Raw genomic sequence first — 126,623 nt, 5'->3', positions numbered from 1 at the left:
ACAGCTCTTTAAGTGCTCAGTAGTCACCACCAGTTCATCACTGGTTCTGAGAAATCTCCAATGCATTTTCTTACCCTTTCGTTGAATTCTTTATCATCTGACAGCACTTGGGTCAGAAAAGTTAAAGTTTGATGTTATTAGCTGGTAAGCTGAAATGTCGTCCTTTCAGAAGGAAGCTTTTTCCTTCTTGAAATGTCCTCGAGAGGTGAACATTGGAGTTCCACCTTTGTGAACGCAGGAGTTTCAGTGAGTGGTGGCTACTCAGAACTGAGAGAGCAGCTCCTATGGTTGTGATAAAGTTAATTTGTAAAGTCTAAATTGGCTCCTTTGCCCTCTAATTAGTACCGCAGCGTACAGTTCTGTGGTACCGAACTGCACCCCGTTGTAGCTGAAGAGGTTTATGCAAAAGCCATCTGCTTTATCATGTAGCCCCAAAAACACTTCTATGTGCTGTTTCTGCAGATTGTCATCACAGACTTCATGCCTGTTACATGTCAAAATTAGCTTTGCTAATCCCACAGGTTTAGCATACTATTCTTTAGTGCATGCTTATGATATCATTCGGTTCTGGTGTTGGGCTGCTGTAGCTTAAAATCAGTCCTTTTGTTTCCATAACTGTGGCATGTCCCTTGGAACCAGAGTAGCGGTATAGCTGCAGCAGAGAGCTATAGCTATTGTTTCAAGGAGAATATGTTTAGGAGCTGACTCATGATCCTTGTCTGGCAGCAAGTGGACTGAAGTATTAAGGAGAGGTGGGGGTGGAAGTGCCAGCTGCAAGTTGATCTTTAGTCTCCTCACAATTGCCTCTAGAGGCAGCTGCCCATTTGTCTTCCAGTCCCCAAGTGCAGTACTTGGTGGCCCGCTGTCGATGGGGGAGGGGGAAGAAATGGCAGGGGGAAAAGGAGATTTCTGTAGTGACTGATGTACCAATCTGAAACTTTGTGAAACCTGGTGCTACCTAGTGTGTTTATGGGGTTTTTATGTTCTTTCTGCCCAAAAAAAAAAATTACTGCATCCCACAGACCTTCGCACTGCTGAAAGACATAAATCTTCCATCTGAATTCAGCCTTTTGAGGTGCATGTTGCTTGCCTTAAAATGTAGCATTGCTTTTTGTCTGCTAGCTTCAGCCCCCTTCTTTCTTGTCGATTGTGGGATGGACAGACAGTCTCTACCTCTCTCCTCCTGTCTTGTACAGGCAGCTTTGTTCTTATGCAGAAAGTTTTGTCTAGTGGATCTGGCTGTGTCGGGATTGTCCTTCCACGCTGTTCCCATTGACACGGCGTGCCTTATCTAGTTTAATCTTGCCAGTAGGTTTATGGGCAGGATGGTAATTGATACTTTCTGCACATACGTGTTGCTGTACATCGTCATCAGACATGTCAGCGTGTATCGCGTTCACTTGAGAAGTAGTGTCATTTAATAGCAAGGTGTTTATGTGCCCATCAACAGAAGCAGCAGAGGACACTCAGTTCAGATGCAATTGCCTGAGTTGGAACGTGGCCATGAAGCAAAGTCCAAAACTCCCACTGTGAAGCGAGCTGCAGGCCACTGAGTGACTGTGAAGAAGAGCTGGACTCTGCTTGTCTCATCCAAAAGACTGCACTCTGATGCTCAGTGGTCCAACACTGACTTATCGGGAGCATTACCACCTGCTGCAGGTGTTAGCAGTCCTGCATTTCCTATGGCACCAGAAACGTTAAGACCTTCTCAGAATATTGTTAGCTTGACAGATTCATTTTGAGATGCCAAAAAAATAAAGCTTACAAATAATGTATGTAGATGCCCTCAAATGCAATTAGTGTGTACTGAAGTTAACCCTTCATCCCCTTGGATTGATGTACAGAATTTTACCTGGTAAGGAAATTGGCATGTGGAAAGGTTCATTGTTGGACTGCAGGACTGCTGCACTTGGGCTGAACATTTAATAGTCTTTATAGGATGCAAGGGAATCTTAGCTCAGAGCACATAAGATGGATCAGCCTTGGCCCAACCACTTACATCTAGGTGCAACTCTTCTGTGCCAGTTCTGCACCTCTGTATAATTGTCTTTTAAATTTCAGAGCAGTCTGAAGATACAGGATAGTTGCGAAATACACTTGAATATAATTTGTAAAAGCATATGGAATCTAATAATTGCGTAGCACCTGCTAGGAATGTCTGCTACAAAAGCAGAGGAGTTTTTCAGAATCTGGCCTCTGTGGAAGAGCACAGCCCCTAAAGGCAGCAAGCAGCCTGGTCTGTTCCCTTAGGTGAACCTGGAACGTGAAAGGAGATGGGGAGAAGCAACACATTGAAATTCAGAGGGCTAAAAACAAGGTGAGGAGGAGCTGGAAGAAAATATAAAGCAGGAGCTTAGGAGAAGCTCTGAGCAGAGGAAGAAAGGTGAAGCAGGATTCAGAGCGTAGGCAGCTGGGATAGCTATAGGAAGAGCAGGTGGTGGAGAAAGTGGCATACAAGCGTGAGGAGCAGGGGCATTTGGAGAGGAGAGAAAGCCTGGGATGGATTATAGGCACACACACTGTGCCCACTGGCTGCTCTTCTCCAGAATCTGGAACTGAGCCTCAGAGACCCAAGGCTCTGTGTTACTATACTGCAGAGAAAATGTGTCAAACCCGTCGGGTGAGTGTAAGTTGCGTGCGTCGCAACAGCCCGCTATCGCTATCAATTATTTTTGGTAGAGAGCTGGACTGCAGACATAAGGGGTTTAAATGCAGCTGCTGGTCCCTGTTTTAGCGTTGATACAAGTCCAGATGTTAGAAGACCTTTTTAAAAAATTATCTTTAAATAAGGAGGTACGTTATAAATCCAGACTGTAGCTATAAAATCAAATCCTCAAAAGCTAAGCTCTGCCGCTGTGATTTGGAGCTGCAGCTTCAGTCCTGTCATGCATCTGCAATGTGACAGTCGTTACTTACGTATCATCCTGTCTTCACCCAATCCTTGCCTCATGCCCTGCGCAGATTTATTCTCTGAATCAGCAGAGTGCAGTGAAACTCTTCTCTGCAGGGCCCCTGCTTCATAGAGCTTAAGAGAAAGGATGGCCTTGTCGAAACTACAGAGAAGACACAGTGGAGTGTGATGCTCTCCTGGACTGAAGCAGCTGGCCATGCCAGCTTTTTTTGCAGGAGGTCACTTGTGCACTTCTGTCATTTGGTACCCAGCGTGAGTTGCCTGATTGGGATATGCAGAAATGCTAATTTCTTCAGAAGGTAGCTTAAGCAGTTAGGAGCTTTGCTAGTTTGATACACAACTGGGTCTCTGCGACACCGGGGATCAGGTGCATGTGCTAAGCACCCAAAACTGCCGGGGTTCTTGTTTTCATCTTGTCAACCCGTTCTTAAACCTGTAATATACATTGTTATCCCTGTGTTGCAGCAGGGTTGCAAAGATCAACTCCGTTTGAAACGCCATACTCCTTTGCAGTTTGTCAGCTGTATCTGAGAAGGACTCAGCTGATACAGGTACCACACACATCTCAAAGGGATAGGGCAGTGCTCACTGTCTTACATCTGGATTCGCTGTATAGTCACCGAAGAGAAGTATGTTCCTAGTTTAGGGGCTCTGAATCTTCCCCTGCAGATCCACTGATTTTGTCAGGACCGTACTCGCCTAACGTAAAGGGCCTATATCTGCAGAGGTTCCTAATACTACACTCCATACAGGAGCTGGATTGTGTGCCTTAAATAAGGCTTGGGACTACTTGTAGAATGTGAAGGGGCAAAAAAATACTTCTCATTGAACTAAAAGACGCTGTGGTCCTGTGGAAAACAAAATAATGAGACTCTAACTAAAGACTAATTCAAAGGAGAGTCAGATTAAGGTGGTATAGATATTTTTTTAATATTTTCCTAGGCAGACTTAATGATCCTTCTGGCATGGTTTTCCACATCCTTAATGATCGTTTTGGCATAGTTTTGAGTGTTTAGAATATGTACCCATGTGTGCAATAAACTGAACCAAGGCATCAAAATGAAGCTGACCCTCTCGGGCTCTATGCCCTAAGGTGCTCTGCTGGGCTTCCACCTGTGTCCTCACGGTTTGTGTGACCAAGGTGGCATTTGCTGCTGACCTGCCACACCTGTGCTAATGCCGGCAGTTCAGCCGTTGTGACTGATCCTCACTCGTTAGGGCTGAACCGTCGAGGGGTTTATTAGTACACATGCATGTGCAGTCCCATGCTGCAAGCATTTGCATGGCTGGTGCCAGGTCCAGCAAGCAAATCCCCTCAGAATACAAGTAGGTTTCCTACTGGGATTGTTATTGTGTGAGCCTTGCCTCCCATATTTAAAGCAATGAAGTTATTAAATGGCCTGGGAGGGGAAGCAGAGGGGCAGTTTCAGCTCAGTTTAGCAGCCTTGTCTGTGTCTTTGTCTCTGCTTTTCCAGTGAATTGTGTCTCAATTGTTTTTAAATCTTTAAGCGATAAAACACTTGGTGTTTGTTTCCCTCAGACAGCGAAGAACTACTGAGGGCAGTTTACTGTAGCCAGGTGTGGTTTTCAAGACAGCCTTAATCTTATAAATGGCAGGAAGTGTTGATTTGCCTGAGCTGGTCTTTAGAAGGCATTACACAAGGAGAGAAAAGCAAGTTCTTTGGATCAAACCTTAATCTGTTGACTGGCCTCCAGCTGCTCAGGGGGATGCCTCGTAGGAAAAGGAGTTGTCCAGCATAACCTCAGGTAGTTGTGGCCTTGTGTCATGGTACAGAGAGCGCTGCAAACCTTGCTGCGATACAAACCCTGAAGCCCACTGTGGCATTCAGCTCCGTCCTAATGAGCCACGCCATGTCAGAGCTGGCCTGGCTTTGCAGAGGGGTAAGCCTTTTGGACTCCTGTGTTGTATCTCGGGGAGAACAAGCCCTCACATCCCACCCCAACCACTTTTGGTGGCATTGTTACAGCACCTTGTGCCTCTTCGGGGAATTTCTCTGTAGCAGAGTCCAGCTCTAGTAGTAAAAGAAGCAAATTGGCTTCTCCAGTGCTAGTCCCGGTGATATTTCTAATTGTTAACTGAAGCCTGTTCGCATAAATATCCAAAAGAACATGCTAGTCAGGATCTGCCGTATTGCTTGGGATAGCAACGAGCCTTGGCCACAGTGACGCGGGGAAAGGGAGGGCAGTCCTGCTGCTTCTGCCACACAACTTTATTCCAGTGTGCTTTTCCAAAGCCAGTGGACAGCTATATGGGCAGAGGAGCAGGTTGATGTGTGTGGGATGGGCAGAAGACACACGTGTGGTCATGGCAGAACTGGCTCTGTCTAGTGTCTATTCTAGTGTCCCCTCAGGATGTCACTTGGGTCTGCAGAGCTGTGATACTGACTGAATTGTAATTTTTGCTGTGGTTGGAGCTGGTTTTTCAGGGTCTTTTTTAAGTTGGGGAAAAGAAGGGTGTGAGGAGACTGCCTGGAAAGAACAAGTGAACTCTGGCAGCTGTGTGCAGACACTCCACGAGTAGCTGGACTGCTGATTTTCTTACTCCATGCTCACCAGTCCAAGGAGTTTACAGAAGACAAGGCAACAAGTTTTGCTTGATCTCTTCCCAAGGCCCTTCAGCTCCTCACAGCAGCCTTGGAGAAGAGTCTGAGAGCAGCTTCCACAGGAGTTCAGAGCAGAGTGGAAAGTATCTAATAGGCTCTTTAAAAAATGCAAAGGCTGGCTCAGGGTCCACAAGACCTTTTCTAATCACATTTTGGCTTTTAAACTACAGGGAGCCTTAGCACAAATACAAAAGTGTGGCTGTTTTGGAAACAAATCAAAAGCAGACATGAAGGGTCCCAAACACACCTTCACACCCTTTCTTCTCCCTCCCCAGCCCCATATCTCATCAAATGTTTTGTCCCAGTCTCAGCAACTTGGACCTGAAACCTGTTTGCACGTGAATTCTACTACCAAAAAGGGGTTTGTTCATGGATCTGTTATTTTACTGAGTATAGGGACTGTGTTTTCATTAGGAGCACTAAAGCCCTTTGTCACTTAGTTAATGCTGAAGTGAGTTAAGAATCAACATGCAGCTGGCAATGGGTGTTTTGCAGCTGTTAGGACTATTGCAGGTTACTCCACTTTCTCTTGGACTGAGCTGCCTCCCTCTTGACAATGGCAAAATGAGCAGTTGTATGACTGCTTTGTGCTCTTAAGGGTACAATTTTCCCTCCTCCTCCATTTTGAAGGGGTGTCCTCTCCCTTTCTCTCTATCCTTGTCCACCTAGATAAAGTCTGTTCCGGCAGCTTTCCTCCTCCTTTGACCAGGGAGGAAGCAGGGTGGAAAGGGAGGAACAAACAGCTGTCCTTTAGGTTTCAAATCAATGCAGCTCCTTAGCAGGCTTGGCAGTGTGAGCTCAGTCATTAGGAAAGCTGCTCTTTCATTCAGGAGGCGGCCTGAGCCAATTCTCCCCCAGTCCAGGACTAAAGAGGTAGGGAGTTTGGTCCTTTCCAGCTTGTAGGACCATTGCAGTTGGCACAGGCTCCTATTCCCAGTGTTTCATTCATGCAATGCACTAGAGGACTGTTTTGGCACTTTGGAGGTTAGCCTGCCTCAGAAAACTAGTGAAATATTGTGCTAGGCCTGCTTGAATTCTCTCCTCTTCATGAAAGCCACCTTCCCCTGAGATTGGGAGTGGGTGTAGGAAGGGGATCGGGATTTTCCAATTGAGTCCTGCTCGGGTTAAACCTCTGAGTTGAGCAGGTTTTAAGAAAACGAGATGGATGGGGTCAGCCCTTCAGGTGCTGTTAGTACCATAGTTCCCCTGATGGGCACAGGCAGTGCAGCAGAGCAGCCGAGGGCCCTGCGTATAGGGGGAGTGAATACCTGAAGCTCTGAGTGATTTCTGCAGGACTTGCAGACCTTACCTCAGTCCTGGCAATAAAGATGGTGTTTGTCTTCACCTTCCAAAATGTGTGCTGCTCCCCTTGCAGTTTTTCCTGTGAGCTGCATGTGGATTGTGACTCTGCTAAGCTGGTGTGTTGCATGTTGGGTTGTATTGTGTCATTTATATGTGCTCAAAAATATACTGAACCCTCAGGGAAAAACAGACCAGAGCTGGACTGATGCACACTTAGACTAGACCCTGACTAGCACCGGTGAGGTGTGGCCCTGCCCAGGCCAGCCTAATGGCACCACAGCGTTAGGGCAGATAGTTCAGGACTTGCTGTCAACCTGTTTCTGAGCGTTCTGATCTCTGAAGTGTGTTTTGATCTCAGGGATGTGAGTGGGGAGGATAGCAGCTGAAATCTCATTAGCGAATAATAGACCTTGTGCGCAGAAATCTGCCTCGCTGACATCTTGATCTTACTCCGCCACTGCTGATCAGCGGGGTTGAAAATTCATTCTTGTTTTGCAAGTGTGAACAAAATGTCACTGCCCTGGTTTACAAGTGATGGCAGAAAGAGCCGTGGTATGCAGTGGCAAGGGGGATTTTAACAGGTTTACAGGAGGAATTTTACAGATTTCCCAGTGTTGCTGCTGAAAAGATCATTTTTTGAGGGATACAGAAAGCGCTGTTTACAACTATGGGATTTGAAAGATAAATACGCCTGTAATAAGGGAGCAGATCTCATTTAGCTGCAGAAAGGTTGATTAGTGGAAAAAGTATTTCTTTCTCAGGTGATCTGTTGTTTTCTCCATGAATTGGAGTGTTTTAATACCCTTCTGCCACCTGGCATGCTGCTAAGTGGTCCCTAAATCAGTAATGGTCCTCAAATCTGGGAGCTTGCAGGGTGGTGACATCACTACTGGCAACAGATGAAAAATGAAGTAATGCAGTGGTATACTATGCTGCCCCAAGTTAAAGATTTCTACCTTCAAAAGAATAGCCTTACTCTCCGAATTGTAAAGAAACCTGTCCAGATGCTGTTGTGCTGCAGGCGGGGACATATTTGCTGTGTTCCAACAGCATGAGGCAGGCGAGGAACTCTAGACCATACCCAGCCATGGGGCTGCATCCCGTTATATATGGGCGTGTGATTTTCTGGCCTTGCAAGCCTCCTGGTTCTCTACACTTGGGAAAGTTACACTGCTGGAAGATGGATATCGGTAGTGCCATTAGCTCCAGGTAGGCTGGTAAGTGAAGGTGGAAGTGCAGGGTTGGAAGTGAAGGTGGGCTCTGCAGACGCTGCGATTAGCAGGGCGGTTCTGATTGCAAGGAACTCCTGTCAGCAGCTCTCCAGAAGTTTTTAAAAAAGAAAGGAAAAAAAGACAAGGCAGGGGGAAAGCCTGTTTTTTTTCTCTGTAAGGGCTGAGTTGGTTCTGCAGTGACAGCAGCGTGACAGGCGGAATACAGTAGAGATGCACTAAGGGTCTCTCAAGCCTGCTTCCCTGCAGTGAGCCTAGTGCTGACTTCCTTGGAGCAGAAGCATTAGAGTAAAACTAAAGCATTGGGAGGCAGGGGAAGACTTTGATTTATGTACTAGTAGGGTCTGTTCAATCTTTGGTCTGCCTTGTTCTCTTATTTTCTGTCTGTGTTGCTTATTTTTGTCTCCCTGGGTACTTCTCCCAAGACTTCTTAGCTCATTTGTGTTTAATCTTCCCGATTTGTCTACAGCCTCGGTTGCTCTAATCTCTGCAGGTCACTGTGCAGTTTGCATGTTTGTTACTCTTTGGCTGTTTGCTGCGATCAGCACATTTGATCATGGTTGAATTTACATCAAAGAAACACCTGACAAAGAAGCAGGCCTGATAATAGGCTCTAGTTTCTTCTCAGCAACCCAAACGGGTAGAGGCGGACAGGGGAACGCTGGCAGGATCACAAGGGAGTTCATGCTCTACTTGCAACGCAGCGTGCTTTTCTCTCCTGCCTGACGAAGCACTGCAGACCCTGCTGCTCCTGTAGGTTCCTCCAAAACAGAGTTGCCACTGGAAAAGAGGAAAACAAGACTTAGGCCTTGCTCTTCTCCTGCAAAACAAACCCACACGTGGGAAACTCTAACTAGAGAGGGGGAGGAAAAGGTGCTCTCGCAGTTGCTGTTGTAGCCGCAGAAGTGCAGCTCAAAAATTACAGGTGCCCTTTCCCTGCAAGGAGAGTTGGCTCAAATGCCAGGGTCAAGAGAGATGCTACAGTCGCAGTGTGATTGTTTCCTGCTTCTTCAGAGTTGGTCGAAGAGGAGTCTGATAAACTCAAGACTGGCTTCTCTAGCAGAACATTTCAACTTCAGTCTCTAAATAGGGATTTTGCATTTACTTTTGTTTGTATAATTTTTGCTTCTCAGACTGCTTTCCCTGTCTAGAGTTTGCTCCTTGGAGCTGATTTTATATAATGATCACACATAGTTAGATATGGTTATACACACACACAGAGTGATAGATACATATAGATGTATGTGACATTTGGTGCAGTTGGGATTATTCTGCTCTTTAGGCTGGTGCCAGGGTCCAGAGGCGTCTCATGAGCACACTGCTCGGGGTTTTGCAGCACATGGGAGATGCTCATCTTCAGTGTTTGGGGTGCTTACAGAACCCTTTATCCTCTGCTGAAAGGAAAACCAGTGGCACCACATCATGTCTCCTCTGGGCTCCACCTGGCAGCGTGCAGCAGCTGGTACTCCCAAGACCTGCAGTTCTCCAAGAAATAAGTGAGTGTCCAGGCTCTGATCGATCCTGGGACGCTGCATGTGCTCGCCGTGGGCTAGAGACTTCTGATGAGGGGAAAGCTCAGCTTCCAAAGGCTGTGAGGGGAGATTGAGAGCAAGGGGATGTCTTTGTTCCTTCAGCGCCGCATGCAGCAGCAGCTTTAGGATAGGAGGTGTGAAACCAGGAGTAAATGCGAGCCTGCCTGTCCAAAGGGACCAGAGTGTGTGTGCCGGGAGCTCCTGCAGCTCGTCTCTGCTCCTGGGACATGGCCAAGGACTGCAGAGGTCCTGGTGGGCAGGAACTCCAGCTCTCTGTACCCTTCTGCACAGAACTAAGCTTGCTTATTCTTTCATTTAACTCAGGCTAGCAAGCCACTGTGTAAAACCCGGGTGTTTTGTGGGGTGCTGCGAACTGGAGGGGAGAAGGGATGAGATCCTGTCGTCTTTGGCCAAAGGACAGAAGCGGTAGCTGGAGCTATCTGTGCTAGAGCTCCCTGGGCTTCCGCTCTGAGTGCTCAGGGTTAAAAGCAACATCCCCCTCTGAGGGATTTCCAGCTCCTTTCATTCAGAGCAGGGTTGGCATGGCTGTTTCCTCCCTGGTGTAAGTGGTATTTCCTGGGAGAGCTGAGGATGGCCAAGCAGGACAGCCCTTCGCACCTCACCTGCTGGAAACACCACTGCCGAACGGACCAGAGGTGATGTTTTGGGGTTAAAGGTGCTATTTAAAAAAAAAAAAATAAATCAAACCTGCCCGTAGTGTTATGTAGGGACTCCGGTATTCAAATGAACTCATGATAAATGGCAGTATTGGCTCATTAAGTACTGCTTTGGAGTTTGCCCTTGGGAAGGCTAAGATTTCATAGCGTAGCTGTGATTTGAGATAGTCCCAACTTCTGCTTTGTGGGTTTTGGTTTTTTTCTTCCACAGATTTCTCTGGGTTCAAAGCTGCTTTCGGTTGTGAGCTGTTAAAACAATTTCCAGCAAACTGTCGCTGCCCATCCTTCTGTGTTTATGAAATAGGGAAACCACTTTTATTCTGTTTTCTACTGTTTTAAAACCAAGCTTGGGTGTGACATTTGGAATATCTGTTTGTTGCTTTCTGCCTCTTCAGCCGAGGAGCGTGGTGGCATGTCTGGAAGCTGTGAATTACAAAGGCAAGCTGTGCTAAAGCCTGGCTTAATTTAAAAATACAGCAGTTAGAAAAACGCATCACCTCGCTCCCACTTCTTCCCTGGCATGTGAAGTAATCGAGTTCTGAAGGAAAACATGGATAAATCTGGAGAAATACCATCTATTTCTCTGGGCCCACGTGTAGGGCACTGTTCCTGTCCCAGCTGGCCAGCTTGTGTCCCCCAAGGCATCAGAGCCATCGAGCAGCCATTAAACTCAAGTATTAAACTCCCAGCAAAAGGCAAAACAGGAGGCGGGTGAGGCCATCCCGCTTTTTTCTGGAAGTGCATACGGATGGATGCTGTTTCTTCCTCTGTATTCCAAGGGTTTAACTCCTGGCTGCTCTGGGTCTTACGTTTGCCTGCTACGTAGGTAGGTGCAACTACAGAGCACAAATAAGCAGAGCCTTAAGATGAAACAAATGGGGAAATGAAATGAGAGTCTCACTGTGGCGTGGCATTAAATCCTTGAATGGCATTAGTCTGAGTGGAAAGTCAGAAACCTGCATCCTGAGATTAAAAATAACACCGCCTTTATGAGAGCAGCTAGAATGCCCGCTAATTGTTGGTTTACAGGAGAAAAGCAGAAACACGCTGAAAAATTGGCTCACAATAGCAGTTGCTGTATCCTAATCTCCTGGTTCCTTTCTTGCCTTGCTAATAAGAAGTAAGACTAATTTAATTTTTACAACGTCCCAAATCTGTGGCTATACGATTCAGAGACTTAATAAGATTCTCCTGCTGAGCCAAGAAAACCTTAGTGGTTTTTAGCTTACTTTCTTTTTCTGAGTTTCAGTTTCAGGACATTTGTGCAGGGGCTGAGACTTTTTTTTTTAAAAGCCTGTATTTCATCAAGATTACTAATGTCTCTGTTTAAGTTATTATAGGTGTAAATTGGTTGTGCTGGAGCTGGGTAAAAACTTGAGCAAAAAAAAAGGCGAGTTTTGGCAAAATGAAAACATTTTATGAGTTATTTTGATTTGCCAGACTTTTTTTTTTTTCTGAGAGGAAAAAACCCCACTATTTTGTTTCAGCATTTTCCAAACGAAAGGCTTTGAGATTATTCTCTTTGAAGCAACTTTTCATTTTGAATGATCTTCGGTGCTAACTTTTGTAAAGGGCTGAAGAGTCAAAGCGAAACATTTGTTTCAGTCGACCCCAAATGAATTTTTTTTTAAAACTTTTTTTCAGGATTGCCAGCGAACCGAAAAATCAGTTATTCACCCAGCTTTTATATACCATATACTGATAGAAACTTCAGAGCACCCCAGTGACTGTTTATGTAGTGCAGCTGCTGCTAAGCCCTCCATTTATATGTTGGTAAATTATTATGCTTCTCAGGGTTGCGTGAGATAGTAAACCATCAGTAAGCGCCTGTTTTTTCTCCCTTGGGTTAACAAGGAGGCAATGTTTTACAAAATATGTTTCTAACTTTATTCTCGTTGCATGGCAGGTATTAACTTTGCTGGCCAATGTACAGCTGCGGGACCTGTTTTATGCAAAAAGTGCATGTTAACCCCTTCTGTATTAGGAGAAGGCGTCGCCTTAGGAGCTGTTTTAAAGCAGCAGAGTTGAGCTCAGCTTTGGGGATAGCTGTACTTCAGAAAAAAATGAGTGCAAATAATCAAGAAAAGTCCCTAATTTCAGGGTTAGCCACAGTCAAAAACTGCATTTAAAATATGCTTTTCCTATGGTTACTCGGAGTGATACATTATGTATAACATGAACCTATTTATTTAAAACTGGTTGTTTTAACCCTTTTTGGCAGGTGTCTTTTCCCTGTATAAAGAGTTATCTGCAGGTGACACAGGGCACTCTGGAACAACAGGGCCAAATTGCCTGTTTCCCTTAAGCTGATGGGAAAAAGTTTAGATTAATTCCTGTAGAACAGATACTGTAACCAAAATTATTGGTCCTGCTTGCCTGGTATGGATTGCAAGTCTGCTGGAGAGAAAGGAGTCACATTAAATAAGTTTGTTCCTGCTGTTCATCTTAAATCTTAATTTAAGCTTAAGTCTTGATGCCTCTCTGCTGCAGGCCTTCACCATTTAGAACAGCACGGGAAAATGGGCCTGGTGTGTTAAGTACTTCTGAGGTTTCAGTTTTTTCCTTCGTGCCACTGTCCCACCGAGAGCTTTCCAGACAGCCAGGGTGTGTTTCAGCACTCAGCCGTAACGCAGAAAGCCGGGTTTGCCTGGGCGTGAGTGCTAGGCAGGCTGGAGCCTCTGTGCCTGCTCTGAACCTCATGAGCAGGGCCAGGAAGGCACTGGCTAGGCTGGGATTAACTGGAGAGGGGTATTCTTTATTTTTAAATTATTGGGTTTTTATCCTCACCTTTGGAGAGCACTGACCCCGGCTCAGGTCGAGGCATGAAATGAAGTTAGTCGGAGCCAAGTGGATTCGCTACCCACCCCAGGAGCAGCCCGTGAACTGTGGAAAGGTCAGTTTTACTCCCGTCCCTTCTGAGGACACTTTAGTTCAAGCAAGTCCCGTGCCCTTGGGGCCCTTCTCCTTCCCCAGTCTCATTCACTTCATCCCCTGCACCTCCACTCCCCACGGGGAGCAGTTTTCTAGGCTCCTGTTTGATCTCGAGGTGCCAGCCCGTGCCAGGAGGAAGGTCGAGGCAGGAGCACAGGGTGTGGGAGGGGAGGCAGGAATAAGAATTTCTGGCAGGAGGGAGCAAGCTGGGACTCGCCGCCTTTCCGAGCTCATCCCCAGGGCCGCATCAGAGAGCCGTCCCTCCTGCCCAGCACGTTTCTCTCCCTTTCTCCCCCACTCCTTTGCCTGGGATTGCACAGTCCTGGGGTGTCTTTGCTTTCGGGTGTGGGACTTCAAACTGGTTGAACCAATTTGTAGCCGATGATTCACTGGACGCGTTTCGGCCCTCGCTTTGTTCCCCCAGCGTCTGTCAGCAGCTTGCAATTTTTACAGACGTGCTAGCCGTTGTTCTGTATCGCTGCTGTCCCGGGAGCTGCCGTCCTGCAGCGGGGATGTACAAATCATAATCGTACTCCTTTCTGCAAGTAATTCTGGGTGTCCCGGTGATCCCTGACCCATTAAGTCAAGGCTTTTCAATAACCCAATTGGGGTGGCAGAGGTGATTAGGTGATGATTTTTTTTTTTTATTGCATTAGGGTTATTCACTTAGATTGGACAAATGTAATCATCCAGAATTCGCTTTGTAGTAATAAGCAGTGAGATTGACGAGGCCACGCAGTGTTTGGGGAGTAATCTCTAGCACTGGAGGGATGGAGGTGGTGTTTTGAACTCTGCTTAGAGCTGCTGCTTCTCTCTGTAATTGAGGCTGTTGCCAACTGGTGGGGGGGATCATCTAAACAAGGGTGGCCTCGCTGCCAGCATCGCTTCTGCCAGAGCCGTCGCCTGCATCTGAGATGTCAAAAAGAGCAAACTGTGAGCTCAGCTCTTCCCCGGCTCCCCTGCCCTACTACTTCCCTGAACCCTTTTCCTTTGCAAAGTGGGAGCAACCTGGCTCCCCAAGCAGCAAAAGCCAGTTTTCCTTCCCCAGCTAAGGCAGCTGTGAGTCAGTGTGCTCGTGAGGTTCATCAGCGGGAAGAACTGGTCTGAGGAACCGTGACCATGACGCCGTTGGAGCGCAGCCAGCTCGGGTCTGTGCTGATGGTGTGCCCTGGGCTTTGCTTTCTCCCTGTTTGACAGCGTCAGAGGGCAGGAGACAGAGCAGCTGCTGCTTGTGGAGGCCCCTCAGATCCACAGGTAACCCCCAAAGGCTTTTGACATCCTGGAGTTGAGCTGCTCCTGTCCTGACCGCCAAGCCCCTTCTTGAACAAAAGCTCCACAGCTGAGATCAAGTCTTGCTGCTGGAGCTGGATTATCTCAGGGCTGCATTGGCCCGCCCCTGTGTGGTTTTTGGGTATGGCTGCTGCTTCCATTTGTACATGTTTCCTCCCAGGGGATGTGATCTGGGGCCAGACCCCGCTCTTGCTTTCATCCAGTGAAAGCTGAGGTCTGGCAGCTCAGCTCACCAGACCTTCCTCAAACCCTAGTGTAGCTAAAGCTGTGTCCTCGCAGCCCTTTTCAGAGGTCCATGCCTGTAGCCTGGAGGGAAGATGTCTTGGTCCACCTGCACCAGGTGGTCTGCTGCTTTAAAAATGGAGTTACATACAGGACAGATGTTCTCCAAATGGAGAACAGATACTCCTCAGCCCTGAAATTAGAGCATTAACTTGCCTGTGTTCTCTGGCTGGGGGCAGCCATCAGTGGCTGAAGTGACCCTCAGTCCCATTCAGGGCTGCAGAAGCAGCTTCTTTACATTTGCTGGAGGTGAGAGGTGCGAAAGCAGAGGGCTGTGCTTAAAAATGGCTGTCTTGAAATCGATAGCCCCTTGCACTCGTGTTCTGAGCCGGCTGCCTGGCCTCACTTGAAAACGCTGCTGTCTACTAAAACAGTCAGGACTCAAAGTCCCCCTCATCCAGGGCCCCCGGGTTCGTGGCCCCTAATGCTGAAGTTCCCCTCTGGATTTTTCCCCGTGGGGTCTCCTGCCTTTTTTTTCCCCCCTTAATTTAAGGTTATGTTAGGCAGCTCTGCTTCACCAAACTCCCCCACCAAACCAGAGCAGGCAGGGGAAGAGATGCAGACCACTTAGAGTGACAATGCTGAAGGATTTAGGAGGAAACCTTTGGTTAAAGTAAGGTGCCACCTTGGCTGCAATGATGTTAACCCCTGGCAGGCCTGAGGCAGGAAAAAGGCAGTGGTAGGTGACGACATTAGAGAGGAGGGAAGGGAGTTTTGTCCTTCCATGCCTCCCACCCCACTGTGGCCCCCCACAGCAGGCAGGAGCAAGCCAGCAATACAGTAAACACTGTTTGGAGCAGCCCGAATAATCCCTTCCCTGTGCAAGCTGTAAGGCAGGGAAAGCAAGACTGATGTTACCCTGCACAAGTTTTGTCTTCTAGCAAACTTCCAGGGTTTCGTGGCTGCCTTTTTTTTTTTTTTTTCCTCTCCTCCCCCCTCTCTAATAAATGCAGAGCTTGGCACAAGCACAAAATCCATGTCATCCCCACTCGTACCAGGAAGGGAGACGTAAAGGCAGCAAGTAATGAAGGCTGTAGGCCAAACTGTACAAGGGAGAGAAAGCAAGGGGAGGGACAGGGGGAGGGGGAGGAAACCCAGTGAATAGGGGGAAAAGGAGAGGAAATAGTCCAGGGAGAGTAGTGTGAGGTGGGTAAGGCAGGGCCAGAAGAATGGAAGGAAATCCTTGCAGAAATGGACATTTTGAAGTCTGTTCCTTCTGTGCCCCGTGATGTGCCTTCCCCTGGCAGATACTCTAACCTGGAGATGTTTGGGGAGGAATCAGCTGGCTTTTGAGGACATGTGGGTTGGAAAAGGGAGAGGGAAGGAGGCCCAGAAAGAAACCTCCCTGCCTGTGACCCCAGAGCACCTGGCTTACCTGAAACATCAGTCCCAGAGGATGAGTTTTGGAAGCTGGTAGGTGTGCCCAGCCCAGTGCCAGGCACAGGGCTCCCACTGCCTTACAGCTCCTTCCCCCTCCCTGGCCATCTCGTTATTTGGAGGAGAAGCGGGGGTGAGAGGAAAAACCCATGATCTTGCTGGCCTGCTGCCAGTTGCTAAGGCAGTTTCTTCAAAAGGGAGAGGAGCTGTGGAAGGAGGGAGCTGCCTGGAGAGGAGGCAGATGATGCACGCAGGGACCAGGCGGAGCGAGGGGCCCGCAACCACCAGCGATGGAGGCAAGTGGGACCGTGGGCTCAGCGGGGAGCAGAGGCGAAGGAGCCCAGAGGAAGGGGGTGAAGTAGAAAGGGGTGGGGGGGGATGACCGGGGAGAAACAACCCTGTGCACAGCTCCACTCTGGAGGCAGCATCCCCACGGACCTGTCTCAGCTGTGGTTCAGAGCAGCTCTATGAAGCGTTGCCTGTGGCTGGAGGGTTTTTTTCCCCCAAAGGCTTTTCCCCCCACTGTGGTTTCTCTGAGTACAAGATGCTCGTGGTCCAGGGAAGCCGGTTTTGCTGCGCAGGCAGGGCTGGGAGTGGGGCTCACTCCTGTTGCCAACAAGGGGAGGAACATGTGTCCCTCCAGGCCTGGGTTGGACATGCAGGTTGGACGTGCAGGGAGTGTTATCCCTCCTGGGCAAGGGCACCAGGAGCACGGTGGGACAAGGGTGCCTCTTGCTGTCCCCTCTGTGCCTCAGTGCTGCATTTGGGCGTGTGTCTGCCCACATGGCATTACTTGAGCGAGGTTTGTGAAAGCTGGTGACTGCCTGGCTGCAACACCCCGATCTCCCAATTATTTGGGCCCAGAGGGGAGCTTGGTGGCTGTTGTCAGCTGTGGAGTTGCTGCACGGGCTCATGGTGAAACTGAGCAGCAGCAGAGCTGTCCTGAGGGCACCCTGGATTTCTGGCACCCCAAGAAACAAGGTAAGTGCCTTAGTCCTCTGGTAGGGTGTCAGCGTGAGGTACCACAGACCCAAACCTCATCCACCGCAGGTCTGTGCCTGTGCTGAACCCCAAACCTGCTGCCCACCACACAGGTGAGCGGAGAGCAGGGGCTGGTTGCGGAGAAACACCCAGCAGCTGCCGGGGAGCCCTCCAGTTGGGGCAGGCACTAGAGGGAGATGCAGCTCACCAGCTCCCCGCACAGGTACCCCATTTTAAAAGCCCAGAGTGATGGTTTGCCCATGCTGAGCTGGAAAGCTCAAAGGTTGGAGCAGGCAGGAAGCCACTCACTTAAGGAAAAGATAAGTAGGGCGCTGCACATAGTCTGGGCTGGAGGCGTCTCACCACCAAGTCACAAATGAGAAAGCAAGCTCTTAAAAAGTAGGTGGCAGCAAAACCAGAGCGGCTTCAGGAACGCAAGAGCAGCATCTCCACGTGTCCCGCATCAGTGTCGATGCACTGACAACTGGAAACATCTGTCCAGGAGCCAGCAACCCGTTGGTGCAGGGCGAGCACCGTCGTAGCCTGGACGGGAGCGGAACCGCTGAGGCAAGTGTTCGCACCGTCGTCTCGGGTGCGTTTCACGCCTTTGAGCGTGGCGCTTGCTGAGCAGACAGAAATTCAATCCCTGGGCTGGCTTTAATTCTTCCACTTCTCCTTTCTCTGTGTTTCCCGTGTCCCCGCAGCCATTTGTCCCCGAGCGGCAGCTGGTGCGCAGAGCCCCGCGCTGCCGCTGCTGGCGGCCGCTCCGGTAACATGAGCCGGTTCACCACAGCTGAGATGCTACGTGCGGCATGTTGGGACGGGGCAAACGCGCTGCTTTTCTGTCTGGTTTTTGGTTTGCCGTAAATCCAAAATGGAGCAGTCGTGTTTCTGTGGGTGTAGGAGGCCGGGCAAAGCGGGAAGCCGGGGGTGACTCATTTGCTGTGCACTGCAGCCGGGGCCAGCCCAAATGCTGCTCCTGGGCTGCGCTCGCGCCTTTATTGCCACAAAAAAGCTTGAGCCAAAGGCAGGGGTGAGATCGCCCTCCTGGCTGGCCCTGAAAGCAAACACCAGTCACCTGAGGGGGGGGGGGGGGTGGGGCGGGGATGAGGGCACTGATAAATGAAGCGGTGGATTAAGGTATCAGATGTTTCCTGCTGGGATTTACTGCCCTAAAGGACAGTGCATTATATATATTAAAACTGGCCAGATTCCGCTCTTGGCTAGCCCAGCGGCGCAGCCACAAGCTGCACGCCCCACAGGGCCCAGCTCAGAGCTGCTGGCACTTGTAGTCCAAGAACAGCCACAGAAGGACACGGTCACCGAGGGCACCTCTCTGTGTCAGGGACGAAAGCCTCGTGCCAGGAACGGGCCTTGCACAAGGTGTCACTTCTCTTGTTCCACGGGGTAGAGCGGGCGAGACTGGCCTGTCCCTCCCTCTCCCCCACTGCCTCCCACAGCCCTCGCGTGCTGCTGAGCCGGGGGGGGGGTGGTGTCTGTCCCCCCCCTTAGCATTGTCTTTTGCGGAGGGAGAGAACGAAGCCAGAACTTATTTTAATTGTTTATTGTATAATATAAAACTACAAAAGTAAGACTGCTCATTTCCATGTACATTTGTCCAATTGTTTTTTTGATTACAGCCCATACCTACATGTGAATACAGTAATCTGGTTTCAGATGTATATGTCTGTAATATTGCATAGAAAAGGCACAGCTCTAAGGTCTGTGGGAGGGGAAGGGGAAATACAGCCTTTTTTCTTTTTTTTGTCTTTTTTTTTTTTTTTTGACAATAACAAGCCCTGTTCAAACAACCATGCACTGAACATGTCACACTATTTACACCTTTTCCAGAATCTTGGCCCTTAGAGGCGGTAGTATGGATTATGCTCAGAACTAGATAGGAGTCAAAGTTGGGATTTTATCTGCAATTTGTGTTTTTAAAGAGGTTCCAGAACTTGCATTAGGCTTATTTTCAGAAAAAGTGCTTAAAGAATTAATTTCTTTTAAAATGTTCAGTCTCGTTAATTAATAGAAGCACTGAAAGCAACTTGCACAGAAGCAGGATACTGAAACCTGATGGGGGAAGAAAAGATAAAAACAATAAAACAATAAAAACCAAAACCAAAAGAAACCCTGTAACAAGAACAAAAAGTTCACAATATGCTGGAGTGAATTAAACCGTTTGTCAGACAGGATCCATTACGATTTACTCAATTTAACGGTGATAAAAGTGTAAACTTTGGATTCAAAACATCGGTTTTAAACAACCCAGGCTATTACCACACAGCATTGAGGAAAAACCAAATCACCTTTCACAAGGTCCAAATTTATTCTTACAGTGATCGCTTCCGACAGTGGCTTTACCGTCTTGCTGTTCTAGCTGGCTGCAAGGAAGGTGCCAGATCGATGCATTTATGATGCTGCTCAATGCCATTCTTGTGAAGAGGTAAGTTCTCCTTCTTAAGCTCTGCATACAGGGCTGTGGGGTGCTGTCGGGCTCCAGAGGGGACCCGTGGTGTCCAAGGAGCGGCCGGCCAGACGCACGGAGCGACGCGGGTGGTTGGAACTCGAGCAAGCAAACCCTCTGCCGCACGCGCGACTTCTCGCCTGGCCTTACCTTCTGGCGAGGAGGTGGTGTCAGCTCTGGCACCACTTCTGGGGCTGGAGGGAACATCCTGCAACCTCCTTCAGCCCTCCAGCTCCAGGGAATCCAGCTGGGCTTCCTGCACGTGTTAAAAGAACCACATTTTTTTTTTCAAACATTTACCAGGCCAGCACGATGGAGACGATTGCATTTGCTCCTGTCTCCTGTTGCAGATTCCAGTGGAGTGCTGAGGGAGGCCCATCTCAAGAAGCTTGATGGGGTAGGAGCCTGACTAGGACTAAGTTTGAACATAAACTTGTCCCTCATCCATACCTTTTTTTGCATATTTCAAACAACCAGACCCATATTAGAAAAAGGGGGGGGGGGGGGGGGGGGAAGTCATGTGAACCATGCATATCCTGACTGGAACTCAATTCATTTTCTCTAAATCTGGCTCCCATACCCTTTTTCATACAGATTTACATTCCTACAAGAGAATACATTCCTACCATACATTCTGTACATGTTACAATCCAGATGTTGTTAGCTTCACAATAAAATAAATATATTTACAGAAGGAAAAAAAAAAAGAATAAATAATTTATGAAAAACAAAAAAAATCACTTCAAATCCAAAGCTCTTTTATTCTGCTCCCATCTTGTCACTTCATTGCACATTAATGTCAATCTCCATCCCTGGTGTAGGTCTCGGAGCCATACCACGCGTGGCTGCTGTTAGGGCCACGCCATGGCCAGGAGAAAGCCACAGTGGAGCCCTTCCCTTCCCGCCGCAGCCTGCCGTGGTGACAGCGCAGCACCAGCCTTGCCAACCTTTTGCCTAGTCCCATAAATCAGGTACATTTATGTCCTACGGGATTCCCATAAGGACTCTGCCACAGGACGTGCGCTTCAGCACCAAGGGTACACAGACATCGTCTTCTGAGGGGTGAAGTGGATTTAGAGCTCATCGCTTGGGCTGTGGATACAAAAACTTCAACTAACCCCACTTAACAGCACAGCTCTCCAAAAATGGCATCGATGTGAACTTTTGCCTAGCATATGGGATTTGTTTAAATGCGTAAGTAATCCCCAAGAAATGGGCAGCTCCAGCATACTGTTTTTAACCGTGGTTAGGCAAGTGCTTACCACGTTACCGTGTGAAACTGTTGCGTTACCCCCTGCCTCCAGGTTTGTGCAGACAGGCACACAACCCTCGTGTGGCTAACATTTTCCCAGTTACTCCAGTTACAAGAGGTGCAGGATCCAGCAGGGCTGTTTGTTTTCCTACAAGGGCTGAGGACTGGGGCTGAGCAAGGGCTGGTTGTCCAAGCCGTCCCCGCTCCTTCCCCACCCCCTCACTTCCGATGGTCCCTAAAGCTACACTTGGTCAATGGTTTTCTGTTTGAAGCAATAAAGTTGGTTGGTTTTTTTTTTTTTTAGTCCATGTAAGGAAACAACTGCAAATCCATCAGCATCCCATTGCTTCACTGAGTTCAGCTTGGAAAAAAGAAGAAAGCAATCCCTCCCACCCCACCCCCCCTCCCGCTTCAGCCAGTTCCCCGCCTCCTCCCCCCCGCCCCACGTCTCACCCTGGCAGACGAAGTAGGAGCCAGAAGCACGTTTTTGTAATTGTACACGACGCATTTCATTTTGATTAGGAGTTCCTTCATTGCAAAATGTATTTGCTTTTATACTGTGTCTGTGTGCATATCTATGTTACCTCTATCTATCTATATACTAATAAATATATATGGCCTGTTTTAAAGTGCCAATTTATAAAAAGCTGCCTCCTTAAAAGGCAGACAAGACCCAATTTCATCCATGACAAGAAGGGAGCAGAATTGACTGAATATTGCCCAATGACATAAAACATAATTTAAAATTTCTTAAATAAATATAAAAGTTATTCCTAAAGAAGCCATAGGCATGTCAACAATATAGGTTGTAACCGGCGCTCAACAGCTAAAGTACCATTGAAAAACTAAAATGCCATAGCAACTTCAGCAATAGGCATGATACATTGCAAACATTTTTTTTTTTTTTAAATTAAATGTACACCACAATGAACTTAAAAAATGCTATTGGTGCCGTAATGAGAAGACTTCTCAGGTGTTAGAGGGAACGGGACCATGCATAGAAAGCTGTGTCTGTATATTCGTTGTAAAACGGGTCTATAAAGTGTAAAGCAGGTAACACAGTTGATACAAGAAACCAACCCTATACGCGATGCCAAGTGATGTAACACGACTGGCTCCAGTTTCAACAGCAATGGATATTAAAGCAAGTCCATCCAGTGCAGGTAAGAGATGAGCTTCACTGCAGTAATACTGAAGTTGCCTTTTTCAGCACTTAGCACAGTGAGGTGGGGAGAGGGAAGGAGAAATAAATGCTCCAAGAAAGGGCGAGTGGAGGCTGTCAACACCAGTCTTCTGCCCGCTCCGCCCATACGCCCGTCGGTCAGGAAGATTGCGGTGAGAGGTTGGCTCTCGGTGGGCAACGGGCACGTTCCCCCTCAAAACCATTCCCCGGAGCTCTGGGTGAGGAAGTGCTGATCTGCCGCCGTCTTAAGGCGCTCGGCGTCCCGCGAGGACGGCCGCCCTGGCAAGGGGCCGCGGGAGGGCTTGGGGGCACTGGCCCGGCGCCGGGGCGGGGAGGCTGGAGCCACGGTGGCGCCCGGGACCTCTTCGGGTGAAGTTCCACAACTGTTTCCTGCCAACTGCTTCACATACATGTTGGAAAAGGACATGGCTCTAAGTTTCAGGAATCACAGTAGTGCGCAGTGGGTACAGCAGGGAGCAAACACTTGTGAAACTCCTACAGAAGCAGCTCCCAGCCCTTTCTTAAAGCACTTTTTTGTTTGCATTCAGGGAAACCGACTGCAGGCTTATTTGATCCAATTTTCTCTTTGCACCATACACATATAAAACATTACAACTCTGTATAAAAGTACAAGTGGTTCTTGTACATCTGAATTATGCAGGAACTATGTGAGCAAATCCTATCAAAATAGCTATTTTTTTGTGTGTATAAACAGCATTTGTTTTTAGAAAAAACAATATCATAAACTGCAGAATCTGTACAAAAATATAAAATAAATTTGGGCAGCAGTTTCTAAACAGCCATGTAAATGCAACACTTAAAGAGGAGCAGGTTAATGCCTCCAAAAGGCTGAATTGCTAAGTCAACCTATACAGGGCTAAAATGGTATTGAGATTATCTAAATAATAAAATTTTTTACCTCTTGCAATAAAACTTATAGAAAAAATAGACAAATATGCACATGCAATTTACAGCTTTCCCCAACATAATCCTTGTGCTTAGCTTTTACAATTTTTTTCTTTTTTTTTTTCTTTTTTTGTAATAACATAACATTGTCTACAATACATATTCTCTCCTATACCAGGATATTCGGTCTTCCTTGAGGAACCACTTTAAAAAAAATACATTAGAAGTGGTCATACATGGATGAAGGCACTCCAACTCTGCTTGAAGCAAAAACTAGTGTGATCCTTTTCTTTTCAAAAAAGGCAAGCAAGGACGCATGCACAGTGCTGTGAATCAGGGGTGGGAGGGACTATGGAAATACTACCAAGTGTATATACTGGTACTTAAAATTAAAAAAAAAAAAAAATTTGCTATATTTCTATATTTTAAGACCCAACAAGCACCTCCATGATGTGATCCAGTTCTGTGAGGTCCATTTTGAAAGGCTGATTTGGAGTTACTGGTTGACTGCTGTACGGAGCGAGAGTTTTTAGGAGCTCATCTGCTGAGACAGGAGCCATTTTTGAGGCAGCCCCCGTGGCAGATGTGCAGGGGTCAAAATCATACATGGACGTATCAATGTCAGCGAACAGAATATCATCCAGGGTCAAGTCTGTGAGGAAACCTGTAGAAGTTGTTATCTCAAAGTTGCCAGGTAGCGAGTCCATGAGTTTCGATTCAGCCGTTCTGCTCTCCGGGAGGCCCTCGGACTTTTGAACGCTGGACTCGCTGGGGTGGTCTTTAGAGTCATCGGCTGCTGTTTCGGCTGCTACTGCCTCTGCGGAGGTAGGTGCTGGACAAAGCTCCTCGATTTCGTCCAAGGCTGAGGAGAAGCTGTCCTTTACTGGTTGGAGAGCAGGAGGTGGTGGTTTTGTCGGACCATCGTGCTGGACAGTCGGGGAAGTGCAAAAAGTGTCGTCCTCGAGCAAAGAGGCTGGGGTGAGGCAAGACTCCAGGGGCGTAGTGCTTACGAAGTCAGTGGGGAGAAGGGGCTGGGAGGCGAGATGGCTGAACGCCGGCTGGGCCTCGCGGAAGTTGTCACTGAGAGGGTCGGCGGGCTGCGAAGCGGTCACGAACACGGGCCTCAAGCTGCCTTCTTGTTTGAGTTCTTCCTGGATTCGCCTCAACATGTTGTTAATTAAAACTGTCTTTTGCAAGCTTGGCTCGGTTAATGGCCTGTGGTTATAAAGTTTCATAAGGGAAATGTTGAAGATAGTCTGACGCTGTAAGGTGTAAGACACCTTAGAGGGACCGTCAGTAGGAGACACCACTTTGCCTTCCAACCCATCTTCATGCTCGTCAAACTTCCGCTTTCCTCCTTTCCCCAACATATATCTGAAAGGAAAGAGAAGAGACTCCTAAAGTCAGCGAAGCTCGAAGCCTCTTCTTCCCGCCTGCATCGCTACCCCAGTCCACCCCTTGCACACGCGGCGTGGACCCACTGGCCGCCCTGTCCCCTTCTCACTTACCCCTAACAGTCACAAGTGGGAATCTGTCCATGTAACTCACCCTTGGCAGCGTGATGAGGAAGCAGAAGCTGCCTTAACACAGTGCTCTGGTCCATCATGTTTAAGCACTGCTACACTGGTAAATTCCAAGCGGGAATTCAACCAGCATCTATGAAACTCAAGCCCTTATGCACTCGGCAGCAAATTTTACTCTTTGCATAACGTTAAGCCTATGGTCCCCAAATATCTGTACATAGGTGCACAAGCTACAGGTACTATACTGAACACTCCCTTAGATCCCCTGACTGATGCAGTACTATGCCTGGCAATACAAACGTAATACACCAAGGTTCTTACAGTAAATTTCCCTTTTTATTCAAAAAGGTATTCATGGGGGGAAGGGGAGGGAAGTTCAAGCGCTTGTACACTGAAGAAACCTTCTCAGTGAAGCTGGGAGATCCAACCCTTTAGCACACCAGGATATATGCATATCTGACCTCGTGGGTTTATTTAACCGATCGCCTAAGGACTATATTACTAGAGCGGGGACTGAAGTTATTACGCTCAGAAGTAGATAAATTACAGATGAATAAGAAGATCCGTAAGGTCTTTAAGTCTAATCTTCAAGACCATTCTCTGCATTACGCTCTGCTGCTGCAGCCAGGGCCTTAAATCCTGACAGTGCCTGGGTCCCAGGTTGAGGACAGGGGCATCTACCTCAGCAAGCTTGAGGAGTTTGGTGTCTCCTGAAGCACTGAGCATCCCCCTCCAGGAACCAGGCCCCCAGGAGCACCCCCAGTCCCACACTCCAAATCCACGTGGGAGCATGGGCCCCGCCTGCCCCTTGCACTGAGTGGGGGGTGCTGCGTCCCCAACCTGCGCATGAAGCAACAGCAGCTCTGACAGAGGGCTGGGGGAGGCTTTGCTCTCATCCGGGAAGCATTTCACATAGCAAGGCTTGAAATCCTTTCCTTGGCTTCTGCCTGGCTAAGGCAGGCAATGCCAGCAGCCTTTGCTTCCTCCAGTAAGACTTTCAGGAGCTCACTAGCCACATACAGAATAGCTTTTGCACCAGAGCAAGGATGCGTCGTCACTCCCGATGCACCATTTGTCTTCAATTCCCCCCCATCAAAGCGTGTTCCTCACTCAGGACTACATCCATGTCAGGTGTCACTTGAGAACAAAAGAATGCTGTAGGGCCTTCTAAAGAACAAAAATCAGCATAAATGCATGTGCTTTTCTCCTGGTCAGATGGCAGATTTTGAAGGAGGAAACAAAGGGAATTTTACCAAACTTGCCCTGCATCGTAAATCACTTCTGAGCTAAGAGTAAGTAGGGCAGTTCAATCCCCAGTGCCGTCTCTTCCAGGATGTTTCAGAGCGCCTGGAAATGCTTCTCTACACGGCACAGTCCCAGCCTTGTTTTGTCACCATTATTTTTGCGACATGAAGATCCCCTCAAAAGCAGAGGAATGAAGGAATCGCTGTGCTGTGACAGAGGCACGACCTGACGCTATGCATCTAAGGGGGAAGGCGTTAGGGCCAGAAACCCTCTGCCCCACACCACCACCCATCCTTGTTGAGTAGCCAGGGCTTGGTTTGTTGGAATACCCACGATTACTTGGGTGAAACAGCACAGTCGCTGTGACAGGCACTTCTTTCAATGCCTGTCACAACAGGGTCAACAGGGTCCCTCTGACTCTCTCCCCGACTACCTGCACGAACCCAGTTTCCCAGACAAGCTGTTTTATCGCATCTAAATCAAAACTAGAAGGAGGTGAGGCCGTTACCACACTTCACTTGCCTGTCCCATGGGCTGCATCAAACCAGCCGAGGAAAAGTCCTGCAGAGACATGGGTAGAATCACAGGCATTGCAGAGCAGCACCCTGCACTTAGCCTGCTTCCACATCTTAGGGCAAATGTTTGGTTTTCCTCTCACCTTCCCAGGTCCAGTGGTGAGGTGCTGGAGCACTAACACAGCTGCCCTTTTAACAGGATCACAGACAGCCCCCTGTTCATTCCTGCATCCCGCCCTCCGTTTAACAAAACGCCAATAAAACGGCATGTAGATTTCTGCCCCGTATTTTTAAAACAAAAAAGTGGAAGATGCTTTCCAGCCCCAGCTACCCAGAGAGAAGCTGCAACACGCATATGTATTTTTAACCCCACGCCTGACTCCCCTCATATAAGCTTTATTACGAAACTATCGTCTAGGAGACAAAACTCGCCTGCCTTATTTGAGTACAATTCCCAGTTCCCCCAACAGGATCCGTGCCTGCAAAATGACTGCACCAGGCAGGTCTAATAGCAATTTGATCATCATACACCAGTTCTGCAGACAGGCAAGGTAGCTAGAGGACTTGCAAACATCCCCAAGAATCGCTGACAAACATTGAAAAGCAAAGAGCCCTTGCAAAGTGGGAGAGGGGACACAAAAGAAGTCAGGGTTTCAATGCAAAAAGAGCTTCAGAAAGCATTTGCTGGGTGTTAAATCCAAAATCAGATTGGGTGAAGTGAGCCTCTTCTGGTTAAAAATAAGTCCCAAATCCAGATCATTTTCTAGCATATTATGCAATTAAAAAAAAAAAAAAAAGGCAGGGGGGAGGGAGCAAGCTGAGCAGAGCTGAGGAACGGGTAGGCTGCCATCCAAGCTCCTTGGCCAGCTACCAGCGATCACCGCGCCTGGAATCTCGGGTGAACAAAACCTCTGAAATTTAGCACTACTGCCTAAGTCTGGTTTTTCTCTGCTCCCTAGTGTCACTTCCATGGACTACTCCAGAGACGTGCACGTGGGTTTGGGGAGTGAGGGGGGGCTTTGCTGTTCAAATGTTCACACGGGACACACTTCCTTCAACTTCGGACAGATAGAGCAAGAAAGGGAGGGCCGGGCTAGCAAGAATTGAAACCCCTGTCCAAGTCCAGCACATTTTCAAAGCAGAAATGGGTTAGTAGGAGGAGAGTGAGCAGCTTTCTGTCCCTTCCTACTCTCTCCTCTGCCTGAAAAAAGACAGACTGTCCTAAAGACATACCAATGCTCCCTCCGCAATGCTCTGTTTAAAGGAGAAATTTTTAAATGGCTTGGGGACTATGAGAGTTTTGAAGTTTGTCAGGCTCTGCCAGGAATGTATAAAAATATTCACTGTACAAAGCAAACCTTTTCCCCCATGATAAAGAAAACAGACCAATCGGGTGGCCACGTTCCATTCAATTATTAATTATTATTGTCAGGGGACGTTGACAAGCATTTCAAATGAACCCAATTGAGCCCATTTGCATCCAAGATTGAGGTGCTGGTAGTTAAGACATTTTTTAAGCTGATCAGAAAGAGCTATGGGCTCATCATTAGTAAACACAACAATAACCTCTACGTCATTTTCCAGGAAGCTTAGAAATGATTCAGGGTTTCCTGTATGTAGGACTGTCAATCTTTCACATCTCACTCGATCTTCACGTAGCTTGGTTCAGAGATTGTCCTTTTAAAAGGTAAAATAGATCAAGCAACTCCCAGTTTCACCTACTAGCTTTTCCCTACAGCTTTCAGTTTCCTTTTCCCCAGTAATGCTCTCTGAAGTGGGTTTAACCATTAAAGCAGCAAAGCAGGATGCCAGCCCAAGCAAGGGGGGGTTTATTCCCCCAAACAGAGGGCTCAGGTGAGCACTGCCAGACTCTCAGCTTTGTAAGTTTTATTTTATTCCCTTCTCCTCTGGCATGCAAACAGGAATTGTAAAAACATTTTCCTTCAGTTTCCATAAATCATTTTAGTCATTCTAAGTGAAGCAAGGAGGTGGTTATCTTTTTAGGCCAACTGATAAGAGTTGGTAAAAACAGACACGCTTTCAGGCTTGCAAGCCTTTCTCTGGATTCCCATAAAGGAATTTTATAGTTTCTGACCACCAGAGCTTAAGACAACGTTGCCTGTTTGTTCTTTACAGTTCAAACCATCTCTTCCCTCCTTCAACCAACACTTTCATGCCTACATTAAAGAGATCAACATTGTACGTCTTAAGATACTGAACAACATTAGAAAAAAAGCAAGCTGTACAGTGCCAACATTTGATCTGGTTCAGTTCTGCTCATCTCAAAAACTTTGCTCCTCGCCTTTCCAACCAAAGGTCCTGCTGGGAGAATGAAAACACCAAATTCACAGATCAGGTTGGCCAAAGATCAGTATAAAATGAGATATACCTCCACTCTCCGAAGTGTCAGAAGACAGAGTCAGCCTACCAAGTCATATGGCCATAACAGGGACAGACAGACAACAGCTACCCACCAAGACGCAAGACTGGACAGGCAGTGGCAAAGGGTCACATCCATGGAGGGTCTTTTGTGCATCTATTTTGGCTGGGCAAAAATCCCAGCCAGATGTATTTCTGCTGCATTTCCATCCATCTGCCAGCAAATGTCACTTTGGGGCCAAGTGTTAAAGAGATGAGATGGGATGTCGCTTTGTTGTTGTTGTTTTAATAAAGAATGTTGCAGGGTTTTGGTATGCAAGTTAGTTTTCAATGTTACTTAGGTATGTGGAACCAGAAAGCTGAAGAAAAGCAATGGAAAAACTGCATTTATCTCAGGACTGGGGCAGGGGGAGTTACTTGGAGATCTTCCCCAATGTTATCCACCAGTTGGCTCCAGGTCTGGAAGACCCAGACCCAAAAGCTGAACCATTGTTACCAAGAAAGATTCAACTTGCTTTTTTGCCCATTTAGGGTGATTGCACGCGCCTCAGAGCCAGAGAAACCCTAGCATTGTTTGGGAATTGGCTTTTCTTAATTGAAAAACAAAAGTAATATATATTTTTTTCATTTGCATGTTGTTTAGCTTCCTTTTATTGGCTCTGCATGCAGACAGAGCTGGAAAAAATGCAGTTGGGGCTCAGCAGAAGAGATAATCAGCCTGGAACGGGTGGTTCTCTGGAGTCAACCATCATCGATTAAACACAGAAAAGCTTGTGCAATGCCTGACTATGTCTCTGAGCCCACTTAGTGACAAATCCTTCGCTCTCCAGAGGACAGAGGTACGCACACATTGTGAAGGAAGTATTGTATTTATCAGTTGTACTTAGGACGTTACCTTGTCACTGCTGGACTATTTCTGAAGTCTTTAATAATTGGGAGTTTGGCACAGGGAAGCACTAAATATGTAAAAACGGAGGAGAAAAGTGATTTGATTATCTCACCAATAATAAAAATACCCTTTAATGTTAATTCTCAAAGGCTTTTATCAGTTTAGTTTAAAATGTCTCTCAAGACTGAGGGCTTTTCTTGGAAATCAATTCCACAACCCACTAGTCCCTGCCTGCTCATCAAGGCAGATAGAAAGGAAAAAAAGAAAGAGGAACCAAACACCAAGAGGGACAGCGGAAAAGGATTTTTAAGAAGTCACGTTTCCACTCCTATCAGTCGATCTAGAGGATGAAGAGCTTAATACGGCAAGGTTCACTTTTAGAATGAGCGCCACGTTGCTCAAAAAGGTAGAAGCATCAAACCCCAGAGTTCACAGGCAGCCATTCATCCCCACACAGCTGAATGCCGAAAGACAGACACGAACAGCAGGAGCTCATGCAAAAAATGGAGTTTAAAGTAGGACCGGTTACTTTCTGAAATCCTGAGTAATTAAAACCACAGGAGAAAGGAAAAAAAAAAGGCAACTTGAGGGAATTAAAATAAAACACTACTTCACACACACATGCGCTCAGAAAAAAAAACACACAAAAGCCCCCCATAAAAGCCCCCAAACCACAAAGAGAGTACTGAATTTGCACATTTCATTCCCAAAACAAAGTTTCCCAAACCTCAGGTGTAAATGAACCTCACCAGGGTTTCTTGGAGATTCTGTCCAGTAAATTACGCAAGCACTTTCTGTGTCACTTCTGGCACATGAAATATTATTTTCCTCTCCTCCATCCCTCAGTCCTCATCCTTGAGGGTTGCACTGGCTGTATCCTGGCCCAACGGTAGTCAATGAGTGTTTTGTTACTGACTTCAGCAGGATCAGGATTTGGCATAGATAGCTGCAGGACCAAAATAAAAAGGCCTTTTGTGCCAACTGGGTTCAACTGGCAAGATGAGGACTAGATCCTCTGAGCTAGCCGAGGCAGGCTGGGCTGCTGTGAGGCATTTCAGTGTCACCAGATCCAGCCTGAGGGACCACCTGAACTTGTGACCAGTCCCCACTACTTCAAAACATCTGTCCCCTAGAGCTAAGGAGGCAAACATGTAAATCTCTCTCTCCCCATCCCTGTTTCCACATCCCTAAGGCCATGGCAGAGAGACCAAGAGTGGCCAATCTCAGAAATCTCTCTCAGGGCAGGACCACGGGCTCACCCACCACAGAACGATGCTCCTTGGCCTGCAGGATGCTGGCAAAGCAGAGCAAACCTGCCCCAGCAGCTGGGAGCCAGCCTGCCCTCCAAGAGCGCAGGCATCCTCCTCCCATTCAGAGCTGGAAAGGAGGAGAAACAGCGGAGGGGAATGCCAGTATAAATCTGGCACCCTCTCCCAGCGTCGCTAAAAACAAGGAAGAAAGCTGAACAGCCCAGGTGTCGAGGTTTAGCTCCAGGACCGAAGTGAATAAGCAACGTGGACTTTCAGAGGCAACAGCCACAGTGTGATCAAAATCACCCCTCCTTTAAGATTTCATCTGTTGACACCGGGGTCTTTAAATCCTGGCACGGCAGCATCCCTGGGAGCTAGTACAGCGTGTACCACACAGTAACGCACGGCTACGTTCAATATGCTGCAGCTGGCTCGCAATTTGTACACTGACGGGTGGTGTGGGTTTTTCTTTTTTTTTTTTGCAAGGCTGCTTCTCGGGATCTGATGCAGACTTTACTTGTTCAAGTGTAATGCGTCCATGTTGCCTGGCTAGAGAGGACTCCTGACAACTGCTGCCTGGGAGGAATTGGGTCTGTCACACATGAGTTAGAGAACAAAACCCCCAACCCTAGACAAGAGGTACAGGGAACAGAGCTGTGCTGGAGTTTGTCCTCTCCAAACCGAGTGCTCAGACATTCTCCATTTATAAGGTTTGTTTACCCTGATACTTGCATTTTACATTAATTCTGTCTGCCTTTTTTTTTTTTTTTTTTTTAAAACGGAGTGAGGTTTAATAAGCACTTACAAAACTCTGCTTTAGAGCTATATCAAAAAATTGGCCTCCTGGGTAGCTCTGTGCTTCCAGAGAGCACAGGGAATTGTTTTTATGTTTGCAAGCCTTCGCTGCAAGGCTGTCGGTGCCAGCAGTAACTGTAAGTGGCAGGCATTTCTCACGTATATTTTATAGGGACCTAACTCTTCCCATCTCCTGTGGTGGTCGGGTGAACCTCAGCTCTTCCAGAAGAAGCAGAGAGGCAAGCAAAGCTGCTCAGCACCCCAGTCCTGCATTTAGCAAGAAAGGCAGCTTCCCTCTCCCTACAGAACTGCAGCCTTAGCCCCCTGCTTTAGGCACCCATGCATGAAGACTGGGGGAGAGCAGTTAGCAAGCCAAGAGTGACAGGGGTCTTTTCTAATCTCAAGTTAAAGTTGAAATAAGAAGGGAAACCGTAGTGGGTGACTTTCAGAGGCTAATCTAAGGAGGAATTAGTTAGGGACTGTGCAAGGAAACCTCCCTGCAAACAGGAGACAAGACATCAGAGGAAGCTCAGACTCTCATTTGAGGAGCATCTGAAGTCATGCAGCTCTCATGGGGGTTGACTTTGGTACTCGGAGCCTGGAGTCCCCAGGTCCCTGAAGGAATGTCCATGTTAATCAGAAAGTAAGGTGAAGCCTTCCCTAGCAAATAAGCAATGCAATTATAAAGCCAGTCAATAGTGTAACGCCAGCCAACGTGTTCCAGCGATATTTTGAAACTGTAATCTGATCCTACTGTTTCCATCCTCGTGCCTTGCCTGCTCTCCCTTGTTGCATACTGTACTATTTGAGGCCCAGAGGGCAAAGCAAGCTCTTGCTGTTTGTTAATGATCAGAAACTGCGTTTCGAGCGAGAGCTCTACGTGCGCCGCCCACGCGACTTTCTTGGTAGTTTCTTAAACTTGCAGCCCATCGAAGCCCTGCTAGAAGGCTCTCTGAAAAACAAAAGCAAGCAAAACAACCAAAAAAACGACTACAAACTCCACTTCTGCCTTCATTTTCCAGCTCCTTTTTACCACGCTAAAAAAAGGCAAAGCCGCAGTCTAAGGCAATCTCCAACTCTGTAGTGTGTTAAGTCTTGCAGGAAACATATGCTTCTATTAAATTGGAAACAGTTTCTAATGCTGTCAGTTTGCTAAATGTAACATGTTCCCTTGGAAGAAGTGGAGCAGTTTTAATGTTTTTGACTAACTGCACACACCAAACAGAGTATGTCTGATAAAGCTGGAATGGACTCCAATAAATATAGCTTAGAATAAATTACTGCCTCATTAAGTAATTGTTTGGAAAAAGGAGAGCCGGTTTTCTAGATTATAGTCATGTTATTAAGGGTGTTTATAATATACCGAATTCTATCAGGGTAGCAGAACGTAATGCAAGTTTAAATCAGATGAGCACTTGTTAGCTCGTTAAACCATTAAAGACTACCCTGGCAGAATTAGAAGGTGAACAAGACTGCACAGGTTCTGTGCGTGGAAAGCTAGCTAGGCATATTTCAAACCAGCTGCGAGGCTGAAGTCAAGAGCAAAAGCTCTGAGCAACTCCGACAACTTCTTTTCAGTACGAAGCAGGAGCAGGGATACAGCTTTGTTACAATAGCAGGGCTAGAAAACATTTATTCAAAGTAGGTTTTATTCATGTACAGGAAGGCAGTTGTCTTTACTGGAAAAAAAAACAGGTTTGGATTGCCCAGCAGAAGTAATTTCTATCTTAAAGGTCTCACACAGCCAAAATGTCAATTCTCACATGTTCTGCTTCTGACAGGACTTCCCATCAGCATCCTTACAACAGTGCCCAGCAGATGCAAACAAGACCCCAGCCTGCCCTTTTGTGGTCTTGTCCTTAACTGGCAGTTTTATGAAACAAGCTTTCGACGACTGCTAACACCTTGCTCAGCCCTTCGCAGGCTTGGTGAAGATGTGGCCCCGCTGACCACCAAGCCCAGCTGCACCTGCTTTGAGCCAGATGGAGGATTCCCCCCTTCCCACTATCGGGAGCTGTTTTGTTAGGGTTAGTCACTGGGGGGAGAGAGGTTTTCAGCCAAGCTGCCCTCGCCTTGGGTCGTACCTCTGTGCCGAATCCTCTATACATCCTTCCCCAAGACGGCTGCACGCACTCCACTCACCACAGCACCCGTGCCGCCGCACAGGAGCCTCCTCGCTGGGGATCAGCTTGGCTGAGACTCTGTGCTTCAAAGAGTCACCCAAAAGAGCCAGGCCAGGGTTACTCTGAAATTCGGATCTCCACGTGGCAGCGTTAAGGAAGCAGCCAGGCCTGCCAAGCATGAATCAAATTATACTATGCTGTGTACACACGGGCTGAGCAACTCTGCTGCCAATATCAAAAGCTCAAGGACTAGGAGCTGCGTTACACACCTGGGCATCAGTAGTAGGAAATCAGAGCTGCAGTAAATAAAACCAGGCACAGCACTAGGCCAGATCCTCTGACTTTACTACGTGATTAGCTGATTATTCAGCAGACTCTGCTTGTTGTCACCCAAAAAATATGTGAGGGCTTCTACGCACAAGCCTCGCCACGATCAGCCAAGAAGCTCCCCCTGCTTCACATTACAGTTGTTTGTTGTTTTTTTTTTTCCACAAGTCCAGCACTCTGGGCTTCCTTGCATGGGAGCAGGAGATGCCAGTCCTGCAAGCAGGACCAGAGCAGGATGAAACCTCCCCGCCAGTGGGCAAGGAGCCACACCAGAGCCGGTGCGCGCAGCTCCATGCTGGGAGAACCAGAGCCATAATCTCTTCAAGCAGTGGAGCAGCAGCAATTAAGACGGCTGTGTACCGCTTCAGGGCCCAATTCAGCCCAGGGCTGACTGCCTTCCATTTCTTCCCACTGCAGAGCCGGCAGGCATCGGCACAGCGAAAGCACTGGCTAAAAAGAGGCTTCTTACTTGTAAATTAAATTCAAAACAATCTGAAAGAGCGAGCACGGCCACCAGAAAGTGACACAGGCTAACAAACACACACTCCCTTTTCACTGCTAAAATTACACGCCTGTAATGACAAGATGCTACTGGTCAGACTCTAAGGGGGAATGATGAAATAGCAAGACCGGCTATACATCCCTCCTCCCCTGCAACGTCGCTCTGAACAATAGATTACAGCAACATTGTGTTATATTGTACAAGACGTCTCTATTGGCACACACATATCACGGTCTAGCTGATATTTTTAGCATACGTAGGGACTGAGTATTGCAGACCCATCTTCACTGGATGTGTATAATTCCTACAAAGGTTAATGAGAATTGTGCGTGCATCCAAGAGAGACAAGACCCCTTTGTGTATAATAAGAGAGAGTTTTTCTCGCGTATGTATAATTATTTGAATTGAATCCCCGCTTCCAAGCATATCGTAGCATCTTTTCCCTAAAGATACCTCGTTTATCCCCCTTGTCGTAGACCCTTAATAAACACACAGGGGGGAAAAATACCCACGCTACTGGGGAAAGAACTGAATGGTTTGCCAAGAAGTAGGTTATTGCTCTGAAAACAGTGTTGAATAAATTATCACAGTCAAACTGAAAAGCAACGAATGGCAGGGGGGAAGAAGAGGAAAGGGGAAAAAACCCTCTAAAGAAATGTATACTGCAAAAGGCAACATACATCCCAGCAATGACAAGTCATTTTAGTTTCTGGCCTGCAGATTTTATTTGCTAACCAATTTCTCACTACTGAGAGTTAAAAGAGGAGATAAGAAAGGTGTTTCCCTGGCATTTTTTAAAGCAGCTACAGGGCATATGAGCCGTTTTCAACATTTTTGCTTAAATTAAATTAACACAGCCCTGCAAACAAGTATATTCTGTGAAAAAGCACCCACTCACCCCCAAGTTTCTCTTCAAGAGGTGGAAAAGCTGTTGGACATTTCTCCACCACCAGTGAAAACAAACAAACAAAAAAAGGTAGTTAAAGTTTGACATGAAAGTTTGCTAAGATGGTGTTAAGTGATGTTAGACAAGATGATAACTGTTGGCCTTTCAGTCCAGTGTACTAAAGCTCTTGCGTTTGTTGAAATACAGCATGTGTTTTCACGACCTAGGAAGGAGCCTTTTGAAAACTGATAAAGGGAACTTTGGCCAGCCTTGAACTATTCTCAACTGCAACAGCTATGAGTTAGAGACGAAAGAGATCCCCTTTTTCGAGGCACCTGCTTGATTTCACAATAAAAACTACTACACCAAAGCGATACCCTTTTAAAACAGCCACCATGGGATCCACGTAACTTTTATGTGTAGTAATTTAAACATTCTCAAATAAATCATTTAAATGTATATGGGGACACCCTTTTAATAGCATATTTTAATAACATGTATTAAATCTGTGTTTCAAAGCAAGCTTAGTACAGGTCAATTAACAGGGAACAAACAAACTTAACCACAAACTAAGTCTTTGGAAATTGGGAGTGGAACATACAGAAGGAGGAGAGATCAGGAAACTGAAACTAAATGTCCTAAACTTTATTTCATACTCAGTCAGGCACAACCCATTCACCTCACCCAAGATTGTATTACACTGATTTTTTCCCCCACAATTTAAAAAAAACCCCATCAGAGCACATATGTATCACGCATGTTCCTCTGCCAGCAAGGGGAAGCACAGCAGCAACAAGAAGCTTCACACTGTATATTACACACACAGAAAACATTCGCTCTCCTATTCATTCGCAAGTTATTTGTGGAATACTTTAGTTAGGAGAAGAAGGGGGAAGGGCTGTTTAGAAGAGCCAATTTTGCCAAACAGATGGAGTAGGAGTGTAAGGGAGACCGTGAGCTAGATCACAGGAGGGTAACCTAAGCAGGTTATTGTACCCCTGGGACAGCCAGCACGGACAAACCCTGGTCAAAATCCCTCTGACCGCAGCACAGACATAAAGTGTAAGTCACTCCTCCTACACAGGGACAGGCGAAGGCACAAGAACCGACCAGCAACAAATCATGCTATGCCAAAAATACGTAAATAGAGTGGCTTCTTTCTCACATGCACACACACAACGCACACACAGAGCAGTAAGAAAGCAAAATGCTACCACTGTTTAAAAAAAACACTGTGGTTTGTGCATGAACGCCAGTCTCCTATCTTGATGAAATGTGTATTTTAAAAATATGCAAATGATATACATGCACGTGTATGTGTATCTATAAACGCTTCTTCCAGGGGTGAAAGAGTGCCTGTAAAAACACATGAAAAGTAAAGAGTTTGTGGAGGCACCGGAAGATGATGATGTATTTCTGAATTAGGTTTTAAAACTTCATTTTGCAGCTACCTGAAGTTAAGACAAAGCTGCCTTTAGGCATCTCAAACTAGTCAGACCTGCTGTAGCAGTTGCACAGTCTGCTTCAAATATGCCCTCCACGCTCCTTTCAACCTCCACCCCAACGTATATCCGCATAGTTTACCTCCAATCATGGGTGGTTCTTTCTATAGCGCAGTTCACTCAACCTTACTGCCTGCCTGGCATCACAAGAGATTTTTAAAGACTACAGGCTACTATAAGAAACTGTAAGAAAACAGCTGATAATTGTCACATTTCCATTAAAGGTGAGTGTGGCTCCAACAGCACAAGGGTTTCCCAGGGGTATGAAAAATCTGGGATCAAGAAAACAGTTTTATTTGTTGCACATCATCCAAGCAAGTTTTAGGGCGAGTTTAGATCTTTTCACCAACTCAGCGTTCCTTTGAAAACGGAACTTCTTTCTCCTGCTACTTCCACGTACTGCCTAGTTTTAAAAATAACATTAAAAGAAAACAACACACATTTTCACTTTTCTCTGTGTGTTCTACTATATTAAGAAAACAATTTTTATTCTAACTTCACTGGAAGCAGAAGCTGTCAGATGAAATTCAATACATCTTACTTGTGTGAAAGCAAGGTAAACAGGCTTTGGCTCCTAATAATTACACAGACTGAGACTCATGTCATTCAATGCCACTTAAAGCTCAATTCCAGAGCGATATTAATGAGAAATTCCTCTTTAAGTCCACTGCTCCTCAAACTACTGATCATGTTATATAGGTTGGGAACTTCGGACGTTATATGGCAACACCTACGGTTTTATGTACCAAGCAAAGCAGAGTACTGAACCCGGCCCCTTATTTGGAAGGGTAATGGTTTGAACTAGCCTAACACAGGACTCGGAGCATGGTTTTAATATCACTGCGGCAGCCTGAACCCACAGTCACTCTGATGTGGTGGTGGCTGCTGTCTCACTTGAGCTAGCTGGGCCTCCACCCTCAAAGGAGGGACATGTGAAAACCAAAAATTCGCTGTCTGGTCACCTGACAGCTTCTTCGGTCCTTTCAAGCCATCTTGCTCCTCCTCACGACTTAAAGCCATTTCTGAAGACCAATAAGGCTATACCGACAGTTGCCCAACGCCTCAGGAGACCGCCCCAGCTCTCCCTTGGAAATGCCCCTCAAACCAGCTCTTCCCCAGCCAGGAATTCCCCTTTGTGCGGGAGGAATCTCCCAGCTGCAGGTCTACAGCGCATCTTCACAGCTCCTCCCGGCCACTCTGCAATGACACGAGCATCTGACACAGTCATCGGGAGCCGTCAGTGAAGCAAATGTCACTGTGTAGTTTCTATTCTGCACGATGACACACTGTTGGATACCCGTACAGCCGTGCGTCGGAGGGTAGGGACCCTGCTGTGATCGGTGCTGTACAGCCGCAGGACGTACAGGCCTATTTCTTCGACAAAACCTCTGCTGTCTCCCAGCCACACGTTTGCTTTGGACTCTGTTTTGCTCGACTTCAGTGCACCCAATGGCAAAGTTAGCACTGGATTTACAGGGCTTTCTTTCCCCACTTGTGTTGAACAGTCAGCATTGTTATCTTATTTTCTGTTATAGTGTTTGCACTGGTAATGCTGAACAAACCTGAAGCCTCCACTAACAGCAAACACAAAAATTGACTTTGTTTATAAAAGAATTAAAGAACGAACACATGTTGAGGGTCTCTCTCCATTTACAGAAAAAGGCACTTCTTTGTGACAGCACGGTTTCTCCGACTGATGGAAGTTTAGAAATAAAACAAGGGCAGAAAATATGCAGTTATATACCCCTGAAGAAAACGAGCGCTGTTCTCAGATCGGCAAATTCCATTTTCTACAAACTATTAATTAGCAAAAGATTCATCTACACTAAAGATCTGTGCTTACTGCCAACATGCTTACATTTAAGCTGAACCTTGCTCTCTCCTTTGGAACACTCCTGATCTTTGGACTTGGTAACTGAAAGCTGCTGCCTTTTCTGGCACTGATTGGTGTGCGTGTGCACGTTAAGGAACCATTGCAACTGGAGCTGTCTCCTCATGAGCCGGTTACACATATAAAGCTGAGTTAAAAGAAGGTGTCTCTTGCTACCCAGCCCTTATAAAAAGTAGATCACCAGAAGACTACTTACACTTTCAAAGTACTGTATTCTCCTTGCTTGACAGACTACACTTTAAGACGCTACATAAAAACACAAATAGTCACAAGTATTTTGGATCACCTGTCTAGTGTTAGCACTGCTGGAGATGAACTGTGCTAGGAGTGGTTTACATCAGTGTAAAAAAAAGTCAGAGTTCCTAAAAAAGAAATTCTTCACTATGAATTATTTATTGGAAAAATAAAAGCAGCTTGTGCAATTGATGGCAAAATCCTTCAAACTAGATATTGCATAAGATCTGCTGTACTTCATGGAAGCTAAAAAAAAAAATAGAATATGAAATCTGAGGTTTTCCTTGATATTAGGACATTATCTCAAACTCCTTGATGCCTCTCAGGCAGAGAATTCAAGTGCTTGGATTATTTATATTATTATTTTCACCAAAACACTGAGAAACTGTCATTATTTCATCTTTCACATTAAAAAGAGCAGGTGTATAAAGGAACACAATTACCACTCTTAATAAATCAGCACCTACAGACGTATTTAATGCTCTTTAAGACTGCTTCATCTACAGACAAAACCTGAAGTACCTTCGGCTAGCAAGTTTCTTTTTGTTTGTTTTTAATCAGCTTCAGAGAAAAAGAAATCAGCTTGACACAAAAATCAAAGTGGTGTTTTAATATGCACAAAGTCTAGCTTCGTTTGTTAGCAGTCCAATCCAGTTCCTGCAGAAAAGGAGTAGGTGGTTTTTGCTACCAACTTAAACGGATGTAGAATCAGTCACGAAAGAAGGAAGATCTACAGCTGTTACGTTAGATGCTGCAATACTTGCCTGGACAATGGAAGTATTCCCTAGGACACGCTCTCAGATACCTGTCTGGCAGCACAAACTACTAATCCTCCTCCTATCTCTACCACCACCACTAGCTCATTATGTTAAATCAGATTCCAAAGATACCATCTTACTATGTAAAAATGTATGCATTTTAAGTTCAAGCAGAAAGGGCTACTTTCAATTTACCCTGCTTAATCCACCGCTTAATGTCTACAGCAACGTAAGTACAAGCAGCAGCAACTTTTAAGAAAACACAATTTATTTCTACAGTCCGTTTTACCACGTGAAAGCTTCCCGTGCACTTAGATGGAAACTGAGGGGCCTCTGTCAATTTTGTACCCTGTGAGAAGACTGTAAGAAAGACAGACACCTTCATTTGTGCAGGTGAATCCCCGCCAAAAAAATCAGAATAAAAAGGTAGGAAGTGTCATTTCAACTCACACAAACAGAAACTGTTTACTCCATTTGAGAGACAAGCATAAAGCTGATGTTAGGGGGCGGCCAAGCCCTCTACCACCATTGTTTGAGCAATAGCATATTCTGCGGTGGCCAAATCCAGCACCCACTGAGGGCAGCGAGAGCCACCCTGCTGACTTCACCGGGCACCAGCTGAAAAAGCTCGGGCTTTCCTGATCTGAGAGCTTTGGGCTTGTCTGAACACAGACTGCCACACGCAACAGCTCTGGCGTGCTGCGCTGAAGTTTGGGTAAAGGGGCTGACAGCCCCCCCAGATGGAGATGAAATGGGCAGATTCGCTTTATTTTACACCGGCAGCTGACCCAGAGCTGTAAATCAGCCAGTCAGGGTCCCCAGGGGACAGCGCACAAACCCTTCCGTAGATTTGCAACAGAAGTGGCCCTGGGTTTTCCAGCTGTGCTTCACAAAACGCAAGAAATGACAGCAGGTAACTGCACTCCTCTTTTCACGCTTCAGGAGCACTTATCTTTCCAGATCCTGACACACCGACTTGAGTAAAGCAGCAAACGTTCTAAATGAAAGCGGCATGGCAAAAAAAAGAATTTTTTTCAAGCGTTCCCCCCCCACCCTGAAGGAAATCCCAATAAACATCTTTCTCGCCATCGCTTCGAAAAGATAACCTACCCTGCTCACAGAAGCCCCCCCCCCAAACGCCTGTTCCTCGGTGCTGGCGGTGCTCCCACGAAGCCCCAAGCGCACTATTGCTCAGGGAAAAGCCACGCTAATCCCCCGCCCTGCTGCCGCCCTAACACCCACCCCTGGAAAGGTCCAGCCAGCGGGGCCAGGCGGGTCCTGCCCAGCCATATGGCAGCTTTGCTCCAGCGGAGTCCAAGTCTCCCCCAGGCCCTTTCAGCTCTCCCGGCACTACGACACGCACTTTTAGGGGTACCCTCAAGTCCCCGCTCTTGCTGGGAAAAGGGAGCAAGGCTGTAGCTTCCCGGCTCAAGGGGCTCCCCGGCGCACACGTTAACTTACCGGGGTAACGCCGGTTTCTTCGAGTCGGATGGAGCACGGTTCTTGAGAACACAACTGCCCGCACTATAAAAAGTCTATTCGGACTACACGCACGCACCTGCTTCGGCCCGGGATCCCCGTGCATGGGGGGGTGGGGGGGTTTATTTTAAGGGTAATCTCCCTCCTCTGCTCATCTCAAGACGATCCGCCCCGGAGGAGAGGGGGAGGACACCCGCCCCGAGCTCCCTCTGCCCGGGCACAAATTTCAAGGTAGAGATAAAACAAGCCGCGATGACTCGTAAAGCCGGGGGTGGGGTGTCGCGGCCCCCCCCGCTCCCCCCGAGCCGCACGCCGCTGCCCCCCAGCCCCACTCACCACATGCAGCTCCACCTGAGAACTAACGCATGGAGCGGGAGGGGGGGGGAGGTCGCAAACTCTCGCCCTAGAGCAGCTCCATATGTCGCTCCCTCGCCGCGCCGCTCCGGGGAGGGGCTGGTGGGATGCGGAGGAGGAGGAGGAAGAGGAGGAGGAGGCAGGCGCAGGCGGCGTGAGGATTTAAGCCTTCGCTCTGCCCCAGCGGCTGCGATCACGCAGCATTATACAATAGAGGAGGAGGAGGAGGAGAGGGAGGAGGCACCAGCCCCGGCTCCCAGCACTTGCCGCCAGCACTGACGACAGGGGCGGCTCCGGCGAGCTCCTCGCCCTTCGGCCCGCGTCAAAGCTCCGCCTCGGCCCCGGCCTTCCTCTCCCCCCCCTTCCCCGTGGCTGCTCCTCCTCCTCCTCCCCCCCCCCCCCCCCCCGCCAGCTCCGCGGCCGCCGGCGCGGCTGCCCACGCGTGCCTCTGCCCCGGGCGGGCGGCGCGACCCCCGCAGCGCGGCCGCCGCCGCCACCGGGGCTTCCCCGGGGAGCTCCGGGCCTCGGGCCGGGACAAAGGCGGGTGCCAACGCGCCCAGACCGCAAATATGCCAAGTATCCCTGCTATCCGGCGGCGAGGAGCCGGCCGGGGGACGGGGCTCGGCTGCCCCGGTCAGCCCCGCTCCCCCCCTCCCATCGGGGCTGTCCGCCCAGGCCGCCCCGGCCAGCCCCCCGTCCCCGGAGCTCACCTGGGAGCCGAGGGAGGCGGCAGCCCCCCTCCCTGGGATCCTCGCTGCTAATTTGGGCTGTGCAGATCCCACCGAAGCACAAAAATGAGGCCAAACGGAGACGTTCGAGAGCACGAAGACTTGGGGGAAGCGGGGGGGATGAGGGGCGGGGGGGGGGAGAGCTCGGCACCAGGCGCTATCTGGAAAGACGACGATTATTTTAAGTTACCTCAATGACTGTGTTTCGAAAGGAACTGTAATCCCAGCCGGCGCTGTAAAAGGCGATTCAAACACCTTCCAGTTTTGGCTGCAGCCCCAGCGGCATCTCGGATCATTCTGGCCTTTCATGTTCCACTCAACCGGTTGTACTTTGGGACAATAAAGCTTTAAGACCTAACATAAAGGCGATTATTAGTCATTAATATCACGACTCGTTTACGTATTACGCTCAAAATGGTCTGTAATGATTTGTGATCAATCAAGCTGATGGTCTTGTTAGAAATTAAGTTCCATTTTCAGCTAGAAAACCCAAAACTAAAAGAAGGATACTTTAAGAGGGAAGATCTCTTTAACCTGGAAATTGTATCTGTCAAAAATCCACAAAGGAAAAAAACCACACAATTAAAATAGTGAATCTGCCAAAACAGAAGGAAATTAAGTGATGATTTTATGGATTCTTGAAATTATAATTGAAAAGACCCCATCTAATTGAGGTTTAAACACCAAGACTGGTATTTCAGATAATACTCTGCTGAAGTCACTAAAATGGGAGGAAAGGGCATCAGATCTAAAAACTGCCGTTTGACTTCGCCAGTTCTGGAGGCCTCAGCACACCTCTCCCACCCCTGCTATCAGCCATTCCTTTGAGGAGATCCAAGCTCTCTCATCCTCTGTCTGCAGTACAAAGGTAGCCCTGAATCAGATCTGCAAAGCAGTTCGTGAACCATTTACTGAATTTTGACAAGTGACTTGCGAATTGCTCAGGAGCTGGCAAAAATGAAAACCAGAATTTCCCCTGGCTGGATACTTTCCAGCAGTAAGGCGCTGAAATTTGGGGAATCCTTCTACTTGGGGAAACAAGTCTCTTCTTGAAATTGCAAGAGTTGGAACAAAAAATAATAATCAGTAAATAAAAGAAAAAGATTGGTTTTCTTAAGGGCCTGAGTGGTATCTCTTCAGTGGGCTTCAGCCTACTCAAAAGCCAGCCAGAATATTTTTTAATACTTGTACATTTTCGATGTTTTGGGTTTTTTTACATGCCAGATCCACTGAATTTCAGGGCCACATTCTGCCCTCCTTTACACCAGATTTGTAACACAGCAGGATCTGGCCTTGCGTAATTGTGCTGTGGATGCACGCAGCCGAGCAGTGCCTGCCTTCTGGAGCTCAAAGTCCGCAGCAGGTTTACAGACCCTGCGCCTGGGTGTGTGCACGCTATCACCGGCACCATAGGCATAACCACAAACATTTGCTAAATAAGCAGCTGGGCTCCGGTCTGATATCCACAGCCCTGATCTTGCCATGTTATACTCAGCAGTAAAAGGCTTGAGCCTGTGTCATTCAAGTTTTAAATGCCTCTGACTTTGTTAGGTTGCTCCAATTTTACACTAGCATAAGAAGAAACTCACCACTCCTTCTGTTTCCTACTGTAACTCCCCTGGGCCTTTCTTGGCAGGAGTTTAGAGTCACACTGTAACTCAGATTGTTCCTCCGAACACAACTAGTACAACCTGCATCCACACTCAGAAGCACTCTCAACCGAGCAGAGGTCACGATACGAATCGATATGAGTAGAGCTCCTTCCTATGCTTCGTGCACAGCAGAGGCTCCATCGTGGCGGGATGAGGTTAGACTACACAAGGCGAATAATCCTACCACCGACTGCTCCTCACATTGCCTCGCGCCCGATTTAACGAGACCTTTCTGGCCAAGAAACTCCGCTCTGCAGCTCCAGAGCAATCTGACCAGAAGGTGTCTGCAAGGCCCAAATGCAGTTTGCCTGAACATGTTAGTAAGCGTGGAGAAACAGCCTGCAACTGAGCCACGAAACGCTGTACAAGGAAGTGTGTCTCGGCCAGAGGCTTCCAGAGCCTGCAGGAGCAGGGGGAAAAGTCTGCGTGTCTGCGAGGAGGAGCCACCCAAAACGCGTCCCATTTTGGATCGGTGCACACAAGAGCTTCCCGAGGAGCAGCAGCAGAGGTCTAATTGTGCAGTCGTAGCTTTGACACAGGCCCTTGAACTGCTCACACATGAAGACAACACGCTAAAAGAGAAGGAACTGAACGACATTTTTCTACAGTGGTACTGACCTGACGTGGGCCCCAGGCATAAGTGTAAGCACAGCCCTGACTTTGAGCAAGGGTGGTCAAAGCTTGCCTGACTGAGGCCAGGTCTCCTGTCGATCATTCAAAAATCCTCCTCTGTGTTAGAGATAAATAAATGAACAAAGAGAAATGAAAGACTGGGAAGACTGGGAAGGGGGAAACAGACAGCAGACTTCACAGCGCAATTTATGAGAAATACTACAGACTGCCAGGTAATCTCTGCCTATCAACAAGTGCTAATTAGGAAAGAGCAGCAATGTTTGGTGTGCTGGAATGTCAGCATCCCTCACGTTTTTCAAAAAAAGAGGCAGTGAACTGCTTCCTATGTTTCTAATTGCATCCTTGGCCTTTTTCTTTCTAATTGCAGTACACGTTAATACTGTGAGATTTCATCAGCTAACTGTACAACATGTTTTCATTTTCTCCCTGGATGTTTTTGCTTCAGTGTGTGCAGGAGCTGGCGGGCAAATACCCAACACTGCCCCCAAAGCAGACAACATTTTGCAAATAAAGACCCAGTCAGCACCGGTAACTTGGGAAAGGCTAAACAAAGGCCCTGCCTGTGGCCAAGGATGCTCATTCCACTAGAGCAGCGCTCCCCACCGAGCAACGTGGGTCTCATGGGTAAGAAGCAAGCACGCTACAAGCACAGGTGTGATTAAACACCACTAAGACCTCATACTGTCTCTGTTCAAGCCAGCTCAGGCAGGGGTCAGTACTGACCTGCTGGAGCTGGGCTCTTCTCATGCAAGGCTCAGCCAAAACCAGAAGCAAGCCCCTCAAAAACAAAAAAATTGGGGTGCTGCATTACTGCAGTCTGCACCTGTACATTAGCAGGGAGGGAGCTGCACCTGTGAGCTGGGCTGCTTTTCTTTTTTTTTTTTTTTTCCTGGTGCAACTCTTCCACTGTAGCAAGGCTGCCCCACATTGTCCAGAAGAATTGGTTAAAACCAAAGGAAGGAACGCTCCCCCCCTTCTCACTCCGATTTTAGCTCTTTTTCCCCTTCATTTTCTGCTTTAGTTCGTGTTTTTCTCCTTTAATGTTTTCGTGGCAGTAGGAGAAACACCGTTCCCTAGAATGCATAATATGCTTAATTATCATTCTCAGTTAGTTCTCTAGGAAAAAAAAAAAAAAACCTAAAGGAGAAATCAGTTTAATTAATGAGTATGACCAAATGCAGCCTTAGTTCTAATGCAGTATCATATATTATACGTCCAGTTGGGCAGTTGATCTTACTTGGGTAAAATGAACAGAGATGCAAAAAACCATGGAGCTCATGAATCAATATTCTGAGTGCAACTAAGCCCTTTTGTATAGTTATTCTAAGCCTTCCTACAGATTTCGATGCCAACGTCTGTTCCCAAATACTGCTTTTGGCTTCAGTAACGCAGGATCAGGCCCATAGAGTCTAGTAATAGAAAGCTGTTGCTTGGCAGTACCAAGGGTTGTGCCACATGGTAAATTCATTAAGTAATTAAGAAAAAAACCCCTTAACTCCAAGATAGCTCTCAAATAGTCATACCCAGTAAAAATCCCCAGTGCGTGTCAAGGACAAGAGTGGCAAGGTTTCATCTGAAAGTAACACTTGGCGATTTAGATGCTTTTCAGAAGGGCTGCTCTTCACATATTAAATTATTAAGGAAATACTATGGAACAGGATTATCAGGAAAGAAAAAAACCACAGTGTGCATTAGCTGGCTTAGTCAGAGGAGGTTTTGCTGCATTCCTCATGTACGGAGATGACTCCCTCTCTCTGTAATTCCCTGTGCACTCCCAGTCCTCTGGAGACTGCTGGTGTGCATCATCCTCGCTCCAGCTGAAACACTCTGTCCTCTGACAGAGGTTCAGGCTGCCTACCATTGCTGTGTATTTTCTCACATCTTTTTGCCTTTTCGTAAACATCCGTGTTCTTTCTCAAATCCCATTCAGGCTGTATCACCTGCAAGATGTGCTTCATTTCTGACCCAGGCCAGACTGTTCACACCAACACCATCTGTACGATACACAGGCTCCTAAAACAGTCTCTCCTTTCCAGTCTTGGTTCTTGAGACACTGTGGATTGTACTTTGCATTGAGCCGAGTTCTAAACAATTTCAGGCTGCTTTTCTTTCCTTTTCAGTGCTCACTCTGCAGTCTCTATCAAAAAGCACAAGTCATTCTTTTCTGGAACACTTGGTTACTTTTTTGAAGAGAGGCTACGCTGATGGCCTGATATCATCTTGTACTGAGGGCAGTGGATTAAGAGTTAAAAAAAAAATCTGCAGATAAAACCAAAGGCTCTGTTTTACAATCGAGGAGGGAATACTTTTAATAAAGAAAAAACACAGAAACAGTGGGGAAAAATACAGAGAGATGGCCAGTCTTCAGGCCTAATTAACCACTGGTGTAAACAGATGTCACTGCAATCAAGCCAGAAGACTTCGGCCACCCACTAGTCTTGAGCACAAACCCAACATGAGCCTGAAAATCTTAACAACATGGGGCTGTCAAACATGCGAGCCACACACATGCTTCAATACAGAGGTCGTCACCTTCTCCCTCATGCTGATGGACTACCTGCTCCTTGTTCACCAGGGGAAAGCAGCTCTACTGATCTGTCCTACCACGTGCGCTGCACATATTACAGCCCTTTTCTGAAGCAAAGCTACTCCAACAGACGTCAACGTGGAGCCATACATTTCTGGAGCGCAGATGCCCCCCGCACTCTTCTTAAGCACTCTTGAAACCTGGAAGAGGCCTGGCTGCATAAAAAAGTTGGAATATGTTTAGCACTGCTCAACCCTGCTGAGATAGGCTTGATAGACCAAACGGGGCCATCAGCAGAGTGACTAGAGGCTTCTAGAAGTGGCTGCTCCTGCTCAGATTTGTTGCATTAAAGCGCTGTACAACAATAGCAATGTGTTTGAGGCTGCGAGGGCAAAACCAAAATGGTGTCGTGGCTACGGTGTTGATGTAAGGTGTTAAATAGCATTGTGATATGTTATATAGGACTTAAAACCATGTCACTGGAGTTTAATGTGTTCATGCTCAGATGCATTACCGGGGGAAAAAACCCCAACTATTTCAATCCTTATTTACATGAAAACATGAGTTAATACACTGACATCCAAATGAATGCATCCACTTCTAGGTGTTTCTGCTGGCTGGAATACAACCTGTAGAGCATATTAACGCTCCTACACCCTTTGGGGGGCTTTGTTTAAAACTAGTTTCTGCAGCTTCTTCAAGCCACTAGATTCAAGGAATGCTTACCAAGTAAGATAGAGGCATTTTTGAGGTAATTCAAATTCGCAGTGATAAATCCTTCCTCTGACCATCCCAGGTGCAAAATTCTTTACAGACAATGTTTATCTGTACTCCTTTCAGTCAGAGGTTTCTGAGGGTCTAATTTTAAGTAAACAGTGAGTGACCTAGACCACTTCTTTAAAAAAAAAAAAAAAAAAATCAAACAAAAAAAAACCCAAACCCCAATAAAACAGAAGTTGAATCTGCAGGGCCAAATATAGAAGAGAGGAAAAAAAAAAAAAAAAAAAAAAAAAAGAAGAGCTGGCAAAAAACCTAGCACAAGAACATCAAATGTAGCATAAACTCCCACTGCCATTCTGTTCCACTACAAATAAATGAAGATCATATAGAACTGAACTCATTGAGTCAATGCAGTGAATGCACAAGTCTCCATTTTAACCCTTCACAAAATGTGTGATTTCTTAGATTATGTGCAAAGAAGAGATTAAAAAAAAGAGTGAATGAGTACATCAGATGCTTTTACTGACTATGTCTGTGGTAATGATTCATTTTGCCTCTCTACATTCCCTCGTGCTAGCATGGCTAAGAGTCAGCAAAAGCTCGAATTGTATATGCAGGTAAACAGACTGTGGGTGAAGTATGTATTTCTTAACTCTACCTAAAACCACCCTTGTAACAGTCAGAAATGCTTTTAGCTTTCTGAAGAAAAAGGGAAATGGCACAAATTGATTTAGGTTCTCACCTAACCTTTTTTATGTTCTCTCACTTTAAAGGAAGCTGTTCATTTATAGTGACCATTAGCCAAAGGCTAAAAGAGGTTTACACCTAATTAGTATTCTCAAGCAAAGATAAAACACTAAATCACCGCAAACCCACCCAGTATTTAGGATCTACCACCAGGACAAAGGAAAAAGCAGAGAATCCACCATTTATCATCATGGTCCATCCTTCCCTTCCTTTCACACCTCTTACACTCTCTTTCTTCCTCCCACAGTGGCTTTGGGGTGCTAATGAAATGGGCAGTCTGGAAGAGGGGAGAGGCAGCTCTCCTGCCTGGTCACCCCCATCTCACACGGCATGCATCAGAATTTGCAGGGTGGGGAGCGGGGGGAAGAGGTTATGGTGTGGGCAGTATGGCATGGAGTTAGGGAAACAGATGCTGCATGTGGCATACTGCACCCAAAAGCCAGTGGTGGCTTTCCGAGACAGCCACAAGCAGCTCTCTCAAACAGTAATAATTCTCCCTTCTTTTAATTTTAGCCTTGGAGGGGAGCAAAGCAGAGACATGATGGGAGTACAGAGGGGAACAAGCCAAGGGAAAGGAGTAGACCAAGAAACAAGGAGGAAGAGCTGCATCCCCATCAATGGTGCTGCTACTGAGTCCAGGGCGTCCTCTGGTTTGACCTCTGGAGAGCAGCAGGAGAAGAAAATACCACAAGAAATATCACTGAGGCTGTCCCTGCTGCTTCTCCCAACCATGAACTTTCTCAGCACAAAGGGATGGGCAGAAGTTCCCAAACCCCTCTCTTTTTCACAGAGAGATCCACTTTCCTACAGAGGTTCAGCTTTACAAACCAGCTTCTATCAGTTTTATCTGCAGAAGGAAAGATGTGAATGGCTATCTTGAGCCATAACTCTTGTTCCACAACACGCCTGCAAGAGCAGCCAGGTACTTCAGAGAAAGGCAGCAGCCCATTTGCAATAGCTGGGCAGAAATAGGCACCCTCAGTGAGAGGCTCACAGCCAGAGGCCAGCCAAATCAAGGAGGGATGATTGTCCATACCTCATGCCCCAGAGCATTTTCTAATCATGCACACCCAGGGGACATTCCTAGTGGGATTCCTGCTAAGCAAAATAGTCATAATAAACCCCTGTTACTTTGCTTGCTTACCTACACCTACAGTCCAGTAGTGTTAACCTTCAGGTTAAATAATTTTTCCTTCCCCCCCGCCCCCACCTGCTCTTCTGCTAACTTTCCTTTACTCTTAACTGGATGTTCAGCCCCTGCAGTAAGAGCAAAAGAAGTTAAGCAGATGTCAAAGTGCTGGTAATTTGAGTGCACACACATACCTAAACACTATTCCCATGCAGGTCAGCAGACAGAAACCTCTCTTTGCTGGCAGTACTCTTCAAAGGAAACTCTTTCTCATCTGAGCAGCTGGGAAAATTCAAGTTCCCACTCCTACTCTAGTTTGTGGGGTTCGTAGAAAGAGCTGCCCCCCAAGAACACCAGTGCATTACTCTTACCACCAAGAAGGTAGGCCTGGCATTCAATGGATTTGTTTTGGTTTTAAAACCAGAACAACCTAAAACAAACCACCTCTGTTAGAGAAACATTGTCTTCCAAGAGATGTTCAGGTGAAAGTCCTCAGACTCCCATTTTTGCTAGCTGTCACAGCTGATGTGGGCGAAATCATGAGAAGGAAATGCATTTCTTGTTTTGAACTTTTTTCTTTCATTTAGCAAAGATTCCCCTTAAATAAATGGAAGCGGGGAGATCTTGAAATAAGCCCTAGCAAGTTTTAATCACACTTTTTCTGCTTGTGAGCGAGCCGTCATTCAGTAGCTAGGTGGTTCTAAATAAAGAACTCTAGTCAACAACAGGAAATAACTCCCACAGAAAAAAAAGGGCAGAATACAAACTCTCAGCAACTCTCGTACATAGCTCACAACGGCCTTTTGTTCCATGCACATTAAGTCTAAAATCTTTACTTTTCTGAACATGTTCTTGCTCTAAGTAATTAAAACTTTTTTTCTTGTTGAAAGTACGGATCCCTTCCTTGCCCTTCTCCCAAAACAGTCATAGTTAAGATTCGGAAAATCACAAGCTATTCCCATTTCATTTAATAAGTAAGGACATTCTAGGAACACCACATGATGACCAGGATTTTCAAAAGTTACTGATGGTGTTTTTTTCTTTTTTTTTTCCCTCTTTTTTCCCTTGTCTCTTTTTTTGGTGGGGGGAGGTGCCCCGTTGTGTCCTCAGCTGTGAACAGTTTACACGCTTCTTAACGTTCAGAAACCACTTTGTGTTCAGAAAGTACAGAGCACCTGGTCTGTAGGGAGGGGGATAAAGGAGAAACCACACATCTCTAGCCGCTTTTAAAAAACTCAGGCTAGTGTCTAGAATCATCAGCTTTTAAATTATACAAGCTGTCATAGGCCAATACCTGCAAACATTACCAGCAAAGACCACCTGGCTTCTTCACAGTCTTCCCAAATTCAGCACCGGGATCTGACCCAGCCGTAACACAAGTGCTACACACAGGAAGCACAGGCTGCGCTTTGCGGAGGAAACATTTCTGGATTTCTGGAGTTTTGATAGTTAACCCACCTGGGTTGATGGGCTATTCCCACCTTCACTGCACAGGTTAGGCAGATAGGACTACAGCATCCCCGCTGATCCCACTCCCGTCTCAGTTCTCTTCCACCTCCCAGCCTGTGGTTCATCCTCTTGGTAGGCAAACAGCAATAGTGCCTAGGAGACAGCTGTTAGCAAAGCTGGTTGGAGCTGAAAGTGCTCACCTCTTGAGGCAGGAGAATACAAGAAGATGCACCTTGTTCTGCTCAAGACAAGGTGCTCTGACATGCTCTTGGAGGAAATCCTCCCCAGTATGGACTCAGGCAGAAGGGTGAGTAGAATAAAAGCCTTTAGGAGATACTGGAAGGCAGGCTGGGAACAAAGGCAGCACAGACCAACCAGGAAATGAACGTAAAACTCCAATTAACAAGAAACTTAGCCATACCAGCACTCAATGGGTGAGAAACCAATGGAATATAAACAGGAGGAGAGGGAAAAAAACCTCAAAACAAACACAAGAGTTTGTTCTGGTTAAACTTTAGGCTGTGAAATAGCATCTAAAGCTGCTTCCACAGGAGCCTGCCTAGCCTACAGTGCTCACAATAGCTACACAAACAGTTCTGTATTCTTGTAACAGGGCTTTCAGGAAGAACAGCATTAACAATCTGTTGGGTTTGTTGGCTTCTTTGTTTTTGTTTTTTTTTTTTAATTCCTTAAAGTTTTCACTTGTTGTCTGGTGCTGTCAACAACCAAGCTCTTCCCTTAAGCATCATTTGGGAACACACCTCAGTCCTACCATAGCTTCCAGTTTATGCTGAGCAAAGATGATTGCAGGTTTCAAGAATGGGGATAAATTCCCCTTTTCACCCTCAAAGAAACTTAATCTGCAATCCCTCTCAGACAGGTAAGATTGCCCCCTTAGTGGAGAAGTACAACTCCAAAACACGCATATTGCAGACTCGGGTCAGATTCTCTCATCTCGTTAGGATGCAGCAGACACACCTTAGTTTATAAGAAACAGGAGGAGACTATCTCCATACAAAACTGGCAGTATCAGACCAGAAGACAGAAATGCCGGGCAATCTGATCAATAGTCCACAAATGGGTCCCTTTGCTTTGCTGGAGAAGTAACAGGGTTAGAGCCATCTTAAAAAAAAAACCAAACAAAACCCACCAGATTGCAGGACTGAACACAACATTTAAAAACGCACAACCAAAATCCCTGAAAGAATACACTGGTTGACTCCATCTGGCTTTGAAAAAGTATGTTTTTTGTGTGCCGGGGGGGAATTTTAAGATTGCTGCTTTGTTTTAGCTGCCACGTATAGGTCTCTGCAGGAGGTGGGGGAACTCCTTTAGAAATGTTGTTATTTGTGGCAAGTATCTTCTGGAGTACAAACATGCATATAGCAGATTTTAGCGGTCAGCTGATTTCAGCATCTCTCCATCCAATCACCTGATGTGGCTCTGTCACATTAAAACCTAACTGTAAAACCAATTTCCATTTTAGAAATTTAGAAAGTCCTGGTTGAATTATACAGCTGCAAGAATCAAGGTTATAGATCCGGACTGGATTTTTGTAGCTGGAATATGTGAACAAGCTGTGTGCATGTGTGTACCTCTGGGTTTGTGTGCACGTGCACCATCAAAAGTTTACAGGAAGAGCAAATCCAATTTGCTTCCTAATGCAGAATGAACACGCAGGCTGAAGCAATTCCACATTCAAATCTATCCCAGAATAAGTCTTGGTGGTTGTATTATAAAATCCTCGAAAGTGAGTTCAAACTTGAAATTGCAATTATAGCCTTTTCTGGTTTAGAAAATAGATGTCACTGCTGAGAGGTCCAGACTTCTCTTGAACTTTCAGAAAGGAAGAAAAATCAACATAGCAAAGTATCCTGGAGTGGCTGTCCCATCATTTCCCAGCTCTCACCCATTAGGTTAAATACTACAATGATTTCAGTGGGACCAGCACACTTTAAAAGATGCAGTCTCTCCGTCTTTTTCTCTCTCTCACTGAATGATATTTCTGCCCACATGCACTGACACATACAGTGTCTAACAAGGCTGTGATTCATTTTCAGTTCTAGTCATGCTCACAAGTGATGTAGCACACTTGCTGTGCCTTCAGGATCTGCGTAATTTAGCTTCATTTTCTCTGCCCCCACCCTGCATTAAGTGAAGTTCCAACAAAGCCAAGTCATCTCCCACCAACTCACCCTCCCACCTGCTTGGGGGATGTGTACAGCAGGAGTCTGAATAATAATAATAAAATTAAATTAATTTTTTTAAAAAGAGAGAGAAGAGGATTAGAGCTTGAGAGATACCGTGAATTGTTAGAAAGCTTTCTAACATCTACAGGGAGTGAATAATAATAATATTGGGATGTATACTACCAGATCACTGAAGAAGCTGTATCAATCCTGAATCATCTCCCCTAACGCGTTAAAAGCAGCAATGTGTCTTGCATTGTGAATATCATGCATGTTCATGCTAAAAAACGATGGACATTAAGTCTGAATCCCTGATTTATAAAGGCAAACACCTCCTCAGCCTCTCCCACAGTAACCTGGTAGTGACCATTCACTTGTCCTCTGTCCTGTCGCAGTGACTTTGACCGAGCTCAAATGTCAGCGAAAGCCGTCAGCACGTCCCAACTGCAAACCTCTCGTATCCAGTGGCTACCATCCATCACGAATTACACGCGGTGGTTTTGTGATACAAATTACAAGCTGCTTCTGAGCTAAACTCCATGTATTTGAGGCATGAGGCCAAGCTTGAACAAAGTGAAAGACGGGCTTTTTATTTGATAAATCTCATTATCTCGCTGGCATTCAAAATTCATCTCAGACACAGAAATGCATCACAAAGTAGTTCTCTAGTTACTTGGAAGAGCCAAGATGCTTTAACATGCAAGTTAAAAGGTGTTTACACCCCCATCGCACTAATGTTTCTAGCTCTCCGCCACCTTCAACCTGGAACTATGTTTTGATGGAACAGAAATCTCAGTTTTCAAAAGAAAAACAAGTCAACTGCATTTCTTCAGTAAACGTCCCCAGACAGAAGTGAGTCATTGCAGACTCCTTCAAGCAGACCTTAGTGATCTGCATGATTTCCTTAATCCCTAACCGATGACACAGGGAAAGAAGAATTAGCACCAAAAGCTAGAAGGTACTTCAACATTACACGTATAATACTGAGAGGGTCGCTGTCACCACAGAGCTACCGCAAACTAAAAGGACACATACTGTCTTTCTTCCCTTATGTGATACACGTATGCAAGGTTCCCCACAACATAAGACACACCCCACCAGCTAAGCAGCCTCTCCTGTTGCTGACCCCCACTCACAACCAACACAAGCAAGTCAGAGCAGAGATTAAATTCCCTACTTGCTGTAGGGGCCCATCTCCTTTTCTTCACTCACTAAACGCTCATCAGCTTGTCCATGCAGCTCACCAGCCCACTTACTACCACGTCCCCAGTTAGGGTCACTTAACCATCCTGCAAAGGCAGAGCCCAAGAGGACACCAGAGTTTTGGGCCACCCCAGGCTTGTCCAAGCCTAATAATTGGGGGACGTGGAGTTCCCCTCTCTGCCTTCCTACCAACATCCTCTTTTCTGCCAGGACAAGCCTGGGCTGGATCAGGAGCTGAAGAAATACATTTCCTCATGGTCATTTGTTCCTGATCCCTTCTCCTCCTCAGAAGCTCCCAAGTCTAGAGTGCCACAGCCAGGGAAGGGTTGATGTACATTTCTGATGTATACCACACATGACTGGGAAGGAACTGGATCATCCCATGAGGCTGATATCACCAAGGGCTCTAGGAGCTCTGAAACATTCAGAGGAGGATAGCTCCTGGGGCTGGATACTTGCCGGGAGTAACGGGTCAGGCAAAGAAAGCAGCGGACTGTCATTTCAGCAGATGGGCTACTGCCTCATTTTGCAAATTGAAGAAATGAAGCACAGGGAAACTACGGGATGGTTTATTGTGGAAATGAAAGTCAAGGCCATGTGTTGTGATTTCCAGAGCACTCAACACAAGTCCAGCCTTCCTCATCCACGAAGTCACATTGTAAACATCCTCAGGGCAGGGCCTGCACCTCTCATTTGCTTTACGTCTGTGGCTTCCAATCTTTCCTGGTTTGCAGATCCTTCCACGCTTTCCAATAGGCCTGTGCATTTAAATCTGCTGACAACAGGCTTGCTTTCCCTGGCTTTCCTGCACATCTTGCACGTAAGCCTGTGGATCCTTGTGAGACGAAAACCACGGTCTGTTCTCCAGGGCCCTTGCTGCAGATTCCCATGTGTCCCTCTCTTCCTACTGATCCCTACACAGCATGAGAGGCAGTAGCAGGCATTTTCAAAGTACGTCTAACTCAGTCTAGTTGCCCTAATTCAAGACAAAAGCACAGAGCTTCCCTGTCATTTCAGCGTTTCCCATCTCAAGGTATGGGAGCTGTTGATCTCCCACATGAAAATACATTATGCTGTCAGCCCAGCCTAAGGGCTGTTATTTAATTTACTTGAGGAGGTAAGTGAAAGCCCCTTCATGCAAATGCTTACAATGTGATCTGGAAAACAGCAGGCGTAATTAGATAAAATGGCAGCAAAGCCCACCAGGGAAATAATGTTAATTCATGAGGATTTTCCTCTCCACCTCCCTCTCAGCAAGGTTTGAAGCCAAGGAGGGGAAAAAAAAATAAAATAGAAGGTACCTCAATGATCTACCTCTTGGTGAAGTAGAAAACCAGGACAGCAACCAGTGGGGTCATCTAAAAGATGCCTCAGCACGGCACCTCTGGCAGGATTGGCAGCCCACGCTGCCATGAAGCGATGAAGCACTGAAAGCAAAAATTGCTCTGTCACTGTCATAAATTACTCCAAGTGGAGACGTAATGAGCCAACATCCCTAAACTTCACACCATCTCCTGACCAAGGCCTAACCAGGCCAATGGAGAAGATTTGTCCTATGATAATGTCATCACTACAACCCCCTAGCCCCTGTAATAATAATAAAACCAGAGCTCTTCTGCATGTCTTGAGAGCAGATCTTGCACTTCCAACCCACTCACAAATTCCTTCCCTCGAAAACATCTAGGAAAGGATTTTGACCAAACCATGTCACAGCATCATCAGTAAAGGAGAGCGCTAGGGCACCACACTCTCAGCGCATGGGGCACCAATATGAAGCTCTCGAATGGCAGCAATCCTCTCGCAGCGCCTCGGGAAGCTATAGCTCTGTGTTTCTGCTTCTGCCGGCTTCTCCCTCCCACCTAGAAGCCAGCCAGCAAAGTCACCTCCTGATTGCTGACCTGCCACTACCAAAATGGATTCCAATTAGCCAACTCACTCACAGCTATTAGGAAAGAGAGACATTTTTTGTTGTTGAGTAATTACTCCTCATGAAATGGCTTACATCCCTAGTTGATTAGGTCACAACACACTGTGAACAAACTGATGTAACAGAGATATCTTTAACCTGATAAATTAAGGCATACTTTCTCGATATAGAAAGCTTAATTGAAGCCATGCATGGGGTACTTACCAAAGGCATCTAGACACAAAATTGTAACGTTCACAAACAAAGGTTGAGATTGAAAAACAACCCATACACATCCAACTTGCATATTAATTGGGAAAAAAAAGCAAGCTGGTTTGTTTGCTTACTGTGAGGATAGTAAATGACTCAAAGTGAACAGAGTAGTTTGACAGCAGCAGTTAAATATGTAATGGCAATATTCAGGTGGCACCTATAGAAGAAAAGGTTTTGTTTACTTATTTCCCTATATGCTTTCCCCCAACTAACAGAGTGAAAACCTCTTCTTCTAGTCAGGGATTCACTTGTTAAAGCAATCAGGAATACAAAAAGTTTATACAAAACCCAAATAACCTCATAGTAAGCGTGCCACAGGGAGGGTTCCCAAAATACAGCCCATGAAGCTCCCCTAGAAGAATCTTTAACCACAGTCAGCCTGGGTTGTATTGCAAATAAGTTCGATTACGTTTTCTCTCCCTTCACAAAATCCCAACCTTTAGTGTCCCTCCACAAAAAAACCTTCAGCTGCCTGGAGAACAGCAGCTCCGCCGCCATTTCTGTCAAGTCATCCATCGTAGTACACTGGTTTACTTAAAACCAAACCCAATTCCCCAAGCCCGTAAATACCAATGACTTCCTGATTTTGGGACTTGCCCATCTATTAAAAAGGAAGCTGTTCACTTTACAGACCGTGGCCCTAATCTTTCAAACAGTTATGCCTGTGCTTAGCAGGAGCACGCGAGCTCTTCAGTCCAATGTAAGCATTTGTCGAAGCGAGGCCAGTATTTCCTGTTGCAGTTAAAAACACATTATACAGTTAGGATGGAAAAATATGACTGTGACACAAAATCAACCCTTCTCTTCCCATTTCAGGGTGGGGGGGTCGGGGGAGTGCTTGCAATGTAAATATATGTGACAAGGGCCTGGGCAGAGTGAGTGCCATGAACAGCTTTATACTGTGTTGGCTTTCTAAGTCAGGAAACCGACTGGGTGTCATTTAATCTCCTAGATTAAAATCACTTAGCGAATATTGTATTGTTTCACTGTTCTTGCTGTCATTTCAGTGTTCGGGGCCTCGCTAGAGCTCTGCTGCTGGCTAACTCGCTGCTAATGAAACCTCGCGCAGGAGCAGCTGCCGGAATCTGTGTCAAACTGCATCTGGCACCCATCTATCTTCCAGCCATCTAAATTCACCTCTGAAATCATACAAAAGCAGCCGCAGAGCTCCCTGCAGCCACTCCAACACACCAGTCTTTGTCTCATCAAGCCTGTTAAGCAATTTAAAGCAATTTATTTTTTTAATTCGCCTTCTATTTTACAGCAGCAGCTTTTTCAAAAGAAGCAAAGAAGTTAAGAAAAAATTGGGGGTGGGGGGAGAAGGGAAAAAAGTGCCTTTTTTTTTTTTTTAAAGCCTGTCAAGCTCTCGGTAGACTATCATTAAACCAGTTTTGGCTGAAACTGTATGTTTAGGGGTTTTCCAATGGAGACACTCTGGTGCCTGCAAAGCTCAGACAGGGAGGGGAGGCTGCTATACAATTGTTGAATTGTTGTCATGGCTATTAAATATGCTGTAGCACAAATACCCAACAGGGCTGAAGGTTTGCAGTGTATTGGCTCTGGAGAGGTATCAAAAATACTGGTATTAACTAGCAGATAACTGAGTTATACAAACACTGAATAAAAGATTAAGTCAAAAGTTTTAAAAGGTTTATTAACTTCACTGCAATCCCTTCCCCCTCGCCCCCTACTTGAGGCTTAAAGTACCCTGTAAATTCAAAATATTTGACATTTACTGTAGTGTTAATTTGACCGAGTCTCCTCTAACGTTTGGGGTAAAACTGCCTCTTCTCTTTTTCTGCACAGGACAGGAGTTTTGCTCCACCATCTCGTTAGGCTTACAAGCAGTAGTTTGAAAGAGTGGCACAGTAAAGCCACGACTTGCTGACTAAAACAGGTTAATGAAAAACAGGCTAGTGACTGAAATTGAAACTTCTCATTTCTCTCAAGAAAAGGGTGTATTGTCAAGATAAAGTAGAGCCTAGTGTGTCTATTAAGCAACTTTCAGAGAAGCGCTGCTTAAAACAGCAGCACGGCAAGCTCCACAGCACAAGAGGAGGGGACGCGCCCCGCCGGGAGAGAGGCCGTTCTCTCCACGCCAAAAACCAGCCTGCTGCTGGGAATAAGCATCAACAACATGGTGTGCGGAGGGCGCGGGATGTGCTGGGCTCCCCTCCCAGGGTGAAGTTGTCCATCCAGCCAAACAGGTCACGAGCCGGGTCTCGGTGTCATCCAGCCGTATGGCATGGAGGACTCTAGGTGAGCGTGCCAGGCCTACCGTACAGGCAACGGTGGGCGAATTCAGGAGGCGTTTCCTAGACTGAACGGGGCAAACTGCGGAAGGAGCAGGAGAAACAGGATCTGTCAACCCATCTAATTAAGGTGCATTTTCCCCACGCAGACTCACACGTCTCTCCAGGCTATAGGGCCTTCATTTCTTGCCTCAACCCAAAACAGACAATGTATTTTGCATTTCTGTAACAATTTGTTCTCAGCACTTCTCAGGAAGGAGAAGCACAACATAAGTGTCCTAAGAAAATGTTCGCACGTTTGCAGATACCCCCGTCTCTGTTGCTAATTATATTGGGTCCATCCCCTTTGCAGCTAATCTGTTGCAGCAACTGGCCCTGTTACTCCATGCTAACCCCATTTGAAAAAAACTGAAAGCGTGCTCCGCTCCTGCGAGCTTCCCCAAGTAACCACGTAGACAAGAAATCACGTTCTTGAGCAAAGGCTACAAAAGTCCGGCAGCTGATATTGCTGTCTTCTACCCACTAAGCAAGAAGGAGATTTGTTTATGCCCTGCGTAGGGTCATGTTATAAGGATGCTTAAAATAAAGTCACCAGTGCTGAGAGACTGAGTGAATATCCCAGGCAGCCCCCTCCGGCCCCCGGTTGAGCTCTGCAGTAGGACTGACGACAGCCCCAATACCGTGGCCACTAGGAAAAGCAACATAGATCAACAACTCATTTTTTACAGGCCAACGGGCCGACCTCTGGGCAGCATTGGAACGAGTCAGCATAAAGGTGACAAAGCTCTGTATACCATTATAAATCATCCAAACTAGCCAGCAGAAAATCCGAGCACTGATGGAGTTAGCTTACACCTTTTCTGTTTGGTTTTGCGTTTTGTTTTTTTTGTTTGTTTTTTTTTCCTTTGTAAACAGAGTTCTCTTCCCCCGTCATCTCTGAACGCCCATATGGCAGGTATCACGAGGGGCGTTCTCACATCCCGCTCTCCGAGAAAGCCAGTCCTGCTAACCGAGCGCTCGCTCAGCGCGCTCTGCGTCTCGCCGGACGTCACACCAACAGATGACGCAAGCGATGCCTGTTGTCCAGGTGGTGGTGTGTGACCTATTTCTGAGCTACAGAAGTTTGGTTTGGGAGGAACGTGCAATGTCTAGTGACTGAGGGGGGAAGGAGGAGCAAATCATTGTAAGAAAGTAAGGAATGAATCCTAAATCCTTCAATGTGTATTGGCTCTGAGTTTTCAGAGGGAAATAAGAGGCCAAAATGAAAGCACAGTGTCACAGCCTCAGGACCTCAGCATCAATCCGGAGCAGAAGTAAGGAGAAAGCACCCTTGCTGTGGGAAGTTGAAACTTTCCTGCTTCCAGAACTAATGCCCCCAAATCTGGTTTCCTTAACAGCATATGGCATCAAGAAGGAGAAATACTTTAAAGACAGATAGGCAATTTCCTCCTCCCCTGCTGTCCAACGAGCCCATTCATTCAAAAACTATCCGCTTCCCCACCTGACCATTAACAGACAGTACCTGCCAGGTGTCTCAGGTTTTATGCATGTATAAGCTGTCCTGTAACTGGGGCAAATGTATTATCTGTTCATTTACCAGGTGGAATACTGCTTCAATCATTCCTCTCTCACATGATATATGCAACCAAATGTGCTCCGTAGCAACAGGGTAAATTTTCACAGCTAACTCTCCCTCTTGCAGGATTTTCTTTGGCATGGGCTGAAGCATTCTTGGCTTTCTTGCCATTTGACGATTTTGCCATATTTTAGAGCAGTTCCTCTGACCCAAAAGGATGCCAGCAATGTCGTACGCATACAAACAGTATTTCAAAATTTACACCATTGCCCTCAAGTCACAATCCAGAGGCATCCCACAGAGGTTGTGAAGAAAAGGGAAGCAAAAGCTGTTGATTTGTACAACACGTGGCGCTCCTTTAATTAAAGGAGACTTTCAGTCGGTCTGTATGAGTTTCTTGAAATCTTTGGGGCCTTCCAACCCTCCCAACCTGCTGATCTCTTCGGCCATAGGGGAAGTCTCTGCAGATCCCTGTAGATAAGCTGTCCAGGCACTTCAAGGTTGGTTTGCACTATGTTGCATGTGCACACTGCCTATCCAGAAAAAAATAATACAACAAACAAAAAACCCCTCTCCAAAATACCCCATTCCCTCTATTGATTATGGAAATCTCCCCATTTCCAATTTTGAGGAACTCCTGGAAAAGCAGGCAAGCCTTTGTGCCTACATTCCTTACAATACCATTTTAGGGAAATTATTGTTTAAGTAGTAAAGGAAAGATTTTTTTGATGGGGAAAACCAGAAAACTGAATAGAGCTGGTTTTATATCAGGTGCTGTGTTCGTTAAATGAGTTCTTCTATAGTGTAATAGTTTTCAGAACAGGGCAGCCAAGAATTCCCTTCTCCAGTTATCTATAAATCAGGGCTGGAGAGAGAAGAAACAGTCCCAGAGTGTGGTATGCATCAGTCTGAGCAATTGCTCCAGCAAGTCATGCAGGTAAACAGCTACACAGCCTCAATTAGCAAAAAAAAAAAAAAAAAAAAGGGTCATCTACAAACCGAGTACAGAAAAAAGCTTACAACTCTGCCAGCGAGCCACGCTTATCTGTTTAAAGAAGGGGAAAAGGCAGCTACCTCCCCCACAGCAGACGCTGCCCAAGACAAGCAGAGAGACCAGGTTCCACTTTTAGGAGTTTCAATCACAGAAAGAGCACCAGACACAGGGACAAAACCATTTAGCAAGGCAGTCATCATGTCCTGACCGCACTCCTCTGTGAGCTGTGCGAACAAGCTGTGTAAATTCTCTGGCTGACAGGCAGTCAGCAGAGGGGCAGTCGCAGGGCCGGTACACTTAATGGTATGCTTGAGCCATACCTCAAATTGTAGGGGTTACCAGAAAAAGGCACAGAGATCAGAGCACGGAGCAGTATGATCCACAACCAAGGGATGAAAGCACCTGAATTGAGAGCGAAATAAGGGCTAGAAATTGGGCAGGGGGCTTGCAGGTAAATATGAGATAAAATAAAAATATATATAGACAACTGCAAACTGGCTCAGGAAGAGTTTCAAAGCAAGGAGGTGGGGACAGAAAGGAGGAAGGGGATCTAGTCCTGACTATGGCAGTAAGAAAGTTTTGACACTTTTTTTCCCCCCCACATTCATTTGGATAAAAATAATGACTGAGGTGTGAGTCCAAGAGGCCCAAGGATCGGAAAATTTGCAAAACTAGAAGCAAGAGATGACCCAGTTTGGACAAGAGGTTTAAGCAGAGGAAAATCAAGAGGAGAGAAGGAAGTTTAGAAACTTGTGTAGAGAAGATAACAGCAGGATTTAGCAACCATAAGGAATGGGAAGGGGGATGGGTAAGGGGAGTTAAAAACAACAGAGTTGCAAGCTATGTTTCATGGCACTAATTCAGCAAAGAAACAGCTTCAAATGGATGTAAACAATGGACTATTCATTAGGGTTTCATTCCCTGCAACCCAGCAAACTATTGTCTACAAGTTTTAAATACTCCCTTCACACACACTAAATTACAGAAAATGTGAAACATCAGATAATCTCAACAACTTGCCTCAAAATCACTGCCCTCAAGCATGGACCGTGCTCGGCAGGCTCTTCTTCCAACCATCTGCCAGCACGTGTAGGAAAATAAATGATTAGGACCCCAACTCAGCAGTTCTGTAGGGGTCTGAAAGTAAAAACCACTATGCAAACATCTGAACAATGCACACAATGTTTGTGAAGTTTAAAATGCAGTTCTGCTCTTGCCTGCTCCCATCCATCTCTCCCTCGTGTTTAAAGTAGGAGGTGGCTGTTCCCCGTGTCCTACTACAACATCACCAGCGATCTTTGCAGGGCCAGAGCTGGGCAGTGTCCCACAGCTGGGCCCTACCTGCCCTCATGCCATCTCTAGCACAGCTAATCAGTCTAAGTGCCATACTTTGCTTTCATGCTGCCCGAGACACTGGGGCCAACAGGGAGCAAAACCTGGCCTGCGGAGCCTGGGAGCCAGGCTCAGGGCTAGGGCAAGACACTGCTGTGTTTAGGCAGCTGATGGTTGCTTATAGCGGCTGACACTTCATAAGTAGTTAGGATCAGGGTTTTAAGCTTGTAAGCTAAGTACAGTTGGTGCAGAAATCATCAAGAGGTAGCACTGAGGAAATCTGATGGTGCTGTTTCCATTTGGCTGTGATAAGGCAAGCCTTGCACATCTGGGGTCAGACTACAAGCTACAGCAGCCAGCCTGAAACTCATGCACAGCTTTGCATGTGTAAAGGACAGGCAGTGACTAACAGCACAGGTAGATGAGCTCTGTGGAGCCTTTTTAAGCTGTCTCACCCCAAGCATCCTTTCCACCTTGCTACAGGAGCCTCCCACACTGACAGGAGATGTATCTCACGCTACCCATCTGACACAGCAGCTAAACCAGGAATTCAGAGTTTGGGGCTACATTTTCAGTTGCAGAAGGTGCAGATGCACATTTCCTTCTGATGCCTTTATTAAGGTAAGGGGCAGCTTGGATAGCTAGAAAACATGTCTGGCATCTGTATTTGCTCATCTGAGCTTTGTTAGACCTCTCTAGCAATATCCCTTCCTGAGCACCGGGTTGCATGACAGGGCATGCCAGTATCATCCATATATCCTCCTCTTATTCTCAAAGGTGACTTGGCTCTTCAGGCTGCCTTAGCGCAAGCACTTACCGCCTCCAATCCACAGCCCCTTGGAGGGAAGGGTCTTTTGCTTCCCAGTAAAGGGCTAGCAACCATGGGAGGCATTTGTAGGGCAAGATGGAAGAGGTGGCTTCCTTTTTTCTCACCTATATGAAGGCACCTGCGTAAAGGACCTTTCATAGTGCGTTCTTCCTGTATTCATGGGCAAGGGCTCAAAGGACCTATCAGACCCGCAGAGCACAGGCTGTACAGCCTCACTCAGTGTCTCTCATGTCTGGCAGGATATGACCTGTCTTTCAGGAAAACAGCCAGCCTGTCTGGAGGACTGCAGGGAAAAGCTCCTGACAAGAGGCTGTCTCACAGCATTTCTTCCTCTTGCCCAGGTCCAAAGTTACATGAGCACAAGGCCTCTGGCTCAGAGTTACGTCACATCACTCCCACCATGAATTACACAGACGTAAGAAGAACCTGGACTCCCTTGAGGTTTTCACTCAACTTCCTCAAACTCTTGACTCCTTGTGCTGAAGGTCTGTGGAAAAGAAGGAGGGAAGAGACAACAGGTCTTTTCTTATCCTTAGTCCTGGACATACGGGTAGCAACAAAGCACCTAATTCTATTTTGTCTGTTATCCAGAAGTGCTGCATGTTTCATTGAGTCCTGGAAGTGCGCAAGCAACACACAGCCCACACAGGAAAAAACTGGTTTAGAAAAGTGGCAGGAAGAGGGGAAGAGCTCAACAGTTTTAATTCAATTTGTGTCTTTCATATTGCATGTACGCTCTTTGTTCATGTTACGGAGTGCACAAGTGGCACGCGCAACAAATCACTGGCCGCTACACTGGGAAAAATAAGACAGATAAGCTGCAAATACGCAGATTCATTTACGTCTCCCCTCTCATCTCAGCATGCATTTACATATTTGGTTCACATTTAGGGTTCACGTAGTTCACAGAGTATCTCAATATAGCAATCACACACTGACAACTACTACGGTTTAGGGACACCTTCACAACTGCCACATACGCAGCAGGAAGCAAAATGCTTGCGTACAACACTAAAATTCCCCTTTTCAGCTCTCTGAAAAGCCCCTGAGCTGGGTATAAGGTAGCCTTTGGGGCTGTAGGAGACGAGTCCAAGAGACTCTGCAGCTCTGTACGTGTTTTAATTTTAACCTAAGCCTTCAGTGTGAGAGGGAACACAATTTCTACCTCTTTTCATGGTGAAGATAGCCACCAAAATGTGAACTGAAGGTTGGGCAGAAAAACTGAGGAAGCACAGAGGGCGGGTGTTGTAAGTCACATGTGGTCTCCAGCATATGGGTAACAGTCACACTTAAATAAGGAAATCAAATGTCAGTCCACTACTACCCTTTCCAAAATGAATCTCTCTACTGACTCCCAAGAATATCCAGCTTCAAAGGCTGAATATCTGCTCACAGGAACAGGCAGACAGTAGAAAATACACACAGGGAAGTAACTTGAGTTTGCACTCTGCTCCTCTCTTAGCCAAAGTCTTTTCATTAAGTGCTTTTCACTGAGTTATACAAGAAAGAAACAGTAGAGGAAAGGGGCGGTGGGAGGAGGGATGAGGGAAATACGGCATTTCCCATCAGCTCTACCGGAGGAAAGGCATGGTGGGGAAATGGTAGAGGAGCTGGCTGCAGATCTCTTCCAGCCAGACAAGTGCAACTGAGGAATGAGAAGGAGTAACACATGGAGATTAGGGAAAGAAAAACTAGCATGCAGGGGAAAGACCAAGAGAATACATAGGAAAGGAAAAGAGGGCAAGGAGGCCCTTCTTTGGATGGACAAACTACTGAGGAAACAGCCAAACACATACGCCAGTTTAAGAATGAAAGAGAAGCAGCTGAAGGTTTGAAGAATGCATCCAAACCCAGAAGAGCATAGGCTCTGTCTGAGAAAAAACCATGGTCTGGAAAACACCAACAAGAAAATAAATGCTAGCAAGGAGGTGGAAGGGGAAAAAAACAGAATACAGGAGTTTGGCTTTCTTTTATGCATTTAAATCTTCACTCAAGTTCATGTCTAACTTCAAGAAGAGAGTCTCAAATCTCAATTTCAGCAGAAAAGATGCAAGTTTGAATTAGTCAGCCCATAAAGAATATTTAGCCACCACCTGTAATCAGCCTCCTATCACAACCAAGGACATGCCAAATATCTGAAGTAGACTCGGTTTAAAAATCTAGAACAGTACCAGTAATAGTAACAATTCCTGGCTGAGTCACATTTTCATTTTAAGCTACACACATTACCCATTCAAAGGATTTAATTTGAAAATTGTTATTGTTGAAACTTGTTTGTTTTGGGGTTTTTTTTTAGTAGCTCAGATGAGTAGGAACATTTCCTGTACTATGGATGAGATGATTTTTTGAACATTACAGGGTTTTTCCTTCCTCCTCTTCCCAGCCCTCACACACCTCTATTGGTGGGAACTTTCCTTGCAGACACTGTCCTTCCCAAGGACAGACCTAGAGAAAAGATGATTTCCCTTACGTAGTTTTAACATTGACTTGGGGGCTGATGAAAATGGTCGCTTGGGTGTACTGTGTGAGCCGATGAAGCTGCAACCAAATGTCTTCACTCTTTCTCTTGTAATTTGATACCTGGCTTTAGCGATCCCTCCGGCTCTTGAATTAGGAATGGAAAATATGAGAGCTCTGTTTCGCAGCAAAGGTTTAGAGACAGGGGGAAGAAAAAATAAAAGTACATCTCAGGGCTACTTGCAAATGGTATTTGTTTTACGCTGGACTTTAACACCTGACAAGAACAACACACGTAGGCTCTGTGCACCCACACACACATACCTACGCCTGTGCTATAAAGCACTGCTCAGCCCTCTCAGAGCTGGTGGTTTGAAGCCTGAACCCGAATCAAGGCCTGAAGCCTGATTTCTAAAGCCATTCCCTTAACTTTGTACCTCTCAGCTCCAACTGCTGTGGGTGCAAATAATGACATTTAAAAGCAAGCAGCTACCGCTAGCTGCTGAGGGAATGAGACATTAAAAATGCCAGTAGCTGCTTTCTGCCTAACTGCAGTTTGTCGCAAGAGTAAAACAGGATGCTGGGCTGAAGGCTCTATAAAAACGTTGTCCCTAATCATCACGCTCATCTTCCAAGTCCTTTGAAAAATATTTTTAAAGCAGCTCTCTAGTTACATGTCTTGTTACATGCTCTCAGCCACACAACTGGCAAATTTCAAATCCCAAAACAGAGTACAAGAAACCCCACACAAACACAGCGCTCCCAGCAGTTTGCAGCATAACCAGCGTTCCCAGACTGCCCTCCTGCACCAGGGAAGGGTATAATGCATTCCCAGGCTCACAAGGCAAAATCTTCTCCCTGAGCATTGTGGCTCAGCCATTTCAGTGACACAATTACAGCATTTGCCAAGTAGCTTGCATCATGTAACATGCTGTGAGGCTTTTCACGGCAACATGACTCGCAAGCTTCCCTTCAGGGGCCCATCCCCAAAAGCCCTGCTGCAAAGTGCTGTAACTCCCGACACCCACGAGCTTCCCCCACCTCTGCATGAACAGTAGCAGGAATCCTGGACCTCTTTTGCTCCTTTTTGTAGGAGGGCCTGCCCTGCCAAGCTCAGTTTAACACTGATTCCCAAGTGTTTACAGGGAAAGGTAACTGTCACCTTTCAGAACATCACCGGGGTCATCTTCACAAAACGGTTTTGATGTAAATCAGGTGGGAAAGCGACAGAGAATCAGTGAAAATACTTTTGCTGCGTTCTCAGGAATATGTATTTGTGTTACCATTACCTCTTTGACAGAGGTCAAATTTCAGTTAATGCAGGATTAAATCCTGTCCTTAGAGCTACATGACGATACTGGCAGGTAATGTTGAAGATCCAGGTGGAAACAAAGCTTAACTTTGCCTTCTTCCGCTATAGCGTAAGAGCACTCATTTTTACAGACTGGCTACAAGATTTCTAAAAAAACATGCTATAGGCATGAGATGACATATATCAATAAAGCTATAGCTTTGTCGGGATGGTGAGAAACAAGCAGTGTGCAGTGCAAATTAAATAGTACAAAAACACAGTGAATTAAGCAGTTGGTTCCTGAGCTGAGGTTTGTAGAGATCTGGTGAGCTGCAGGATATTGGCTCTCCATCTTGCTTCCAGCTGCTTCTACAGATGTCCGGGCTCCTCATTGCCAAGAAGAGCTAGGAGGCTAGTGAAAGCAGCTGGAAGAGAAGGAGGTGGAGGAGGAGTCAGGCTTGCTGCCTCTGGGGAGGGCATGAAGAGGAGGAGAGGGAAGCAGGCACTACCCACACGTGCTCCACAACTTTGGCTAAAAGTGCTGACCACTAGGAAAAGGCATAATGTCCAGGCAGAGGGGAGTGAGGCACTGGACATTTTGGAATATTTTTTCCTTTCTTCCTTCTTTTTTTTCTTTTTTTTTGAGGGAGCTAGGGGAGAGAATCAGGTCATTGGGGTAGCATCTCTGCAAGAAGCTAGGAGCAAGGAGGGCAGACTCAAAGACCCATCAAGGAGAGGGAGAGAAACAGAGAGAGAAGTAAAGTGATCAAACATTAGTGGTGTATGCAAGAGCAAGAGAATCACTGAGCAGATGGGAGGAGGGAAGAAGAAATGATTAACAGAGAGTGTGAGGCCCTTCCCCCTCCCTCAAGCAGGACTAATCACGTGGAAGACAGCTAAAATGTTACTTCCTAATATTGCTTTGCTGCAGTAGTTGCCACATGATGGAGGAGAGCAAGCCTGTCCCCAAGACTAAAATCTCCCTAAAAGATGGGCACAGACCCCTCACAACACCACAACCACCATTTTTGACTGCTGGTGCTAAAGCATCATCTGTCAGGATGAGTCTGTCATATCCTGAGAGCTTCTATCTGTGTGCGCTTACCACAAAGTCCTGCAGCAAGTCTAAAGCAGCATTCTTGCTTTCAGCCTGGTCACCTCCCCTGCTTTCAGACTCCCAGAGAAAAATGACTGGCCTTCTTGTGCAAGCCAAATGTGAATGTTCAACTTCCCCACACCAGGAGCCAAAAAATCTCATTGCCTGATGTCAGAGCATACCTCTGACCAAGCATTTGTGGAGCCGCACCTGGATACTAATCCACTGCCTTCTCAGCATGAAAGCGTGGGGCGAGCTTTGCCATTACACAAGCATTGATCAGAGGTACGGGTCAGCTCTGCAGCTGGCCTGTTCTCCTCGGCTTACAGGACGACAGACAGCCCTCCTGCGTTTTTTCAGACTGGTCATCATGAAATGGGAGAGAAGGGACATTGCCACAGAAACACACAGACCCAGATAAATACATCTGCTAAAAAGAGAAAGAGTCTCCCATGGATTTCTGACAACAGCCTGTCACTGGGACTGCTCTGCACAAAGCTCCCAAGAGACACAAGTGTACAGTCCTGTCCCTGAGATATGTGCTAAACTGTTTATTCCTTCCTACATTTTAGAGGTGCTATCATGTCCATCCAATCCCCTCAGTTTTTTCTTTCATAGACTGAACAACCCCAATACCTTAATTTTCTCCTCATAGGTCATGACTGCTAAATCATGCTATTTTCCTCTACATTATTCTTTTTGCCCTATTTTTGAGTTGTTTTGCTGGTTTTGAAGGCTGTGAGCAGAAAACTGGTTCAAGACTCCAGCTGAGACCTCACCAAGCCAAGCTGAGCAGAAGGATTGCTGCACCCTCTTTCTTATAACCCCCAGCTTGCCTTTGTCACAACTGTACGAGCCTGGTGACTCACGGTCAGCCTGGAATCCACCATGGACTCCAGCCCCTTTCTGCAGAGCTGCTGCTCAGACAGCCATCTCCCAGTTTGTATTTGAGCAGTCTGTTATTCTCACCAAAGTTTACAACTTTGTGCTCGTCCTTTTCTGAATCGCCTCTTATTTTTTCCATCTGATTTCTCCACTTGGTCAACATTTTGAATCCTAACCCTGTTCTCCAGAAAGCTCAGAGGTCCTCCCATGTCAGTATCATTTGAAAGTGTAATTAGCATTCACACCAGAAAAATCCCCACGGTGTGTCACTTCTGGTGAGGACACACAGGAATTGACCACTGTGGACACAGACTGGTCCTAGTACATTCGTGACATTGCGTCCCACAACAGCCAGTCCCTGGAATTACCCCTGGAAGTAACCCAAGAGCCACGATAAAATGTGGAAGATGAGGGTGTCAAGGGTATCAACGCAAACATGCTCTGCTCACGATGGACCACTGTGCTCTGCCTCAGGATGTAATAAAAATAATTCACATCAAGTGACAAGCTGCAATTCAACCCAGTGTGAGGGAGATAACCACAGCTGATATAAAAAAAAAAAAAAAAAAGAGAAGTGGTGCAAAAGCCTCAACAAGCCAAAAATTAAAAGGAGCATTCGCCTGATCATGACGGTGGAGCATCCAGAAGAACTAACTGTGATGTCCCCTGCCAAGAAGCAGTCAAGGTCCCCTAAAAACTTTCATGAGCAAGCATCACTCCTGCAGTATTCATCAAAGCCAGTAAAATCCACACAAGACATTGTTTGACACTACACTGTGACAGCAAGTATCTTTAGACTGATAGAAAGTGAGCAAAAATTCAACTGTGGCTAAAGGCAAGGAGGCAGAGGTAGGCAGAAAGGGTGGCTACGTTTGCATTAGACAACTGATCTGGAAGAAGGGACCTGAGGGCATTTCACACACGAGTTACCCCCCTCAGCCTTCTCTCCTCCCTGTGAAAGAGCAGCAAACATGTCCCGAGCTTCAAGAGCGTCTGGTCACCATCCATAGCTCATGGGCAATAAGGCAGAAGGGCGCTTTGATCCCAAGCTGTGTTTCAGGGCAGCAATTGCAGGTGTCCTACAGGACACTGCTTATTAAACCTGTAGCACATAGTACTGGGCTATAAATTCCATCAATTGCCCACTGTTTAAATAAATTAGTTTTCTTAAGAACAGGAGCATGCTGGGACCAGTTATAAACACATCTGACTCAGATCCATCTGATCCCTCCCCCAGTTACGCAGCTGGAAAGACTTTGACTTTACACTGGGAAAAACAGTGCTCAAAATTTGACATGTCTTTTTACTCCCAGTGTCCATGCTTAACAGAAGAGCAAAGAACAAAATCCAGCCTGTATGTACTTTTATGATGTGAATCAGCAGGCACATGGGACAAGCCCAAGTGCCAGGAAAGTAAGGAAATCTTGGATCTTAGGGACCTCCAGCAGAAAAGTAGCCAGTCATAATGTCAGTGGGGGCTCTAACATTTTCCTTATGAATAAAAAGCCTCCTTTAGCACGGAATATGCAGTAAGATTGCCAAGAGATTATCATAATCACCAGCACTGTAAACCTTTGCTTTGGACTGTTTTAGCCCCAGAATGACCAACCTCTGAGGCTGGACAGCGTAACCACTGGCAAATTAAACAGTGTCCACAGTGATGGATGACGATGACAGTCTAGAAGGGCACTGCGAGTTGACCTCTTAAAGCAATGAGAATGTATTTTATTTATTCCTTTATGCTAGATCATTTAAAAATTGCTGCAGGAGATTGCAGTAGAGACAAACTAAGACTTTTGCTTGTTTGTTTCTACTTAGGGTAGAGCAGCCTCACCTAATGAAGTTTACACTGTATAGGAAGGGAAAAAAAAAAAAAGAAAAAAAGAGTTCAATACTCTTCATCATTTTATTAGGATTTCTTTCCTAAGCTCAACAAAGCTTTGTAGTTTTTCTAGCTCCACAGACCGTATGAGTCCCCCGATCAGCCAGATTTACTGCATTCGGAAGTCCTGGGTGGAGTGCTCCAGCAGAACTGGACCACTGCTACAGAAGGATTTAAAGTGATGTCAGGAAATGGGTGGGGGCAGGGAAGGGGAGCATAGCAAATGACACAGCCCACGATCAGGAAACTCACTTGGCAAGATTTGTGGAAAACCGGAGGTATACAGGAGTAAAGCCCCACAAAGCAGTGCTTCGGCTGCTCCCACCGCTAATCTGTTCCCGTTATCGGAGCTCAAAGAAAAGAGGACAGTTGCCAGCTCTGGAGAATTGGGAACGGTGCCAGCTGACGACAGGCTGTGATAGGCAGCCGCTTGGGTCTGGGTGAGGCCTGCTATCATGTGATGTGCGCTTGATAGCAAGGAAACAGGAGGAAAGCACCAACTACAGAAAGCACCTACTCTAGTTATTGAATAAAGGTAAGAAGGATGCAGCAGAAAGGAAAAAAATTAGGCAATACCACCCTGAGCCAGATGCAGCTGCAGTTCCACATCGCTTTCAGGGGGAAATCTGTGGAGACAGAAGTGAAGTAGCAAAGCCCTTTAACACCTGCAGACAGGTCAGCAAACCCCCTAAACCTCACCAGAAAAGGAGTGACAGCAAAGTCACCCTAATGGGTCTGGTCAATGGAGTTTGAGGCTCCTGGATAACCAGCACTGCACCTCCTCAGACTGTGTGTGTAATATGGGCAGAAGCGATCACGGAGCCTCTGGGAAGGAGAGGACTGGCTGTGGCAGGATGCTCCTGGGAGGTTATATGTGCTGCAGCAACTTGCAGAGGAGTGTGGTTTTCTTGTTCCTACACTGAGGAGACAAGCAACCTCAAATACAGGAGTTCCCAAGGTGGGAATATAATCATGGCAGCTGCAGGATGGTAACGCTGTCACTGCTGTCCTCTCCCCTAGCTAGGAGATTCACTGGAGTCCTGCTCTGCATATATATCCATGCCTGGACACACAATTCTGTGCCACACAGAAGCTAAACAGATATGTCAGAGGGATGGGAAAAGGAAATATAATCATCAGGAACTAAACAGAGCAAAGGGAATAGCAAATGCAATACAGCAAAGGGAATGCTGAAGGGCTAGGCACTCAACTCAGGTCTCCCGTGTTGCCCTCCCATCCTGGACACCCCCTGCTCTCCTCTCCTGGATTCCAGTCCACTGGAAGACACCTGTTTTGGGGGGATTTTAAAAAAATTATTCTGCAAAGCATCTACGCTGTCAGGTAGGTTAAGTACTATACAAAAAATTTTTGCCTCTAAAGAAACCAGTAAACCCAAATAAAAAAGCAACACAAGCCAGCTTTGAAAGCCAAAAAAGGTATTAGCATAGCATAATCATGACAAGTTTAGAGCAGCAGAGAAAAGATGGAAGTACGTATAACATAGGCAAGAGTTAAAGCAAACACATCCAAAAAGAGGATAATTCAAAGAGATGAAAGTCTCTGAAGTCATTGATATTCTCACAACAGTTTGTAGTCATAAAACATTAGGTACCAAACAATAAAAATTAGGTGTTTCATTTAAGAGTACCTTGGCCTGGAAAGATACTTCTGTGGGCACCAACTGGTTTTTGATGAACGAACAGGAGTGCAAGATGCACAAACAGCTCAGCACCACAGGCAGACTCAAAGCTATGGGTTAGCAGATCTAAGAGCACAACCAGGTTTAGAAGCAAGAGGATCGCTGACGGAAATTTTATCTACAGTAGATCTGGCTTTTCAGCAAGGACCATATTTAAAAAAAAAAAAAAAAAAAAAAGGGCACCAATACTGTGCATCCCTTGGAGAATCCTACTCAGTATGCCAAAATGTTGTATTTCACGTGCACAGTACCCCTCGAAACTGAACACTTTTCATTACTTCATTTCACTACCAAGTAGTTATTCACTGAAAACACAGGGCTGAGCCTCTTCACATTATTCTGCTAAGCAAAATACATTTTGCTGCTTCCTTCCTCCATTATACTCGCACAGAGAATCGGAAGCTTTACTTTCCATAGCTTTTTTTTCTCATACACTCACACAGACATGCACATCGAAGAAGTGAGGGCCCAATTAACACTTAGGTGCGGGTACTTGTTGATAAGCCCTAGAAATTTCCCCTTTCAAACCAGCCATCCTAGGCAGCCATCCAGCATGCTCACAGGACAACCCAGCCCTGCACCTTCACGACAGATATCACTTATGGGTTGGCAATCTGATGTCAGGCAGGCAGATGATTTCACACCACGTATCTGACTTTCCAAGAGACAGAAAATACTTGGACACGCTTAGTAGAAACACAGGTAACGCCGAGATTGTATTCTTTTTGAGACTGTTTAATTAGGCCATGAGTCACACATGATACAACAACTCGCAATGCAGTTCGGAGAGAACCAGGCTTTACTCGCAACTGCAAGATAGTGGGGGTTTGGTCCCTGGCCTAGAGGAATCCGTTTTTCCCATTGATCAAAAGAAGCCAAAATTAGAGGCACAAAGTCAATCAATTGTGGCTGTCTGAGTGGTACTTGGAAAGCTATTGCTGGTATTATAACCTAACACTCCTTGCGTACACTGTCTCTGCCGTGCAAAACCAGTACAGTCACTACCTGAAACTAGAATCACCAGTTTGGTTTAATTTTGTATGTCTAGTTATTGGTAATTCTCTCTCTCTTTAGGTGTCTGTGCTCCTGCTTAATTACCCCAAGTCTCTGCCTCTGGGCAGTGGCAACTCTTATAGTCACACACCCGTATCTCCAGTTATGTGAAGGAAAATTTCTACCCCCTTTACATACCGAGTCTAAACTCTTTCAAAAAAGGGTCAGCAGGTAACACTGACTCCATTATAGTCAGTAGCAGCTGACTTTCCAGGGCCCAAGTTTCATACCAACTGTTCAGCTGACTTCCAAAAACATTATCATCTCCTTGGAATAATTAGCATGTTTTAATGGCTGGTGGCTTCAAAAGCTGCACTAACTTCAGCAGCATTAGAAGTACCAGACTTCCTTTTTGCTTTTCTTTGCAATTTGAGTTGTCTTCAGATCTGAAAACAAAACTTCTCATTTTTGCTTAGTTTAGTTTTGAAATTATGCACAGATACTGAGTTTTCTGACATTTATGCCTAACTTCGATCCCAGGCTCATTTAAAACACCGCTGAAAAATTTGCCCAATTCACCCCAAGAAATGTTAAGGTAATGGAAAATTTATGAAAAAGAAAACCTGAAGTCAAACAGATTTTTGACCTGTTAGTTTCTGGAACAGAAAGAGGAAAACAGAAGAGAAAGCATTTTTGCTATATACAAACAAAACCAATGCTTTAACAGCATGCACTTCAAGTGGGAACACGTCACTGAAAATGTTTCTGTGCTAATGTATACCTAAACACTAAGGACCACATTATACCTTTAGTTATACCCCAAAACCAGCTCTACTAAACCCATCAGCACTGTCTGTTCATAACTAAGGAAAAAAATTGACACATTATGCAAAATCAAATCAACTGAAAAAAAGCTGAAATGTGAACTCACTGTCAGAGAGTGGCAACTTAAGGGACCAGACTGAAACTACACACCAAAGCCCAAGCTGAAATAACCAAAATCCAAAGACATCCTCTTCTCCTTAGAACCTACACACACAGTGCTTCTCTTTGGTGAATTCATAGGTAATTTTTGTCCTTGCAAGCTTTTTGGTACATCACCCACCAAAAGTCGTGCTAACAGTAGAAAGATCATCAGTGACCATGGTAAGAAAAAATTCAGAGCTTGAGCTCCTTGCATCCCTCCAGAATGAGGTCACTTCAATTTAAGGCTGAATGATCTGAGTGATCCTGTCAGAAAACCATGAGGGTATTCTGCCCATGTCCATGCCCATCCAGAATAAGAATGCTTTGGAAATAGTTTAATTAAGGGCTTTTGGCGTTTGGGGTTTTTTTGGTGGTTTGGTTTTTTTTTTTTAAATCATGTAGTTTTCAAACAACTGTTAAATATGCTGTACTGATAATAGATGAAAAGAGAAATGCATGAATGTTTTGGCTTCAACATTCATTAAGAACACATAAAGCAGTATAAGGCTTCCTGCTCATTGATACAATCAGTGTCAGACCTTACACTTTCATGCCTACAGCCATACCACCTTTAGCTGTGATCTAGGCAGTTCCTGCAAGGCAAGCAGGGTCAGGTTGGGTCAACACGCAGAGGAGAGGCCCCCAGGGAAAGATCCAAGTGCTGCAGATACTAGAACTGGTAGTGATGTAGCAGCACTGCTCTGCTCTCTCATGGACTGCCTACCCCCAGGGAAGCTGCTATACAGTCACCTGGCTGCCTATCTGCAGCACGGTATCTTACAGCCTAACAACGCGCTGTGTAGATATCGAAGGAGACATAAGATGCCCTTATGCAACACAGATAACTCCACTTTCAAAGCAGATACCACATTATCCATATAGTAGGGGATAAGGCAGAGCACCTTGTACTCCACCTTGCATCACTCCCCATGCCTCAGCTCCCTAACTGTCCTGTAACCAAACCTGGAGTAAGTAAAGCTGAGCCAAAGAATGAGCAGGCTTTCATACCTCAGGGGAAAAAAAAAAAAAAATTAAAAAAAAAATAAATCAACAAGCCAACAGTTTTTGCAGAGAAATGAAACTTCTCAATCAGCCGACTGTTAAACCCTCATGTCCTGATCAGCTTCCATTTTGGGTTACCTTAAATTCTTCACAGTTTCTACAGGACACAGTGAACTTCTACTTCTCGTCCCAATGCCGCATGTGCTGTCGAGCTGTCAAACAGCTGCTGTGTTCCACCCCACGCCAGGCTGTGTTGGGAGAGAGGAACAGTTCCCATGGTCAAGTACACATCATTTGCAAAGTGTGTTAGGACCTTCTGTGATTAAATCTATTAGAAGTATGCAGTGTTGATTTTTTTTGGTTAGCATTATTAATGCCAACATGGGGGAAAAGGTATCTGAAAAGCACTGAAACTCTTCTTCAGCATTTATTTATGAACAAGCTTTAAAATCCTTTGGAAAAAGTTCATGGGAACCTTTAGTATCAGTAACATGATTGGGTTTATATGCCTAGAGTACATGTGGTAACTCCTGCCACCCCTGGCAATTTGACTGGCCTGGAGATGATACAAACTCTGAGGGACATGTTTTGCAAAGAACTTTGTAATCACTGCAATGAAAGGAGTCAGATGAGGAAAATCCCCAGAACTCTCAAGCATCTACTCTTCAGAGTCAAGGTGATTTCATAGTCACGCAGCTTTAATAATGCTACTTCCTCAGGGACACAGTTTTAAACATTTAGAGGAAGTATTTGAAGAGAAACTGTATTATCGACTTGATTTCTAATCTTTTAACTTTCAGCTACTTAAAGGTACTTCAGGGTTACTCCTAAATGATGCAAAGTGACTACACTTGGCATTCTGCAGGGGGCAAGGTTGCAGGGGGAGACAGACTCAGCTTCTCTCTCATTAATACTTCCTACAGATGAAGTTCAGATTTTCATTTTTATCAATTGACATTTTTAATTTCTCAGCCCACTGGGTTGTTTTTAATATTAAGAACAGTGCTCTATATGAAAAACAAAAGAATTAACAAAACAAGCCCCAAAACACAGTTTCACTTTCCACTGATCTTGTAATAAGTAGTCCATCAGAAACTCAGCCTTCTAAAAAACATACATGAAAATGGAGGGGACAGGAAGAGAAAGCAAAAGCAAACGACGAAAGTCCTTTTCTGTTGCAGCTGCCTGCAGACTCCAGGATCATTGCCGCACACACTCTGTGTACTTAGAAGGAAGAAACAACTGGATTATTGTATGAGGCTGATTTGAGTGCAGTATAGGACAGTACAACTTCAGGCTGCCTCCTGATGTTGTTAGAAGAAAATCTCCAAATAAATCATTACGAGAGTCTTCAAAACTTCTCACATCAGGAAATTGTACATAAAATAACCCCAGGAACTCCCCACCCTCCCCCCAAAAAATGGATCTGAAGCACAGCATCGCATTACTGGCTATTTTTCCCCTATATATCACTGTAGGCACTGTACAACCTAAGAGTCAGCAGTAAGATCACTACTTGTCAGAGTTGACAAGTTTGAGATAAATTTTACTCTTAGATGCATATAATTTATTTTTTTCCATTGACTTCACGTGTGACATGAAATAGACCAAATCTCCACATATTCCTTTAGGTTTGTTTTTTTTTTAATTTGATGAAAAAAATGAAAAGTAAACAACCAACCAGTCTTAGGACACAGCAGAGAAACCTATGCCTTACTTTAAAAAGCAAAACAAAATACTTTTTGTCCCTTCCATCCAAAGGGAAACTTGGCCAATTCTGGAGCAAACAGCTACAAAATAAATAAAGCAGGGACTGCATCTGTCTTTACAGTCTGTTCATTTTCTTGCGACTTTGTAGATGCCATGTCCCTGTTAAAATATATACAGGTAGACTTTCCCTCCCAGTTGCCCTGGAAAATACTGCCACCATCAAGGAAACCTGACAGAGCAGATTAAAACCCCAAAAACTAGTGATTCACAAAACATTGCTGAAAGGCTGAAACAAGTTAAAGAATGGACTGTGAAAGAAAAGTGTTCTCTGTAGTATCTGTCATTTATAGTAACTCTTTAAGTCAAAAGTAGTAGAAATTGTTTTCAGATTCACATGTTGATCTGTTTATCCCCCTTGGCTATTTTGCTTAAAATAAAATTCATTATTCAAAAAGAAAAAAAAAACCTGCCGCTTGTGAGAGTTAGAGCCTAAGAAACTACCAGGAGATAAGCAGAGCCCTGCCAGTCGTGCCAAGCCGGTGCTGCTGTTGCTATCACAGACACGGTTCTGCTGAAGGCTTTTGGTTGGCGAAGCCACGCTGGGTGCTTGGCACAGGGCACCCACGGCTCCTGGCTCCTCCGTGCAGCCCTGCCAGAGACCAGCGCTGCAGGAGGAAGCAAGCTCGGGCCAGCAGATGTTACTAACACTTACACCAGTCACCAGCAAAAAGGACAAGAAAAATCTTGAAGAGGCAGCAACTTGTTTTCTTCATCAAGAATTGGGAGATGGGGCTGGGGGGGCACGGGGGGATGGCATCCCTCAGGACTGCTGCTCATTCAAAGCTGCCTCTGTCAGCAGGCCATTGCTTGACTATTACTGCTAGAAAAATAAAATCAGTATTATAATTAAAGAAGGTTTTCAGCCATTTTAATTCAACACATTATTGTAGTAATGAGAAAATTGAAGTTTTAGTGGTAGAAACAAGCATTTCAGTTGCAAGACCCTTTTTGGAGTTGCTTTTTGTTTGGGTTGTTTTTTGGTTTGGTTTGGTTTTAACCATACTGTTTTATTCAGGGTGAAAAAAAAAAAATCCACACGGCATTTGCACAGCTAAAACTGAGGGTCCTCTGCAGGGAGCAGCAGTACCATGGAGCTGAACTTGAGTACTTCACCTGGCTGTCCAAACAGCACACAAATCCCTGTTCTGCTCTGCATAGATCCATAAAAGTCTGATTCCTCCTGCTCATCAGTTTACCCCACCCTCTGCTCTGGTTTTCTTGACTTCTTCCTCCCTGTTTGGCTTTTGTGGCATTGCCAATAAGAAGAAATCAGTAAGTTTTATGTGCTTGATACTACCCTTAAAAAAGGCCAAAGAAGAAGGAGAACCATTCCAGTCTGAGAAAAAGGCTGTGGGGAACTTTGGGATCCCTCTGGGTGGGACTGGTCTCCTGTTCAGTGAAACATGAGCAAGGGAGGGATGCGAAGGCGTCACATGCTCCACAAGACCCTGTGCCCACTGAGGGGAAAAAATAATAGTAAAGAGAAAAAAAAAAGGAAGGAGCAGGCCATGGTGGCTATCTCTAAGCTATGAAACAGGAACACTGTGGCTCCCTTCCCTTTTGCTCTTGCTGGTCTCCTTCGGTTGGAAACCCAGACTTTATGCCAATAAGCTGTGAGGACCTGGCCAAGGTATGAAACCAAGCCTGGGAATTGTTCTTGGGTTTTTGTCTTTAGATTAAGTCAATGCAAGTTGCAGAGTTATTCTGCTCCTTCACTTTGTAGGAGTGTCTTAAAACAAACAAGAAAACCCCAAATCCCCAACATCTACTGGGGGCTGTCCTCCACCTCATTAAACTCGCTGGTGTGAGTGCTGCAGCAGACACAGAACAGGTCATGGAGCAGCTCTTGCCTTATAAAGCAGCAAAGCTCCAGTGGTAAATACTGGTAGGAATCCTCCCTCCCTCAGTCATGCCCAGAGCTGTTTGTGCAGTCTGCTCCCATCTCACATTGCGATCGAGTATGGGGAGAGGCCATCCTTATGATTCTTTACTATTCAGAAAAGTTGTAACCATTAAGAAGCACAGAAGGGGCAAAGGCAGGAGCATGCAGTGTTGCCAAGTACTGAGAAGTGATTACATAAGGACTTCAGCTTCAATCTTTTTTCTTTTGGTTTTTAGCCCTTTATGTTACACGGAAATCCTGAAAATATCAACCTGCAAGGATCAAAGAAATAATCGGAGAACAAAAAGAAGTACTCAGCATCATTTCTTTAGAAGTCTTGCAACATTACTTTGAAGGGGCTGACCACAAGATTTTTCTGAATCTCTGAGGAAGGATAATTCCTTTTAAGATGCATGACGAAATAGTACCAGAATTACACCTTGATAGCAGACCAGCCTATTTGGGAGCCTTTTTAGGACTATCTCCATAAAACGAAAAGCAAATTCAAGATTTTTTGCAACTGGTTAAAATTGTGTATTATTGGATCTCTGGCCACATTAAAGCTAAACTGCTCAATACAAAGTGAACCATAACCTCAACAGCCATGCAGTAAACTTTGTTACATGAAGAAAAGAGCCAAGCAGAGCTGCCTATCCAAAAGGCCATTCTGCAGGTTCCTAGCAAGAGGAAACAAGCTGCAACGTGTCTCTGACTTGTGGTTTAAGTCAAGGCTAGTGTGAGCAGTTCTGGCTAACTCTTACCACTGGCAGCAAATTCAAGTGTTACCCACTTGGAGGTAGAGGCAAAGTGCACAGGCCTTTCCCACCAGCTCATCTCCCTGCTTAGAGCAGTAGCACGCTGGTTGGACAAGATGAGAGACAGTGAAGAAAAAAAAAAAAAAAACCAACACAAACCCAAAAAAACCCAACCAAACAAAAGAACATAAAGAAACTTCCCTACTGCACGTCTCCTCCCATTCATGGCATAACAGATCTTCAGCGAGGCTGCAGCTGAGAGATTAACTGCCTCTGGTAGTTGCTGGTACGGTTTTTGGAAGGGGAAGTTCTGCTGGGGGTTGTGACCAGCCCCGTGCAGAGTACGGCTGCTGAAGTGACCTAGGACAAGATCACTGCTCAGTTAAGTCTGCTGTAAGAGTTTCACAGTCCTACACAATTTCACTCTCCCCAGGCACAAGCCAGACCCCAGAAAAGGAAGCAGGCTGTAGGGAAGGCACTGACAGTGTAGCAGCCTGCCACCAGACCACGGAGAAGAAAAGAGATAATAAACAGACCTAAGGCAACCTGCGCTAAACTTTGTACACAGGTGACATCGCCCAGCCTGTCTCACACCTGCCTGAGAAGGACAACTGAAGAGGCCTGTTTTTGTCCTGCACAATGGCAAGTTCACATTTGCATGGGGCCAAAGTTGTGATGCTGGAGTTGCCTATGGGCCCTGAAGTGTGTAAGAAGTCACCTCACCACACCAAAGCAGCTCCAGGGCCCTCACCACCCACCTCACATGCTCCTGCACCACAGTAGAGCTCTGATTCTGCCCACAGCCAGTCATCAGCTCACCTATGGTCAGCCTGCCTATTTAGCCTGAGATTTTGAAAAGTTTTGCACCAGACAACTCCTCTTGAACAAATTCCTTACCTGAGCTGTCAGCTCTTGTGCTACTGCAATCTCTCAAGCACAGGCTTTCCAACGGCTTGGCTTGTGGTCTCTTCTAAAACAGTCCTGGGCTTTTCTCATAAATCAAAAACAGTCAAGCCCTGCCACATGCCAGCCCCTCTGGGGAGCAGGATGTCAAGCAGCCACATGAGTCTCCAAGGACAGTCAGACTTGCAGAAAGTCAGGACTTTCCTGGTTTTGAAAGAGCTGCTGTTCACCCTTTCCTTCCCCTCTGCAAGATCAGCAATCCCAGTTGTATCATTCTCTTAACAAGAAGCACAGATCTATCCCACTCTTGCTTTTGATCTCTATGAATTCATTGAGCAGTACGGGGTCAGACAGATCCTCACATTCTTGCCCACTTTCACAGAAGTTGTGATTCTTTGAGACCTGTGCATCTCCATCAGATTTGGTCAAAAGGCTCAAAAGCTACGAACAGGACAGACACCATCCTAGAAGTCGTCCAATTTTTCCTTCTCTCTCGCATTCTTGTCCCTCCCTGCTAAGACAGATTTTATGATTAACCTAGACTGAATATACCCTAAAAGCAGATGTAAAAAATTTGTACATTAGAAAATGTTAATATTGGCAGTTATTCACATTCCCTTCCAGGATTTCACAAAACTCTAAATCCCTTGTGACAGGACCTAAATGGAATATGAACTTCTTGCTATCTTTGCAGCAGTACAAGAAACAAAGCAGAAGTCGATGCACTATTCTTTACAGCCTTGAAATACTTGCTTGGAAGTGTCATTGATTCAAGAATAGCCCATCAAATAGTTATTCTGGTAGGTTTATCAACTTCTTTTACTTTAACATTCTGATTTTCTGTCACACAACACAATGATTTTCATGTTTGTTTTGTCCTGTTACCAGAGCAAACCATTCATTTTTAACTGTTGGTTTTGGCATAAGAGTACTGTAAGTTCATAATGGAAATGTGTTTTCAGCGGTAGTACTGAACAATAGAAAAGTTTCTTTCAACTGTCGGGTTATGAGGAGAACCATCTGTTATTAAATTTAAGTCACAGTGGCTCTGTTTCAGAAATGCAACGGAGGCTTCACTAACTTTGCAGTCAAGGCGTTTGTAGCATTGCAGGAAAACAGCTACTTTTCTAAAGGCCTTATCTGAAACCAGCACCACAAAACGGTACCTTTATTCTTGCCTAATTTGATAATGATGACTAACCAAGTGTCTTTCAAGTAAAACTTTTATGGGTGTTGCGGTCATAATTTGGGACCTCAACAACTTATATATATTCCAGTAATAGAAATCAAATATAGAGAAACTAGTAAAAATCTTAGCATCGCCAGGCTCAGTTCTTTGAACTGTATCTACAACTGAATAAAGCAAACATCAGGAATTAAAATCATAATGAAAGTGCTTAATTCAACACAATAGAAAAGTCAAATTTCATCATCTGCTTGATTGACTGTTATACGGCACTTTAATTGTTCTCTGACTTCCAACACGGAACGAATGTGAATTCTACAGAGCAGCCAGGATTTCAGAACCTGGAATAACACTGGAGAGAGCGACTGCAGCCAGCGAGGTGGGAATCAAAATACCCTTTGGTGTAAGACTTACAAATCACCTCTCTACCCCATACAAAGTTATCAGAAATTGCTCTATTATTTCTGTCATTAACCAACCATTCCTCCCCCCCACCTTTGCACCCATTCCTCTCAAGTGCAGCCAGAGATTATCAAACCCAGCGATAGCCTTTCAACAGCTTGGCCAGTTGAAACATCTCCCAAGTTCTACTGCTATCACTGCTGCGTGAGCTGACGTCAGGCTGTTGTTTACTGGAGGTGGGACTGTGCCAATTTCCACTGAGCTGAAGACAGCCATGTCCAGCCTCTTCTGGCTGTGCACAAGCAAGAACAAACTCCTTGTGTGTGTCTGCATGCATGCGCACATGTGGGAGAGAAAGAGCATGCATGTGTGTCTCCTTGTGGGCGCACACAAATGTGGGGGAAAAGCAACTTGCTTTTATTTTCCACTGCGATACCAGAAGTAAAAACAACAAAAAATGCAACGCATCATCTTCTCTGAGAAACTGCAATGGAGAGAGAAGGAAACACTGACAGTTTTATTGCAAGAACTATCACAATATAGATGAAAATACTTAGGAAAACATAATGGATTAAAAGAAAGCTTGGGATACCCCTAAAATCCCTACAAAGAAGCTGACACAAATAATTAAAAAAACAATGCCTGTCCATCAATAAAAGGACTGAGGTGAAAATCTGAACACTTGACAGCATAGAAGAAATACCTAAGTTTTACTAGGGCTATTTAAGTTTTCAGAGTAAACAGCATTGCCTTCCTCTTCTAAGACTAGAAAAGCCCCAGGTCAGTATTAAATAAAATTACTTAATTAAAATTTGCTATATGAAAATATGCTAAAACATATTAACAGTCCAGGGACCAAAAAAAAAAAAAAAGAAAAAAGAAAGAAATTCAACCAAATCTGACCTTACCATTTACCCCTGTAAAGGGGAATACTCTTTGTGACTGAATATGTGCAGATGGGACAGGACAGAATATATATGACAGCATCAAGTCCTGTTTTCAAGCACAACTTTTATACATTTCAAATACAATTATCACAATGGCTGTAAGGATCCATTTGAAGTTTTAAGTGTTACACTATCTTTTCTCCCTGGAAAAACACTCCAGCATATTTGAATTTGAGGAATACAAAATGCAATTATTTGCACCTCAAGTGAAGTTTCCAGTATTAGCATCCAAGCATGCACCACCACTGTTATCTGAGTGAAAGAAGTAACTGTACTGAAGATTTTTGGTTCCACTTAATGGCTTCTTCCCCTCAGCACCTAAACACACACTCTTCTGCCTCCTTACTTCCCATGAATGCATCACAAGAGGATCTTCACACACACACCAACTCGCTCTCCTGATGATTTTAACTCCATCTTATCCCATCTTCTCATGGAGCTTCTCTTTCAAGTTTAAATAGTTTCTCAAAAGTTTCTATTGAGTCAACTATCTGAAGAGGTTTTACAGACCATTAATACTGATCTGTAGGTTAACCACAAACAACATAAATAATTGTTTTCCTCCTTGTTTAGGGAACTACTGAGTTTGAGATCCCCCTTCTCAGCATCAGTGGCACAGTACACACAGAAAATATGCAAAACCAGGGGAACTTAATTTGAACTACTGGAAATAGTGAACTTAACTCCTTAGGTCCAGTGTTCTACATTTACATTTATCAAGTCACTTATAAAAAAAAGCTGGGAATCGCACATCCATCTCAACCCCCAAGACAGCTAAAACATGAAAGAAGACAAAATATTTAACCTTTAACATAAAATGCTTGAAGAAGGCACATTGGCTACAGCATGCATGTTAGTCAAGACCTTGCAGACTGCCTTCACAAGAACGCTTCCCATCACTGCTGGCCAGTGGTATTAAATTGATACACTATCAGACAATAAAATGCACTCTGCCTTTCTAGTCTGTGACAAATTCTGAGGGCTGAAATATGAAAGTTTGTGAACTTTTACTCTGAAATGATACATGGTATCTCCTTATGTTACTGTTTCCTTCTCTCAGTCAATTATTTCTCCTCCATAGAGGCTCAAAGATACCAGACAGGATATCACCACCTAAAACAAAACTGAGAACTGGCATTTTGAAGTCTAGACATGATTTCCTCTTTTGGAAGTCTTCTCATCTCTGTACCTTCCTCATGTAACCACACCGGGGTATTCTCAAGGTGGCCTCATTTAGACCTTCTGTATATAGACAACAGTTCAAAATAGCATTTATTTCTTTAAACCAGAACCATACACTAATAACTTGGTCGATAACTACATTGAATCAGCAACTTATTTCTAACACTTTCACCTTTTGCTTCATATCTCAGGGACAAGGGGGACGCAGCAAGGATCATACACACTGTTGGGATGCAAAGACCGGTATAAGTATCTCACACAATTTCCTTAATCCACTCTTCCTTGAAATGCCTCCTGTATTCTTTAAAAATGCTGCTCAGCACATAACATTTGTAAAACTGCATATGCAGAGTGTTTCCAGTCAGGCTCATGAGACTTTCTGTTCCATAGCAAAGCACTACTGAACAGTATCTAACTTTATCCAGACATGCCAACATGGGCTTTGCCACATGGGCTGATCTTATGCCCAGCAAGTGAATCTGAGGGGGCTTATTTTTTTGCTTTTATAAGGCTAGCACCAATCCTTTCTTTATTCATGCGCTTGAAATTTCACTTTACCTAGCTCCAGCACCTATCTGGAAATTCACTTTCTGGGAATTTGCTTGCCAGTGCATTGTAGAGGCTTAAAGGGTTGCTTTAAACAAAGTGACCCCCAAGGAACACTGTTTCTGTGGTGATCTTGGTATTATGTTCTCCAACTACGTCTTTTTGCACTCCTGTGTGCATTCAGTGCTTTGCAATGTGTTCTGATGACAGGCTTTCAGAACGTATGATTGCATATATTATCTACATATATATGTATTATCTATGCATGGTAATATTCCTTGGACTGGCCACCTTCATTTTATACTGCACTCTCTGTATGTATTACAAAGGTTTAGCCTCTGCCTGAATTCAGTCTACGTGGTTTGACCTTTGTTTAGCTGTGCTCTTCAGCAATTTTACTGCTTTTTCATTAGGGAATCATTTTCATTTGCCTTCAACACGCACACTGCTCTTTGGAAAAAAAAAAAAAAAGCTCTATTTCTCACTGTGACTAACTTTCAGTTTTATCTGTCTGTTATAGATGCTGGGAAGTTTTTTTGGTCTGGAGAACTATTTCAAGGGTGTACACAGCACTGTTTTGAATAAGGGATACAGTTGATACAGGATACAGGAGAGGTTCTAGCTGCTAGTGTAGCAAGCAGCTGGGGGGGGCCTACAGCTCCCTTTTCCTCTGCAGGTGAATCTGTCCTGTGTTATGTTCAGCAAAATGTGGATTCAGAAGGACTGAAATAAATTTTAATTCAATGAACAGCCCGCCCTTAAGATTCCTGTTCCTCTAAAACTAGAAAACTATTTTCAATCACTTACTCTTTAACCTAAAGGAGTTTAGACAATCCAAAATACTTGGGTTTAGGATTACCGAAAAATCTTAATTTTTCATATTAGCAAAAGAAATTTTTCATCTTTCAATTCAAACCAACCCACATTTTTGGTTCAGCCACAAAATCACAAGCAACACAGTTAATCATGGCTCTAATCACTTCTATCACTACTCCCCAATTTGCTAACTATTCAAAAATAAAGATCCCATGACTGAGTTTTACACTACTGTGTAACGCTAAAGCAAATGGTCTCAGCTGATGTCTAGTTCCTTCTAAAGAAGGAGGAATACCCCTTTCCTAGGTGGTATTCCTCACGCAAGTACACAGCATTCAAATGACCTTCTGAGAGTTTGCAATGCTCTCCATTTCTCCCACTGGAGCCTATGGTAATCTCGATTAACACATATGCCAGATTCAGAACCAACACAGAGGATTTCAGCCTCTACAACTCCCCGACACAACATCACTCAGGCCAGGAAGACGTGCAGTGCAGCAGCCAGCACCTCCTCTGCCAGGCTCTGTTCTGCACACTAAACTACTCTAGCTGCTTCATTTACTGAGTTTATTTTTTCCTGGTCTAAGACGTGGTTTACTCCCAACTCCAGTCATTGAGCGTCAGTCCCTTAGATGCACACGTAGGAGATTGTTTCCTGCCTCTCGCCACCTGACATGCTATTCCCTCCTCTTCGTGCACACACAAGACTAAAAGGCAAGCCAGCAGCAAACAAAAAACCCACCCCCGTACAGCGTGTGAACATTATAGTAGATCACAGCCAATTACTGCAAGAGTTTCGATCGTAAGCTCAAGCCAATTCAGTCACAGGTTTTCAGCATATCCCTTTTTCTTCTTCCAATTAAACAAACTTAAATTTCTTTTTTTTTTTTCTCTCCTCTTTCTTTTGGTCAGAGGTTGGCAGCCTTCAGTATAAGAAGAGAAATCCAGCCCCCGATCTCCAAGTCTCAAGAGACATGGATCACTACTGTGATCTTTTGTGTCAGAGGGCCTTGGTGCTGCCAAAGATACAGTTTCCCTACTTCGTCGTCTTTGAGATTCCAAGTTTTCGAGATTCATGGGTTTCATTTTATTTTGCCTGGCAGAACATACTTGAGAATGGCTTCTAGCAGTATCAAGGAAACAAAAGAAACACTTCTGGTAGGTGAGCATGCCAGCTGTATCCAGTGATATACAGGCAACATACAAAAGCATGGAGCCCCCAGTCATGACTGAGAATACAGTACATCAAAGTCTATACTAGTGCCCCATATAAAAATTGATAGCGAAGTGAGCCCGAGGAGGCAGGCCTCAGATCTCAGCTACGGACCTCTGAATTCAACCAGGAGATTCCAAGGAAGGTTAGGGTCTACTTTGATACCAAAGAAATCTCTTTCAAAAGACCCAAGGCATGAAGGAAAGACCACTGGCTGCGTTCTCCAGCCTCCACACAGCCTCAGCATCGTTCCAGGTCAAGAAAGCTGACTTTTTCTTTTTTTGTCACAGTCAGCAACACAAGCTAGAAAATTACTCCCACTGCCAACTTCTCTTTCCACAGGCATCAAAGCACCAAAGGGACTCCGTGGACTTGTTGGCTGTTTAGCCAGAAGCTTGTCAGGACTTCCTGGAACATGGAGGACACGGAGGGGCTTTGCACCTTCAGTGTTCCTGATTAAGTCAGAAACACACGTCATGAGCATGCTGCGGTGGAGTTACACAATAAAATTAAACGTTGTACTGAGTACCCAGTCTCCTTCTCCCTACCATGCCTCATCTCACACACACACACACAGTGGGAAAACCCGCTCCAACCGGTCCCAGAGATCCCTCAGTAACCCAAGTGTTTGGTTCTCCATTATAAACGAAAGGCTTTTATTCATGCTACTCCCTAGTATCTTCAGGGACAAAAGGCTCAAGGTCATCGCAGGCCTGAAGGCCTCAAGTCAGAAGAACAGTGCAACTTGTCTTTCCGTGGGCCAGCCCACCTCGTGCGCTGTGGCCATGTTGGAAGGAGACACAGGCAGAGCATGGCTGTCAGAAGCAGCACACTCGGCACAGACAGGACACTGGCCCCACACGCACCTTCTGCTGCCTGTGCTTGTAAAGGTGCCAGGGCTGGATACAGTTAAATGCCCCAGGGTGAGGAGAAAGCCCCAGTGATTTTCAAGCCGCAGCTGCTACACCATTTGTACAGTGGAGAAAAAGCCATAGTAGGTAGAGAGGTGCAGAAAGAGCTGGCAAAGGATTGCAAGTTTTCCTTTGCTGTCCCTTTTCTAGGCAGCAGCAGATGATTTTGCTGTGGAGTCTCAGGTGTCCTGAACAATAGCTGTGGAGCCAGTCCCTATTTTGGTGGTAGAAAAGAAACTGGCTTTCCGGGGAGAGACGGAGACAAGTCAAGCCAGTTCCAGACTGTCATTTTTCCTACTGGCTCATTCTGCTCAAATCACAAGCTGGAAAAACTGGAAAGGTAAGCAGTCCAAATTAATGGGAACATCAAGTGAACTGGTTTGTTTATGTATTGGTTTAACTGGAACAGGGAGCACAATTCCAGCTTTGGGCTCTAGCTTTGTAGACATTCCCTTAGCTTACCTTCTACCTGAGAAAGCCGTGTGCAGGCCTGAATTATTCCTGGTCTGTCCTCAAAACACATCACAGTCTCTCGAAGCTTCATACTTGCATGGCACCCATGACCACAACTCTTATTATGGGATGGCAACATTCATATCCTACCAGCTCATTCTTCCAACTCCACGTAATTAGGAGGGGGGGGGGGGGAAATCAGAAACAACACAGAGCAGGAAGCTGTCTTTTTTTCTCACACCGCTCCTCATGCATTATTGTTGCCACATCTTACCCACAGCATAGCATTTGCCCACCAAACTAATGTTTTTCTTATGAAAGGAGAAAAAGCAATTTTTAGGAGTCCTACAACTAGTAGGAAATAATCAATTTAAGCCTAATGATTAAAAAATCCCCAGGTATATATTTATAGTTAATTTCTACCATAGAACAGCCTTCACCAGATGCTCAATTGCATTTCATCCTTAAGAGCAAACAAGGGCTCCTGCAGATTAGACCTTTCCAGCAGAGCTGTTGCAGATGGGCAGATCGTGGTGTCCTGCTAACTATCACCGAGACCACAGCGGTACGATGATTCTACTTACTAAAAGCAATAAGTTAAAGTAAGCACCACAAAGGGAAGAAGAGTGGCATGGATCTTGCACATCATTCCTCTTAAAATTCTTTATAAACTGCAGGATGAACCCACATTCTGCAGACAGGGAAATTCGAGCGTAGCGGCTGTGTTACAAACCTCAGTGAAAGAGCGAATGCTTAATACCCCTGTACACCAGGGCTGGTCATCCCCACCTCCAATCCATATGATCAGCAATCCCAGAAACCAGCTGCTTCTGTGTGCACATTAAAGATCTGAATGAGAACATAAACAAGTCAAACGGACTTACACAGTTTAAAACTACAGCATGATATAACTGCAAGTCATTGCCATTAAAAGGTTTTTTTAAAAAAAAGTCCACACCTGCCAAATACAGCTCCACTGTCCACTGCTGAGTTTTAATGACAACTACTGCATCTTGCAAAGCTGTTCAATAATAATGTACTACACTTTCCTTCCAGGACCAGAAATCAGGTACTGTCACTTATCTACATAAAAGGCATATGTAGGAAAATATCCCACAGCCATGTGGCTCACACAGCAATCAAAATCTTGGACACCCTCTGCACACAGAAATTTGCTCTTATTACAATATATTCCAGTTGGTCAGCATGCTAAAAATCTCCAGTCAAGATTTCTGGCTTTTCCAATTAAGCTTATAGACAAAAAGTCTTTTTTCCTTTAATGACATTGCCACTTATTGCAAAGCTATGATGAGTTCTTATCTCATTGTGGTGCTCCATGATAACTCATTATTCACTGAACTTCACTTTTTGATGTATGAGGAACAGCAACATATACTTAAATAGCTCTATTTAAACTGGCCCTATAGTTGAAACAAATCATTCCAAGAACAGCACTGCATTACAGTCAGAAGTGCTCAAAAGCTTCGGGTACGATATTCTTCAGTATTCACAGAGCTTAATATCTTCAAACAGAAATTACTCAAGCTGATGTATCTCTCATAATTATTAAGTCAAAGTTCTTCCAAATGAGAAGAGGATGATTGATAGTCAGAGATTACCAGGGCCAACACAGTGAGAGATCGCACTCTTTATGGCCACAAGCAAGCCCCGGAGGGCTCAGCTGCCCCACAGCCGAGTGTGCTGGGAATGCTGCAAAGCACCCTCAGCACCTCTTGTCCAAGAGCCCAGGTGTCTCCCTCATCCAACACCAGATCTATCTGGTGTTGATGGGTAACAGGGCACTGCCTAGTCCTTCTAGTACACGGGTGCAATGCAAGCTTTCAAACTTCCTAAGAAGGAAAAACAAAAGAACCCACAAAAACAACACATGCACCAGCATAGCTCCAGGCCTCTCCCCTACCCCTCCAGTTACCCTCCAGAAGATAAATGCTGTGAGATGTCAGGACCTTTTCAGCAATAAGCGGCACTGCTTGGATCAGGTTCTTTGCTCTGCCTGACACGGATGGGATTGGCTTGAGAATTCATATTGGAGCTGAGTTAGTGGTGGGGAGTCCAGTTCAGTATGTCTGGAAACACTTTGGGAAGTGAAAATACAGCAATTGGCCTGGCCTGTTCACTACTAGCTTCCTACATTAGGTGCTTATGGCACACTGGTGTCACAGGAGAGAAGAAGCTGGATTCACATTCCCTAAATCGCACTTAAGTCCCTGTATCTTTTATTTCCTTTCAGCTGACTCCTGGCCTTCAAGTACAGTGCCTTAGGTGGAATTTAGGCCATGAGAACCTGGTCTTCAGCCTCTCAGCAAGGGGCAATACCCACAGCTGACTTGGGCTGGAAGATACTGAACGTGTTACAGGAGAAAATACACCTGCTGAGTGTACACATACAAACACACAGAGCAATGTAATTCTTCTGCCTCAGGGGTCCCCAGGCTTTGACCTGTCACACAAAGAAAAGCAGAGCTGAATTTATATACACGGAGCATGTTGCAACTGCAGATGAAGTGTGCAATGTGAACAACCTCCACCTGCTGACCACACTCTGCAGGATCCAGAAGCCAGTTTGCAATGCAAGATACTGTACGTATCACCCCCTCATCCCTATTACCACTGTACTGCTTACCAAAGTCAAGTTACCGAAATGTTTCCAGGAGCATGGGGAGTGTTATTTCCTTTCCATAGCTGTTACGTATCAGGAAAGACTCTAAGCAGATATCTCAGGCACAGGTAAGAAAGATGGCAGACTTAACATATCCAAATCTTTTTCACACACAAGTACACACCCTGAAATAAGCCAGAAATGTTTATTACACTATATTATAAACATCAGTCATGAAGCTAGAGAAAGTAACAGAGCATCCCTGCCTGATGGGTCTTCTCCAGGCTATTGTGTATCAGAGGAAAGATAAAAGCAGAAGCTTGAGACACAGTAAAAGAAAAGCTCTCCCCAGATACAAAGCCAGCCCTGAGCCCTAATATGCAGGAGTATTTCATTCTCCAGTGCAGAGAGGCTTTCTATGACACCATTTCACATGCCAGCTCCAGAGCGTCCTCCCAAAAGCACTTTGGGAGAGAAGAGACAGATACAGTCTCTCTCATGCAGTGTTCAGCTTCAGCAGCACAGGAGGGTTTCACAATCCCTGCCTGCAGTCACAACAGCTCCGAAGGAAAGGGGCACAGCTGTTCTCACCTCAGAACAGGAACTCCACTGCAGAAAGCCTACAGACCATCTCCCTACCCCCAAACCCAAAGTACAGTAGGAAACAGGCCAGTACTTCGCACCCCTGAGCTCAGCATGTCCCTGTCTAGAGTCAGCTAATAAGAGATGTTAAGAACAGGGCTGCATCTTAAAGCCATCCATCACAAAGAAACAGAAAGGAGGTTTCCCCATCCATGTGCTAAGACAGGAACCTGTCCTTCAAAAAGCCAAAGTTCCTCACTTCATATACAAGGCACTAGCAGTGGCCACAAGTCTGTATCCTCCATGCTTAGCTCCCTCAGGTGAGGCAGACGGATGATTTAATCCCTGCCATTCCCACCCCAACCCAAATTGGCTGAGCTCTTGCAGAAGCAGTGCCCTAAACCTCCAGACTACCCTTAGCAAGACAGAGAGATGACACTCAGCTCCTGCAGCAGAAATGAGCCTGTCCTGCAGAACAGACGCTGGTTAAAATGCAGAGCAGGAATGGAGAGCAGAGAGGTTCTTCCTGTTCGCACAGGGAGAAAGAGCCACTGGTCCCAGCTCTGAGAACAATGGGTCCAAACACCAGCTCATTCAGTGCACCAAAGGCGCTGGGGGAAGGCAGTGTACCCCAAACTCTCCTCTACCTCATCTCCAACTGTCCTTCAAAAGACGGAAACAGCAAAGGCACGTCCAATCCCATGGGCATGCATCTGGTGAGTTTCAAGAGTGCCTCAAGCAGCTTCACCAGAAGAACATCCAAGTTTCTACATTTAGGTTTGAACTGCGCATCGAACTGGTCACTGCTGCAAGACGAGGACATTTCCAGTCACGCTCAGCAACAGAGAAAGATAACAATAGATTTGTTAAAGCAGAGTACTGAGATTAAATGGGCCCTTCTTTCTACTGCCCGTTCTGACACCACATTAAACACCCCTTTACAAAAAGATGGGCAATGAAATTCTTTCTTGACATCACAGGAACGTTTGAGACTAAGTTAATTGAGTCAGGGCCTTGGTCTTGCAAATCAAGTGAAGGACAGAATATATACAAGGTAGTCAGTTTACATGAAGAATGTATGACATTTTTAAAAATCAGACTTTTTTCCTTGTGCACTCAATACTACTAAATTTTGCCTTGTGCTGTGCGAAGCATACAAGGTTAGAAGCAAAACATCTTCTCCCACACTTGATGTTACACTGGCAGTGCCAGATGCCCTGCTGCTCACCTTCTCCAGGGAACTACCCCACTGCTCCCATCCACTCCATGTCACACTCAAAGAAAACCAGTTCATTGCTGTTACTCCCACTTGCCAGTTCTTGGGCCACTGAGGAAGCACCACAAACAAAAGCGAACAACATGCAACTGCTCTTCTGTTTGCGTGTCCTGAGGACTGTCTCTGCACACTGGTGCCTGAAGAACAAGCACATTGCAAAAGCATTATGTTTCCAGTGGCAAGATGGATGGGAAAAGTGCCAGCCACTAGCTGTAACCCTTTTGTCATGCCAATTGCTGGCTGCTATGAGGATGTACGTTAGATACCTCCTTAGAAGAGAGCTCTGCATCTCATCCTTCCAGATGGAGGAGGAATGATTCATACGCACATAAGCAATGTTAGAATGACGGCTGAAAACATTTTCTTTCTGTTTTCTGTTTTGTGTTACAGACATGCTCAGGGGCCTTAATCGCAGCAGAAATTGAACTGAAGACGATGACACTGTGCCCCAAGGAATGCACGTGCAAAACCCCAATGCTGCTTCTGACTGTTGCACGCACACACCTCACATGCCTCATTCCCCTGCTTTCTCATTTTCACAGCATTTCTCTGCACAGAACATGACAGAATAAGTCCACTTACACAGCCGTCACATCGTGCAATGACAAATACAGGGGAAAGCATCCAACAGACAGATCAGGTGTCAGGAGCTCTAAACTGACCAAGGACTGACTTGTAATGCAGAAGCAAAGCAAAGGATCTCTTTTCTTTCCAGACACACCAGGGACCAAAACGCACACATTTACTAGGCCTAGATGGCTGATAAATGCAGAATAGACAGAAGGCTCAGCAGTCAGAGCACTTGTCTGCACGGTGCCTGTTTCTTTCATGGAGGCCACTGTGTGTATCCTCCTCCCCACCTCACCTGCACAGCACCTTTGCCACACACTCGCCCTCCTCTCAAGGGCCCCGCATCCTGTGAATCTCACTTTGTTACTCAGTACTAACCTGTAAATTCCCACCTACTTACTTTCCTCTGGCCTCTCTCAGATTTGTGAAGTCCTTGGAACAGAGATTATCTGTAAGCACCTGGAAAGCACCTGGAATATCCTGAATCCTACTGCAAGTAAATAAACAAACAGCAACACATAAGCATGCAATATGTATATTAAGCCAAGTATATAGCAGTCATCTCTGACAACAAAAGTGAGGGCTGTAGCTTCTTCCTACAGACAGTAGTAGAAAATTTACACTTTGGGGTACATCCACTGACCAGGAAAACCTTCAGATTTGCCTTCCCTGCCATCCACTTCCCTCCTTCCCCCATCACGTTATCCATTTCTTAAATCCATGCCCCACTTTTTATTATAAATTATTCTAATCAGTTTTGTGGCATGGCAGAAATCCAGCATAACCTTCAGAAATACGCATGCACACACTGGCTATATAGCTCCTTCATTTCATAGCAGCCTTTCACAACAGTCTGGTGCAAGTCTGGAAGGATTTGGCAACCTTTCTAAGCAGCACCCCTATGGTGGTGACCCTTTGCTAAAGGCTGCTAGATACATTCACCTACACAACTTCCTTTCTTTGTAAAAGAAGGATTTTTCCTTAATCTCTCATTAAAGATAGGAAAAAGTGTTCAAGCAGGAATTTTTCCTCTGTTTTTCAAGCTGAAGAAGTGTGACTTGGGGGTGGCAAAGGGGCTAGAGAGAACATCTGCAGTCCAACGCAGACTTTTCCCACCCCACCCTCTTCTGACTGGAAAGATGTGAGTAAGGCTGGGCTTGGTAATTCCTCCAGCTCCTTCAGAATTGGGGTTGAAGTGGGGAAGAAAGGGAAAGAAAAAAGCAAAAATAAGACAAAAAGCCACAGAAAAGCCCCAGACATAATGAGGAATCTTAACTTTTCTTGGATAAGGAGCACAGGCTACTTTCATAGATCTTAAAAGAAGCCCTACGCAGTTTGTTCACTCATGCTGCAACAGCTCCAGAATGAATCTGGATCTGTGGCTTTCCCATAAAACTGATAAGGAGGGCTGAACCCTACATTGGGGAGGGAGAATAAAAACATACAACAAGCAATTTGAACACAGAGCACTACCGTCTTGTTAAATAACATGTTAAGAACTCATCTGCAAGTCTGTCTTGACCAATGAGGGACATAACTCAGGAAGATACAGTAATACTCACTAACATGCAATTAGTCACTGCTGTAAGCACTCTAACTCTGGATTTCTTGGATTATAACCTTTCAAACACTGTTGTTTTATAGAAGTATGATAGCTGTCCAAGCACCACAATCAAATTATGCTACTGGGACATTCAGGCAAGGGATTATCACAGCAAAGGAAATGGATTATCACAGTTTTTACTCTGAACAAGGGAAGACTATCTCTTTTTGAACATGGCAGGGGGGAGAGTAGAAGACTATACCTGAGTTTTTTTTTTTTCCCCCTTTTGGACTTTCCAAGGAAGGAATGCCATAAAAATCTGCCAATGTGAAAAGACAGAAACTGCCTTTCCCTAGATTTTGTGCTGAATTATCTGAAAACAGGGAATAAATTAAAAATATTCTAAATCAAAGGGCAGTTAAACCAGCCTCCTTGTGTTGGCCGAATGCTGGAAGGATTCCTGCATTCCTGGGCAAGTTCCCATTGCACTCCTGGCTGCTACCTCTTCCACTTGATATCAGGCAAAGACCATCACCACCACCAGGCCTAGAGACTTCAGCTGTTTAGAAACTTTACTATCAGGTATGTTCCCTCTCGCAGGAAGGAAGGCCGCTTACCTTCCAAAAACCTTCAAATTAGCAGGTTCAGCAAAGGACTGGTGTGTTCCTTTAAAAAGGTTTAATAGTTTAACTGTTCTCTTAAAAAGGCTGCACCTTTTTCCTTTACATCACCACAGAAAACCTATCTCATTTTATACCTTAGTTCTCACATTGCATCACAAACTGAATACTAGCTTTTTTAACTTCACAAATCTTGTTTGTTTGTTTTTAAATAGTATTTTGGTACCTTCAACACATACATACATACTTTTTGGTGCATGGTATTCAAGAGGCCCTGATTCTGACCTCAATTTCTTTGGCAACAGCCAAATATTCCAGCACAGGATGAGGGAAAACCCACTCAGTCTTAATAACATCCCTGCGATGCAGTCTGAGAGGTCACAAGTAGCCATGACATATTAAAGATGAGAAAAGACTAAAACAGAGAAGACACCCAAATAAACAGAAGCAGAAGAAATAAAAAAATAGAAGTGAGCTCCAGAAAGCATAGAAGAAGCAAAAAACCTGCTTTGCTACAGCACAGGGCATGTGTCTGAAGCTGATGACACCTGGGTATTATTCCTGGCTGTGGTTCTGACTCCTCCTGGATGACTGCACCAACTCATGTCACACCTCCAACAGGCTCTCCCTTCACGTTTTCCTTTTGGACTATGGGTCAGAGGTGCTGAACCTTTTCTTTGCCAAGGGCAGAGGACACTAAATATTACTGGCACCGCATACCTCAACATGTGCCTTAGCACTGCATGACAGCAGCATAACCACTCTTCATACCAAAACCAAGAAGTGTGGGCCACAAAAAACAGGAGCTGGATGCCAGTCCCCCAGATTTCACATTCCCACTGTAAGCTTTTTAAGGAAGGATCAGTTGCTATTTATTTGTACCCTGCACTGAGCTGTGTTATTTAGAGCTGTTAATGTGATTCTGTAAGCAAGCAGCAACACTGGTAGTTGATTAAGACTAGAAAGAACAACAACAAATGGAAAAAAAAAAAATTGGCTGGAAAGAAGTGGAAGGAATCAAAAACGACAGAAAAGGAATTCAGCAGGACAGAAAGAAATAAAGCAGATGATGAAAAGATACTTAGAATAAAGCAAAAAAATAAAAGGTAGCCAAAAGTGAAAAAGGCATCCACAGGAATATCTGACTTCATTTCAACAAAAAGCAGGGTGTGTGGTTTTGGTTGTTTTGTTTTGTTTTGTTTTTTTTTTTTAATGAGAATGTTGATTTTGGATAATCAAACAAGCAGTATTTTATTTTGCCCCACAGCAAATATATGAATATAGACTTCTAAATTTTAAAGAAGAATCCAAGCTCTCAACGCACTTGTTCTCAGAACTAATGCTTTAACCACATTAGTAACAGCTTATGAAAAGACAGCGAAGTGACTACAATTCCTTGTCTATCTAGGAGCTACTTTTTCAGACTCACCATCACTACTGTAATTTTAATTACGAAAAACCTTATCCTCATTATTTCTGGGGACCTTCCTCTCCATTTCACACAGTAGGACCTAAAAATGTTTTGTTCAGGTTCAGCTGAGATCTCTTCATTCCTGTTTTTTTTTCATTCCAGTGTTCTTAAACTGTCCTTAACTGGACACCCATGGCAATGCCAGAGATATGAAGTACTGTAGATCACTACGACTACAGGCAAATATTTTAGAGAATCAGGAATTTACTTGCCTACTACGTTAGTCCAACTCCCCCGCCCTTCCTGTGACTTCATGGGCTCATAATCATTAGAAAGCGGAGTGTCATTTCTAAGCTGTAGTTGGGCACTGAAAGCACCACGCTGGCTCTCACTGGCTCTATTTAATTAGAGATTAGCAGAAACAATAAAGCATAGGGAGAATATAAACATAATTTTGCTGGTTTCTCAGTAAAAAGGTTTGGGTTACCAAAGAGATAAGAGAAGGGCTGCCTATTTTATCTGTACCGCCGGGCTGGCAAGTTTACATTCGCTGGAACCACGCCCCCATCAGAATTCCCTCTGAAATGTCAACACGAACCATATTATTAATTTTCCAAGTTGCTGACCTTTACTGTTGCCTGCATCATAAATCCGGCATTTTGAACTGTTTCTATTCATACAAGAACATGCTCCGCACGCCTCACGATATCTGAACTCTGTACATACGCCGCTCACATGTCACAAAACAGATGCTCGCTGCAGTGTCCCTGAAGAAGCTGCTGAGTTGGACCTTCCTATAAAGTCCACCTTCCATAAAATCTACCGGATTACCATCAGTTATGCTGTCCACCACTAAGGCAGACAGGTTTGGAGGTTCCCCCAAAGCCCTTAGTGTATCTTAGCTTGAATAAAATGTTTCAGAGTATTTTATTGAGGGTCACAGCATACAGACATTTTAAAACAAAATAATTTGATTATGAACTTCAGTTTAATTTCAATCAGGAAAAAGAAAAAAAAGCATAAAGTCCTTGGATTAGACAACAGCCATTCCCATTTACTGCTCCTCCCAATTAAAATGTTTTATATAGATCATCAGAACTTAATGCATCATGTATGTTACACAGTGCTCAACATAAGGCTGTCGATCTGTCATTTCTCTGTAAGCGCTTAACATGATGAATGATCTGGTTACTTGTCTTTCTAGTATGAAAGCAGGAGAAGCTTTGAGACAAAGAAATAAAGGCCAACGCATATTACGGATCTTGCAGTGATTAATATCAGCCCTCCTGACTCACATCTCTGAAAACAGTTGAGGTCACTATTTCTCTTTTATTTTTACCATGGATTTCAGCACATCTCATCAGAACCCTCCAAACACTCGAGATAATTTAATTTGAAACAGGGATGTCAGGAACATACAGCATTTGAGCTACAACAAACAATGCCACACCAGCATGTCATAAGAAAAATAAGTGACCTTCACTTTTGCCTCTGCTGACAAACAGACACACTTGAAGCCACTTGCAGGCCAGGATGTTAGTGCGATTTCTGGAAGACAATCTAATAAATAAAGATTTAAGAGAGTTTTTTTTTTAAAAAAAAAAAAATCCGACTACTTATTGTCAGAACTGAAGAACCTGCCTTTCCAAATCAACTAATGGTTTGGCAAGCCTATGTGGAAGGCAGACAAACAAATAGCATCTTCTTTAACATGGAATCTGCAATAAGAAAAAGAAATCAGCATTTTATTGATTTCCATAATACCATCTCTACAGCTTAACAAACTCACTCAGCTGCTAATGCTAACTCAGTGATGCTATGGAGCCTTCCCATATAATTATACACCCTCCACTTTGCTGAGCCCCAGGGCACTGTTTCTAACTTTCCAGAGGACCACTGCACCAAAAGTAGAAACAAAAACCCTCTCTTTCATTACCCAAAGCAAACTGCAAACCAAATTTTGCTTATTTAAATGGGAAATTAGAGAGACTTAATTTTTAAGACAGGGAGTAATCTGCCAGTCTGCATGTATTTTCAGATTTGATATCGTGACAACAAATTCTCATTTAAACTCTTCTCCCCACACCTATTTTTTTTTCTTCCTGAGAGTACACAGCAATACAATATATAAATATTGCAACAATTGCGATTTCTAGGGAGAGATTCTAAAGTCCTTCTCAGCTCAGAAGTGTTTCAAGGGAGAGATTCAAAATCAGACATAGAGACTTTTGTGAATGTCACTATAATTAACATTATAAAAAAATTGTAAAATGTTACCATTGCTATAGGGAATTTTTTGTAAGTGAACACATATTGCAATGATATTTTTAGTAAGCTTTTTTCTTTTTTAAAAACACCTTCTAAACCAAATTAAAGTATCTTCTCTGAGTCTAAAATCCAAGATGTTCTAAAAAATTAATGAAGTAAACTGCCATTTTTCTCCATTTCTCAAACAAATTCAGCAGTCCACAACCAAGCAGACAGCCCCAGTATACTTCAGTGAGAGTTTTGCTCAATTAGAGACTACAGAATTTGGCCCAATTAATCTAGTACTGTCTATCTGGAAAGAATGTGGTGGAACTGTGCAGTGTAAACACCCTCCCCAAATGGCTGTACCTAGTCCTCTTTCTTGCTCCCCCCATTCACCCTGCCTTGATGTTTCAGATCCAACTGTTCTGTATTCACCATCTCTGTCAAGATTCAATGTGTCGTTTGAGCTAAAATAGCTTAATTTTGCTATGGTTTCCTACGCATATATTAATTTGGAGTCGGTTGATCTATTTTCTCTGAGAATGGTGAAATGTGTGGATTTTTGTTCAACAAACAAACAAGTTGACAGTATCAATACAGAGTTGGAGAGCCTCTAAAAACAATCTAGTTTGCATAATTAATGTTAATTACAATAACATCTCAATCAGTGACACAAAAGCTTCGCAATGAACACAGTCATATGAGGAAGTGAAAACATGAAACAAACATGAAAGAATTGTGTCTTGTTCTGAAAGAGTATCAAGCAAACTTTCAAGAGATTTATAAATAAGAGCATAAAGGCAGAAGACAGTTCTGCTTTGTTAGACATATTTTCTTTACAGGCTGCTTAGTACGGCGCTTTCTTCTGAGATTGTAAGAAGACAGTGGATCTGAGCTGTGGACACACCAGATAATATTATCTTTCTACAACATCACACCCAAGCCATTATCAACTGCTTTAAAGAAAAACAACTGAGGGCCTGATGCTGCTGCCAGTGATTTCAATAGCAAACATTTAAACAATGCATGTGAATGTTTGGGGGGGTTCTGGAAAAGGAGGGGAAGGGGAAAAAAAACAACTCCAACTTGAACACAGCATGTAGGTATGGATGGATTCCCTCAGGCACAGAGGAATTTCAGGACAAGATAATGAATTTTTCAACAATCTTTTTCCTACTTTCCATAGCAACAAGGAAAAGCTAAACACACAGGAAACTTACCTGCCTGTTTCACTGGTAGCACTGGTAGTCTTAAACAGGGGGTTTTTGGTACGGTCACACAGCAGCTTTACATTTAATCCTCAGACGTTTTCTTCATGACCCAAGAAAAATAGTTATCCAATATATTCTTATTTCAAGGGAAGGGCAAAAAACTAGTTACGAAAAAATAAGCGCCACTCTACCTCACCCGGATTGGTACTGTAGTACACAAGTAGTCATACAAGCATCGCAGGGAGTACTTGCGCAGTAAAGTACCACTCAGCGTGAGTAAGGGTGGCGTAATTGGGTCTGATGAGAGAAGGAATCAGAGCTTGTCACGTCACTACTACAGGGGCCCTTCTGAAAATACGGGTTTCTTGATTACTTTTCACATTAATGCAAATCCGCTCCATTAAAGTTAATGAAGTTAACACTGGTGCTAAACTAGTATCAGAGGAGAAGCAGGCCCACTTCATACTGATTTAAGAGACCACAGCTCAAGGACCCCCCATAAAAGCAAAATAACAGACATTTAGGAAGTTTTTGGGTTATGTTGGGCAAGTTACTCCTTAGAATAAGGACTGATTTGGTATCAACCTCAGAGCTGACTGGTTTTGTTTCCCTCCCTCTCCTTACAGATAGAAGCAGCAAGACAAGATTTGTTAAAGACTTCATTTCCTCTAGAAATTTACTGATCTTAAGCATACTTAAGACTACACTTAAGTAGTCACTGACTAAAGCCATACTTTACTACTTCTTATTTACAAGAGTGCTTGCCTTAAAAAAAACTTCACGTGGAGGATTCTCAGAATGATGCTGGCCTTTCCTCTTAACAAAAGTTCAGTAGATTTATTTTTCAGATGTCTGAGAAAGATGATTTTGGAGTGCTGTGACATTTGGTAAACCTTCAATTCAGCAATTAGTTTCCATACAATATGAATTACAAAAATCGAGCAATTATTAACTAAACCCAGCAAAGTACTAAGGCTTCAGACGCCCTGTGTATGGAAACGTTGCTGTACTTGCTGGGGTTTTCCATGTATCTGTTTGATTTTAGCTACTCTGAACGTACAGCACACGAGAACGTACACCACATTCACGTTTCTAAAAATACATTAAGGAGGGAAAAACCATGAAAATCAATAGCAATGAAATAGAGACACAACCATTTTACATTAAGCGCTCCCACTATCAATCCAAGCCACCAAAACTCCCCACTGCAGACCACGGCTTCACCCTACACACACGCATTTTCCTGCCACGCCAAGTCAAGCCCAGGTAACACCGAAACATCCAGGCACGACAGGGTGGGGAGGAGGATGGTGCATCTGGAAATAAGAAAAGGTGGGTTTCCCTGGTTTTCCGAGAAGGACAGTGACCGGAGCCCGGTCCGGAGGGGTCTGACCCGCCACTCGACCCGGGTGGCTTTCGGGAGCCCCTTGCCCCTGACATCCACCTTCGCCACCGCCTCAACGGCGGTCTCGACCAAGGGAGGGGGGACCAAAAAAAAAAAAATATTAAATTACAATCAAATGTGTCATCAGCAGCATGACACGCATTTGTAGTTGGCAACGACGCCGGGTTTTTATAATTTTTTAATGTTTTTTTTCTCCCCTTCTTTTCCAGTCCGAGGGGCAAAGTACCTCCCCGGTCGGTGCCAGGCTGCGCCGAGGCGAATGCCCCCAACTTTCAAACAGTTGGCAGCCAGCGGAGCCACCCGGCCCGCCGCCCCCCCGGACACCCGGGGGCTACCCCGGCCCGCCGCCCCCCCCTCCCCTCGCACCCCCCCCCCCCCACCCCGGCGAGCCCGGGAAGGCCGTGCCCGGCACTCACCCGCTCCGGGGGGCTCCGCGGCGAGGGCCGTTGAGGACCGTTGAGGGAGACGCCGAGGGGAGCGAGGGGCGGCCAGTCGGGGCCAACGGGAAGAGGGGACGCGGAGAGGGGTGTGAAGAGGCAGCGGGACACACGCACAGGGACGAGGAATTTAAACCGGAGAGGGAAATTAAATTTAAAAGGAGCGTGCGGCGAGGCGCCGGGCTGCGCGACGGAGGCGGCGGCCAGGCGCTGAGGCGGCTGTGCTCTATCCCATGCCGCTGCGGTGGCCCCGGGCGGCGGCGGCAGCCGAGCTGGGGGGGAAGTTGGGGCCGCAGCCGGCGGGGAGGATGTGACACCGTGACAAGTACGGCCCGCCAGCCATGTACCGGGGGAGGAGGCGGGGGAGGCGGCCGCCCGCACGCAGGGGGCCGGGGCAGCCCAGGCAGCGCCGCCCGCCCGCACACGGCATTTAACGGCGCTGACGGGCCGCGCCGTGACTCACACACGGGAGTTAGTCACAGGGCGGGACCGGGGAAAGGCGGCGGGTGGGGGGGGGGGTGGGGGGGGGAGTCCGCCCCGCCCCCCGGGCGCCCCGCCAGCCTACGGGGCGCCGCGGCCCGGCGGATTGGCGCGGCGGCCGGCCAATGGGCGCGCGGATCCGCCGGCAGCGCTGGAGCGGCCCCCTTCGGCCCAATGAGTCTTCTGAGGACACCGCCGCGAAGTGTGGGGGCGGGCTGGAGGGACCTCCGCGAGGCGGGAGCTGCGCCCTGGCCTGTCGCCGCGGCCAACCAGGATTGAGGGTTGGGTTGATGGGCGGCCCGGCCCGGCCCAATCAAAGCGGTGCGGGGGAAGGGGAGGGAGGGGGGAAGAAGCGCCTGTTCCCGCCCCCCTCCCCGGGAGATGGTCACGCTGGGAGCGGAGGGCGGGGGAGGGAGGGAGCGTGACTGGAGCCGGCGGGCGGCCCGGCTCGGCCCGGGGGAGGGGCGCGGGCATGCAGCCGGCCCCGAGGGCGGCGGGCGGGGGCGCCGAGCCGGCACCGGGGTGAGGGCGTGGGAGGGAGTTACCTCAGCGAGCGGCGGGGGCACCGAGCTGGCCGAGGCGGGAGTTACCTCAGCGAGCGGCGGAGGCGGGGGTTACCTCAGCGAGGGGGTGCACCGGGCCGGCTGAGGCGGGAGTTACCTCAGCGAGGGGGGCACCGGGCGGCTGAGGCGGGGGTTACCTCAGCGAGGGGGTGCACCGGGCCGGCTGAGGCGGGGGTTACCTCAGCGAGGGGGTGCACCGGGCCGGCTGAGGCGGGGGTTACCTCAGCGAGGGGGTGCACCGGGCCGGCTGAGGCGGGGGTTACCTCAGCGAGGGGGTGCACCGGGCCGGCTGAGGCGGGGGTTACCTCAGCAAGGGGGTGCACCGGGCCGGCTGAGGCGGGGGTTACCGCAGCGAGCGAGGCGGGGTCGGGCAGGGCGGCGGGAGGGGGCCCGGCGCCTCTGAGACCCCGGGGAGGGGAAGGGCTCGCCCCGGGGCCTGCCTGCGGATCCGGGAGATGTCCGGGGCGGAGAGGGGCTCGCCCCGGGCCAGCGCGCGTAGCCAAGGCCGTTTCCCGCGGGAGGAAGGAGCCGGAGCTGGGGCCTGCTCCAGGGGAAGCCGGGGCGGCCCTGCTGGCACCGGGCGGGGAAGGGAGGTGAAAAGCCTGAAGGGGCGGGGGGGCTGATTGCATCCAGCTCGGCTGTGAAAGCCTCGGCTTCCCGCAGCCCCAGAGGACCCCGGGGTTTGGAAGTGGGAAGTTTACTTGTGTTTGAGAGATGTCACGGCTCAAGGTCTGAATTATTTCCACCTCCCTCCCCCACCTTTTTCTCCTTTTTTAATTTTTTTCCCCTGACATTTTTAGAGAATAAACCGCATCTCGGGTTCCGGTGTGATGTCAAAATTTGACAAGATGAATGAAAAAAGTAATAGCATTGACAGCTGCGTTACAAAGCACAATTCCTCTTGTGCTGCTGGGGGGAATTGACAGATAGGAGCAGTATCAGTGGACTAAAAAGGCAATGTTGTTTTCACAAATGATTAATATTGGAGAAATTTATTTTAGAGTAGAATGGGGAAGTAATGCCCCCCAGGAGTTTCCAACAAATACTGGAGCTTTACTAAAAATTTAATCCCGGTAAAGGAAGTGAGATACTCAAATTGTGTTTCACCTCTTCATCTCTACATGCAAACTCTGAAACTAAGACCTGCTTTTTTTGCAGTAAAAGCATAAAATAACTGGTAGATAAGGAGATAATGCTATCAGAATAAGGGACTACACTGGCATTTTCCCAGGCTGCAAAAATACAGTTTTGTTTGCTTTAAAAACTTGTTCCCTGGACAGAGTGCTATAAATACAGGTTTTTTTTTTTTCTTATTTTGGCATCCACAGTAATTGAAGAGCTGAAAAACTATAACCTGCAATAATTTGTTCTTGGTTTTCACTTTAGAAATAGTGGGACTAATTACAATTTTCTCCTGCTTGCTTTTATCAAGATCCAGGGAGCTGGAGTGAAGATTTCACAGTTCCTCATTTGAAGCAGGAGTGTTAAATCATACACCAAAAAAATGGCCTTCAGAGTCATCTCTTCGACATCATCTAAGGCATCTTCCTGCCAGCTGTCCTATAGTCCATAGCCTCTTGCAAGAAATCCAGGATGGACGGTACTCAAATTGCTCTAATATGAAAGGGAAAGACAAATAAGACCAGTAAGGCCATCCTGTCAGGGAAAAAAAAAAAAAGTAAAAGAAAAAAAGTAGTGGCATACAGATTTAGTAGGGTTTGAGTGGGATTTTTCTTTCACTGAAGAGCAGAAGTGGGGTCTTATGCTTTCCTGCACGTCTAACGCTGGCACACAGTGAATTTTAAGAAATTAGCTATAATATTTTGTTAGAATGTTATCCCCAAACACTATGGAACATACCTGGCTTGATGCCTTCGGGCTTTCTCCTAACACCTTCTTCATTGTACTGAGGGTCCAGGGAGTTTCTCACATGCAGAATTCCTTGGGCAGTGGCACTGCTCTGCTCATCAGCTGCATAAAGCCATAAATCTTTCAATTCTAAGATAATATTGGGAAAATAACGTTTAATAACTACCCTGTTTCTTCAGTCTGGTTTGAAAGCATCTGAAGGCTTACCCACCCCAACTGGTGTGCTCATAAAACCTTGAGGATTTGTTGACTAATATTTCCTTTCCTGTTGGAATCTGCTGAGCTCTGCTATTGTAAATGCTCTTGCTTTAACTGCTCTTGGATTAGAATAAACTGAATCCACCCTATTGTTCTTTTATTGCATTTTATTTTACACACACTGCATTTTGCTTTCCTTCTGAGTGACTGGCTGTTTGCATTAAAATTTATGAATACAGACGTGCATTTTGTTTGGCACAGACCTGTCCATTGAAACCCAAGACTGTTACCTTGGTGCAAGGGATTAATTTCAGCTAATCATTGGAAATAACAAAGGATTTTTATGAGGAATCCCTGTATTTGAATTGATAGCAAAAGCAGGCAATTTACGATGGGTAGTCTTTTTTTTTTTTTTTCCTGCCATAGTAAGAGGTTAAAATACTTGCAAGGTTTTGCAGCCTTCAGCAGTGCTCACACACTGATTGGTGCTTGGCGACTTTCGAGCGCTGCACAGAAGAGGGCTTTGCATCAGATTCTGTGCAATTTGGCAAATAGAATGAAGAACAGAGTATTTACCATTCAGTGATAGAGAGATAAATATATATACACAGACACCCCCTTCAAAGAACCGAAAGGGGTGGGGATTTCAGGGTAGATTGTAATTTTGTAATCGTATCTTCTTTAACAGCAATATTCTGACCAAATTGAGACAGAAATTGAGCTCGTGAATTCGGGCACGATTGCTTCTGGAGGGTGAAAGTCTGTAAGCAATCATCCTGCTCTGCTGCTACAACCTTCTGCGGGGGCTCCGTGCGCGCGCTCCCAGTGACAGCAACCCAGGTAATATTTCATATCGTTGCGGTGCTGCAGCTTCCCCAATATACAGCAGTTTTTCTTCAGGGCCAGCGCTGGTGAGGAAGCAATTATATTAAGATCTCGGCTTTTACTTTTAAAATCTCAATTTCAGAGTTACAGAGAAAAGTTTGAAAACACGGCCAGCTGCCGAAGGTGATTTCTGTTTGAGGTGGTTTATTTTGGGTTTTGCGAGTTTGGTTGTTTAGGGTCCAGTGTTTAGGAGCGTGTTTGCTTCAGCTGAACTGAGCCAAGCTACTCTTCAGTTAGACTGTGTGTGGAAATTACAGCATTTCTACCAAACTGCTTCAAAACTTAGACAAGAATCAGCTCAGTGGGGATAGTTGTTGTCCCTGGCTTGGAAATTCAGTAGCTCGTGCTCTGTAATTCGTGTGTGGTGCAAAACTCCAGAGGAAGGTCGTGCATCTTGGGTTTGGCTCTGGCTTTACCTGAAGGTTTCCACAGCTGCTTGTACTGGGTTTGTGTGTCAAGGATTTAGTAGCGGGGGGGTTTGGGGGTGGCTTCTGTCAAGCTGCCAGAAGTTTCCCCTGTGTCCAACAGAGCCAGTGCCAGACGGCGCCGAGATAGACCCGCTGCTGGCCAAGGCTGAGCCCGTCAGCGACGGTGGTAGCGCCTCTGCAATAACATGTTTAAGAGGAAAAAAGCAAACAAACCATAAAGCTCAGCAGAGAGAGGAGTGAGAATATGTGAGAGAAGCAACTCTGCAGCCACCAAGGTCAGTGCAGAAGGAGGGGGCCTGTGCCTGAAGGGCTGCACCCCATGGGAGGGACCCACGCTGCAGCAGTTCAGGGAGGACTGTAGCCTGTGGGAAGGACTTGGAGAAGTTCGTGGAGGACTGTCTCCTGTGAGAAGGACCCCACACTGGAGCAGGGGAAGAGCCTGAGGAGTCCTCCCCCTGAGGAGGAAGGATTGACAGAAACAACGGGTGATGAACTGACCACAACCCCCATCCCCTGCCCTCCTCTGCTGCTGGAGGGACGGAGGGAGAGAAGTCGGGTGTAAAGCCCAGGAAGAAGGGAGGGGCGGGGGGAAGATGTTTTTAAAATTTGGTTTTATTTCTCATTGTCTTACTCTAATTTTGATTGGTAATAATTTGAACTAATTTCCCCAAGTCGAGTCTGTTTTGCTGAGATGGTAACTGCTGAGTGATCTCCCTGTCCTTATCTCAACCCACGAGCCTTTCGCTATATTTTCTCTTCCCTGTCCGGTTGAGGAGGGGGAGTGATAGAGCAGCTTTGGTGGGCACCTGGCATCCAGCCAGGGTCAACCCACCACGCTGCCACAGAAGTCACTAGAGAGAAAGAAACAAAGCACAAAAAGTAAAAGGAGCTCAGAAAACCAGGTCTGCTTGAGGTGTGTAGTGGGCCTGTAGCCGGGAGAGGTCCCAGGAGCTTGATGCAGCTCTCCCACCCTTGTAAAGGGGGAGGAATTCCCCTGCAGCCCATGAATTTGAGATTTCAAAGCCCAAATCAAATCAGGGTCTGGCAAGAGGGGCCTGACCCCTCCCCGCTTGCATCCACGTGCATCTCAAGCCGTCAGAAATCTCCCATCTACATCTTCCAGGGAGCATCAGAAGGTGTGTCGTCTTCAAGGGAACACTTGCTAAAAATATTCTTTCTTTTGAGCGTAATCGAGATGATTTGGTAGATAGTTTCACAGAAAGACCTCAGAGCCTGGCTTTTTTACTGCGCCATAGTTGTTTACAAAATAAGGTTGTTTAGTTAGTTGTTGGCCTCAGGGAATACCTTTAAAAACCTGCAAATGCTCACTTATATGTGAATAAAAGCAGTGAATTTCTTTCAGCTGTGTTTGCTTTTTGAAAACATTCCAGTCAATTAGATTAGCGGCTAGAAATGTTTATGGAAAGAATTTTAAGTCCATTTTAGAGGGTATTCATGGAAAGCAAAATTTTATCTCAAAAACACAGTCATCTTACCAGGTGTTAATTTATGTTCATCAACTCAGGGAATGCAACCCAGTATTATATGTCTGATTTGTTCAGGTCGTGTACCTCTCCTGTTTATCCAGGCTCTTCTCTTTTTCTGCTGTGCTGCTTCCTATTCCTCTGCTATGCCAGGGATGGAAAATATAACATTTTATTTGTTCGCTTCACACCTTCTGCATTTCCCTCTGAACAGAGGGCTCCTTTCTTGAGCAACAGTGAAAGTAAACCGCTATCACAAAGCAAACTTGGGGCCCTGGAATATAAAACCGCTCCCTGCAATATTTAAATTCCTTTGAAAACCATCCTCTGCCATATGTCTATAAACACTGTCCAGCTGCAACGAGCTTATAGATTCTTGGAGACCATCTGAATTTAGCAAAGAAATAACAATAACCGTGTGCTGAGATACAGTCAATTGACATTTTAAACGTTTCGCTTGGATCTTCAGATACTTTTTATTCTTTTTCTGTTGGCGATTGTTAGGTAGAACTGGGAGCAAAGGTATACTTGTGTGTAGTGTAATATACTTGTTTTTCTTAAATGAGCTTCATCTTTCCAAATAGTTATATGAAAATTATCCGGTTTATTACAGGACATACAATGTAATTGTGCAGTTTAAAAAACCTGAGATTTAACTTTAATGTCGTTACTACCATCACATAAACAGGCTAACGTGTGTGCTCCAGCGGTTTAGCATCATGTTCCTGATCCCTTCTCTTAGCAAATGACCAAAAGAGAAGATCCAGAGCTCTTGTTTCAAGAAAACAGACCCTTCTTTACCTAAAGGAAAAAAAATCTGTAATGATTTTTATTCCTAAAGCATGACATTTGCACATGTGTTTGTAAGCTTGCACCATGCTGCTTCTGTTGGTTAACGCATTTGGCTGTCTGGTGTCACTGTGTCCCCACACAGCACAGTCAAACACCAACTTTTCATGTAATTTTAAAACTCATATTAGTTCACTAATGCTTTGTAAGTACTTCTGCTCAAACAGCTTTATTGACTGGTTTACAAACGTTTCTGATCTAATACATGAATGTATAATGCGCCGAGTTGCTTGGATTATTCCACTATCAGAAACCATATGACATTTATTATATTAAAATACAATACTGAACACTTCACTCTTAAGTCCAAAGTCCAAACCACAGTTTAAATAGGTTCTTTTATTATTTTTTTCCTCACATTTATCATAGAAACTAGCAGAAATTTTACACTGGCCTTTTAAATGCCTAATGGGTGTTTATTTGCAAGCTTCTACAGCCAAGTGTGTTAGAAACATTAAGATTACCCGCACCACCAGTTGTCATCTGACTGCAGCCTGTTCGGGGCAAAGGCCTTATGGTTTTTCATGCTTAGGAATGGAGTGGCAGAACTGGAACACTGACAAAAATACAATAAATAATAGCAATGAACCAAGCAAAATTACTCTGTCAAATGCCAAGTGTCAAGTACTTGTAGCAGGGATGCTTTTTGTGTGGTCCATGAGAACAAGACTGAGTTGTAGGAAATACCCAGTGAGAACATTTTAAACAAGAAAACTGTAAGGTGCATGCAGACAAGCATAAATTCAAGCATAAATTATATCCTATGAGGTGTTTGTCCAGCTGGAGTTGCAAGTCCCTCAAAATCAGGATTTTATCATAGGAGAACTACCAGTTCTCCACCAGTCCTTACACATTGGTGCTGGCAGAAAGTGGGGTATAAATGAAAGGAACAATTTTAAACATATGGCAATCTGACAAAGCGTTTTTACATTTTAATTATGCTGCAGAAAGGTCAGGTCTGGATCTGTGTCGGTGGAGGGATAATTTGCTTTTATGGTTTATGAATGTGCCTCTCCAAAACTGAAGAATCGAGAACTGGAGAAGAAAACATAATTTTCCTGTGGTGGCTGTCGGTTCTGATCTGCTTTTAAAAAAGCGTTCCAGAGGCATCCTGAAATTTTACTGGCTTATCCCACATTTCCAGGGTGACCGTGCAGTTCTCAAGGCAGGGCTGGAGCATCTCCAAGTTGAGAAGGATGCAAAAACCCAGAGTCCTGGCTGCCAGTTGTGGCACAGTGTTCGGCATGCTGAGGGCAATCCGTACGTGCAAGGAGGCAATCCGAGGGGAATCCGGACGTGCTGATCCGCCTCTGAAAAAGGGTCTGTAGGCTTTCATCTCTACAGAGAGGTGGTGTGAGGAGGGAGGACAGTGGGTTAAGTGGCTTTTCAGTATCACACCGTGCACCCTCCAGCATGGTCAGGTGAGAAGGGGTACTTTTCCCGTGCCAGCACACTTCCCATCCCCTTTCCATCAACTTTTTTTAACCAGTGGCAGCCTGCTCACCTTAGCAGGGATAGCAAACGTCATTTTGTGAGACCTCTAAAGGAGCTGCATAATGATAATAAGAATTTTCTTTCTCTTACCCAATTTTCAGACCCCGTCCCACATAGTCCATAAGACCAGGTCACGACACAGCTCCCGGTAAGACGTCTTTAGCAAGAGCCTCATGCACACTGAGGTTTAAAATGTGATCAGAAAGTTGTAAAGGGATGAGCTTGTCAAGAGAAGGTGACATGCTCTTATTTTGAGGCCAAATGTTAAGCAGCATCCCCAAGTTCAAATATAGCTCTTGAATTATCTGTATCCTTTTTTAATAAGCTATTTTCTAAAAATAAAAATAATAATTAAAAAAAAGCACAATACATTAGCTTTGGGACTAGCCGTCTGCAGTTGGGTATGTGGTTCCTCTCCAAGGAGAAAGACCCAGGCCCTGTTATTTTTTCCCTTGGTATCGCTGCAAGCCTCAAACCCCCCAGGGGCTGGGGCTGGGATCGGTGCTGTAAATCCCTCCCCAGCAGCGGGACACAGCCCTGGAGCCTGCAAGTCCGAATAGATAAGCGTGGAGCAGGGTATCATACAAAAACAGAGAGGTAAAATGATTTACTTAAGGATAAGACTCATCTCTCCGGAGAAGAGACCCCCAACCTTTGATTGCTTTATCTCTGGTGCTGATGGAGGTGCAAGGAACGGAGGCTCTCAGGTAGGGCAATGGTTAATTCAATGCGAAAGCAGAAGGAAAATGTCTTGCTACAGATTTAATTCCCACAGTTATCCTCTCTTACCTCTGTTGTAAACCTGAGGGCCTGCATGCAGGCAGGAGTGTTTCTGACAATAAATATTCTGAAAATCAGCATTGTTTTGTTAAAAAAAGAATGAATGTGCACCTCCAGTGACCTCTATTTTTCACTTCACTGAAGTGATTATAAATGGCTTTAACTCTCCATCAATGCCTTTGCTGTGGACACTATTCATTGTTTTTACCTCGCTGGCCATATTCAGGTGTACCGAATTTTTTACTCACATTTCCAAATGCTGCCTTTGACCCGAGCTGGGGTGGACTGTGCTTCTGCAAGAGCGATTCAAAACTTATTGCTGTGGTTGTTCATGCTGAAGGAGCACCCAGGATTGACACACGGGTACCATTTCCATCCGTGTCTCAGCTTGGTCCTCATTGACTCACCCACCGGCATGGGAACAGGGCAGGGGCTGGAGAGACGCAGACATGTGTGTGACAAGGGTGCTGGAACGGGGGCTCTGTCCTTTGGAGAGTGAGTGTGGGAGCTGTAGCCTGACCCCGTGGTCAGGGAAGCATCAGAAGATGTTGTGGGCCAAAGTAAGGGTCAGGGCTCAGCCCGGGGATGGGAAGAGACACACAGGGAAGTGCTTGGCAGGAACTGGGGACATTTGCCAAGCTCAATAAAGAGGTTTCCCCCTCTCTGGGCTTTATCCAGCCCTGCTGAGGAATAGCCAAGCCAATGCCAGGAACTGGAAAATGAAACTCTGCAAAGACAGAGAGGGAAAAGAAAAAAAAAAAAAAAAGGGCAAAAAAAGAAAGAAATCCAAGCTGAAAAGCTGGGAGGAAAGAACACCAGAGTGAAAAGCTGGTGTGCTGGAAATAATTTGTCCAGCCTGAATCCACCGGGTGATTTTGATAGCAGAGGGGCAGAAACTTTGCCATGCTCGGGAATGTCGCGCTTGGACCCGCTGTTTTATTTACAGCCTTTCTTTTGCTCCCCCTCCTGCACTGAGCTGAAGCCAGTGAGCAAGACAGAGAGAGGGAGGGAGAAAAAGAGAGGCCGAGAGCCTTCTGCGGTCGGCAGGGCCTATAAATAGCCGGTGAAGTCTTCTAATACCAATAGGGTGCGTCATTATGGCCCTCCCCAGCTCCGCTCAGCAGCAGCCGTGCCAGCAGGAGCGGGAGCTGCAGCAGCACCCAGAGCCGAGCTGCTGGGCTTGGCACGGACAGAGCTGGGAGAGGGAGGCCAGGAGGTGCAAAGGGGGTAGCACGCTGTCAGCTGCAGCCTGCCTCGGGGAGAAATGGAGGGGGGGGGAATGAGCCACGCGTCCTCACAAGCCGCCTCGCCTTGCCCGGGCGTTGCAAAGCGTATTCTAGTTCTCGCTCTTGTGGCTGCCCAGTTGGCACTGGGGAAATGCCTCTTCCCGGAATAAATGGGAGTCTGAGGCCTGCATCTGATGCTGGGGGCATTTCTGAAGTCCTGCTCTGCCATTCACTCCCCCACCTTACTCCTCCTCACCCCATAGTAAGGGTCAGAGGAGAAAGAAGAGGCGATGGAATAAATTCAGTGCCACCAGCCAGTGGCACCATCCCTTCCCCGCAGGTTAAAATGTTGCTCTCAAAGGTGACTAAAGGCAAAAGTCTGAGGGGTGCTAGAGGGGATTTCTAGCCCCAATTTCCCATCCCTGTCACCACCACCCCATACCACTAGAGATAACCTTCTTGCAAATAGAGCTGCTGCTCCTGCCTGGTCTTTTTAAAGCACTGCTGTCTAATCCAGATTTCAGGGCTGGGGTGTTAGAGGACTTGGCGTTTTCTTTTCTGAGCTCCTGCTATTACCCCCATAGCAGCAAGCTATGGCAAAGCATTTGTTGCAAAGAACCCCTATCTAAGACAGTATAAAATTCTTGCATAAATATGAGGAGGACTTTTTGCACTAATTAAAAGGAGACTCCAGTAATTTTCCCTTTTTTTTTTTTTTTGCAGTACTGCTATATTTTTTGGTATAGCTTCATATCAGTCATTTCTCTTCTCCATCTGCTTCGTATTCCTTCATTTCTCCTTGGAAGGGTTTGCAAGCTCAGATGCAATTTGACGTATATTTGTAGAAGCACAGTTAATGGAGATCTCCTTATCAGACACCAGTTTCAGTGACTTATGATGCTACTGATAAAAGAGTGAGGATGGACTGGCCAAATACCACTGGTTTCAACCATTTCACAAAAGAAATTTTTCATTACGGAGCATTGTGGAAATTGCTCATGTCAATCTAATGGAAAGAAGTGAAGTAACCCGCTGGCAAATTCTTCCTATCTGGGTCTATTTGCTCAAAAATTGACCTGTTAAACAAGAAGATGTCAGGCTGACACAGGCAGATCTCTGCTGAGCCAATGCCATGAGATATGCTCCCTTTCAAGGAAGATGGTAATTTCTCCCAGATTTGGGGCTCTCTGTGGGGTCCGCCAGCGCTGCATCAATGTCCAGTGGAGGAATCATCTCTCCGTGAAATCATTCCACATCCAGCAACTGGAGAGCCCTTCAGGCATCCTAATTTCCTCAATTTCCCGAAGATGTTGAAGCTCTGGAGGAGTATGGAGTTGGCTAAGAGGAGGCACAGCTCTCTGTGGACGTTTGAACACCCGGCGGGTTTATCAGTACAAAACTCAGCACAGAGAGGTGGGGATGAGGATCTGTTTGGGTATCGACAGAGGTCACTGGCACTTAAGGAGCAGCATGTGGTGGGCTTTGCAGTGTCAGGGGAGACTGGAGTGCTTGCAGCAAGTGGTAAAATGTCACTGGGAGAGAGTGGGATCATCCCTGTGTAGCAACAGCTCACTCCCAAGCTGAGTGTTCGACTCCAAGCATCACTGGTTTCTCAGTGTGCAAAAAGTTTATGCTTCAAAATACTTGGTTTTGTGAGCATTTTGAAAGGATGGGTGCAGAACGAACTAGCGATGCTGCCTCCCACCCACCCAAAACCACCCTAAAATTCAGTGAAATGAAATTCCCGATGTGAAACTTCTGCCTGGGCTGACTTTTAAGAGGAGGCAGTGGATTTGGGAATAATCAATAAATTATTATAATATAATAACATTATGTTATCTAAAATACAATTATTATAAATTGAGCTCTGAATGAAAGAGCCAGGCCTACCCTCAGATGTGCTCTTCTGCATCCCTTCACACCCAAGCCAAGCTCCGTACAGGTTGCAAGAGCCTGGGATGGAGGTGGCTGTGCTCTGCACTGGGAAAATCCCATTCCTGTGGATGTCATGTCTTGGGTGCCCAAGTCCCACTGGCCTCTTGCGTTTTTCCATCCTGCTGGAAATGTCTCCATCACACTGATTTGGTCCCCAGCTCTGCTCTCAGCAAAACGCAACGGCAGCAAGAGCAGCCTCCCCAGGCAGACCTGTCTCAGTCCTGAGGAAGTCCTGAGGAACCCTGTTGCCCCATCTCACAGCACACTCCTGCATGTCCTTGTTAATTTGAATAAATTTGGGTACATACATCTTTTCACTGGGAAAATTAAACCTGAGACTTAAAAGAGGTTCAAAACATCTTTTTTTTTCTAACAGTGAGGTCCATGCTGGCAACAGGCTTGATACGAGCTGGGATCTACCTTTCTGAACTGAAAACATGAGGATTACTCACATGTTTAAAAATAAGCCCGTGTTGAAATTCCCTTGTTGGATTAAGACCTAAGCCCTGCAATTGTCACTTTTCCCACCAGAGGAAAGTGCCAGTGGCTTAACTAAATATACTGTCCGCATCACGGCCTGCCATTTCCAGATTGTTTCTCTTTCCCCTTTTACTGGAACTCCTCCACATTTCTGTAAGTTTATTTTACTTTTTGGTTGGTTTGCTTTTTTTTCATCAATTCATCACCTTTCCTGCTACGTCCCTTTCCCTGAGCCATATGTGATCTCTCATCCTGTCCTTTCCATTTCTTCCCCATCTTCCTCTGCCTGTTCGCCACCCATTGCTTCAAACTTGGGAGAAACTACCCAAACTATAAATGATGGGTTTGTGTCTCTTCTGTATCTAATGATATGCAAGTGCCGATAGAAGTTTTTTGGGGCAATTTGCTGTTAGGAATTCTCTCATGTCTAGTAAGAATTGTGCTGACAAGAAGCCATTTTCAGGACACCCAGCATTTGGGATGAGTCTGATGAAAAAAGTGGACTCGTGGCTTTGTCACACATGAAGAAGAAACTAAGAGCAAGAATGAGGAAAAGGCAAGGATTTCATCTAGTCCAGTGTTTTACTCAGTGCTTATTTAAAATGTCCATGAACAGCTTTTTAAGCATTTTGGTTTCTGTTTATTCACCTGGTCTGGTTTCTCTCTCCCTCTGCAGTTTTCCTTGCTGGAAAAGAAAAGAAGATGCTAAATAAAAATTAAAAAAGGAAGCAAAATGGATTATGTTTGAGAAAAACTTCACAGAAAACCAAAATGCTTCCATTAAACTGAAAGTGTAGCACGGAGCAGCACCCCTGCTTCCAGTATCCCGCATGGTGTGATCTGCCCGTGGGCTTGCTCAGGGACTTGGCCAGACCTGGCTACTTAGCTCTGGCCCTCTCCATCCATGGCAAGTGCTCAATCAGGAGCAGCACTGAAGGCAGCTTTCGCTCTGGTTGCCGGCCGGCCCTCGGCTTGCCAGCCTGATTTCAAGGGGCTTGAGGAGATCACGGGCTGCCTGGGTCCTGGGGAGCTCCCTCGAATGCCACATCCACCGGCTGAGCGGAGGCTGCCCACACACCCGCAGCTGCTGCTCGGCACTTGCTTAGGTCATGATCGCTCTAAAAATGCAGCAATAGAAACGTGTGGTGTTTTACTGATCACCCAAACCACCGCCACAGGAAAAAGCCCAGTCGTACCCAAGACACTCCCAGCGCAGGCAATACTGTGACTCCTTGGGACTCCCCTAGGAGATAGGAAGATGTCGGCTCATCAGCTTTTCCCTCAGTGGGACTCTTCTACCCAAAACCTTGGGGAAAATCCTTTTCTGTGCATTCATCTTGCATATTTCTAAATAAGATGGCCAGGGAGCAGCCTCTGGCCCCAAAGCCAAACATCAGGCTGGCTGTGTGTGCTCCCTGTGCACCACCCCATATACTGCAAAGGATTCTTACTATAATTTTTGGGGTTTTTTTTCAGTATTTAAAATAGCGTCATCTCTCTGTTGCAGCTTGCCAGCAAGAGGTTTTCATGGCATGACCGGGAAAGGGATTTTACATGCTCTGGGGGGTGGCATGAGGGTGTTTGGGTACAAAACCTCACTGGGATAACGTGGGAGGATGGGGGCCAGTGGTGCCAGAGCTCAGCCTGGCCACGTCCCAGGAGAGCATCTGCAGCATCTGAGCCAGGGAACCAGCTAACAGCCAGGCAGTGCTGCCAGGCCCAGGCCCCACCGCTGCTCCTCTTCCATTTCGCAGCATAGACACAGTCTTTGGGTCCTTGTTCCATCTGCTGAATTTGGTTTCTGCTGGGAGGATGGGACTGGAGGAGGAGAGAGGGACGTGTCAGGAGAGAGACATACACTCGAGGACTGAGTAAGGGCTTTTCTGTAGGAAAACTTCCTGAAAACTCAACTGGTTTAAAAAAAAAGGTGAGAGGATACCTCTATGGCTGACCCCAAAGGTGGCTCGCAGTGTTTCAGCTGAATTCACCACTTTATTTTACAAGGCATATCCTTCCTTAACACGTTCACCCAATCCTATCTCTAAAGTAACCCCTTAGCGATACTAAGACCAACCTCTCTTTACTTACTTACCGATACCAGCTCGCTCATCACTAGCAATGTTATGCTGCTTCTCAACTCCCATTAATTGCCAGCAGCAGCTCCCCCAGCCCATCCCCCTCCACCAGCAGTATTTCAGCCTAGGATAGAGTAGGGTACAGCCCAGGGCTCACACACCAGTCAGGTATAACTGATTATACAGGAACCAGCTCTGTCCTGCACCCTGAAGGGTTGATTTTACCAGTGCCAGGTTGTGATGTTAATTCCAAGACATCTCCCCTCTGCTGCTATTTATTTTTGCTGAAACGAAGAGGTTGTAGCCGTGCCTGCCAGTTCTCTGAGAACCTGCACTCTCAGTCCACCCCCGTCCCCCCCCCCAATCAGCTTTCTACAAAGCAAGGAGGTCTTTGTGTTAATATCCCTTGTGTTTTGATAGCTCAGTCAATATTTTGGTACCTTTAGGCAGTACCTATAAATTTTGACAAGTGTGCCGATGTGATAGACCCCTCTCGTTAGCTGACAAGAGACAGCCAATGAAATGAGGTGGGGTTTCATTCTTATTTTCTGATCATTTCTTTCCACGGCCCACTTTCAAGGGCTTCATTTTTCTGTTATCACAGCCCAATCGGCTACTGAGACACTATAACGACAACTGTGGTTTAATTGCTTCTCCAGCTCTGTGATATCAGCTCCGTTAGATGCCCAGAATTTAACGGCATGTGGGATATTTACCCATGTGCAAGGAGGATGTTAAATGCTCTTGAAGCACGATTACTTCTACAGGCACCTTGCCTGGTTGCAAATCCACTAGCTATGGTCTCGAATAGGAAATGTTAAGACACAAACATCATTTCTCATAATGCAGCATAAGCTACCCCCATCCATGTTTACAATAAATAGCCCTCTCTTGCTGGGAGGAAATAATTTTCCTTCTCTGAGCTGCTTTTTTTTTTTTTTCTCCTGGCCTTCCTAGCCGCAGCATTGATCAGTGTCTCAAAGAGGTCTTAATTTGAGTAGTTTCCTAATGCACAATATGTGCAAGATTAAGCATTTTTCAAAAATTTGCTAGTACAAAAGAAATGTATTTCACAATGAGGAGAACGATTGCCATTATAAATATCAAAGCATGATGATACCCACTTTGTAGTTACATTCCAAAGGACATTTTTTATTCAAATTCCCTCTTTTCAGGAGCTTCCCCTTCTGAAATTTTTCCCTGTTGTTAAGAAGCCCAAAGGGGGATTTTTTTTTTTTGTGCGTGTATGTGTGTGCATGGGAAGTTTGGCATAATTCATTCAGGATATTGTGGTAATGGGGTTATTCTAAGCATAAAACAAGATAATTTTCACGCCTTTTGGAAGATGTTCTCCTGTTTGCCTAATTTCAAATCATTTCCCTTTTGATGGGTTACTCCTGTACGTTGGGGCTGATGCGATGCTGTGTGTTCTGGACACCAGGGCAGCACGTCTGACCAGCCGGGACTGATCTTGACGTGGGCACCAAGCTCTTCTCCATCACCTGGGATAAGTCCCATCAGTCTGAGCAGGAGCTGTGGATAGGGCCAAGGGAAACTGAGGCGGCCAGTCTCCTCACTCGTTCCTCCCAGCAAGCCCACTCCATCGCCTGAAGGTCTGACAGTACCCCCCGAAATAGAGAGGGATATCCTGAAAATTTGGGAGGCGCTGGAAGTAATCTTTCTGGGCTTGCTCCCTCACTGGGCTGGGCGAGCTGTGATTTTAAGGAGTGCACTCAGATCCTAGTCTCCTCACCAAAAAGAGGAGGCAAACAGCCAGTGCCTGCTCTTACAAGGGACACATCCTCCGCTTCATCCCATCCCCTTCATGTTAGCCACTGTTAACCACAGGTTAGGTGCTAACATGTATTTATGGGCCTGGAAGTGCAAATAGAGGCCTAAAATCCCACTGACAGCACAGGAGGTTAGGTGCTGAACTGGCTTAGATGCTTTTGGACCCTTCCATCCCACAGCAAACTTCTGTCAAGCTCCTTGCTGTATCTTTAGAGACAAAATAGCCTTGGGAGTCTGACCCACGAGCATGCACACTGTGCATATGTGCTCTGCTGCATTAGACCCTGGAGGTGTAAGCCTTTGAAATGCTTTCCCTCAATTTGAGAAGACAACAATTAACAGGTGCATTGGGTTTGTTTGTGTTGTGGGGTTTTTGGTAGCAGGGGAGGCGGCTGCAGCAGTAGCCTCTGTGAAAAGCTTCTTGAAGCTCCCCCAGCTCCATTTTGGACCTGTCTCTGGCCACGGCCAGGCCAATTAGCGATGGTGGCTGCGCCTCTGTGGTAATGTAATTAAGAAGGGGAATCTGGGAGGAAGAGTGGGAGTTGTGAGGAGGAGTTGTGAGGGAGACACCTCTGCAAACATTGAGGTCAGTTGAAGAAAGGAAGGGGGGGGGGGTGTGTTTCGCTGGAGCAGAGACTCCCCTTCAGCCCATGGTGAGAGGGCAGGTGTCCCCCTGTGCCCATGGAGGTCACCGGTGGAGCAGATGCCCATCTGCAGCCCGTGGAAGACCCCACGCTGGAGCAGGTGGCTGAGCCTGAAGAATACCAGGACACCGAGGGGAGCCCCCACTGTTGTAGTTCGGTGCTGGGAGAATTGCAACCCATGGGAAGAACCCACACTGCAGCAGTTCAGGAAGAGCTGCAGCCTGTGGGAAGGACTCATGTCAGAGAAAGTTTATGGGGGACTGTCTCCCATGAGAGGGACCCCACGCTGGAGCAAGGAAAGAGTGTGAGGAGTCCTCCCCCTGAGGGGGAAGGAGGGGCAGAAACAACGGGTGATGAAGTGACCACAACCCCCATTCCCTGCCCCCCCTGTGCTGCTGGAGGGGAGGAGGTAGAGAAATCAGGAGCAAAGCTGAGCCCGGGAAGAAGGAAGGGGTGGGAGAAGGTTTTTTTAAGATGTGGTTGTATTTCTCACTGTCCTGCTCTGTTTGATTTTTAATTTAGGTGGTGGTGGTGTTTAAATTAAATTGTATTTCTTTCTCTTCATCTAACAAATCTGTCTTTTGCCTGTGACCATAATGGGTGGATCACCCCTCTCTGTCCTTATCTTGATCTCTCAGCCTTTTGTTTTATTTTCTTCTTCCCATGGAGGGGGAAGGAGTGAGTGAGCAGCTGTGTGGTGCTCAGTTGCCCTCTGGACTCAAACCATGACAATAACTGGCTTTTTCAATATCCCACTCCTTCTCACTATCATCCTGAAAGTATAATAGAAGTATACATGACTCTGATGATGATTTATAATACCTATAAACACTGCTACTCTTGCAGCTAAACCCTGCATCCCCCCCAATACATATGATTCTGTTATTATGGATATATAAAATGCACATGGCAAGCGAAACTCAGCGATTTCGGGAGCCCAGACCCCCCACACTCCAGAGTGATGGCGCTGCCCATTGTGCCAGGCGGAGGAGGGATGAAGGCTTGCCAATGGAAGCTTTATATCATCTCGGCGCTGCCCCCATGCTGCAACTGGCAGGGGACCAGCGCGGCTCCTGGCACCCTTTCTCGCTGTCTCAGGGCAGCTCTGATTTATGCCTGGCTCTGGTGGCCCTCCAAGGGCTGTCCCAGCCAGGGTACCGGGTGCTTCCCTTATTTCCTGGCTATCTCCCATGATTTCCACCCCAAGCCTGGTTTTGGGCAGAGAAGCAAGGATTGCTACACTTATATTTGGCGTATCTTGAGATCCCAGCTATACAGGAGGCTATAATCTTTATGGCAGACAAAATATTTGTTTGAAATACAAATTAATCAATAAAACCGCTTTTTGGTGGTGGAGCTGAGCACCTATTTCCCTGGCATATGAGAAGGGGGCATTCCCAGCTCCTGAAGCTTACAAAATAAAATACCACTGAAAATTTAACACCAAACTGTGAAATGACAACCAGAAGAAAGGCTTTTGTTTTCCCTCTCCTTTTTTCTTGAACTGAACAGTACCTAACTGTTTAACTTGTGGCTAAGGATTATTTATGTAGGGCTCTTGTGTAGGTAAAGCACCACGTCCTTGGCCCTCTGCCCATGTAGCACAGCGCGGGATCTCTCGTTACAAATTGCAGCTGTATAACATAACAGGAAACGTGGGGCTTTAAGTTATTCCACTGGAAAGATTAATTATTTGGAAAATAGTTATGCAGCAGCTTTGTGTATTTTTAGAGCAAAGGTGACCAGCACCATCTTAAATTTAAAGAAAGAAAGTCTCTGGGAAGGAAGAAAAAGAGGCACTTTAAAGAGTGGAAATGTTGTGGGATTATATTTATTTATTTTTTTAAAAACAATGTTTGAATCGTCTCCTGTTGTGGAAGGAGCAAAATCAGGCTCCATGAAGAGCAGTCCCAGCAGGGTGAGGGTGGTGGAGGAACGGGAGCTGCTGGATTCAAGTGGACTTTGACCCTCCGCATCTAAAATCCCATCCACCTGCTTGAGGGGAAGATGCAGGAGTCCTGCTGATGGGGGAGGCAGATGAGAAATGAGCTTGGAAGCACAGGCCTAGCACGACAGGTCTGGTCTCCTCAAAGGATGCTGCAGACAGCCCATGGGAAGACACCAGGTCCTGGGGAGCCTCTTCCCTCCAGGCAAACACTCTTGAAAAGGCAAACACAGTGTCTGGAGGGGATCTTTTCCCACAGGGCAGAGGATGGGGTGACAAGTGATACCTCCCACTCATGTCAGCCTTGTCCGCCTAGCTGTGAGCTTCTTTATATAGCTGAGTTCACAGGATTTTAATTTGCTCCTCTGCATGCGAGCAATCACCCCAATTAAAGGAAACCACTAAAACAGCAAACTCACTGCTGCAGTGCGTAGGCATGGGTGACAGCCAAGTTCTCCCATCGCCTCTGCGGATGCTTCCCGGTGACTTCAGAGAGGTCTGTGGCCAAAGCGAAATGTCTCACTGATTAGGATTCCTCTTAGCATCCAAATGTGCTTAAATACTGGAGCTCTCCAGAGGAATGTGGTTTGGATAAAGAAGTGGTAGTTATTTTTAGGCAGCACAATGCACCTCTCAGTAAAGTTTTTCCACTCAGACACTTAACCCGTGGCCATTTCACAAGAGCAGCTATCCCACACCTAACTTTGTGCTAACCTGGTCTCCTGGGGCTTTTGCCCACAGCTGTGATAGGGACCTGGTGGTCCCTCTCTGTTTGCTCAGCTAAAGCTGCTGAAACAAAAGCCCTAGGTGAGAAATCCTCCTGCGTGAGCATCTTGGCAGGTTTTGGGAGGAACCTAGTGAAGACCATGACTTCTGGCCTGGCAGTTGTGCTCCTGGACTTCTCTGCTGCAAGCAGGAGAAACAGGCAAGAGGTGCAAGAAGATCCCAAACCATGTCCATCATCCCTTCTTCAGTCAATGTGCAGGGGAAGCCTGTTTTCAAAGCAGACCACTTTACCCAATCTGTATTGGGCTACAAAAGGACAATTAATAATAGATTAATAATAGCAATAGGCTGTGTTCAAGGTATAAATGTCTCATAATTGGTGCAGGATGGTCCATTATTTTTAATTTTTATGTTCCAGGTCCTGGCAAAGAACATCAGATTAAGGAGGGACGTAAAGAAAGTTTCTTATAAAATCAAGAATGCCTCCTACGTAAGTAGCAAACTGAACAGAGAGAGCAGTCTCTTAACTTTCCAAGTTTTTTATTTCTGCCTCATTTGCTGCTACCTCAGACTAACCAAAACTCCATGTTTGTCTAATATAGAAAAACTATTTTTGCAGAACTCTTCAAGCCACAGTAGTTTAGCTCTACCACAATAATTCACTGCTCTAGTACAGTAAATGTTAATATATGAAAAAACCTGCTGGGTATAAAAAAAATGAGGAAATTATTTAATTTAATGCCTCTACATTTCAGTGCATTTGATAGAAGACAGAAGACATAGTTTTCATCAGCCAAAAACCCAACATAAGTGGAAGGCTGCTTTCTTCACTGTGTTGCGCCTCATGTGGTTGTTGTCTTTTTTATACCCATAATGCATCCCCAAAGCAGATATCCACAAAGTCCTTCTGGTTTGGGACCTGGGGAATCCACCCTGCCCCATAGCCCAGATCTTAGCCCAGATACCTGTGCGATGCCTGACTGAGGTCTGGATAAAGCATCTCTGGTATCATCATAGCACAAGTGAATTAAAAGTTAGCTAAAGGCATATCACTAAGCTGTCGCAGATAAGACCATGGTCACTGAAGGTCTCATCTAGACTCAGTGGAAAGAGACACCATATAGAAGACAATCCTGCCCAGCTATAACTCCTGTTTGGAGAAATACCTCTTGCGTCTTCTGGGCCATTGACTACAGGGGCAACCCAGGATGACAAAACTCCTTATTTAGGTTTTTCAGAGAACTGCTTGAAGTTGGGTGAGACAAACAGAAGGCAAAAGTGAGGAGTGTGGGGAAAAGGTCAGCAAATCTTGGTGTAGTACATAACATAAACCTTTTACAAGGAAAGAAGAGGCCACTGTAAATAGCAGAAGTGTGGTTAAGTCTGAGGCTAGGAAAAAAGTTCAGCTGAGAAACAAGGATGTCATAGATAAGGTGAGAAACTTTCAAGAAACCAGGTCTTTTGGGCCAAGCAACAAGTCTTCTACATTCAAAAGTCACCTGAAGTCAGAAGGTGTCTAGAAGAGCAAGATTTTATTGCCAGATCACATATAACCTAATTGTACAACCAAATGCAACCAGAGAAGTTGGTTGGCACAATGGTCTTTTGAGATTACCAAAGAACCAGATGTTCCTTGCCATGAGAAAATTATCTTCCACATCTTGGCATCTGGTTCCCGTAGCTGCCAGTAAAAGACAGGACAGGCACATTGCATGGAGGGGCAGGTGGCACATTGCAATGGCTTTTTCAAATAATTGCCAAGAAGTATTACGACAATTTTTGGCTGAAGTGATACAGATAAATGCTGTGAACAATCTCTGTCAACACGACTCGGGGAATCGCTGAAATTAGCATTTATCTCTTGATATCTCAGAGTGCCGAGGTAGAGGATTTCAAGAATGAAGGATTATTTGCCAATAAACCCCTATTCCTGGTGCTGTGCACATCAGCAAGGAGCTCCTTAAGCAAACAGCCAGGCTGGCAGGTATCGTATGCCCACTCACACTAACTTGTACTCTAAGGGGTGAACACCAAGCCCTTGCTAACCTGCCTGCAGGGTTGGGTATTTCGGAAACTAATCTAAAAGAAAGCAAAGGGCTTGAAAAATAAGACAGAAAAATAACAATTCTCTTTTTACTCCATTTGAGGAATGAACAAAATCCTTCAGAGACTTTTGCAAACCTGGCATCTTAACTATCTGCTGGGGCCAGACTATTGCCTTCATAAAGCTCTGTGAGGTCCTTCCCTCAAAGAGGACATTTTCTGGGTGAGAAAAGCAGTATGAGCACAGGAACAACAGCTCTGGGAGCAAATCCACTGCTCATGGAAGAGGATTATCCATTGCAGATCCCCATGGGGCAGAAGTTACGCCAGCCTCAGTGCTCCCCATCCTGGGTCAGAGGGCCTTCAGCCAGTCCCTCCTACCTTTCCCTGGCCCCCGCTCCACCGCGATTCTACTTTGGCCCTTGCTGATCTCTATGAGACTAAAAAAAGGTAATGGGAAGGTCTTAAGAAGAAGTCTGGAAAAATCAGGAATGCTTCCTAAAACCCTAGCTTGTGTGACATCCATCTGCTCAGAGCACACGTTAGCGGGTTGTTTCTTCTAAATTAAAAGCTGTGATAAACTCAGCTGCTGTTGGCTCCCCCACCATCTTTATCCTTCGGAGTTAATTTGCTGAGATGAAAGGGACTATTCCCACCTCCTAGATAACTACTGGACCGAGTTGCCTGCATGCTAGAACAGACCTCTGCATCCCACCCTAACAGACTGTGGGTCTTTTTGATTTTCCCAGAGCTGCCAGTGGAGCGGGGCAGGGGCACAAGTGGCACCGGGCATCCTCGGAATGCAGCTTGGACCACGCGTGGTGGACCTGCTCAGCTCCCAAGCACTGCCATCGTAATCACAGTGGAGCCTGGCAGACGTCTGAGACACCGACACTAGCAATTAAGTGTAATTATCTAAGGGGTGTGTGTGTGTGTGTTATATGGAAACACAGCCCTGCAGTGAGTGCTGATGTTCAGAGGTAAACATGGAGCTGAGTGGAGAAATAAAAGTCAACTCTGAATTTTTTTTTTTTTTACAGACCTGCTCACTGTTACAGAGCTTGAGCCTTAGATTGTTTTTTTTGTTACAGAGACCCAGTTCAGGTAGATGAGGGACATCTCACTCCCCCACAAATGTCATAGAGGGATGAAGATCTGGGCACATCCTTGGTGCAGAATTACCCCAGCAAATCCTACCCATGGTGAGATCAGTGAGACATCACCACAAGGGAGTGAGTAATCTTGCAAGCTCTTGACATGGTGGGGAATAGGATGGAGAAGGCGAGGCGGGCATCTGAAGGATGGGTGAAGATGGACCCTGCTGAGAGCTCCTGGTCTTATGGTTTATACTTGATTTTGGATTACCTTCAGTGGGCCTGAACAGGAAAGATAAAACAATGACCCAGATAACATTCCTGGGCAAAACAAAGGAGAAGATGTTTATTGGGGAGTAGCTCCTGGATGGCTCCAGCTGGGCAGCGAGTAGTTTACTCTTCTCAAGGCTAAATCTGAGATCAAAAGGAAGATCTCAAACATTAGAGGACCCCAGGACCCAGCCAAGGCTTGGGGAGAAGGGGGATGGAAAGCTGTGCCCACCGCTGGCATCTGAGGAGAGCGGCCATGTCTTTGAAATAAAAATAAAAATGGCTTTACCTGGATGAAGCTGGTTTGATGTTGCTCAAGCAACTGAAGGGGCTGCCAGGTGTGAAATACCAGACAGATGTGCCGTAGCCACCTGGGAAGGCTATCCCTCTGCCTTGGGTGACCACTGGGCCACCTCATTTTAGCTTTCATGTGTTTGACATGCAACATCTCAAAAAGATGCTAACAC

General features: G+C 45.7%; 1 protein-coding gene and 1 long non-coding RNA gene across 5 annotated transcripts; one reads left to right on the top strand and one right to left on the bottom strand.

Moving 5' to 3' along the window:
* Positions 1 to 18,685: 18,685 nt before the first annotated feature.
* SERTAD2 (SERTA domain containing 2) lies at positions 18,686 to 103,354 on the bottom strand. Of its 3 annotated transcripts, XM_074817286.1 has the most exons (3): positions 102,877 to 102,979; positions 76,145 to 76,254; positions 18,686 to 24,318 (listed from the first exon to the last, which is right to left on the bottom strand). In XM_074817286.1, the coding sequence occupies exon 3, from the start codon at positions 24,312 to 24,314 to the stop codon at positions 23,370 to 23,372; it is 945 nt and encodes a 314-aa protein (XP_074673387.1). In that variant the 5' UTR covers positions 24,315 to 24,318; positions 76,145 to 76,254; positions 102,877 to 102,979; the 3' UTR covers positions 18,686 to 23,369. The 3 variants fall into 3 exon arrangements, with proteins under 3 accessions (XP_074673387.1, XP_074673388.1, XP_074673386.1); XM_074817287.1 differs by lacking the exon at positions 76,145 to 76,254 and having other exon boundaries at positions 102,877 to 103,354; XM_074817285.1 differs by lacking the exons at positions 76,145 to 76,254; positions 102,877 to 102,979 and adding an exon at positions 41,579 to 41,882.
* A 1,200-nt stretch (positions 103,355 to 104,554) lies between these two features.
* On the top strand, positions 104,555 to 123,187 carry LOC141920493 (uncharacterized). 2 transcript variants are annotated; one of them, XR_012622355.1, is made up of 4 exons: positions 104,555 to 104,669; positions 105,373 to 105,540; positions 106,696 to 106,847; positions 123,168 to 123,187. It is a non-coding gene; the product is annotated as an uncharacterized LOC141920493 (long non-coding RNA). The 2 variants fall into 2 exon arrangements; XR_012622354.1 differs by lacking the exon at positions 123,168 to 123,187 and adding an exon at positions 107,421 to 107,991.
* The last annotated feature ends 3,436 nt before the right edge of the window (positions 123,188 to 126,623 follow it).

Source organism: Strix aluco, chromosome 3 (genome assembly GCF_031877795.1).
Source record: "Strix aluco isolate bStrAlu1 chromosome 3, bStrAlu1.hap1, whole genome shotgun sequence".
Taxonomy (NCBI): domain Eukaryota; kingdom Metazoa; phylum Chordata; class Aves; order Strigiformes; family Strigidae; genus Strix; species Strix aluco.
The sequence above is the reverse complement of the archived record's forward strand: the minus strand, read 5'-3'. Positions and strand labels throughout refer to the sequence as shown.

Bases quoted from the DNA above. Each gene is read 5' to 3' on its own strand.
- SERTAD2 (XM_074817287.1), bottom strand. From the start codon at position 24,314: ATGTTGGGGAAAGGAGGAAAGCGGAAGTTTGACGAGCATGAAGATGGG.